At 35.2% G+C, this 106,243-nt stretch overlaps 3 protein-coding genes and 1 long non-coding RNA gene across 7 annotated transcripts; 2 read left to right on the top strand and 2 right to left on the bottom strand.

Annotated features, from left to right (window-relative positions):
• Positions 1 to 7,391: 7,391 nt before the first annotated feature.
• On the top strand, positions 7,392 to 74,265 carry alt (aluminum tubes). 3 transcript variants are annotated; one of them, XM_067783730.1, is made up of 7 exons: positions 7,400 to 7,538; positions 58,410 to 58,537; positions 59,168 to 61,274; positions 63,552 to 63,656; positions 63,773 to 64,270; positions 71,344 to 71,460; positions 73,291 to 74,265. In XM_067783730.1, the coding sequence occupies exons 3-7, from the start codon at positions 59,190 to 59,192 to the stop codon at positions 73,297 to 73,299; spliced, it is 2,814 nt and encodes a 937-aa protein (XP_067639831.1). In that variant the 5' UTR covers positions 7,400 to 7,538; positions 58,410 to 58,537; positions 59,168 to 59,189; the 3' UTR covers positions 73,300 to 74,265. The 3 variants fall into 3 exon arrangements, with proteins under 3 accessions (XP_067639822.1, XP_067639838.1, XP_067639831.1); XM_067783721.1 differs by lacking the exon at positions 58,410 to 58,537 and having other exon boundaries at positions 7,392 to 7,538; XM_067783737.1 differs by lacking the exons at positions 58,410 to 58,537; positions 63,552 to 63,656 and having other exon boundaries at positions 7,392 to 7,538.
• On the bottom strand, positions 8,282 to 9,002 carry LOC137250622 (uncharacterized). The gene is made up of 3 exons (XR_010953021.1): positions 8,884 to 9,002; positions 8,623 to 8,820; positions 8,282 to 8,553 (listed from the first exon to the last, which is right to left on the bottom strand). It is a non-coding gene; the product is annotated as an uncharacterized lncRNA (long non-coding RNA).
• Positions 74,266 to 92,212: 17,947 nt separating the features above from the next.
• Positions 92,213 to 99,286, bottom strand: Mps1 (Monopolar spindle 1). Of its 2 annotated transcripts, XM_067783696.1 has the most exons (9): positions 99,261 to 99,286; positions 98,621 to 98,677; positions 98,471 to 98,569; positions 97,274 to 98,411; positions 97,097 to 97,203; positions 96,868 to 97,028; positions 93,329 to 93,546; positions 93,071 to 93,247; positions 92,213 to 92,534 (listed from the first exon to the last, which is right to left on the bottom strand). In XM_067783696.1, exons 1-9 carry the CDS (start codon positions 99,269 to 99,271, stop codon positions 92,403 to 92,405), a joined length of 2,100 nt encoding a protein of 699 aa, XP_067639797.1. In that variant the 5' UTR covers positions 99,272 to 99,286; the 3' UTR covers positions 92,213 to 92,402. The 2 variants fall into 2 exon arrangements, with proteins under 2 accessions (XP_067639797.1, XP_067639787.1); XM_067783686.1 differs by lacking the exon at positions 99,261 to 99,286 and having other exon boundaries at positions 98,621 to 98,770.
• A 669-nt stretch (positions 99,287 to 99,955) lies between these two features.
• LOC137250600 (RRP15-like protein) lies at positions 99,956 to 101,153 on the top strand. Its single transcript, XM_067783708.1, has 2 exons — positions 99,956 to 100,102; positions 100,372 to 101,153. The coding sequence occupies exons 1-2, from the start codon at positions 100,063 to 100,065 to the stop codon at positions 101,121 to 101,123; spliced, it is 792 nt and encodes a 263-aa protein (XP_067639809.1). The 5' UTR covers positions 99,956 to 100,062; the 3' UTR covers positions 101,124 to 101,153.
• The last annotated feature ends 5,090 nt before the right edge of the window (positions 101,154 to 106,243 follow it).

Here is a 106,243-nt window from a genome sequence, read left to right as displayed (position 1 = left end):
TAGAAAGAGATACAGAATGAGACAGCGATAGTTAAATACGAATCAGGTGATCCAATCACTTTGGAATTTTGACGTTTATGCAGAAGAGATCCACCATTGTTTACTATATAGTTTGGCAGCTTAAGTAGAGGTTATGTTGCGAATAGAGTGGAAGGCAGTGGACTAGGCAGTCGAATGTCATATAATGAAGGAATGGTGTTCGGAGATTTTTCAAAGTTAAAAAAAAATGATATAAGCTTTAATATAAATAAAACTATTATTTTAATAACAACAAAAACGCCATATATATTCTGTATACATAAATTTGTAAGGATTATCTCACTTTAAAATTTGAATTAAATAATCTAAAGTTTTTTTTTGAAACTGAGTCGAGAACTGTGCGTGTGAATGTGCGAATTTTCACCGATCAGCTGTTAATTGCGCTACTTGGTAAAATTTAAAATGCATACCGATTTATAAATAAATAGAAAGTGGGCATGGCGGAACCATCGTTCCGCCATGGGCGGAACTTTACAAGGTGGCCGCACAGGACAGCTGATTGGATACTTTTTTACATTATGAATGATAACTAAGTGTGATATCTTAGCTGTCAACTGCCTGATATGATGTTCAATATGGCTACTGTTTAGCGTTTTGACAGAGTGTTCAATATGGCGGCGTATATCTTCAGCGGGTGATAGAAAGAGATGCAGAATGAAATAGCGATAGTCAAATACAAATCAGGTGATCCAATCATTTTGGAATTTTTACATCTATGCAGCAGATATCACACTTAGTTATCATTCACAATGCTTTTTTATTTGAATTAACACATCAACTGCCGGCGCAGTACGCTTTTGACATTTGCCGTCTTTCAGTGAGTTTTACAGCTCCGGCTCACACTCAATTTTCACGGGAATGCTCTGGATCATTGAGATAATTGGGAAGCAGATGTCGTGAAATTTTCGCACACATGAACTGTGATAGGCAGATGACGCCGCTGTTTTTCATTTAACTCATACGGCGAAAGGCTAAGCAGCGACATCTATTTTTGAATAAGTAGGTATATTAAAGGCCGCGTTGCCAACCTAAAAAGAAATAATTAACAAATTATCTGGCTCACAAATTGAACCAGACTTCTATCTGGATTTATCTGGCTCAAATCGTTGTAGTTGTATTTACGTGCAAAATTATTTATCTGGCTCAGGATTTTGCCACCGGATGATAGCTATTAGTCCATCGAATTTACAAAAACAGGGTACATCCCTGCAAAAATTGTTGGATTACGTGTTCCATTTTCTTCATGTTGGACTACTCTAACAACACTCCTTTGCAAAGCGTTTGCGGAACACCTTCCGCCGATCATTGCTCGTTTTTTAACGACAGTGATCACGACACGATGACGATCGAACAGAGTTGCCAAAAGTAAAATATTGCATACAAATAACTAATAAGAAAATTTTACTTTGGCAACTCTGATAAAATGCAACAGCGCACTGGTTTTATGTATACATACTAAAGTAAGTATAGAGAAATATTAGTTTCTTTATTCACGAAATGCTAAATAACATAAGAATATTCGTAGTATAAAAAATAAAAGTTGTATTGCCCCTCTTCATTTACTTTCATTTTAAATTAAATTCACTTCGATAATTCTTTCCAACACAATTCCGCTTTAGTACTTTGGCATATGATCCTCTGTGGGTGCTCCATCGAGTACTACAGTGAAAGTACTTTGGAAAGTACTCTCACGTATGTACTCTATGGAATACTCACAAACAAAGCGAGAGTGGGATCACCTACTCCTCTCCTAGGACATCGCAATGTTAATTGGAGCACATTTTTTGTATGAATACAGATTAGATTTGGAGCAGTCCTATACTCCCAAAGGAGTATTCCTTACATTATTTATAGAGTACTCGCGTTTTTTGAAGGGATGGAACCATGGTTCAACTATATACAGGTTGGCTCATCTGTAAAGCAACATAATATGTCTGTTCAAATTGTCAAAATCTGTGAATTGGTGTTGGTGCGAATTGTATGGAATGGAAACATAAAACTTAGCAGTTTTTGTATGTGTCAGTAAAATGTTGCCAATGTGTTGGTTTCATTTTGAGTTTGCCATCTCCTTTTGACAATCCCTTCAACCATGCAATGACATAAATAAAATCAGCTGATGAGATGAGCCAACCTGTACATAATTGAACCATGGGATGGAACCTTTATTTATTGTTACGTTCCAATGAAGCGTGATCCAGATACGGATAGAAATTTAATATGCAAATGCAAAAACAAATTGCTCCATACCCGTTCTGTTTCATTGGAACACAAATCAAACACAGAACATTGTGCATTCACGAGTTCAAAATTGCTTCGTTCTGCGCATATACGTCACAGTTGACCCTTGAGCGAATGAAAAAAGAGCTAAAGGAAAGGGCAGTGCGCTGCCACAACGTCCGAGAAAAAAAGTGTTTAATTCGAAGAAGGTCAAGTCAAAGAAAATTTTAATTGATTCCGATTAAATGACATAATAAAGTACAAGGAACTGTATGGAAAATAATCAGGAAGAAGCAATCAGCTGTTGGGATAACAACACCTGGTACTGAATTCGCCTTGAGCTGAGGTAAAAGCGAAAACAAAGTGTCAGAAACAAAATACAAAAACAAATTTGACAATGGCCTTCGTGCGGTTGACGAATAAAGGCCGAACCATAATTAAATTTTTCATATAGATGCGTTTAACGCAGTCTAATGTCTTATGCGGCAGTTACTCACGAACGTACGTACCAAAAACGTGTCAGCTGACACGACCTATCTTATGAGTGTGCAATGTAAACGAAAACTCACCGACGTGCAACGCCCGTACGTACGTAGCCCGGAACGTAGAAATCAAAACAATTTTGATTTTTTCCGTAAGAACGTGTCAGCTGATCGCTCTCTCACTAGACAGAGTTGCCTAGTAAACTTTTGTGCGCTAATTTTTGATCGTTTGCACTTTTATGCAAAAACACCTAATTAAAGTTTGAAAAATTGTGAAAATAATTCGAAATAATTATGTAAAAGTGCAGATTATAAATATGTAATCTATTTATACTTATTTAATATTTATTCCGGCCTTTTACAATATCAAAAATTAAATTGGAAAAAGTTGATGTTTCCATAAGCATGCATGCAAACTGGCCAATGGCAACAGTGCTTTGTTGTAAACAATACACCACAAATATGTTATGTACATGTACACAGACGCACACATTGATTCCTACGGGCTTGAGAATTCGGTCAAACGTGCTTCGTACAACAAACGTCCGTACGTACGGCACACGTCGGTGGGTAACTGCCGCATAACAGTAGCATCGCCTAAATCACGCAAAGGAACTTAAGACTAAAGCCCCCATTACTGATACTTAGCATAGACTTGACTTGACTTGGCGTAAACTTGGCAACTTAGCCACGATTATACTCCACTTGGCGCATACAACCTGGCATCATAATCAGCGTTGAAATTTATTTTTAAATAAAACCTATCGAAATATAAACTAGGTTCTATTTTTCTTGTATTGTTACGTTTTTTGAAATATGTTTTACACACACCACTACTGAAAAGGTATTAGGAGGGAGGCGACAAAAAATATAGAAGAAAATACAGAGAAAATAAAGTAATGTCATGTAGATATTAGCCAAAGCAAATGCGAAATGTTCATCTTATGCTTTGCTTGCAACAAAAGTTGAAAGTTGGCTACTTTTTCCTGTCAGATGACGACCGTGTTGCCCGATATGCCATTGTCCATGAAAATAAGTGCAATCTACTTATTATGCATAACATGGCGTTAGACGCATATATAAGAAAAACAGCTTATGGGACAAGACTTTAACTTTAAGCTAGACCATAAACGAAAAAGAAGCTTCAGAGTACTGTTAGACGACGGTATCACCATCGCAGGTATTGTTCGTTAAGCGTCTCGTTCGTAACACAGAATGAGCCTGTATGGTACGTCCTTTGCCTATTGTGTTCTTGCCGGATTTGTTTTAGTAAGAAATATGCACAAATCACACATGGTAGGAAAATGTCAAAAGCGCGTGTGAATCGAACTGGTGGATTGGATATGAAGATTAAATGCGATAGTTTGGGAAATACCCCGCATTTGGAATTTACAACCAAAATTACGCATTTGGTGCTGTGTAAACGTGATATTAACTTAAGTCTTCTGAGTTTCATGTTTTTTTTTTTTTATACATTTAAGATGCTTAAATATCGAATAAAGCTCTACGGATATGCTATATAGCTCTGAGTGAAAATATGCTATTCAAAACTACTTTTTTTACTATGTACATATATGCGTCATAGTATTATGCGGCAGTTACCCACCGACGTGTGCCGTACGTACGGACGTTTGTCGTACGAAGCACGTTTGACCGAACTCTCAAGCCCGTAGGAATCAATGTGTGCGTCTGTGTATATGTACATAACATATTTTTGTGTGTATTGTTTACAGATAAGCACTGTTGCCATTGACCATTTTGCATGTAAATAAAAAATAAATAAATGTAAGGCGCGATAACCTCCGAAGAGATCTAAGGCCGAGCTTCTCTTCCAATTTGCGTCGTGCTCCTCTTGATTTTTCCCTACAAATTGGCCGGACGGGACCTACATGTTTATGCCGACTCCGAACGGCATCTGCAAGGCAGATGAGTTTTCACTGAGGGCTTTTCATGGCAGAAATACAATCGGAGCGCTTGCCAGACACTGCCGAGGGGCGACCCCGCTTAGAAAAATTTTCTTCTAATTGAAAAATCTTATTTCTAAAATTTTGATGTTGCTTTGCCCGAGAGTTGAACCCAGGGCATACGGGGTGATAGGCGGAGCACGCTACCATCACACCACGGTGGCCGCCTTTTGCATGTATGCTTATGGAAACATCAACTTTTTCCAATTTAATTTTTGATATTGTAAAAGGCCGGAATAAATATTAAATAAGTATAAATAGATTACATATTTATAATCTGCACTTTTACATAATTATTTCGAATTATTTTCACAATTTTTCAAACTTTAAGTAGGTGTATGATTTTTAATAATCGGGGATTGCCCATATTGCTTTTTTTTTAAATGTATGAAAACATTTATTTGAAGCAATTTTTTAATTTTTATTTAATAATTTGGGAAAAATTTAAACAACGTGACATCAGGACGGACAAGGCGACAGCTGTTTCGATTATACCTTGTAAATCTCTTCAAAGCCTTTTCTCCCGGGAGTGGCGTTACGTACGGGCGTTGCACGTCGGTGAGTTTTCGTTTACATTGCACACTCATAAGATAGGTCGTGTCAGCTGACACGTTTTTTCTACGTACGTTCGTGGGTAACTGCCGCATTACAATTACAATTGCCCTCAGAGAAAGTTATGCGGGAGTTACTCACGAACGTACGTACCAAAAACGTGTCAGCTGACACGACCTATCTTATGAGTGTGCAATGTAAACGAAAACTCACCGACGTGCAACGCCCGTATGTACGTAGCCCGGAATGTAGAAAAAAAAACAATTTTGATTTTTTCCGTAAGAACGTGTCTGCTGGTCGCTCTCTCACTAGACATAGTTGCCTAGTAAACTTTTGTGCGCTAATTTTTGACCGTTTGCAGTTTTATGCAAAAACACCTACTTAAACAACGTGACATCAGGACGGACAAGGCGACAGCTGTTTCGATTATACCTTGTAAATCTCTTCAAAGCCTTTTCTCCCGGGAGTGGCTTTGAAGAGATTTACAAGGTATAATCGAAACAGCTGTCGCCTTGTCCGTCCTGATGTCACGTTGTTTAAGTAGGTGTTTTTGCATAAAACTGCAAACGGTCAAAAATTAGCGCACAAAAGTTTACTAGGCAACTCTGTCTAGTGAGAGAGCGACCAGCAGACACGTTCTTACGGAAAAAATCAAAATTGTTTTTTTTCTACATTCCGGGCTACGTACGTACGGGCGTTGCACGTCGGTGAGTTTTCGTTTACATTGCACACTCATAAGATAGGTCGTGTCAGCTGACACGTTTTTGGTACGTACGTTCGTGAGTAACTCCCGCATAACTTTCTCTGAGGGCAATTGTAATTGTAATGCGGCAGTTACCCACGAACGTACGTAGAAAAAACGTGTCAGCTGACACGACCTATCTTATGAGTGTGCAATGTAAACGAAAACTCACCGACGTGCAACGCCCGTACGTACGTAGCCCGGAACGTAGAAATCAAAACAATTTTGATTTTTTCCGTAAGAACGTGTCAGCTGATCGCTCTCTCACTAGACAGAGTTGCCTAGTAAACTTTTGTGCGCTAATTTTTGACCGTTTGCAATTTTATGCAAAAACACCTAATTAAAGTTTGAAAAATTGTGAAAATAATTCGAAATAATTATGTAAAAGTCCTGATTATAAATATGTATTCTATTTATACTTATTTAATATGTATTCCGGCCTTTTACAATATCAAAAATTAAATTGGAAAAAGTTGATGTATCCATAAGCATGCATGCAAACTGGCCAATGGCAACAGTGCTTTGTTGTAAACAATACACACACAAATATGTTATGTACATGTACACAGACGCACACATTGATTCCTACGGGCTTGAAAGTTCGGTCAAACGGGCTTCGAACGACAAACGTTGTTGTTGTTGTTGTTGTAGCGATAAGGTTGCTCCCCGAAGGCTTTGGGGAGTGTTATCGATGTGATGGTCCTTTGCCGGATACAGATCCGGTACGCTCCGGTAACACAGCATCATTAAAGTGCTAGCCCGACCATCTTGGGAACGATTTATGTGGCCACGTTAAACCTTCAGGCCATCCCTCCCTCCCACCCCAAGTTCCTTGAGGAGCTTGGGGTCGCCAGAGCCTCGTCTGTTAGTGAAACAGGATTCGCCGCGGATAGGTGAGGTTGACAATTGGGTTTGGAGAAGCTATATATTGCCCTGGCAACCTGAAGGGTTGCGCTACACAGCCCCTTGAATCTGGCATTTTAGTCGCCTCTTACGACAGGCATACCTACCGCGGGTATATTCTGACCCCCTAACCCGCTGGGGGGAACGACAAACGTTCGTACGTGCGGTACACGTCGGTGGGTAAAGCCGAAGTCATTGGTGCCGTATGTCGTATCGATGTATCCGTATCGCTAACGTAATCAGCTGTTTATCGTTACGACGGTAAACCAAAACCCAATTGGTTGGCTACGATACGGTTACGACCTTAGCGGCACCAATAATCGATTGCATTGATTCTCATAAGGTTGGTCGAATCAGCTGTTATAAGGTTACCGATACGGTTACCGATAAAGCACCAATGTCTCCAGCTTAACTGCCGCATCAATCAACCGTTTCTTCCCATTCCGTCATTCTTCTGATTTATTTTAATACTGGCAGCACTGTCTTCACTGACAGTCGAATTTCTGCATTTTTTGATTGAAACGAAGACGACATCAGAGTGGAGCAGGATTTAAGTTTTTGAATATCTCTGCAGTTCCAATAAAATTTTAAGTGTTAAAAGTTAAACAATTTCAAAGTGTGTTAAACAAATTATAAAGTGTAAGTTGTAGGTTAAGATATATTTACTTAAATTTTTTTATCATATTTACCTAAAAAAGAACGTAAACCAATTAGATTTTTTTCATGTCGGCTAATTTCATTTTTCCTTTGTGCTTTGTGCCGACTTTTTCTGTGTGATTGCGGCATCAATGGCGGTGCTGGCGTGGAAAAGAAAGAAAAAGAAATGTGCTGCCTACGTTGCATTTTTGATGGCAGACAGGAATTGATTTTAAAAGTTTTATGTGTTAGATTTGAAAGTAGTAAATATCTAGTGATATAATTTTTAATTATTGGATTCTGCTAATTGCCAGATTGTCTGATTGAGGAGCACCTGTCCCTCAATCTTGATTTTGCAATTTTTTTTCCAAAAGATATAACTAGAGAATTTTCCATGTATTTTGTAAAGCATATTTATACAACAAAAGAGTTTTAAATTTATTGCAATCCATGATGATTGCTGTCATTGATCTGGAATAAAATATATGTACCTACATACATGTGTATGGTATATATGTTGTTGTTGTATGGTATGGTATATATCTTAGGTATTTGTTGGAAATGTAGGCAAACTACATTTTTAGTGCACAAACCACTTTATTAGACAAACAAGAGGTATAGATAACATGAAGAGAAAGCTGTAGAATTTGAATAGGCGTTGTTTAAGGGCGAAGAAAACTTGTAAAAGCCGATCTAGCAAAACTTTTTATAAGTTAATATTATAATTTACATATAATATCTCATGCCAATATTATCTTAACCATTTACATATGTATACTGATGTGTTCTTATTCTTAAAGATAAATTTGACATTATCCGATATTGCTATATTTTATAAATTTTGCACGAACATTGTATATACATATGTATATGTACATACTTTGAGAATAACAATTATTGTTTCTTTATTATTTGGCTTATGCATCTTTTTTTGTATTAGATGTTTGTATATTTTCTTGCTAGGTACAATTTTTTCGTTACCATGCTTTATTTTGCGATTTCAAGTGGTTCAGTGGTGCTAATTAAATAAAGTTTATTAGCATTATTTACTGATTGTGGTGCATAAAACAAAAAAGTTGGTACCTACAAACTCAAATTTTGTTCATCGTATTAAGAAAACTTTGCCAAAATTTTGTGCCCATCCATCTCTTCGTTTGGGTGTCTGGCTGATTGCATACGTGTGTACATTTGTATGTATATATAAATGTCTCGCCACTTCATAATTGATGCCCATTCGCCTTAGCGATGTGAATCAATTTTTTCTTCCCATAATAAGCAATTTGTCCTAAATAATAAAAAAAATATTTCTATTTATTTTTAGTATAGGAATACACATCAGCTAACTTACCTTTTACTAATTTGGGGCTAAAGTGGAGGTAACAATTATAGATATCCAGTTAAGAAAGATAGGTGTTGGTTTTATTTAACATACATATTTTATTACAAAAACTAGAACGTACATACATATGTATGTTTTCCAAGATGAAAAATTTAATAATTCTCAAACCAGAAAATTTTTGAAAAACAAAAATCAAAACTGAAAATTAAATAATTTGTTACATTTACAATAACAAAATTTTAAAGTAATAAATATTAAAGTAGAATAAATATAACTAAGTATAAAGAATAAAAGAATTAAATATAAGAATTCTACAGTACTCCCCCTTCACGAAAAATAACCATCAAAAAAATTAAATGTTACTCTCTTTTTATGTGTATTATTAGTGGTATTGTTTGTGTGTTGTTTCAATAATCGTTGATTTTAACCTATCTATAGGAATAGTTTTAATTTTATCATTAATTTCAAGTTTAAAATATTTCTTATCCTTTTCAACAACTGAAAGGTCCTTCATATGGTTGTTGCAACGAATGTTTATTTAAAACGCGACTAAAAACAAATTTATAAGTTTGGAGATCTTTAGGGACGTTGTTGTTGTTGTTGTAGCGATAAGGTTGCTCCCCGAAGGCTTTGGGGAGTGTTATCGATGTGATGGTCCTTTGCCGGATGCAGATCCGGTACGCTCCGGTACCACAGCACCATTAAGGTGCTAGCCCGACAATCTCGGGAACGATTTATGTGGCCACATTAAACCTTCAGGCCATCCCCTCCCTCCCCACCCCCAAGATCCATGAGGAGCTTGGGGTCGCCAGAGCCTCGTCTGTTAGTGAAACAGGATTCGCCGCGGATAGGTGAGGTTGACAATTGGATTTGGAGAAGCTATATATTGCGCTGGCAACCTGAAGGGTTGCGCTACACACCCCTTGAATCTGGTATTTTAGTCGCTCTTACGACAGGCATACCTACCGCGAGTATATTCTGACCCCCTTACCCGCTGGCTTTAGGGACGTAAATTCCGGTATCAACATTTTTATGATGATTTAAATTAGATTTAATGTTCCGAAACTACTCAAAATTTCAGTTGGTTGAATTATTCTCGCCAGCTCCAGTAACTTTGGGCGGGTGGCTTGGAATCACGTCCTTTCCAACCTCCCACACATCGCAGCCCTACTTGTTATGTGTCAAATATACATCAGCTGCTCGAAATCACGTCCATTCCGACAGCACTAATTATCAATTCCCGTTGCTCGGCATAACAAACAGTCCATCCCGACAACTGATTTAATAGTGTATATACATATTTTATAATATAATTTGGTTTAATTTGTATGCTTTTGTAATTTATCTGTAATCCGTACTATATTTAGTATGATTAATTGTTAAATTTGTAGACTAATAAATAAATAAATAAATAAGCGCAATAAGTAAATCATCGATATAGGAATATACAAAATCTAAGTCACTAACTACCCCATTTATGAATCGTTGAAAAGTTTGCGCAAAATTTCTAAGTCCGAAAGGCATTCGCATAAACTCAAACATACCGAAAGGAGTTGTAATTGCCGTGTTATAAATGTCTTCCTCAGCCATAGGAATTTGGTGATATGCCCTTACTAAGTCTAATTTCGAAAATATATTTTTATTACGAAGATTCATATTAAAATCCTGAATGTGTGGTAAAGGATAACGATCAGGTACAGTTACAATATTTAATCTTCTAAAGTCGCCACAAGGACGCCAATCGTTTACTTCTTTTTTAGGTACAAGATGAGGTGCCACTGAAGAATTTGAAGGCCGACAAATCCCTGTCTTAACCAAAAAATCAAATTCTGTTTTAGCGGCTTTGTATTTAACCGGATCTAAGCGCCTAGACTTAGAAAATGGAAGGCTTTCTTCCGTTACAAGTCGATGCACCATTGCATGTTTAACAGGTTTTGTATAGTCTGGCTCCGCAATAAGTGACGGAAACTCTTTTAATAATTTTGTAAATTTATTGTCAACCGCAAATAGTTTAGGTAATTGGATATCGCAAAAACAAGATATGGTATTAACCAATAGATTTATTAAAGATCTACTAAACATTTATGCTTAATATCGATCAATAGACCATATTTGCAAAGAAAATTGGCCCCAATTATCGGCTTAGCTATATCAGCTATCAAAAACGTAAAAGGAAATTCACGTCTTAAACCTAAATTTACATTTAAAAGCCTTTTCCCGAAAGTAGAAATTGTTGCACCGTTAGGTGCTATGATAATTATATCTGAACGTTTCGTATGAGGAAATTTAGAAGCGGGTAATACCGAAATGTCTGCCCCACTATCAATCAAAAAAGTTTGTTTATTATCTTTGTCAAAAATGAATAAGCGACTAGTTGAAAATTCTAAATTCCCATTGTTCGTGCCTGCAACAACGGTGGAATTTAGTTTTTCGAATCTTTATTTTTATTGTAAGAACAAGGTTGTTCACAGCTGCGAGCGTTATTTCCAAATTTGTAGTGGAATCTACACAACCAATTTGCATTATTACGCGAGTTAGAACGACGCCTAAAAGAATTTCTAAAATTGTTCCTAGAATTAGATCCCGACCTAGACTGATTTCGACACATTTCTGTTTTAATTTCAGCTAACTCCAAAGAAAGTTTCTGAAAACTTTCACATATCAAAGAAGTGGTTTTAACCATACATGTTAAATTCCAATTAGAATTAGCAATTGATGCAATTGGTTTATATTCTCTAATTCATTAAACAATTAGAAATAGTTCAACTAATTCCCATTAGATAATTGAATTTTTTTTTTTAATGGTAAATCTAATGGCAATTAGTTGCCATTAGCAAAAAAAATTGGGTTACCTTTACAATTAGAAATCTAATTGACTTGTGTTAATGCAATTAGATATTCAATTAGCTCGAGTTAGAATCAATTATTTATATTTATTTACATCATTATTCGTCACTTCAATAATTCTTTGAAAAAAATTTATTTTTATCAAAACAATTGATTCTAATTCGAGCTAATTGAATATCTAATTGCATTAGCACAAGTCAATTAGATTTCTAATTGTAAAGGTAACCCAATTTTTTTTGCTAATGGCAACTAATTGCAATTAGATTTACCATTAGAAAAAAAAAATTCAATTATCTAATGGGAATTATTTTAACTATTTCTAATTGTTTAATGAATTAGAGAATTTCGCAAATGAAGGTTAATTAGCAATCATTAGCATTATCTAATCATTACCTAACATCTATGGTTTTATCTAGATTTTCAACAGCCGAATTTTGAACTTTTGTATCTGAAATTGTATTTACTGAGAAAACTTCGTTTTTATTCATAACTTCAAAAATGTTATCCGCTAATTTTGTTAATTCATTAATATTGTCAAAACTTCAGCTAGCCAAAATGGCATTTAAATTTTTGGGAAGTTTTCTCAACCAAATTCTCTTTAAAATATTTTCACTAAAATTTGAACCGGCTAACAAAATTAATGACCGATAAAACTCAGAGGGCTTACTATCACCCATTTCAGAATCACTTAAAATTTTGTGAAGCTTTGAATTTTCACTAAGAGAATGTCTTTCTATCAAAACTTTTTTAAGTTCACTAAACTTGTTATTGAGGGGAGGGTTTTGGATAAAATCTAAAATTGTTACTATTACTTTTTGTGGAAGTGCTGTTATAATGTGTTCATATCTGATATTCTCTTGGGTTATATTTTTGGTGCTAAATTGTGTTTCAGCATGTATAAACCACGCTTCTGGACAACTAGTCCAAAATTGTGGAAGTTTGACTGATATTGCTGAAATTTCGTACATTCCCAAACATATGAGTGCCGATATATTGCTGTTTAAACGTTTTTGTTTTTGTATTCAATAATCGAATGTACCTAAATTTAAATTTTTTCTTGTCACACTTATGCTGCTACAATCACAAACATTTTTTTAGGCTTATTTTGATTTCGAATTCAAAACACATTGCGAGCATTTTCTATTAGCAATATAGGAGTATTACATAAATGTTTGGTATATTTATTAATGAATCATTTAAATTATTAGAAAGTGTAGGTGCTTATGTATTCTGTTGTGGTGAACGAAACATGTTATATATATGTATATTGAATTAGTCAAAGAGGGAGTTTACAATTTTAAATGTTTAGCCCTAGAATTTTACTGGGTTAAAAGGAAGAACAAAACAAAAGTAAATAAATTAAATTGTGTCAAAAATTTCAATTATGTGCAATTTGAACTTTCCTATTTACGCAGGACTAAGTATCTAAGGCACAATTTCAAATGATCTATTTAAATATAGATTTACAATTATCTCCGAAAATTCACTTTTTAACTTTCAGACGACTGAATTTAAACCATAATTAAATGTCCACCACTGGTTATTTAAATACGAATAGAACAACCCTGCCTTCTATTGGGTTATCAAACCACCAAACTAACGCTAATGAACAAAATACACTATTTATGTGTGACGTCAACGGAAATATAAACAAAAAAGAGTTGATTTGCACATCACTGTATATGCAATATTTAAAAAAAAATGTCTTTATGACATGTACATATATAAGTAAGTTATAAAATCATCAATATTTATAATGAATGAATTCTCCACGTGCAATCATATTAATATTAATCACTCACTTTTTCATCACCACAACCTATTTCCGATTATCCTTTTGTACACTGGCTATACACTGGTAATTCTTTAAAAATTGTCACAGTTCATATGAGGCATTCAAATAAGTGTTGTTGTATTTACTGGTAGACACTTATTCATAGACTGGTATTAATGTTATTATTTAAATTTTGAGGCTAATCAATTGTTAACAAAGTTGATTGTTGAGATAGATCAGATGTCCCTGGGATAGTTAGTTGGCTTTAGATTAGATTAGATTATTTATTTATTACGGCCAGAAGCCTAATTCGTAAATTTGAAAATATTACAGTTTTTTATCTTATAGCTAAGGTTTTACAATATTCATATAATTTTGTTTTAAATACTGTTATTTGGTTGCAACTTTTTATATCCATAGGCAGATCATTTTAACTTTTCAGACCCTTGTAGAAAATGTTCTGTTGATCAATTTCAGTTCTAAAAAACTGCAATTTAAAATTATGTTTGCTCCTCGTATTTATGTTATGAGTTTGCTCAACTAATGCTATATTTTTATTTAAATACTCAGGTAAATTTCCATGTTTGATATTAAATATGAATTTCATGTAGTGGAAAAAATCTTTTGTTTCACACTTAACCAGTCTAAAGTAATCAACATGTCAGCCGTTCGTGTATCTCTAGGTTTCTGAATAAATCTCATGCATCTATTTTGAAGCTTGTCTACTTCTTTATCCGATATTATGAATAGAATGGACGGGCAGTACACGAGGTGCGGTTCTATAACTGATTTATATAAGATTATTTTGTACTTTTTCTGAATGAATTTAGTTGTTCTCTGCATCACTTCTATTTTATTAGCAACTTTTTTAATTGTATAATTTATATGATCTTCAAATTTGAGTTTATTATCAATTATTATTGCTAAGTATTTTATACTGTTAACTCTTTGTATGATTACATCATTTATTTTTAGCTCGGCTTTATCCTCCTCATTGATATTCCTCCTTGTTATTATCATATATTTAGTTTTATTTATGTTTAGTTTCAGTCTATTACCACACAACCATTTATACAAGTTATTTAGTTCATGTTGCGTTTTGGCGAGTTTATTATATTAATATTATTTTCACTTATCATAATTAATGCATCATCGGCATTAATTATGATCTAAGGATGTTTATTAAAATGTCACTATTATATTTGTCCCATGCTATGATTTGCTTGGTCAGTCTCATCTTGTATACTTTGGACGTTTTAATATTAAATTTTATAGTTTCATGATCAGATATTTTGTATTCCTGCAAATTATTACAGAGAATTTCATCCGAGTTTGAAAATAATAGATCAATTTTCGATTCACTTGTATATGTGATTCGCTTTAGTTCCGCTATTGGTGTAGTTGTTGTCCTGTAGTAGTAGTAGTGATTTATTTATTTTCTCTCAACTAAGTAGTAAATACAAAAGTAAAGCAAAATGAATTAAACTATAAGTATATAAATAAAGATTCCAGACAATAACAATAAATGTTGTGTGTCTTAATATCACTTATAACTAAACAACTCATTTATGAAAATTCGTTGACAATAAGTTCTCTATACTTAAGGCAATTTCTTATATAAACAAAGAGTGAAATATAGTTATAACCCTTAAGGATATTTACCACCTTCTGCAGATCTAAAACTTTCTCACCAAAACAATTAAACCGTATGTCTTTATATATAGGACATACCCCAATGAAGTGATAGGTGTCTTCAGCTACACATAAATTGCACATAGAACAGTTTTTGGAAAAAACATTTTTAAAACATTGAGCCTTAAGATTTAGCAAGCCACCCCTTGCTCGGAAAATCAGACTTATGGCGTATGCAGAATACTCATCGTTAAAATAGGTAGCGTACATAGGGATCAAGTCGGAGTAAAGATCATGTGACGACTGAAAAGAACTATCGGCATAGTCTGCAAACTCTTTTTGAATCAATTTCTCTAGTAAAATTGGTATGCTCATATTAAGTGATGCGGAAGAAAAGTCAGACGGAGGCACCATGTCGACACTTTCATAAACGTTTCTCCACTTTTTGACCCAGTACGACCCTTGTCTCACGGTCTCTTCTGCTACAACTCGGTGCAGTCTATTTGCTGGCAAACTTAAACAGCGCGCAATATAAAGCATGTGAATGCGTAAGGTGTGACTGAATAACGACGATAAACCTGATTCAAGGTGTAACATATAGTCTGGAAGCGAAGAAGTTTCTCTACTCATTCAAACTTATCAACACCCCAGACTTGCGCACCATAAAACATAATGGCCCTACATGCTGCCTCGAAAATTTTCATCTTATTTGAGATACAAATGCGAGGGTTATTTATGTATTTTGACCAGGTAGCATTTATCGCTGTTTTAACCTCAGTTAGTTTTGCCTCGAGGTGCTTTGTAAAGGATAGTTTGTAATTCAAGTGAACTCCCAGATATACTTGTAGTCATTTACAATCTCTATAAACTCGATAAGTCCAACGAAAAGAAGGACACCTGCTACATTCCCTGAACACTAATATTTTAGATTTGGTCTGGTTAACTCCCAAACCCCACTGCGTACTATACACGTAAAGTTCATTTATCATTTTGTGGAAGACAGTGGCAGAGTCAGCTAAAAGAACGATATCGTGGGCCTACATAAGCACTTTTACTGTTGTGTCAGCAACCTTTACACCACCGGAGAGACTGACTGCCACTTAAATCGTTGATGTATAATGAGAACAGAGTTGGACTCAGCAAACAACCTTGCCGTACACCGTAATTAACAGTAAACGGATCTGAAAGCACTCCATCCATCCATACCTGACTGGCTGTTTCCTCATAAATGGAGCGCAAAACATCTATAATGTGCCTGGAGAGGCCGAGCTGTGCTAACTTATAGAAAAGCATATTCCGTGGAACTGTGTCAAAAGCACATGAAAAAACAACAAAAAAGGCGAAAGTATTCTTCTTCGCTCCAAAGTTCAACCGAACTATACTAGTTAAATTAAACAAATTGTCGATAGTAGAATAGCCTTTACGGAAACCCGCCTGGAATTCAGAAATTATATTGTTACAATCAAGCCAAGCATTGATGCGGCTCAGAAGCAAACCATTTTGTATATTGAATCAAGCAGTGATAGCCCCCTGTAATTGGATGGAAGATCGGGATCACCCTTTTTGAAAAGGGCAACAATTTCCTTACATTTGTATTCTAACTTTTTTTTAGCGCAGAGCTTCAAATAACTAGAACGTAGTGCAATATATAACCCTCGCGCCTCTTCAGTACCACTTGACCTAAGTTCATCTAAGTGTTTCAACATCTTTTTGCGCGCCTTAAAACATTGGCAGTCAAACCACATCTGCTCCGGAATAAAGTTGGATTTCTTGCAACAATCTGATGCAGCAGTTTTTATTTAATTTGTCAAAGTATATACCATAACGTCAATTTTATCATCTGTATTAGCAAAATCACACATGGGCATTGGCTAATGAGACTGGGATACCTTTGCGCATGTATTTTCTTCCACGGTATCTTCGCGGGACATACGTTTACGGGAGTATTACTTTCCTTTACGGAAACCTCGAGATGTATGCAAAATGCAAAGCGGCATGTGATCTGAAAATTCTTTTTTATCCACTGAAAAATGTTTAACTGCCGAAAGAAGATCGAATGATCATATGGCGTAATCTATAACCGAACTACCAACAACACCGCAAAACGTAAATTCACCAGCTAGCCTTCCAGCGTCCTGTCTGTATTAATATGCATTTAAATCGACCCTTAGCAATAAGTGATGTTGATGGTGATGGCGTAAGTTGTAAGACACGATTTATTTGAAACTACAAACAGCTGCACACTTTTTCTTGTTTTTTTTTTATTTTTATTTTTAATTTGATTCTGATAGGTTATTTTTATTTTGACATCTATTATAGTGATCTTATTTACGCGACTTCTATGTTGTCCATTAGCGACCTTCTCATCATTTAGCTTGATTATGTGCGATTTTGGTGTATCGGTTTTACTGCTCGTTAATCTTGTATATATTGGCAGAGATCGCCAATTATAGATATCCAGTTAAGGAAGATAGGTGTTGGTTTTATTTAATATATTTTTTTACAAAAACTAGAACGTATGTTTTCCAAGATGAAAAATTTAATAATTCTCAAACCAGAAAATTATTGAAAAACAGAAAAATCAAAACTGAAAATTAAATAACTTGTTACATTTACCATACAAAATTTTGAAGTAATAAATATTAAAGTAGAATAACTATAACTTAGTATTTACATACATAAATATTTCACTATTGTCCGTTATATTTAATTTAATTTGATTAATCTATTTATTATAATTATAAAAGTTCAATTTTTATAGCTCATGCTATTCATGACTAGCACTGTTAAATAATTTGTCAAAATTGTTGTGCTAGGAACAAATTTTCAAATAAATACATACATACATACATACATACATAAAGAATAAAAGAATTAAATATAAGAACCCTACAACAATAATAATTTGGAGTTAACAATAATATTTCTTTAAATATTTCCGTAATTAATTTGCGTTGTTTGCACGATTTAAAAAAAGTATTGAAGTATGTAACCTCTAATTTTGATAACATTGGGTAAATAAATTGGACTAGAATTTTTGCAAATCAATAAAGTGCGTGTACATATTGAATAGGGATTTTAAATAGTATTGATCTGTATTCTAATAATCGGACTGACATCATACCATTATCTACATATCTGTACAGTTCCCTTTTCAAATATCATAGATCTTTTTAAGTCACTTCATTTGCAAATAACAACTTGGTTAACATTTTTTGTTGATTCCTCTCAGTGACTATGTCTGTTTCTATCCAAGATTTTCGCTTATTCAGGGAGCAATCACGTTTGTAGTTGCGTAAATAGTACCGGTAAAAGCTTTGCAGTCTTCTCATAACACCAGCGGCGATAATGTATAATAGAGAAGGGACTCATCATTGTAGTTCTTAGAGTTTCTGAGATCATTTTGTCATCATACAGCCATGCGTTCATAAGATGAATATATATGATATTCTCAAATTAGATGCGGCACTCATCGGGCACTGTACATTTTTGAACATTATATCTTGTGTCGCGGCTGTGGCTAACTACTGTTCGACTTTCTAGAGTACAGTCGAAGCAGTATGAAGTTTCTTGCAACACCTTTTTTCGGGAACTAAACAGGGAATACCCACGGTAGGTATGCATGTCGTAAGAGGCGACTAAAATACCAAATGGATTCAAGGGGTTGTGTAGCGTAATATATATCTTCCGAGGCTCTGGCTGCCCCGAACTCCTGATGGATCTAGGGTTGCGAGGCCGGAATGCCTAGAAGGTTTTATGTGGTCATACCATATCGTACCCGAGATGTTCGGACTTGTTACCGGATATGCATCCGGCAAAGGACCATCAACATCGCTCACATTCCCCAAGGCCTTTGGAACTTGGGGGTGGGGAGGGAGGGATGGCCTGAAGGTTTAATGTGGCCATATAAATCGTTCCCGAGATGGTCGGGCTAGCACCTTAATGGAGCTGTGTTACCGGAGCGTACCGGATCTGTATCCAGCAAAGGACCATCACATCGATAACACTCCCCACAGCCTTCGGGGAGAAACCTTATCGCACCCCAGTGGGTTAGGGGGTCAGAATATACCCGCGGTAGGAATGCCTGTCGCAAGAGGCGACTAAAATGTCAAAATCAAGGGGCTGTGTAGCGCAACCCTTCAGGTTGCCAGCGCAATATATAGCGCCTCCGAACCCAATTGTCAACTTCACCTATCCGCGGCGAATCCTGTTTCACTAACAGACGAGGCCCTGGCGACCCCAAGCTCCTCATGTAACTTGGGGTGGGGAGGGAGGGATGGCCTGAAGGTTTAATATGGCCACATAAATCGTTCCCGAGATGGTCGGGCTAGCCACTTAATGGTGCTGTGTTATTGGAGCGTACCGGATCTGTATACGACAAAGGATCATCACATCGATAACACTCCCCAAAGCCTTGGTGAAACAACCTTATCGCTACAACAACAACAACAACATAAACCTTATCGCTAGAACAACAACAACAGAAACCTTATCGCTACAACAACAACAACAACAGTGTCAGAGCAGAAATCTAACGATGTAGGCGAACAAAAACCATCGTCCATTGAAGTTTTTTTTTTTTATTTAATATTGAATATTTTATACCTATGCATTTATTTTTATTTTGTAACACTACGGACTCATTTAGTCTATGTGACCGGACCGGCCAGTTCAACCCAACCTACATACATACATATGTATCTATGAATTTATCATACCCTATAAACATTCGGAGTCATATAAGAGTCAGAAGGAGTCATTTATTGGAGCGTTTACTCATGAGCACATTTAAGATTCCAAAATTAACGCATTTCCCTTCTTGTGGGGGTCGTCCGATATGAGCTATATTCCATATATCATATGAGGCTAATCTGAGTCATATTTGACACAATTTTCGGCAGTTATTGGACTCCAAAAAGACTGTTTTATGAACCCTTTTCTGATCCATTTATGAGCCCTTTACATATATTCTTGCTTTTGTTAATGAATGACACATTTTTGGGATTGCAATTTGAGCATTGGGATTGTATAAGGAAACCGGAATACAAAATAAAATGTCTTCTGTAATCACAAAATCTAACATGATTTATTTATATATCTACAGGACGCAGTCCTCACAGATAAGTAATCATAAAAATAACAAATCAAAATACAATAGAAACAAGTCTGGAAGTTTAAGTTCGGGTGAAACCGAACTTTGCATACCCAGCTGTACACTTGAAATGCTGTTGTTGTTTGTCTTGTGTGTTTAATAGTTTTGCAAGGCTGCGCAATAATACATATACATATGGTTCTATTCTGAACTAATTTTCGTTTAAAATAGGCAAAAAGGATACAGAGGCTAATACCAATGACCTTGAGCGGGTAATAATGCAGTTTTCCTTCAGATATGGGGATTTTCCTGCTGTTTATTTTAAAATAAAGATATAACAGAACAATAAAGGTACGATTGGTACACAACTATTTTTCGCAAAGGTTTAACTTGTTATTTTTGCCTACTACCCCTTTTAAAGTAATTTATATAAAAGTGGGCGTGGTCCTTAACCAATCTTATCCATTTTTACTAGAAATATTTCCTGCTATAAGGAAAATATATATGTGTACACAATTTCATTACGATATGTAAATTTTGGCTCCCGAAACATTGAAAATTGCTTAGACAAAAAAAAAATTGAAAAATTTTGTGTTTTCAAATTTAATGTTATAATTCAATTTAGAAAGTAAAATTTTATTGATACAAAGCTCTTTTTGGCTAAGATATAGCTTATTATTTTCGTCTACGACTCTTTTAAAAATATTTTATATAAAAGTGGGCGTGGTCCTTAATCGATTTCGTTAATTTTTCTTCAAAGCATTCCTTATAGTAAAGGCAACCTCTCTGCCGAATTTTGTTACGATAGGTTTAACGATTTTTGATTAATATTTGTAAATATTTATTAATAATAAATAAAAATCACAAGTGGGCGGTGCCACGCCCATTTAAAAAAAATTTCAAATTTTTATCAAGAGTCTCAATATCAGTCCACATGTCAAATTTCAACATTGTAGGTATATTATTTACTAAATAATCAGGTTTTTTGTGTTTTCCAAAATGATATATATAAAGATGGTTATCATCGGATTTCGCTCATTTTCAATACCAATCTATTCCAGTCCAGATAAGCTCGTGTACCAAATCTGGTGAAGATATCTCAATATTTACTCAAGTTATCGTGTTAACGGACGGACGGACATGGCTCAATCAAATTTTTTTTCGATACTGATGATTTTGATATATGGAAGTCTATATCTATCTCGATTCCTTTATACCTATACAACGAACCGTTATCCAATCAAAGTTAATATACTCTGTGTGCAAAGCACGCTGAGTATAATAATAGATTTATAAATAATTATTTTATATTTTGCTTGTATATACTTGGTAGTTCTCTGCACAACACCAATCTTTTTCGCGACTTTCTTAACTGTGTAGTTTATATGCTCATGTTTGGGTAGGTAAAACTAGATATGTATGTACACATGTATGGCGTGACTAAACCAGTCGATAGCAGTTAATAACGGCCAGATTAGTTTAAGCCAGGCCCAATGACGAAATTACCGAGTTACTACAACACTGTAATATATTAAATGAAATAGGATGTCCCTCCAAAAAACGCGAGTACTCCATAAATAGTGTAAGGAATACTCCTTTAGGAGTATAGGAGTGCTCCAAAACAAATCTGCATTCATACAAAAAATGTGCTCCAATCAACATTTCGATGTCCTAGGAGAGGAGTAGGTGATCCCACTCTCGCTTTGCTTGTGAGCATTCCATAGAGTACATACGTGAGAGTACTTTCCTAAGTACTTTCACTGTAGTAATCCTTGGAGCACCCACAGAGGAACATATGCCAAAGTACTCCAGAAAAAATACTCTATGTAGTATCTGCGGAACAGTACTCTCTAAACTGCTCCTGAAATATTACTCCATGGAGTACCGACAAGAGATTACTTGCCAAACTGCTCTCAAAACATTACTCCTTGGAATACTAGCAAAAGAGTTCTCGTTAAACCACGCTCGATGGATTACCTAATGGAGTACCTACAGGAGATCACTTAAGAAAGTAGTCTCAAAGCATAACTCCTTGGAGTAGTTATGGAAGAGTACTTTTAAAACCATCGCTAGAGAAGAAGCCACCCAAAATAAAACATAAAATTTATAAAAAAAAATCATATAATTTCTTTGTTCACGCAAATGCTAAATAACATAAGAATTTCCGAAGATGGCGAAAAATGATTGCCTTCTGGTGCTAGGAGAGCTGACCAATTCCATAACCTCAGATCCTGCGGCATAATTTGGAGTTTCAATTTTGAGCGTAGCATCTTCTCCATTTTTCAATCTACGCGCAAATTTTTCCCTCCCCATTTTCTGAATACGTCTTTTGTGACGTGCGCTGTATTCCATATTTTACCTTTATATATTTGGTTATAATTATTTTATTTATTTTATTTTTCACCAATAAAAATTTTTCTTTTAAATTAAATTCACTTATATATTTGGTTATAATTATTTTATTTATTTTATTTTTCACCAATAAAAATTTTTGTCTTTTAAATTAAATTCACTCCGATAGTTCTTTCCGACACAATTCGTCTTTGAATATTTCTCTATACTATAGTATGTATACATAAAATCAGTTGCGTAGTTGCATTTTATCAGAGTTGCCATAGTAAAATTTTATTATCAGTTATTTGTATGCAATATTTTACTTTTGGCAACTGTTCGATCGTCATCGTGTCGTGATCACGTTCGTTAAAACACGCATTGTGAATAAAACTAAGTCTGATATCTTATCTGTCAACTGCCTGTCATGATGTTCAATATCCCTTCAAAACGCGAGTACTCCATAAATAGTATAAGGAATACTCCTTTAGGAGTATAGGAGTGTTCCAAAACTAATCTGTATTCATACAAAAAATGTGCTCCAATTAACATTGCGATGTCCTAGGAGAGGAGTAGGTGGTCCCACTCTCGCTTTGCTTGTGAGTATTCCATAGAGTACATACGTGAGAGTACTTTCCAAAGTACTTTCACTGTAGTACTCCACGGAGCACCCACAGGGGATCATATGCCAAAGTACTAAAGAGGAATTGTGTCGGAAAGAATTATCGAAGTGAATTTAATTTAAAATAAAAGTAAATGAAGAGGGGCAATACAACTTTTATATTTTATACTACGAATATTCTTATGTTATTTAGCATTTGCGTGAATAAAGAAACTAATATTTCTCTATACATACTATAGTATTTATACATAAAACCAGTGCGCAGTTGCATTTTATCAGAGTTGCCACAGTAAAATTTTATTATCAGTTATTTGCATGCAATATTTTACTTTTGGCAACTCTGTTCGATCGTCATCGTGTCGTGATTACGGTCGTTAAAAAACGAGCACTGATCGGCTGATGGTGGTCCGCAAACGCATTGCAAATGAGTATTGTTAGAGTACTGCAACATGAAAAAAATGGAACACGTAAACCAACAATTTTTGCAAGGATGGTTACTTTTTAGCGTTTTGTCAGGGTGTTCAATATGGCGGCGCATAGGGCCATAGTGTACAAATACAAGTGTGTTGACTTCTTTCCGACAAGCACTCGCTTAAGTGAGCATAACGGAAAATCTGGGTTGCCATTGTTGTTTCGGTTGAAAACGGTCAATTAGGGTTCTGTGCAGAGACGTAAAAGATTGAAACAGGGTTTATGTAGTCACAAAGTGTTGCTCCTGTTCCACAGCATTTTAATTTTATATCATGGCGAAAAGTGTTCAGTTCAGAGTTATTGATTTTCATTAAAAGTTTAATTTATTACGGAGGCTTACTCCTTTAAGTGTAAAAAGCAGAGAAAACGTAGTTTTTCAAATTATTGTGAAAAACTTTTTAATTTCAATTTCTGTACCCAAGTTCACTATATTTGTGTAACACAAGAATCTGGAGGTCAATTCCTTAACTACGAAAAACTGAAAAATGTACACTTATTGAAAACTCATTTGCACACACAATTTACACTTTGAATTTAGTTGTGTTTTTATGCACAAAATTTCGAAATTAAAAACAAAATTTTCATTTGTCAGAAAAACTAAAGAAAAAACGGCGTAATGTTAAAAAACCCTATCGAATTAAAAACTGGCTTGTTTGTTTTTAATGAACTACGTTGTAGTTTTCTTGTATTTCGTTAGTTTTTTTTAAATATAGTTCACACACACCAGTACTGAAACCTTATTGGCTCCCTCGACAAAAAATATAAGAGAAAATACAAGAAAAATACATAGAAAATAAAGTAGTGTCATATAGGAGTTTGATTTGTTTGCACTAACAGCACCATTTTATTTGCAGGAGATTCTCACAGCTACAAAAATTAAGGCGGATTTACACAGACGCTTTGGTTGTGTTGCATTCATTAATTCATCTGTGGTTGAGTGCCTACGCTTTGACAACGCCATACGAAAAACAATGAAACGCCGTACGTTTTCTTTGCCTAGAAGCGACCAAAGCGTTTATATAATTTTGCCCTTATGCATTTGTGTAAACAGCCCTAGAAGTGAAAATTTTCCATGTTACACGTGTGCCGCTTTATATTTTTATTCTAGTTATAATAAATTTTGCTTTCCGTATGTTTCCGCATTATTGCAGGCTACAAATCTTCTAGTATTCTTATTTCCGTGGAAATATACGCAACTATTTCATCCGTAAATACTACAAAGTTTTATTAAACTATCAAATGCAACTCAGCTTGAAGTACTCTTAAGTACCAAAAATGCAACTCTAGACCTGAGATTTGCATCAGGTGAGCGAGGCTGTTTGTAGTTTTGACGTTTATCTCTTAGTTGACACAATTGTATAGGTACACTATGCATAGGGCCGGCTATCTTCAGCGGGTGATAGAAAGACATACAGAATGAGACAGCGATAGTCAATTACAAATCAGGTGATCCAATCACTTTGGAATTTTGACGTCTATGCAGAAATTATCACACTTATGCGGCAATTACCCACCGACGTGTGCCGTACGTACGGCCGTTTGTCGTACGAAGCACGTTTGACCGAACTCTCAAGCCCGTAGGAATCATTGTGTGCGTCTGTGTACATGTACATAACATATTTGTGTGTGTATTGTTTACAGATAAGAACTGTTGCCATTGACCATTTTGCATGCATGCTTATGGAAACATCAACTTTTTATACTCAGTTGAGCAGAGCTCACAGAGTATATTAAGTTTGATTGGATAACGGTTGGTTGTACATATATAAAGGAATCGAGATAGATATAGACTTCCATATATCAAAATAATCAGGATCGAAAAAAAATTTGATTGAGCCATGTCCGTCCGTCCGTCCGTCCGTCCGTTAACACGATAACTTGAGTAAATTTTGAGGTAACTTGATGAAATTTGGTACGTAGGTTCCTGAGCACTCATCTCAGATCGCTATTTAAAATGAACGATATCGGACTATAACCACGCCCACTTTTTCGATATCGAAAATTTCGTAAAACCGAAAAAGTGCGATAATTCATTACCAAAGACAGATAAAGCGACGAAACTTGGTAGATGAGTTGAATTTATGACGCAGCATAGAAAATTAGTAAAATTTTGGACAATGGGCGTGGCACCGCCCACTTTTAAAAGAAGGTAATTTATAATTTTTGCAAGCTGTAATTTGTCAGTCGTTGAAGATATCATGATGAAATTTGGTAGGGACGTTACTCCTATTACTCTATGTACGCCTAATAAAAATTAGCAAAATCGGAGAAGGACCACGCCCACTTTTAAAAAAAATTTTTTTTTAAAGTAAAATTTTAACAAAAAATTTAATATCTTTACAGTATATAAGTAAATTATGTCAACATTCAACTCCAGTAATGACATGGTGCAACAAAATACAAAAATAAAAGAAAATTTCAAAATGGGCGTGGCTCCGCCCTTTTTCATTTAATTTGTCTAGGATACTTTTAACGCCATAAGTCGAACAAAAATTAACCAATCCTTTTGAAATTTGGTAGGGGCATAGATTTTATGATGTTAACTGTTTTCTGTGAAAACGGGCGAAATCGGTTGATGCCACGCCCAGTTTTTATACACAGTCGTCCGTCTGTCCTTCCGCATGGCCGTTAACACGATAACTTGAGTAAATTTTGAGGTAACTTGATGAAATTTGGTACGTAGGTTCCTGAGCACTCATCTCAGATCACTATTTAAAATGAACAATATCGGACTATAACCACGCCCACTTTTTCGATATCGAAAATTTCGTAAAACCGAAAAAGTGCGATAATTCATTACCAAAGACAGATAAAGGGACGAAACTTGGTAGATGAGTTGAATTTATGACGCAGAATAGAAAATTAGTAAAATTTTGGACAATGGGCGTGGCACCGCCCACTTTTAAAAGAAGATAATTTAAAAAAAAATTTTTTTAAAGTAAAATTTTAACAAAAAATTTAATATCTTTACAGTATATAAGTAAATTATGTCAACATTCAACTCCAGTAATGACATGGTGCAACAAAATACAAAAATAAAAGAAAATTTCAAAATGGGCGTGGCTCCGCCCTTTTTCATTTAATTTGTCTAGGATACTTTTAACGCCATAAGTCGAACAAAAATTAACCAATCCTTTTGAAATTTGGTAGGGGCATAGATTTTATGATGTTAACTGTTTTCTGTGAAAACGGGCGAAATCGGTTTATGCCACGCCCAGTTTTTATACACAGTCGTTCGTCTGTCCTTCCGCATGGCCGTTAACACGATAAGTTGAGCAAAAATCGACATATCTTTAATGAACTTAGTTCACGTACTTACTTGAACTCACTTTATTTTGGTATGAAAAATGAACGAAATCCGACAATGACCACGCCCACTTTTTCGATATCGAAAATTACGAAAAATGAAAAAAATGCCATAATTCTATACCAAATACGAAAAAAGGGATGAAACATGGTGAGGTAATTGGATTGGTTTATTGACACGAAATATAACTTTAGAAAAAACTTTATAAAATGGTTGTGACACCTACCATATTAAGTAGAAGAAAATGAAAAAGTTCCGCAGGGCGAAATAAAAAACCCTTAAAATCTTGGCAGGTATTACATATATAAATAAATTAGCGGTATCCAACAGATGATGTTCTGTGTCACCCTGGTCCACATTTTGGTCGCGATCTGGAAAACGCCTTCACATATACAACTACCACCACTCCCTTTTAAAACTCTCATTAATACCTTTAATTTGATACCCATATCGTACAAACACATTCTAGAGTCACCCTGGTCCACCTTTATGGCGATATTTCGAAACGGCGTCCACCTATAGAACTAAGGCCCACTCCCTTTTAAAATACTCATTAACACCTTTCTTTTGATACCCGTATTGTACAAACAAATTCTAGGGTCACCCCTGGTCCACCTTTATGGCGATATCTCGAAACGGCGTCCACCTATGGAACTAAGGATTACTCCCTTTTAAAATACTCATTAACACCTTTCATTTGATACCCATATCGTACAAACGCATTCTAGAGTCAACCTGATCCACCTTTATGGCTATATCCCTAAATGGCGTCCACCTATAGAACTATGGCCCACTCTCTCATAAAATACTCTTTAATGCCTTTCATTTGATACACATGTCATACAAACACATTCCAGGGTTTCCCTCGGTTCATTTTCCTACATGGTTATTTTCCCTTATGTTGTCACCATAGCTCTCAACTGAGTATGTAATGTTCGGTTACACCCGAACTTAACCTTCCTTACTTGTTCTAATTTAATTTTTGATGTTGTAAAAGGCTGGAATTAATATTAAATAAATATAAATAGATTACATATTTATAATCTGCACCTTTACATAATTATTTCGAATTATTTTCACAATTTGTCAAACTTTAATTAGGTGTTTTTGCATAAAACTGCAAACGGTCAAAAATTAACGCACAAAAGTTTACTAGGCAACTCTGTCTATTGAGAGAGCGATCAGCTGACACGTTCATACGGAAAAAATCAAAATTGTTTTGATTTCTACGTTCCGTGCTACGTACGTACGGGCGTTGCACGTCGGTGAGTTTTCGTTTACATTGCACACTCATAAGATAGGTCGTGTCAGCTGACACGTTTTTTCGACGTACGTTCGTGAGTAACCACGGCTTTAGTTTGATTCACAATCAGCCCAATTCTAAACGAAAATTCCGTGCGTGTTTTTCCCTTCTCCCATTCCTCGTATTCTAAATAATAATTCCTTGTGGATTTTTTCACTTCTCCCTTTCCTCATATTCTGAACAATGTTCGAAAAAGCGGAAACCGGTTATGGGAGAAAAGTAGGTATTATGAATGTGAGGGAGAGGGAGATTTCTCTGCCATTTCATAGGAGTTTTTTCACTAGTTAAATTAAAGGGAATGCATCAAAATAGTTAAAGGAAATTTGTTATTTTAAGAAAGAACACTTATTTGTACAAATTTGTGCTAAAATATGTATTTACATTCTACCACAATATTCTCACTGTTAATACAACAACAACAACAACCACAATATTCTTTATTTTAAGTCGAAAAGAATATAATACGCAACGGTAGAGCTCTTGGTATACATATTTGATGCAGCCATCCAGAAATTGCGCAAGGATTTTTTAATAAGGCTTAATTAGATTTTGGCATATGGCGAAAGGCGCACTCAACTCGACTTGGCCGCCAGAAAATTGCTTTGCAGAATAAATGCAGGTAACTCCGGCGGATTTGTGTTATCCCGCCGGTCTTCTTATGCTCCTCTGCTGATGTTGCTGTGGCACCAATTCATTACTCATTTCAGTGAATACCACATGAAATGCAATAATGTGCATTGTTTATACCTTATTTCTTAATTTCAAACAAATTGGTAACAATAATTAAACTACAATTTTTTAAACAAAATAAGAAATGCCCAACGAAATTTCAATTGACAAAACAGCTGACTTCGAAAATTCGAAATTCCTATTCCCCAATTATTCTTCTCCCTAGGAGAAATGAATTGGAGGAATTTTTCCGCGGGAATAAAAAAATCCGCGAGAACAAAATTCCGCGAGAATATTTAGAATTGGTCTGAATGAAAACACGAGCAATGATAGGCTGATTGTGGTCCGCAAACGCATTGCAAAGGAGTATTGTTAGAGTACTCCAACATAAAAAAAATGGAACACGTAATCCAACAATTTTTACAGGGGTCAGGGGTGTACATCTGATTGTATGCATCGAGATATTACATCCGTGATGATGATTAAGTTATTTTGTAAAAAAGACGGCGTGGGTAATAACTGATTATGTTTCTGTGTACAAAAGTTCAATAATTATAAGAAGCAAAGTCATCTGTCCCAAATTTGAACAAATTAGACGTCTTACATTTTCAGCTACATTGCTTATGTGGAAAAAGTGCATGCTTTTAAATGAGCTTCAGACGGCAAAAGGCAAACTAGCATACATATGTATATACAATAATTATAGCAGCATAAACATACCAAGGGACATAATAGAATACTCATTTGTAGAAACATATGTGCATCAGTAGATGCAAATTGGCAAAAGTGACGGTACCACAAATGCCCAGCAACAATAACAATTGCAATGCATATTTGGCCTCTATTTCATAGACGTGTCGTTTATTACAATCAATTAGTTGTATATACATATGTTTGTTTGTTTCTACATCCATTGATTAACTTTGTGCAGTTTCTTGTACAGACCAAGCGTCTTCACTTGCCAAGCTAGTGTGGTAAATCAAAAGGTATTGTAAATTTGTTTACTCAATAGTAGATTGTAATGTAATATAAATTTAAGCAATTATTTGTAAAGCTAATAAATATTATTGAACAAGCATGTTTACATTGGTATGAATTACCAGAAAATCGGTTTTTCAAAAAAATCTGTATAAAAAATATTAACAACTGGATACTATCCAGTGGATAGCAGCTAAACTTTCAGTCGTTGAAAAAAATGTTGAAAAACTCGCTACTGTTTAGCTGTTCCTATTTATCTGAAGTTTCCATACGTTTTCTTTATCTTTTTTGGATATATTTTATTTCAGAAATAAATATTACGAAATCTAACAGGTTGTGGTTTTTGAGCACCTCATTTACATATGTTGCCTGAATGAGCCATCTCTGTCATAATTATTATATCGACATACCATACGAAAACTAACACTTTCAAAATTTCGTACGAAAACTAACACTTTCGGCCTTTGAGTGACGAAAACTAGCAATTAATTTTTGTTTTCCTGCTTATTCATAGGGTCTAGAACTGTATAGGAACTTTGTGTAAAGAAAATGTATTGCATTGATATTGTTATTAGCTACTCTAGTGAAATTGAGTATTTATAATCAAAGTCCTCATTATTTATAATAACATTTGAGCTTTTAACCGCCCGTCACGCTAGGTATCCTCTTTCGCGATAACTGACGCCAAATGAGCGCACCAAGGGAGACCAAGTCTTACCTCAACCCAATGGGAGACGGCATTTTGCCACATAGAAACGCTTCCCTTAATCTAGACAAGTAATTTTTTCAAAAACTTAGATGTTTTTTTCCTTGGTTATATGAGTAATTTTCATAAAAATGGAGAAAATTGTATAAAAAAATGTAAAAATTTAAATGTGTAACTGCCACGGCCGTAGATTTTTAGTCGAGGTCCACAACTTCACAGTCGAACACTCGTTGTTGTTGTTGTTGTTGTTGTAGCGATAAGGACACCACTCCCCGAAGGCATTGGTAAGTGTTATCGAGTTGATGGCCCTTTGCCGGATGAGATCTGGTACGTTCCGGTACAAAGCCCGACCATCTCGGGAGCGATTTGTTATGACCACATGCGACCTTCTAAGCCATAACGCCCTCCCACCCCCTTGATATATGAGGATATCGGAGTCGTCAGAGCCTCGGAAAACAGGATTCGCCACGGATAGGTGAGGTTGACAATTGGGTTTAGAGAAGCTATGTATTGCGCTGGCAACCTGAAAGGGCTGCGCTACACAAACCCCTTGAATTCGGTATTTTAGTCGCGTCTTACGACAGGCATACCTACCGCGTGTATTTTCTAACCCCCTAACACGCTGGGTGAAGTTATATAAAATGAAGTTATATAAAATTAAATAAAATATTAAACAAATACAGTCCAAATAAAATAAACAAGTAAGGAAGGCTAAGTTCGGGCGTAACCGAACATTACATACTCAGCTGAGAGCTTTGGTGACAAAATAAGGGAAAATCACCATGTAGGAAAATAAACTTAGGGTAACCCTGGAATGTGTTTGTACGATATGGGTATCAAATGAATGGTGTTAATGGGTATTTTAAAAGGGAGTGGGCCTTAGTTCTATAGGTGGACGCCTTTTCGAGATAACGCCATAAAGGTGGACCAGGGGTGACTCTATAATGTGTTTGTATGATATGGGTATCAAATTAATGGCACTAATTAGGGTTTTAAAAGGGAGTGGCCCTTAGTTGTATATGTGAAGGCGTTTTCGAGATATCGGAGGGCTTTTGATTTCGCCCTGCAGAACTTTTTCATTTTATTCTATTTAATATGGTAGGTGTCACACCCATTTTACAAAGTTTTTTCTAAAGTTATATTTTGCGTCAATAAACCAATCCAATTACCATGTTTCATCCCTTTTATCGTATTTGGTATAGAATTATGGCATTTTTTTAATTTTTCGTAATTTTCGATATCGAAAGTGGGCGTGGTTATAGTTTAGATTTCGGCCATTTGTATACCAAGATAAAGTGAGTTCAGATAAGTACGTGGACTAAGTTTAGTAAAGATATATCAGTTTTTGCCCAAGTTATTGTGTTAACGGCCGAGTGGAAGGACAGACGTTCGACTGTGTATAAAAACTGGGCGTGGCTTCAACCGATTTCGCCCATTTTCACAGAAAACAGTTACCGTCATAAGTATCAGTACCAGTAAATTTTTCTTCGACTTATGGCATTGAAAGTGTTCTAGACAAACCGAAATGAATGAAAAAGGGCGGAGCCACGCCCATTTTGAAATTTTCTTTTATTTTTGTATTTTGTGGCACCATATCATTACTGGAGTTGAATGTTGACATAATTTACTTATATACAGTAAAGATATTCAATTTTTTGTTAAAATTTGACATTTAAAAAATAATTTTTCAAAAAGTGGTCGTGTTCTTCATCCGATTTTGCTAATTTTTATTTAGCACATATATAGTAATATTAGTAACGTTCCTGCCAAATATCATCATGATATCTTCAACGACTGCCAAATTACAGATTGCAAAACTTTTAAATTACCTTTTAAAAGTTGGCGGTGCCACGCCCATTGTCCAAAATTTTACTAATATTCTATTCTGGGTCATAAGGTCAACCCCCCCTACCAAGTTCCATCGCTTTATCCGTCTTTGGCAATGAATTATCGCATTTTTTCGGTTTTTCGAAATTTTCGATATCGAAATATTGGGCGTGGTTGTCCGATATCGTTCGTTTTAAATAGCGATCTGAGATGAGTGCCCAGGAAACTACATAACAAATTTCATCAAGATACCTCAAAATTTACTCAAGTTATCGTGTTAACGGACAGACGGACGGACGGACGGACGTGGCTCAATCAAATTTTTCAATCAAAGCGGTCGCCGAGGTGTGGTGGTAGCGTGCTCCGTCTACCACACCGAAGATTCTGGAACTGAAATTCCCGGGCGAAGCAACATCAAAATTTAGAAACAAGTTTTTTCAATTAGAATAAAGTGTTTCCAAGCGGGATCGCCGCTCGGAAGTGATTTGATTAACGCTCCGAGCGTATTTCTGACATTAAAAGCTTCTCATTGAGTCGACGTAAAACATGTAGGTCCCGTCCCGCCAATTTGTACGAAAAATTAAAGGAGCACGACGCAAATTGAAAGAGAAGCTCTGCATAAAATCTCTTCAGAGGTTATCGCGCCTTGTATTTGTCTATTTTTGTACTGAAAGCGGTGAAAATTTTGTCAAATGTTATAAATTATTTACAAAATAAAAAAAATTTGTTGACTTCTAATCTTATACATATATTATTTCTGTTTTTATGTGCAGGTCCCTTTGTCGCTCTTATTTGGAATCCAAATCTATAAATAAAGTTTTGGTTGTAAAGATGGAGATTCGTGCTATTAGCGAGCTTTGAGCATTATTGGTCGTAGTGCTTTTGTTTAGCTATATTTTATTAAAATAATTTGTTAAAAATAAAAGATTGTTAGCACACAAAGAAATCTATTTGTACTATAGCATTATTGTGAATATTTGATTAGAACTAACACTGCATTACCGGCAGTTGCTAACATTCGCCAGCTGGCAGCGCAAGCGCATGTAAGTTTTTATTGATAGATGATTGATTGATAGAAGCTGATTTCTGTTGATATTTGATATGATACTTTTATATTTGTTGCGCAAGACAAATAAATAGAAATAAAGACAACCGCGATAATAAACAAAAACACTCTGACTCTGACACTCCACTCACCTAGTGCTTTGAATCTTAATCCTGCTCAGAACATTAATCTTCCGCAAGTGGAGCTCATAGACTTGGCTTCCCCTTATCCGCAAGCTGTGGTTCCATCCACTTCTAAGGCCGCGGAAAAACCTTAGAGTCTCAAACTGTAACTTCTGAAACTGTAACTTCTCAATCTGTGACTTCTTATTCAGAAGCACCGGCTAAGAAGCTGGTTGTAGTCCCGCTCAAAAAATCGATTTTTGTATCTCGCTTTGACAAGGACACTTCCGTTGAGGATATCAAGTCTTATGTCACTTCGAAAATTAAGACTGACGGCATGACTAAGAAAATTTAAATTTAATTACGAAAGAAACATTTCTTCATTTAGAATTGATGTCTACTCAAAAGATTTTGATAAACTTTTGGACAGCGCATTTTGGCCGCCAGGGGCTTTTGTTCGCGAATTTGTGCATAAGACTATTGAGATTACTCAAAATGTAGCAAAAAATTCCTCCTCAAAGTTCCGATCCAAAAATCTTAATTTAACATCTTGCTTAAGCATTTACTATCAAAACGTTAGAGGCTAAAATACTAAATTAACTGACTTATATTTGAAAACCATTCACTGTAACTATAATATTACTGCTTTTACCGATACATGGCTGAAACCCAATGTTTTAAATTCCGAAATTTTTTGCGGTGAGTATCAGACCTATAGAAATGATCGCTTAAATAGGACCGGAGGTGGTGTCTTGCTAGCTGTACATTCTTCAATTCCATCTGAAGATGTTAATTTAGCCGAATTTGACTCCATCGAGTTTAAATGCATCCGAATCTTACTAGGCCGGGGTCATATTTACTTAGCCGTTTGCTATATTCCACCGTCTTCTGATCTATCAGTGTATATGCACCATATTTCACTGTTACAATCAGTCAATTCGATGATAAAGCGCACGGACTCAATGATTGTTTTAGGCGACTTTAACCTGCCACATATATCTTGGAATACCGTTGATCACAATATTGTCCCCGTATCATCCAAGATGCATAACAAAGACTTTTTGGATGGAATTACTGATCTTTCTTCTTTCCGAAAAGTATGGAAAATTCTTAGAATTAGCATTTGTTGACGACATATCTAAATTCTCTATAAATCGATGTGAACCTCTTGTTTTGCCAGAAGACGTTTACCATACTTCTCTTGAGATAACTTACGAAATCATAAGCAACGAAGAAACTAATTTCAACAATTTAAATAAAGAGCTTTCTGAGATAACGTGGCCTCGATATAAAGAGGATGTAGAGGAAAACGTTTTACATTTTAATAAAACCATGTATACTTTATTTAAAAAACATGTGCCCAAACGCACATGCTCGTACATTGAACCAGTGCAAGCCTGGTTTACTAAAGATTTAAAAGCTTTAAAAATAAGAAATCACTTATATTCAAATTATATAAGAGAACCGGTTTACATTCTCATTATGCACAGTACGCTATTTTCTGTCATAAGTATTTTGAACTTAATAAAAAGTGTTATAAAGCTTACATATGTAAAATTAAAAGAAACATTATTTGCCACCCGAAGTCTTTTTATGATTTCGTAAATTCTAAACGCAGAACTAACGGGTTTCCTTCTTTTAGAAATAGCATTTCCAGAAACGATCAAGAGATTGCAAACTTCTTCGCTCAATTCTTTCACTCTAATTACTCTGTTCTGGTCGATTCACCACCTACTAGTAACTCAATATATGCCCCACATTTGCTGCCTGAAGATGTTCTACTACATCTAAAGACCCTAAAAGAATCCTTCAAATACGGTCCCGATTTGATCCCAACATGTTTTCTTAAAAAATGTGCGGAATACATTTACCAGCCCCTTACAGATCTATTTAACCTCTCTTTAAAAAATGGCATGAAAACTATCGTGGAATAGCAAAGCTCTCCGCTATCCCTAAGCTTTTCGAAGCAATCGTTACTAATCACCTTACATTTTCGATATCTACATTGATAGATAGTTCTCAGCATGGCTTTTGTAGAGCCAAATCAACCACAACCAATTTGCTTAAATTTACAACTCACGTCTTTAATGGGTTTAGAAACAATCATCATACCGACGTTATATACACTGATTTCAGCAAAGCATTCGACAAAGTACGCCACTCATTACTTGTTTATATACTCGAATTGCTTGGTTTTCCACCTGGCCTAACTCGCTGGATCTCCTCCTATCTTTGCAGTAGAACTTAGAGTCATTTTAAAAACATTTGTTCGAATGTCATCGATGTTCCCTCCGGTGTGCCTCAGGGCAGCCATCTCGGTCCAATTCTGTTTTTGATCTTTATAAACGATGTTTCCACAACTATAAAATATTCTCAAATTTTAATGTATGCCGACGACGTAAAACTTTTTAAGTCATACGCGTTGAAGAACGTTCTGTACTCCAGGCGGATTTAAATCGTTTAGTTACTTGGTGTAATGCGAATTTTATACCTCTCAACATAGAAAAATGTAAATCCATGTGTTTTTCACGTGGGGACATACAGCCAGCTTCCTACACAATTAATGGCCAAACTCTGGAAAGCGTTGATGTTTTTGTCGACTTGGGAGTTACAATGAATTGCAAACTTAGTTTCAACCCTCATATTAATGCCACAGTCAATAAAGCGAGAGGAGTTTTAGCATTTGTGAAAAGATGGGCAAAGGAGTTTAGTGATCCTTACGTTACAAAAACCCTTTTTACATCATTGGTGAGGCCGATATTAGAATATGGATCGATAATTTTGAATCCGCGTTATCAAGTTCATGTGGATAGACTAGAATCAATTCAAAAACAGTTTTTAATTTTCGCCTTGAGAAATCTTCAATGGGACTCTCCGTATAATCTTCCTCCTTACACTAATCGATTAAAACTAATAAATCTTCCTACACTTGCAAGTCGTAGAGAAATGCTAGGTGTACTATTTATTGCTAGACTTTTAAATGGATCGATTTCAAGCCCATTTCTTTTGAACGAAGTAAACTTGAATGTTCCATGCCGAGTTTCAAGGCATTATAAACCTATAATTCTTAAACAATGCAGAAGCAATTTCCAAATACACGAACCTTTTCTATGTTTTTGTGAAGATTATAACTCTCACTCGAGAATAATTGATGTTTCGGACTCGCCACTGCCTCTCAAAGACTCGGTAAAAAAAAATTATAAATAACACATAAATAAGAAATAGGATACAAACAAAAAAACAAAAAAAAAAAAGGATGTATGAATTAAAAAAAAAAAAAACAAAAACAGGATTAGCCTGGTTTCATCGGGCCACTTGAGGGCACTGCGCTGCCACAACGTCCGAGAAAAAAAAAAGATGCGCACGGGTACGGCTAGTTTGTTATACTCAGCGTGCTTTGCGTGGCACCGCCCACTTGTGATAAAATCAATTTTACAAATATTAATCATAAATCAAAAATCGTTAAACCTATCGTAACAAAATTCGGCAGAGGCGTTGCCTTTACTATAGGGAATGTTTTGAAGAAAAATTAACGAAATCGGTTAAGGACCACGCCCACTTTTATATAAAAGATTTTTAAAGGGGTCATGGACGAATAAAATAAGCTATATCTATGCAAAAAAGAGCTTTATATCAATGGTATTTCATTTCCCAAGTGGATTTACAACAATAAATAGGAAAAACTTCAACAAAAACAACAACAAAAACTTCAAATTTAAAAAAATGGGCATGGCACCTCCCCTTTTATGACTAAGCACTTTTCTATGTTTCGGGAGCCATAACTCGAAGAAAAATTAACGGATCGTAATAAAATTGGGAGATCGGTTAAAGACCACGCCCACTTTTATATAAAATATTTTTAAAAGGGTCGTAGACTAGAATAATAAGCTATAACTTAGCAAAAAATAGGTTTGAATCAATGATATTACACTTATCAAGTTTTACTGTAAGAGGAAATGGGGAGAAATTTTTTTTAAACGGGCGGTGCTACTTGTTATGCAAAAGTAATTTATCTGAAATGAAATGTACAATTGAAGCTCACACTGACTATATAATGTTCGGTTACACCCGAACTTAGACACCTTTACTTGTTTTAATATGTTTTTTCTTAAATATATATGCGTTTAAAGAAATAATAAATAAACTAAAAAGGCATGTAAAGACTAGGGCATTATTTTCTTTTCAAAAAAGAAAATAAAAACCGCCAAGATTAGAAAATGAGCCCGCGGGCGTTATTTCTTTTTCAAAATGAAAGGAAAAGTTATTGCACTGCACCCATTCAAAAGACGAAAGTGTTACTTTTCGTCAGCAACAAATTGAAATTGGAAGTTTTCGTCAGACACTAAAATTCCAGTGCTAGATTTTTTTATGGCACGTCGATATACAAATTATATTTTTTTTGTAGTTTTAACGTGCGCATGTGTGTGTTGCGTTAAACGAATTTGTCGGCAGCGTCATGATGAAATGTGTCAAGTAAATGTAGTGAATGACAAAAGCAAGTAATGTGATCTTTAATTAGTTAGACCAGACACTTAGTTCATACACATTTGTTTACATGGATGGACAGTGTACATTAGAATGACTAATGGCATTTTCTTTTCTGGAAAAAGTGTTACACTGGTGTTACCCCCACTTTTGAGTCGGGTTACTTGGCGCTCTGCAAAATGGCCGAGATTGTAGGTAAAGTGTTCTTTTTCTCTTTCAGATGAAAATACTTCATGAAATGAACACATACATATACTTCTGAGAGAACCGAGAAAAGGTAACAGGGTAACATTATTTTTAGAATAGAAAACGCCATAACCTAGAATTCCTCATTTTCCAAACAAAAAAGGGCAACTCTTTCAACGAAATTAAAATATTTTTTTATTTTGATATCGCTAAGATATACCAGTAATTTAAAGTTTCTCTTGAGTTAAACTTATTTTCATCCTCGATGACTGATGAAATGAAAAATTTTGAAGAGAAACAGAAATAGAAATACTGGGGAAAATTATGACGGGAGCGAATACTTGGATAAAGAGATGAGAGAACACCGGAACAGGAACTTGACCTGGCAAGTAGGAAAGGGATAGAGCGATTTAAAGGAAAAAGATGGGTAGGAAGGAAATGGAGGAGGAGGAAAGAGTGGAAAGGATATACAGTATATAGGGGACTAAGAGGTAAGGCTTAAGGTAATGAGAAGAAAGTGGGAGCGGGAGTTTTAGAGATGCATGTAAGAGAGGAAAAGGGAAGGTGATGTGAAAGGGGAGTAGCAGACGCACTTAGATGGAATATGACAAGCAGATAGCAAGTAGTCTAAAAGAATCTACTTCTTTATTTAATTTTTTTTTTAAGAAGAAAGCGGGTTCTACTCCCCCTGAGAGCAGTAGCTTTGCAATTATTTTTTTATTCGTTATAAGTCTAAAATCTGGTAAAGTTAACTGCAGTTTATGCTCGAACTAAAAAATCGACCAAAGTATATTGACTTAGATCAAAGATATTGAGGGTGTGAAGTGGTGTGTGTCGGGATATAATTTCTGTATAGTTTAGGGATCGCTTGGGAATCATTTCCTGACTATTTGAGGACTATTATTGAATCATATATGGACTGTTTTAGGGAGCACTTCGATCTATCTTGCGATCATTCCGAGATGATCATTAAAATGTTTACGTGTGGTTTTTGGATAAGCTCGAGATTGTTTTCGCATAATTTCGAGATGATTTGGAAATTGTTTACGGATCATTTTTAAGGTATTTCTGGTTTATTTCGGGATTGTTTAAGGGATAATTTTCGGACCATTCTGGAATTGTTATAAGGTATACTCCAGGGTATTTAGCCACAATGGGCTAAATGCTTCCTTCACCGATAGTAAATTACGCAGCTGAAACAGGTAAGGAAGGCTAAGTTCGGGTGTAACCGAACATTACATACTCATCTGAGAGCTTTGGAGACAAAATAAGAGAAAATCGCCATGTAGGAAAATGAACCTGGGGTAACCCTGGAATTTGTTTGTACGATATGGGTATCAAATCAAAGGTGTTAATGAGTATTTTAAAAGGGAGTGGGCCTTAGTTCTATAGGTGGACGCCTTTTCGAGATATTGCCATAAAGGTGGACCAGGGGTGACTCTAGAATGCGTTTGTACAATATGGGTATCAAACGAAAGGTGTTAATGAGTATTTTAAAAGGGAGTAGGCCTTAGTTCTATGGGTGGACGCCTTTTCAAGATAGCGCCATAAAGGTGGACCAGGGGTGACTCTATAATGTGTTTGTACGATATGGGTATCAAATTAAAGGTATTAATGAGTGTTTTAAAAGGGAGTGGTGGTAGTTGTATATGTGAAGGCGTTTTCGAGATATCGACCAAAATGTAGACCAGGGTGACCCAGAACATCATCTGTCGGGTACCGCTAATTTATTTATATATGTAATACCACGAACAATATTCCTGCCATGATTCCAAGGGCTTTTGATTTCGCCCTGCAGAACTTCATTCGTCTACTTAATATGGTAGGTGTCACACCCATTTTACAAAGTTTTGTTCTAAAGTTATATTTTGCGTCAATAAACCAATCCAATTACAATGTTTCATCCCTTTTTTCGTATTTGGTATAGAATTATGGCATTTTTCGTAATTTTCGAAATCGAAAAAGTGGGTGTGGTCATAGTCGGATTTCGGCCATTTTTTATACCAAGATAAAGTGAGTTCAGATAAGTACGTGAACTAAGTTTAGTAAAGATAAATCGATTTTTGCTCAAGTTATCGTGTTAACGGCCGAGCGGAAGGACAAACGGTCGACTGTGTATAAAAACTGGGCGTGGCTTCAACCGATTCCGCCCTTTTTCACAGAAAACAGTTATCGTCCTAGAGTCTAAGACCCTACCAAATTTCACAAGAATTGATAAATTTTTTTCGACTTATGGCATTAAAAGTATCCTAGACAAATTAAATGAAAAAGGGCGGAGCCACGCTCATTTTGAAATTTTCTTTTATTTTTGTATTTTGTTGCACCATATCATTACTGGAGTTGAATGTTGACATAATTTACTTATATACTGTAAAGATATTAAATATTTTGTTAAAATTTGACTTAAAATTTTTTTTTTTAAAGTGAGCGTGGTCGTTCTCCGATTTTGCTAATTTTTATTAAGCAGACATATAGTAATAGGAGTAACGTTCCTGCCAAATTTCATCATGATATCTTCAACAACTGCCAAATTACAGCTTGCAAAACTTTTAAATTACCTTCTCTTAAAAGTGGGCGGTGCCACGCCCATTGTTCAAAATTTTACTAATTTTATATTCTGCGTCATAAGTTCAACTCATCTACCAAGTTTCATCGCATTGTCCGTCTTTGGTAATGAATTATCGCAGTTTTTGTGTTTTTCGAAATTTTCGATATCAAAAAAGTGGGCGTGGTTATAGTCCGATTTCGTTCATTTTAAATAGTGATCTGAAATGAGTGCCCAGGAACCTACGTACCAAATTTCATCAAGATACCTCAAAATTTACTCACGTTATCGTGTTAACGGACGGACGGACCGACGGACATGGCTCAATCAAATTTTTTTTCGATACTGATGATTTTGATATATGGAAGTCTATATCGTATCTCGATTCCTTTATACCTGTACAACCAACCGTTATCCAATCAAAGTTATTATACTCCGTGAGCTCTGCTCAACTGAGTGTAAAAAGATTAAGTATATGGAGAACAAATAAAGGTGTCTAAGTTCGGGTGTAACCGAACATTATATACTCAGCGTGAGCTTCAATTGTACATTTCATTTCAGATAAATTACTTTTCTACATAACACGTGGCACCGCCCGTTTAAAAAACTTGATAAGTGAAATATCATTGATTCAGACCTATTTTTTGCTAAATTTAGCTTATTAGTCTAGTCTACGACCCTTTTAAACCTTTTAAACTTGTTTTATATCTACGTTGCCGTGGTCTTTAACCGATTCGGCCATTTTTCTAGAAAAATTGTCTGCTATAAGGAAAATATGTGTACCCAATTTTGTTACGATATGTAAATTTTTCTTCGAGTTATGGCTCCCGAAACATAGAAAATGGCTTAGTCATAAAAGGAGCGGTGCCACGCCCATTTTTTTAAATTTGAAGTTTTTCCTATTTATTGTTATAAATACACTTGGGAAATGAAATACCATTGATATAAAGCTCTTTGTTGCAAAGATATAGCTTATTTTATTCGTCCACGACCCTTTTAAAAATCTTTTATATAAAAGTGGGCGTGGTCCTTAACCGATTTCGTTAATTTTTCTTCAAAGCATTCCTTATAGTAAAGGCAACCTCTGCCGAATTTTGTTATGATAGGTTTAAGGATTTTTGATTTATGATTAATAATATTTGTAAAATAGATTTTATCACAAGTGGGCGGAGCCACGCCCATTTAAAAAAATTTTTTCAAATTTTTATCAAGAGTCTCAATATCAGTCCAGACGTCAAATTTCAACATTCTAGGTGTGTATTTACTAAAAAATCTGGTTTTTTGTGTTTTCCAAAATGTTATATATATAAAAAGTGGGTTATCATCCGATTTCGCTCATTTTCAATACCAATCTATTCTGGGTTCAGATAAGCTTGTGTACCAAATTTAGTGAAAATATCTCAATATTTACTCAAGTTATCGTGTTAACGGACAGACGGACGGACGGACATGGCTCAATCCAATTTTTTTTTCGATACTGATGATATCTATCTCGATTCCTTTATACCTGTACGACCAACCGTTACCCAGCTCTGAGTATAAAAATATGACCTTAAATTCCTCTGATAGCAAATTAATGTGGAAACACCTTAACCAAAGAGTAAACTTAACTGAGGTGCGAGACAATATCCAGACAGTGATTGTAACTGGTATAACATATGAAACACCCAAAGATATAGCTCAAGAATTGAATTCCTTCTTTGTTGATAGTATTGTTGACATAAATCGAGAAATCGAAACTTTTGATAGTGGCGACAGTGTCCAATACACGGTCAGCACATGTCTGAAGCTCCAAGAAGTTACGGTTGATGATGTCATATTGGTAGCTAAAAGGTTAAAAAATAAAATCGGAGGAACAAATTTACTATCAGAAGGAGTAATTAAAGATTCGGTGCCATACATGGGACATTTCTATGCGGATATCATAAATAAATCATTAGTAGACGGAATAGTGCCCGACGCATGAAAAATATCAACAATAGTACCAATAAAGAAGTTAAAAAAATGCATTAAAGCCAGAAGATCTTAGACCGATCAACACGTTGCCGAATATCGAAAAAATTCTAGAAACAGTAGTAAAAAATCAGCTCGTGAGTTACTTGGAAATAAATAAAATACTAATTAAAGAACAATCCGTTTTCAGAGAAGGCCATTCTTGTGAAACGGCTTTAAATTACGTAATATCGAGTTGGAAAGAAGAACTAAATCAAAAGAAAAGTATACTTGCGGTTTTTATCGACTTAAAGAGAACATTTGAAACTATAGACAGAAATATAATGATTAAAAAATTAGAAAAAATTGGACTTAGGGACAACGAGCTGCAGTGGTTTCAGAGCTTTTTAGGTAACCGAAGACAAAAAACAGCCATTGAGTCGGTTGTCTCGGATGAGGTATTGACAGGAATTGGATTGCCACAAGGATCGGTTTTGACACCGGTCCTATTTAACATATATATAAATGATATATTTTCGCCGCTAAAACATAGTAAAATAAGGCTGTTTGCGGATGATGCATTGCTCGAAGTAAGTGAAATTGATATCATGTTAGCTAGGAGCAAAATGCAGGAAGACTTGAACTCCCTATACAGGTGGCTTTGTAACAATAAGTTTAAACTTAATGTTAATAAAACCCATTTTATGGTCATATCTAGAGCGATGAATAAGGAATCTTCAATCGAGCTAAAAATAATGAACTCAAACATTAACGAAGTTAAAACTTTCAAGTACTTAGGGGTTCAGATTGATAATAAATTAAAATTTAATGGTCATATTGATTATATAGTTGCCAAAATAGTCAAGGTTTTTGGAAGAGGTCATGAAAATTTATCAGTAAAAAATACAAACTGAAAGTATAAATAATCATAGAGCCGCATTTCATATATTGTCCCACAATATTCTTTATGGCCAATGAAACTCAGGTAGATAAGCTACAAGTTATGCAAAATAGAGCTATGAGATTTATATTAAACATGAGGTATGATACTCCCATTAATAACATGATAGAAGCACTAAACTGGTTGAGTATAAAACATCTTATATTCTACCACGGTATGAAATTTGTATTTAATATCAAGCACGGTAAATTACCAACATACCTCATCCAAAACTTATATATGTAAATTATGCACATTCATACGTAATCAGAGAAAACAATAATTTTAGATTACCTCTTTTCAAAACAGAAGTGGACAAGCAAAATATATTTTGTAAGAGCCTGAAATATTTCAATGAACTTCTAATCACATAAAAAGTAGTAATAACTTCAATACTTTTAAAGAAATTTTATTGGAGCATTGTAAAACCCTTCCAATAAGATAAAGTTTTTCTCCCTTTATTTTTTACATGATATATCCGATACTGGAGCGCGAAAAGGGAATGGTAATATTAAAAATAAAAAAAAGGTAATATTGGAAGCAGCAAAATACAATGCATCTGACCATAAGCAAAAGAAAATCGGTCGTCACCTGTAACTGCAGACAGTTCCAACACTAATTTCGCTGGAATTCGGTATTTTCAGCCGATATTTACTGTTGCTGATCGGAATCACTCGCATTCCGACAGCATTAATATAACAATAAAACTATATGATGTGTAACGAAAATAACGAAAATAAGGCCAAACAAAAATTGGAGCAGGGGGGATTGGAAACACGTCCTTTTCAACCTCCCATTATATGTTGAGCTGTGCTGATCGGAATCTTCATGCATATCGACAGCGTCTTTACTAAAGTTGAGGGGTGATTGGATACACGTTGTTTTCAATTTCCAACATCCAAAGACATGTTTAGCTGTGTTGGTCGGAGACTAATACATTCCGACAGCTTAAAATACAAATATAATTGAAAAATATAAGTTCCAAATTTTGTTGCTTTAAGCTGGGATCACTGGAGGATTTGAAACGCGTACTTTCCAACCTCCCTTAAATGAGTGGCTCCCAGACTCGTCCGTTTGTCACGCCAGTAAATATGCTGATCGGAATCACATGACATTCCAACAGCATATTCAATAGAAATAAGTTTTAGGCCTAAACGGCCGTCATAATAAATAAATAAAATTAAATTAAATTTGCTAGATGTATAGTCCGAGTTATAGGTTCATTCATGGCATAATTCGTTTTATGAGTTATGCCGATAAATAATCTATTGCGCCGAAGATCACACAGTGGAATATATGGAATGAACAAATTAGATAAATCAGACCAATTCGTGTATTACATTATATGCAAGCATGAGTGAGATAAAAGTTCATGCAAAGCCTGAATACCAAGCAATTTGCACATGCTGGTATATGATGGGAGGGCGTATGGCCAGTGAAGCATACATAAAGCAATTTTTGTAAACATTTTTTGAACTTTTTCAATTTTATAGGAGTTAGATTCATAGAAAGTATTATTTAGCAATATTGAAGACCACTTCTGACCAAGGATATATAAAGTGCCTTTTACGTCATAGGGTCCTTAAAGTCACTGGTGTTACGTCTACTGAACTCAACCATTGCAACAAATTTTGAAACAATGAAGTCAATGTGACTAGAAAAAGAGAGTTTGGAGTCAAAAATTACACCCAAGTCTTTACTCTCTTGACAACGATTAAGAGATTTAGCATTTAGTTTGTAGATAAAGTATGTGGCAGTTGTCTTTATGGAATAAGACACAACACAGCATTTGTTTGAATTTAAAAATAAATTATCGTCTGCGCACCATCCGGTAAAAGAGTCCAGATCAGAACGGTTAGAAATAGTTTGACAAATAAATAGTATATAGTTTTAGTGTTATATTTCAATCATAAATGGGAGGAGTGATGGGGAAACATATTGAGTAAAAAGTGCTAAGTCAGGAGAAAAAATTAGTTTTGAGTGCGGAAAGTGTGGTAAGTCATAAAATAGATGCTGGGTTAGCATACATGATTTTTATTTATCTTTTTCAAAGTTTCTCCACTCAAAAGTATTGCAACTAAGGTATCCTTATTCACAGTTTTGAAAAAAACGTTTATTTCAAAAATTATTCATTTTTTTCGTCTCCTTTAAAATTCGTAAAAATTGACTTAGCACATTTTCACATTAAGCTAACGATATACAAAATCGCTTTCGCAAATGTTGATTTGTCTGTCATCACATTTTTGGGTTGGCAACATCAAGTCAACTTCAACTGAAATCAGTTGTAATTCGAAATGTCAAAAAAAAATTGAGTTGTTTTAAAGTTGAGTTGCTTTAATTACAATCCAAATCGGTCGAGTTGTAAATTGTAATATGGGCATTAACTTCACTCTTTAAAACCTATGTAATAATCTTTATGGAAAGTAAGAACCAGTCAATTTAGCCATTCTGAAACATTCCGAAAAATACGTTTCATAGCAATAATTTCATATAATTGTAAAGTTTTTTGGGTTGAAAATTTGTTTATGTTTATGTGAGTGAGGATTAGTTGGGGACTACTGGTTACTCCTTATGGACGATTGAAATAGTACCTTAGGAATATGTAAGAGTACACGGGTACACCACAACTGAGCCTCATACGTAAAAAAATGTCCAGTTTCCATTGCGATGTCCTAGGCCAGGATCAGTTACTTCAGGTCGGAATACTCCTTCAGAGTATCTAAGGGCGAGAACTTTCCAAAACCCCCAAAAATTATTTATGGACTACTAATGGCAATGTACTTCATACTGGAGTAGTAATATGACAAAAATGGTACACATGATCCAACCATTTATTTAAGGTTGAAATTTAACATTTTTAGGTTGATTGAAGGTTTTTACAACATTTGTATGCACACAGTCTCCAGTTTTATAAGAAATATTTTTTTCGCACCAACTTCACATCACTTTCCCATTAATCAAAAAGTAACTTAGTTTTTCCTCTCCACATATTAGTGTTCTTGTTGCAGTAATGACAAAAACATGACATGAGTACAAATAGCTTGTTTTTATATAGACCTGTTTCAATCTAATTGGGAACATTTTTAATGGAAACGTCAACAATATCAGCGAAATAGTTTGGCACGGCCCACATCGAAAATACCCAAATAATAAAGCGCAAGAATTAAATCCCGCAGGAATTCATCGATATTATTCGAAACTCTAAGAATGCGGTTTAGTATGCCATTCATCCAAAAAGAGGCTAAACAAGTAAAGGTGTCTAAGTTCGGGTGTAACCAAACATTATATACTCAGCGTGAGCTACAATTGTACATTTCATTTCAGATAAATTACTTTTCCTCATAACACGTGGCACCGCCCGTTTAAAAAAAATGTCTCCCCATTTCCTGTTACAATAAAACTTGTTAAGTGAAATATCATTGATTCAAAACTATTTTTTGCTAAGTTATAGCTTATTATTCTAGTCTACGAGCCTTTTAAACTTGTTTTACATCTAAGTTGCCGTGGTCTTTAACTGATCCCGTCCATTTTTACTAGAAATATTTCCTGCTATAGGAAAAATTTGTGTACCAAATTTTATTACGATCCGTTAATTTTTCTTCGAGTCCCGAAACATAGAAAATTGCTTAGTCATAAAAGGGGCGGTGCCACGCCCATTTTTTAAAATTTGAAGTTTTTCCTATTTTTTGTTATAAATACACTTGGGAAATGAAATACCATTGATATAAAGCTCTTTTTGCAAAGATATAGTTTATTTCATTCGTCCACGACCCTTTTAAAAATCTTTTATACAAAAGTGGGCGTGGTCCTTAACCGATTTCGTTAATTTTTCTTCAAAGCATTCTTTATAGTAAAGGCAACATCTCTGCCGAATTTTGTTACGATAGGTTTAACGATTTTTGATTTATGATTAATAATATTTGTAAAACTGATTTTATCACAAGTGGGCTGTGCCACGCCCATTTCAATTTTTTTTTTCAAACTTTTATCTAGTCTCAATATCACACGTCAAATTTCAACATTCTAGGTGTATTATTTACTAAATAATCAGGTTTTTTGTGTTTCCAAAATGTTATATTTATAAAAAGTGGGCGTGGTTATCATCCGATTTCGCTCATTTTCAATACCAATCTATTCTGGGTCCAGATAAGATCGTGTACCAAATTTGGTGAAGATATCTCAATATTTACTCAAGTTATCTTGATAACGGACAGACGGATGTACATTTTTTTTCGATACTGATGATTTTGATATATGGAAGTCTATATCTATATCGATTCCTTTATACCTGTACAACCAACCGTTACCCAATCAAAGTTAATATACTCTGTGTGCAAAGCACTCTGAGTATAAAAATGTGATGACCCTAGCGTGGCAATTTATCTTTTTTTATAAACTTTTTACCGGCCTTCATCTTGGGTATGTATGTCAAAATTCTTGTCTACGGGCTAATATACAAACGCATATGTATCTATATAACGAGGCGTACGTACTAAATATTCGTTTGTTACTGATCCAATAGATTTGCTGGACTTAAAAAAGTTCATAGCGGAGTTGCAGCAACGGGTTATTCAAAGTAAAAAAAAAAAATACTAAACAAAAATGTATTGACGGATGAGCTGTAATTTTAACTTCACCTATTTGTGTATATGTATGTACATACCTAAATATACATACAGTACAGTCGGAAAGTATTAAAACAAGATGAAAAAAGTTGTTTTTGTCAGTTTATTGTATAATTTATTAAAATATTATTCACATATCGTAGTATTTTTGTACAATCAACGTAGTTCTATGTTTCGAAGATATTTTTAATGAATATTACTGAAAGTTCCATCAAAATTTATAAGAAAACAGTGAGTATGTTACTTTAAGTGATTTTCTTGAAAATTTCCACCTTTTGCTTTGATGACTGCAGCTCACAATTTCGGCATTCTCTCGATGAGTTTTTGAAGTGTTTGGTGTGGAATATTATTTCACGCTTCGTTGGAAACAATCCCAGAGATCAGGAAGGCTTGTTGACTTTAGATCTCTCACACGGCGATCCAATTCTTCCCACAATAGTTCGATGGGATTTAAATGGGGGGATGGTGGTGGCCACTCCATTGTATCAAGATCATCTGCGACTTTTTTTTCGTTCTAAATAAGAATTACAAAGTTTTGATATACATTTACATATGTTTCGGACCGTTATCTGGTTGGTAAATGAATCCACGACCAATCAAATAAATGCCAGATGGTATTGCATGGCGTTGACCAACGCTAGCGTAGCTGAAACAGACCCAAACCATCACTGAGCCACCGCCATGTTTCACAGTTGGCACAATGCAATCTGCTTCGAATCTTTCACTGACGTTTCTGCGAACATATTGACGCCTATGGCTACCGAAAAGTTTGAATTTTGATTCGTCTGACCATAAAACTGATTTTCACTGATCAATCGTCCAGTCAATATGTTCTTGAACGAACTTCAGTCTTTTCTGTTTATTTACTGGCCGTAGAAGTGACTTTCTGACAACAATGCGTCCAATCATACCTTTTTCTTTAAGCCGGCCTTTGACTGTCGTGAGCGATATTGGTGAATCCAAGTCTTCATTGATTTCAGCACGTATTTCTGATGCAGATTTCCGTCATTGACTTTACTTATTGCATACATTTTGTTGTCGATTCTTTGATTTGTCTTTCTTGGTCGACCAGATCGTTTTCTGTTAGTATTTTGTCAAGTTTCCCGATGTATTTTAATGGCGGTATGAACTGAACGCAGAAATATTTTCAAAAGTTTGGCTATTTCTCGATAGTTTTCCCTGTTTTTTGCAAAATAATGATTTCGGCTTGTATTTCGACGGATATTTCCTTTCTGAAGCTAAACTGACAACAACATCTTTTTTTATTTTGTTCTAATACTTTCCAACTGTACTGTATGTACATACCTACATATGTATAAGCAAAAACTTTAAATCTCAGCAGTGAAATATCTACGTACGTTATTCAAAAGCAAGTCCCAAGTCATGACTAGTATGCGAATTTCACAGAAAAATCAGAAAATATGTATACAAAACATATGTCTGTGTGTAAGTATCTATAAAAGTAATAGGACAAGAATTTGAAATAAAAACTTAATAGATAACAAGTAAATGTGTCTAAGTTCGGGTGTAACCGAACATTATTTATATACTCAGCGTGAGCTTCAATTGTATATTTCATTTCAGATAAATAACTTTTCTACATAACACGTGACACCGCCCGTTTAAAAAAAATGTCTCCCCATTTCCTCTTACAATAAAACTTGATAAGTGAAATATCATTGGTTCAAAACTATTTTTAGTTATAGGTTATTATTCTAGTCTACGACCCGTTTAAACTTGTTTTATATCTAAGTTGCCGTGGTCTTTAACCGATCTCGTCCATTTTTCCTAGAAATATTTCCTGCTATAGGAAAAATTTGTGTACCCAATTTTATTACGATCCGTTAATTTTTCTTCGATTTATGGCTCCCGAAACATAGAAAATGGCTTAGTCATGAAAGGGGTGGTGCCACGACCATTTTTTTAAATTTGAAGTTTTTCCTATTTATTGTTATAAATTCACTTGGGAAATGAAATACCATTGATATAAATTTCCTTTTTGCAAAGATATAGCCTATTTTATTCGTCCACGACCCTTTTAAAAATCTTTTATATAAAAGTGAGCGTGGTCCTTAACCGATTTCGTTAATTTTTCTTCAAAGCATTCCTAAGAGTAAAGGAAAACTCTGCAAAAATATCTTATTTATGGACCAGGTTTATGGACCTATTAAAAAAAACTGTTTTTTTTTGCGATTTGCTTGAATTTAAGTAAATATGTAGCTTTTTCCTTAGGCTAATATTAGCCGTGTTTTTTTTCACACGCGTATACGTTTACGCGTGAAAAAACGCCTATCCTCGCTTAGATAATGCTTAGGAGACCCATCTAGCGGCAGTGGTTAAATAACTACAGCTACAGCACAGGGTGTACCGAAAAGCGGAGACACAACCATCTGATGGCTATAGGGTATAACATATAGCTGAATCAGTTGCAATGAATTGTGGACACACATAGAATACATAGAATTACTGTAGAGGGTGAAACAAAAACACATATTTCAGTTACATCTGAGTATAATGCGTGTTGAAATTTTAGTAGGACAAATTTTACGCGCAGCAATTTCAGAGGTGTATTTAAAGTTTGTCGCTTAGCAGTCCATATAAAGTTTAAGCGCAAACGTATATAGAAGTAAAAAAAAAACACAGCTATTAAAGAAAAATTGTGGACCAGGAGCCAACCTACTCCAAAAACCTTTTTTTTTAACGATTAGCGTGAAATTTGGTATCTATGTACTGTGACAGCTTTATGAATAGGTTATTATTTTTTCCGGAAAGTGGACCAGGGACCATTCTTTCGTAGGTTAAACTTTTAGCAAGTTTTTATCATTAAAAAAAAAAAAAATTTACGTATTGAGCGTTTTGTTTGAAATAGTATATGTAAATAACTCTTTCTCTATTAAAATATTGAGCATTATTTTTGCGAGAACTGGGCCAAGGGACCGATCTATTGTCAGCATTTGGAATAGGTGAATATTAAGAAATTTTTTTCGTGGAAGTGTACCAGGCATCATCCTACATAAAAAAAACGATATATTCCCGAAAAAATACACCGGCACAAAAAAAAGTTCCATGTTCCATGTCAAGTTTATAATGAGAGAATGCAAGTTTATATTGAGAAAATATAACTTGACAATGAGAAATATAAGTTGAGAATATATAAATTGATAATGAGAAATGTAACTTCATATTAAGAAAATATAAATTGATAATGAGAAATGTAACTTCATATTGAAAAAAATAAGTTGGTAATGAGAAAATGTAAGTTCATAATGAGAAATAAAAATATTTAGGTTTTATTTGTACTTGTTTTTACTTAATTGGACCTGTATTGAAAGGCATCAATCGACGGTAGTGGTTATAATTTAAAAAATCTTACTTAAGAAAGCGAGAAAATATGGTAGTACCTTGAAAGAGCAGTGGATGCACCAAATGTTTTAACGGGATGGAAATGTGCGAGCGCAATACCACAGATACCTACTATTTCGTCTCTTGGATCGCTGCAATGCGGATGTTATGCCGCTTCATGAAATCAACTATCTCCGTGATCTTCCCAGTTAACGCATTACAATTTAACTGCAGAATTCTGAAGTGCAACGGGAGAGACGTCGTCACTCTGGGGGTAAGTGATAGGTGACTACGTCTGAGTTGAGGGAGGCAAGTGCGCAATTGCTGTGACCCTGGGACTGGACGTCCCTGGGTAAACATTTGCGTACACGGTGTAGTTGGGCTTGCGGCCTGGCAGCATGGCGCGATGAAACCCGTCTGGGGTTTGCCGTCTCTGAGACCAGAACATCTAGGAAAGTAGCATCGTTCAAAGCAGGAGCTGCATTGGGCAGATTTCGCAAATATATATATTCTGTGCTGGCAAACGGTGTAAAAGTGGTAGGGACCTAAGAGTCTATTTCTCTGACCTACTCGTGTGCTAGTGACGGAAAGAGGGCGATAAGAAAACGGGGGCGGGGGCTGATGCTAGGCATTGCTACCGACTTTACTTCGGAGATTGTAGTTATGAGCAGGAGTGGCCGTACGAGCTGGTGGCTCCGTGGGGCCCGAGTAGGAACGGGTACTTGTTGTGGCTTACTGAGCAGCGGGACAGCTAGAAGGTAGTGGGGGTGCTAAGGCGCAGGGGGACGCCCTTGGGCGTAAACAGCAAGGAGCCACAAAACTGTATAAAAGTTACGATGACTTGAGGTATTGGTGTCTAGCCCAGACCATCTTGTCGGATGCAACCATCCCTTGCACGTAACACACTGACAAGAGTGTGACCGTCCTAAAAAGATTATTTGCCGGCAAACGCAGCAAAACAATTTCTCTGGTCCGGGGTCAGGTACAGGTCCCGGATTGGGCTCGATATTCTCCCGGAGCAGGAGAATATGGCGCAGTCCCGCTGCAAGGATCTGCTGGGAGGATGACAATTTGCGGAAGGGACGCAACAAATTGAATGGGGTGACACTGAAATTACAGCCCTTGGTCGGGAAAAATTCCGAGTTGCTCCGGTTCATAGAACCGGCTGCCTTAAGAAACGAGGTGGTTTGTAATTATTTTTAATATTGAAATCAAAGCACTTTCGCCAGCGATGAAAAAAAATTATATGCAAGTAAGTACATAACCGTTTTTCAGAGTACTTCTAGTACTGCGAGCACATAGCTGTTTTCGATCACTTCTAAACCAAAAGAGATATAAAAAAACGGCATACGCAGAAATGTGGGCTCTATATAGTGATAATAAAATATGCAATAAAAAAAAATTTGAAAAAAAAACACGTAACTGTTTTCGTTAGCGTAGCGGCGATATTTAAATGATCAATAATTGCAAAAGGCAAATTGTGCTCGGCAACAAACAACTTAACTATATATTTTCTTCGAAAAATTTAAATTTTTTGTACATTGTACTGTACTGTTTCTATGATGCCTTCATTAGGGATAGCAGTGCTACCTGGTTTTTTCTAATTTTCCGTTCTTAAATTTCCCAAACATCAATAATTTTTAAATCTTGGCTTTGGGGTTATGTATTTAATTGTCTTGGAGCATAGTAAAGTAGCAATATATGCTGAAAGATTCAACTTGCACCGAGCTGCAATTTATCCACAGATGGTTTCAAATTATGTTCCAATAAATACCGTAACTCCCTAGCCATAGCTATACCATACCAACCAATTAGTTTATGGGTTTTCGCCATATGCATAACCTATAAATATTTCATTTGGTGAACTGATTATCTGTTTGGATACTTTATTTTTTTGTTTTGGATACGTTTTGACTAAGATACTTATTATTTATGAAATTGTTTCGTAATTTTTTGCATTTTCTTTTTTTTTATAAAATTATCACATATTTTAGGTTAAGGCACCAATAACCGATGCTAATTGATATGGATAAGTAAAAATATGGTTATGACTATGTCAACTTTGCCAGGCCCTTAATATTGCGTTTTTTCGCCATAACTTATTTGTTTGATGTTCAAGGACGCATTTGTTCTAGGTAAACCGATTAAAAAAGAGTTAATACGAAAATGCATGTACACATTTTCCGCAATGTTTCTAGGGAGTGTATGTAGACTTCTGGCCGTGGCTGTACTTCTGCGTTTGCGAGTAAAAAACGCTCATCGGCAATTACGTATAGTATAGTCTATAGAGGACACGCACTTTACATACCAAAATCGAAAGTATAATAGAGATTCGAGCTTACGAATTCTCGAACATGTTCAAGAAGAGATTTATCGCGGTTCTCGCCTGCTCGCGAGATTCTATAATCTCGAATTACTCGTAAGGCTCGCGACATCCTCGAATCTCGCGAGCTTCTCGACATTCAACTTAATGGATTCATTGGCTGTTTTATATAGAGCTTACGATTTCTTCTGGAGCACAAGCCAAAATGTCAGGAAAATCACAAGTAAAAAACCCCGAAATATATAGAATATTGCCAATGCAGCGACTGAATTGAAAGTCGAGAAGATCGCAAGTATTACGAGTAATTAGAGAATCTCGCGAGGCTTACGAGTAATTCGAAATTCGAGAATCTCGCGAGAAGCTGTGTTCTTGATGTCTCGTTGAAAAATAAAACATTGCGAACAAAATACTATGCATATTAAATATGTTTTGAGTTAAATGTCATTGAAGGAATATAATCAACAAAAAAGTCACAAGTAAAAAAAAAACAAGTGTATAAATACTGTCCATACAGTAAGAATGCCGAGAAGCTCGTAAGATTTACGAGTACTTCCAGACACGAAAATCTCGCGAGAAGTCGAGTTCTCGATTTGTCGGGTCTCGAAAATCTCGCTTGTGTTCGAGAAGAAATCTTAAGCTCTAGTGGAGACACACCTTTTAGTACTAATTTTATGCGAAACAATTTTATAAGTGCAGATAAAGTTTAAGTGCATATGTACACGCGTATAAAGAAACACATCTAATATTTAGAATTTTGCCGGGAAATTATGTCTGCTGTGGGTACAAACTTTTGCGATTCTAGAAAAAAGAAGCATTAGCATGCGGTAGACTCGCATTTAATTTATCTTTACTGGTGATGTTACATGTATTAATTGTATAAATACTACACGTCAAAGACATGAGTCGCGCTGACGTCACTCGAATATGTTAATTTCAATTCAAGGTTATTGCTCTGCGGTTTTTTGGTTTTTTTTTTTTAATTTTATTTTATGCCAATTGCGATTAAAGAAGCAACAATCGTATTGCCTGCCGGTCAAAAGCTGGTTGATTTTCATAGAACGATCGTTTGCAAGCTTGGCTCTGAGCTATATTAATATTTGCTTGAATAAATATGTATGTATGCATATCCACATATTATACTAATTTAACTATTTTGTATGTGTGTACCTACCGGCGTTTGGGCGTCAATTGTGTATCTTTTTGTGTTTTGATTTGCAAAACTGTTTGTCAGTAATAACGACCGTAAGATTTTCAGTTTCCGGGACCATACGGGAATTCAACACCGAAAGTCCTTGGTGCAACTCCAGGGCAAAGCAACAACAATTTAATTAAGTTTCCTAAATCTCCCTGGAGGTAAATCGCGCCAATAATTTATTTATTTTTCATACTTATTTGTTTATATTTAAGAACCATCTTTATGTTCAATATTCCATTCATAAATTGATTAAAAAAAATATATATTCCCTGAATTGAACTCAATCAACATTTAAGTTGCTGATGTTGCTTCATTATCAAATATGTCGGACATTTATTTGATAAGATTCCCTGTCGGATTGCATGTACATTAGAGTGGTCTTAAAAATTTGTTTTCCGCAAAAAGACTGTACCGCCCCCGCAATTTATTCCTTTGTATGTAAGTAATAAATATCACAACTCCTGGGCAGATTACACCAGCTTAAGGCGTGGCACATTCCCATTGAAAATACCCACACCTATTTTTTTTTAATTTTCGAGAATAATGCCCGACAAATCTTATAAGAAATTGTAAATATGCTATTTTACTTATAATTTTTGGAAATAGGCGTGGCGCTTCCCATTTTTCAATCAAACATTTTGCAACATTTTGGGAGACCAATTGACGTATCAAGTCAGGTACACATATTTCTCCCACATTGGTTAAGGACCACGCCTATTCTATAAACATTTTTTTTTTTTAATAAAGGATCATAGGCCAATGTAAAAGGTAATATCTTTGCGAAAAATATCTTCATATCAATCGTATTTTACTTTCAAAATACCATTATAACAAGAAATTTAAGAAACTAAAATATTTCAAATAGGTGTTTCACCACTCCTTCTTTGACCATTCATTATTCTGCGTTTCGATAGCCATTACTGGAAGAAGAATTGAATTATTGTGAAGAAAGTACATATTCTTATTTTTTATAAATATGAATATTTCCAATAAAATCGGCCAAAATACATTTAATAAACACCTCCCTTTTGACAACATAGTGTCAAAAAACTGAAGCTAAATGAACTGTACGACAGCCCTTTACTTCTACTTAATTGGCGTTTAACAGTTTAACGGTTATATCCATCCGACTAGGCGTGCCAATCGCTTCTTCGCTCCGCCAACTGGCGCCAATCGGTCACACCAAGGGAGTTTAAATTGTTTCCCACCTGGTCTTTCCAGCGGAGTGGGGCCGCCCTGTACCTCCTAGCAGGGTTCCGATAAAAATATTTTCTGTCATTCGCATAACATGGCCTAGCCACGTAGCCGCTGAGTTTTAATTCGCTGGACTATGCTGATGCCAGCGTAAAGCTCGTACAGCTCATAATTAAATCTTCTTCGGTACTCGCCATCGCCAACGCGTAGAGGTCCGTAAATCTTTTGAAAACTTTTCTCTCGAAAACTCCCAGAGCCGCTTCATCTGATTCGTGCTTCTGCACCATATAGCATGACGGGTACGATAAGTGAATTGTAGAGCATGATTTTCGTTTGCGGACAGAAGAATTTAGTTTTCAATTGCCTTCCTAGTCCAAATTAACATTTAATGACAAGAGTGATTCTTCGCTGGATTTCAGAGCTGATGTTGTTGCTTGCGTTAATGCTGGTTCCCAAATAAACGAAGTCTTTTACTATTTCGAAATTATGGCTGCCAAAAGTAGCGTAGTTTCTATGGCGCAAATCCGCTGACTCTTTTCTCGATGACAGCAGGTACTTCGTTTTGTCTTCATTCACCATCAAACCCATCAATTTGGTGATTTCTTGTCTTTACTTTGGCAACAATGCCTTCAATAAACCTACCTTTTCAGATGTCTAGATGTCGCTGCTTGGCCCCTAGCCGTATGTTTTAAGTGAAACACAACGGCGACATCTGCCTTTCATAACTCATTTGTACAAATATATCACGATCTCTGTTTCTCTAGTCTCCCAATGACCCAAAGCATTTGTGTGAGAACTGATAGGGGTACGGAGCTAGAAACTCACTGGATGATGGCTAATTATTGTGAAGTGAGGTAGTTGGATCAAAAAGAGAAATTAATGCTGTTAAGAATCTACCTGAAGCAAATAAGTGTTTTTTTTTTTTTAAATTAATTAATGGAGAACCATAAAACAGTTTTAACAAACATGGATGAAAAACAAGAAAGGTTGTCTAAGTTCGGATGTAAACGAACATCATATACTCAGCTAGAGATCTCTCGCACATTTCGTTTAATTCAGTTTCTTGGCCCTAAGTATTATCGAAAGAGGGGTGTTTATTTAATTATTTTGAGTCTTTTATAAGAAGTATTCCTCTTTGTACAGGATATAAGTGTAAAGGGTTATCTGCCCAAGAGTTTGGAAATGAATTACCTATATACAAAGGAATAATTTGAGGGGGCGGTACCGCTTTATTAAAAAAAAAAAAAAAACTTATTTTTTCATGCAAAATATGTCCAGTCTAATGTACATATGGCCAAATCCACCAAACGTTTGAAATTTTGGGAAAAAATAATTATATTGAAATATTGAGCTATAGGAAACAACGCCGGTTTTAGGGATATCGGTGAAGATATAAACGCGGTTAATAGTCAAACATTTTAAAAAAATGTATACAGGCTAAATTTCGGGGAAATCCCGGGATTGAAATTGCAGATGGGGAATATATCAGAATATCGTCATCCTATGTGCATATATGTATGTAAGAATTATAGACGGACCTATTGCTTCTTCAAAAATTGCTGTTTTTATGTACGGGTGCCTTTTTGGCTCTTATTTGGAATCCAAATCTATAAATAAAGTTTTGATTGTAAAGATGAAGATTCGGACTATAAGCGAGCTTTGGGCAATTTTGGTCGTAGTGTTTTTGTTTAGCTATATTTTAAACAATTGTGAGCACACAAAGAAATGTTTTTATACTATGGCACTATTGTGAATATTTGCACTGCATTACCGGCAGTTGTTATTGTACGCTAGATGGCAGCGCAAGCTGTAAGGTTTAATTGATTGACGGCAGTTGCTTTTATACACTAGATAGCAGCGCAAGCTGTAAGTTAATAGAACAGCTGATTTCTGTTGATATTTAATAAGAGACTTTTATATTGGTTGCGCGTGATGCGCACGGGTCAGGCTCGTATTGATTAAAGCAAGTTTAAATATTACTTTAAAGATATTATTTAATTCGATATCCTTCCATGCATTAACGAGAAATGTTTCTCTTGTAGATGATGTGAACTGAAATTATTTTCCGTCATCCCATGTCAAATTTGGTTTGGAGAGATGCACCGGTTTGGACCTTGCGCCATATTCAGTAAATTTTTTCCTTTGTACCTTGCTTCGACTTCCGATTCCGGTAAACTGACTTCCGTAACGTCACTAATATGTACATATTTTAAGGGCCAGTTAATGGTGACTTATAACCATAACCAGATAAAACAGCTGATCGAACCTACCTTATTGAAATCAATGTGATCGATTAATGGTGCCATACCATAACGCTAACGCCATAGCCATACCATAGCCAACCAATTGGATTTTGGTTTCTCGCCATATCCATAACCTAAAAAATTTGAGTTGGTGAATTTAATAACTTTTTGTAGATTTTATTTATAGTTTTGATACGTTATGACTAAGAGACTTATTTTTTGTGGAATATGTTTGTAATTTTTTGCGTTTTCTTCATTTTTATGAAATTTTCAAGATTTTTAGGTTAAGGCAGTATTATCAATCACATTGGAGATGGTTATGGATATGGGTATGGTTACTACTATGGCGTTAGGGTTAAGGAAGTTTAATTAGCCCTTAAGCTGAATCGTACATGCCCCTTATCCGGTTGTGAAATAATTTTTTGTACGATTGGCAGTTTATACGACGTCTAATAGATTATAAACTATTTTGTATTAAAAAAGCATATGTACTTTCGTTTAATCAATACGTGTTAATTATTTTATATTATTTTTTAATTTTTTTTTTTTTCTTACAGGATATTTTAATAAAATTATGCAATGATGGATTTTCACTTATTAGTTATTATCACCTGCGTCTTTCTTGCTTCTCTACTCTCGCTACTATTCATTAATAAATTCTTTCGACGCAAGACATTCGAAGAGATCGTTGCCGAAAAAAAAGCGTTAACTGATAAAATCTATTCGCAAAGCAAAGTGGCATCCAAAAAGCCAAAAAAACAACAGCCTACCAAGAAAGATCTAAAACGTGAAAAGAAAAAATTACAACGTGAACAACAAAAGGACAATACTGAGCAAGAAGATTCTGATGCACAATCCGAGCAACCCTCAGTTGAGGATGAACCGCAGGGTTTGTCTAAGACACATGTTGAATTCGATCCAGATCCAGAAGTGATTGTTGTCGATACACCAGAGGCTATACGACGCGTTAGCATTGTTGCTGAGCGTGAGAAAGAGAATTTGACAAGTGGTAATGCATCAAAAGCGAAATCTAAAAGGGAAAAGAGGAACAAGTCATCATCGGGCATTTTAATCAATAAAAATGAGCCAGTTATAGTCCGTGATAATTTAGTAATTGAGGAATCGGCCAATACTTTCGAATTTAAACAACCAAAAGATATTGTCGAGTTGAAGAAAAACGACAACAAGAAGGACAATGCCAACAAGAAGGAAAAAAATTTAAAAAAAGAAAAAAATTTAACTATTGAAAAGCCAATAGTTGCAGCAGTTGTTGAACAACCACTACCACCACAACAGCAACAACAACCTGTAGTTGAACCAGTCGCCCATGTGCACGTTGCTAAAGAATTGAAACAGCAAGAGGAAAAGGCACGTCATGGTTCACCGAAGACACATGCCAACAACGCCAACAATATCAGCGGCGGTAATAGTAAAGCCAAGCAACAAAATAAAAAGCAAAACAAAGAAACTGCCGCTACGAAAGAATTAATTTTGGCATTAGATAAACTTTCCGAATCGGATACAATTGGCGTTTCATTGCTAATGAATCTCTTTCGTCGTGCTGAACTTAATCGTTCCGAAATACAAATCCTAATCGATTATCTATTGAATAAACAGCAAGATACACCAGCAACACACTCTGAATGGTCCGATGACATATGTCAGAAGTTGAAACGTCAACTGGAGGAGAAAGAAAAGGCCCTTGTCGAAGAGCAGGAAGCTTCTATGGGGATTCAAGCAAAATTACGTGAATTGCGCACAGAAATCAATACCGAACGCGCCCAATTAAATGCTACTGTAAAATTATATATTGAAAAACTTCAATCCAAGGATCAAGAAATTATTGCACTTAGTCAAGAAATGCAGGTACTTAATGAAAAATTCGCACAAGAGCGTAAACAATTTCAGTCAAAACTTTTGCTTGAGAAACAAGCTGGTACACAAGATATGTTTGCTCAACTACAACGCATACAAAGCGAATCAGCACACAAAGATAAATGTATGAATGATTTAACTTGCTTGTTGAATGCTTGCAATCAAGCCAACGAAGAATTGAAACAACAAGTTAGCCTATTGGAACAACAACGCGAAGAGCTCGAGCAAATTTCAAATAATCGTATCTTCGAACTTGAAAAGGCAAAAGCACTAGAAGTTGAAAATGCCGAACGTCAAATGGAATTGCATAATTTACAAAATGCACACGAATCTATCAAAGCCGATTTGGCGCAAGCGCGTCAAGAATTGGAATTGGCAGCGGCGCGTTTTGCTGAATTGAGCGAAAAACAAAATCAAGTAGTTGATTTGCAGGCCAAAAATGATGAACTGCTTCAGCAATTGGCTGGTATCAATAGCAAAACAGCAGAACAATCGGGTTTGCAAGCAACAATCGATGCGCTCCAAGCACAACTGGCTGATAAGGAAAAGCAATTGACTGATTTCAATGTAAAAAATACAACGTTGTTAAATCAATTAAATAATTTAGAATATAAATCAAAAGTATTTGGTGAAATTGAACACGGCTTGGAAAAACGTATTGAGTCTCTGCAACATGATGTGTCCAATAAACATCAGCAATTACAACAAGCCGAACAGACAGTGGAGAAGCTTAAGAGCCGAGAAAAAGAATTGTCACAACAGCTGCATGATCAGAAGTCTAAGAATGATGTGAGTTCAAATTTTAATGTCATATTGTCGGCTTAGGCCTACTTGCAGAACGTCAAGCTAACTTTTTTATTTATAGTTAACCTGACATGACATGAGCAGTTAAACTCATACATTTTTGGCATATTTTTATACTCAGCTGAGCAGAGCTCACAGAGTATATTAATTTTGTTCGCATAACGGTAATCCGTAACGGCATAAACTAGTCGAGATAGATATAGACTTCTATATATCAAAATGATCTGGGCGAACAAAGAAATTCATTTAGCCATTTCCGTCCGTCCGTCCGTAAACGCGATAACTTGAGTGCTCATCTCAGATCGCTATTTAAAATGAACGAAATCGGACTATAACCACGCCCACTTTTTCGATATCGAAAATTTCGAAAAACCGAAAAACTGCTATAATTCATTGCCAAGAATGGATAAAGCGATGAAACTTGGTAGGGGGGTTGACCTTATGACGCAGAATAGAAAATTAGTAAAATTTTGGACAATGGGCGTGGCACCGCCCACTTTTAAAAGAAGGTAATTTAAAAGTTTTGCGAGCTGTAATTTGGCAGTCGTTGAAAATATCATGATGAAATTTGGCAGGAACGTTACTCCTATTACTATATGTGTGCTAAATAAAAATTTGCAAAATCGGATAACGAACACGCCGACTTAAAAAAAATAATAATTTAAAAGTCAAATTTTAACAAAAAATTGAATATATTGACAATATATAAGTAAATTATGTCAACATTAGAAAAAAAGAAAATTTCAAAATGGGCGTCGCTCCGCCCTTTTTCGTTTAATTTGTCTAGAATACTTTTAATGCCATAAGTCGAACAAAAATTTACCAATCCTTGTGAAATTTGGTAAGGCCATAGCTTCTATGACGATAACTGTTTTCTGTGAAAATGGGCGAAATCGGTCGAAGCCACACCCAGTTTTTATACACAGTCGACCGTCTGTCCTTCCGCTCGGCCTTATCACAATAACTTGAGCAAAAATCGATATATCTTTACTCAGTTTCTCTTTGTATAAAAATGGGCGAAAACAACTATGACCACGCCCACTTTTTCGATATCGAAAATTTCGAAAAATTAAAAAAATGCCATAATTCTATACCAAATACAAAAAAGGGGATGAAACATGGTGATTGAATTGGTTTTTTGACGCAAAATATAACTTTAGAAAAAACTTTGTAAAATGGGTGTGGCATCTACCATATTTTTAATGGACGTTGTGGCAGCGCGCTGCCCTCAAGTGGCCCAATGAAACCAGGCTAATCCTGTTCACGCGATCGATTTATATATGTATATATATAATAACTTTTTTTTTTGCCGAGTCTTTGATGGGCAGCGGTTTGTCAAACGTCGAGATCTGAGACTGCTCAGCTACACAAGAAATTTCAGCCAAGCGTAATACTTAAAGAGAACAGAAGCAAACGTATTATACCTTAATTATTAAGAGAGGTGAGAACAATCTTTTTATAGAAAAAAGGGAGTCCGAGCTATCAAATTAAGTAGAAGAAAATGAAAAAGTTCTGCAGGGCGAAATCCAAAGCCCTTGGTATCATGGCAGGAATACTGTTCGTGGTATTACATATATAAATAAATTAGCGGTACCCGACAGATGATGTTCTGGGTCACCATGGTCCACATTTTGCCGATATCTCGAAAACGCCTTCACATATACAACTAAGGGCCACTCCCTTTTAAAACCCTCATTAACACCTTTCATTTGATACCTATATCGTACAAACACATTATAGAGTCACCTCTGGTCCACCTTTATGGCGATTTCTCGAAAAAGCGTACACCTATAGAACTATGGCCCACTCCCTTTTAAAATACCCTTTAATACCTTCCATTTGATACCCATGTCATACAAACACATTCCAGGGTTACCCTAGGTTCATTTTCCTACATGGTTGTCTCCAAAGCTCTCAGCTGAGTATGTAATGTTCGGTTACACCCGAACTTAGCCTTCCTTACTTGTTTTTAGACTTATTTATATAAAGTATTTTAAAAGAAAATATGTACCTCTGTAGCTTGCCAAAATTGCCATTCCTATTTTTTTGAAAGTGTATAAAAGATAACGCCTAATATAATTACATTGCATCGGGTACTAAAATATTTTGCAAATTTTCAAAGATCGTTGCTCATAACTTCCAGTTTTCTAGGCTTGTTCTGATTGCATTTGATTGCTAGACTTTAACAAAATGTTTTAGTTTTTTCTGCTTTTTTGTTGTTGTTATAATCTGCTACTAATCTTTTTTCATATTTCACTTTAGGATTTGCGTAAGAAAAACTGGAAGTTGGTTGAAGCCTTACAAAGCGCTGAAACAGCAGCTAAACAAACTAAATCAGCGCCTAAAATCGCAAATCCAAGCTTAGCTGTAAGTGCATGTTTTTCAAACCTTCGCATTATAGTCAAATCTAATTTGCTTTCAAAACAAACAAACGACAAGTTTTATATAAAATAAATTACTTAATCATTTATTTTTCATTTTAGGAACAGCAACAACTTTTCGCCGCATCACAAAAGCAGTTCTCCGCCACAGCCAATGTTGCAACCGCAACAACTTCCACTCACTCTGACGAGAAGAATGTACGTGAAATATTCCAGCGTTTGTATCCAGAAGCCGTAAAGGCTTGCGCAAGTACAGCGCTAAGTGCATCCTTTGAACAATGGGTGGAACAAGTTTTGGCCACACAATTGAAATTAGCAGCAGCAACAACAACGGCTGATAAAACACCTGCCAGCAGTAGTAATAAATCGACACAATCAATCAATAGTAGTAGCAGCAGTAATTACACTCCTTCAACCCATACCAACACGAACAATATACATAATAATAATGACTCAACAAATGATAGCAATAATCGTATTAGTAACAATAGTAGTGGAGATAGTGGTGGTAATGATGATGTAGACGCTGTTGAACTACGTCTACAAAATACCCAACTGCGCGCTCAAATAGACGAGTTAACAAAACTTGTTACAAAAACTGTAAGTTGAGAAGAAGTTGTTTTTAGAACGATATGAAATCATTTAAAATTCGTTGAAAAATATATTTAACAAAATACATATTGAAGAAAAAACTCGAAAGCGATTTAGTTCTATACCAAATAAGCTGCATTCGACGCTCGAGTAGCGAATTACGGCTGCTAAATTCGTTTTAAGAGCTGCACGTCGCTATTGAAATTCTCCTACACATTAAATATTTAATCCTATAAAATTTTGGCTTTGGGTAATTTGGCAAGTTATTTTCTTCTATGAAAACTCTGTGAAAATATTCTTATACTCACTGAGCAGAGCTCACAGAGTATATCAACTTTGTTCGCATAACGGTACCCCGTAACGGCATAAACTAATCGAGATAGATATAGACTTCTATATATCAAAATGGTCTGGGCGAAAAAAGAAATTCATTTAGCCATGCCCGTCCGTCCGTCTGTTCGTAAACACGATTTGAGGTATCGTAATGAAATTTGGTATGTAGGTTCCTGGGCACACATCTCAGATCGCTATTTAAAATGAGCGAAATCGTACTATAACCACGCCCACTTTTTCGATATCGAAAATTTCGAGAAACCGAAAAAGTGCGATAATTCATTACCAAAGACTGATAAAGCGATGAAACTTGTTAGGTGGGTTGACCTTACGACGCCAAATTGAAAATTAATAAAATTTTGACAATATGCGTGGCACCGCCCACTTTTAAAAGAAGGTAATTTAAACGTTTTGCTGTTAAAAGCTGTAATTTGGCAGACGGTGAAGATATCATGATGTAATTTGGCAGGAACGTTACTCCTGTTACTATATAGAGGTAAATAAAAATTAGCAAAATCGGATGACGAACACGCCCACTTTAAAAAAAAAACTTTAAAAGTAAAATTTTAACAAAAAATTTAATATCTTTACAGTATATAAACAAATTATGTCAACATTCAACTCCAGTAATGATATGGTGCAACAAAATACAAAAATAAAAGACAATTTCAAAATGGGCATGGCTCCGCTCTTTTTCATTTAATTTGTCTAGAATACTTTTAATGCCATAAGTCGAACAAAAATGTACTGTGGAAATGGGTTGAAATCGGTTGAAGCCACGCCCAGTTTCTAGTCGTCTGTCTGTCCTTCCGCTCGGCCGTTAACACGATAACTTGGGCAAAAATCGATATGTCTTTGCTAAACTTAGTTCACGTACTTATCTGAACTCACTTTATCTTGGTAATAAAAATGGGTGAAATCCAACTATGACCACGCCCACTTTTTCGATATCGAGAAATTAAAAAAAATGCCATAATCCTATACCAAATACGAAAAAATAGATGAAAAATGGTGATTGGATTGGTTTTTTGACGCAAAATATAACTTTAGAAAAAACTTTGTAAAATGGGTGTGACACCTACCATATTAAGTAGAAGAAAATGAAAAAGTTCTGCAGGGCGAAATCAAAAGCCCTTGGAATCTTGGCAGGAATACTGTTCGTGGTATTACATATATATATAAATTAGCGGTACCCGACAGATGATGTTCTGGGTCACCCTGGTCCACATTTTGGTCGAAATCTTGAAAACGCCTTCACATATACAACTAAGGGCCACTCCCTTTTAAACCCCTCATTAATACCTTTAATTTGATACCCATAACGTACAAACACATTCTGGAGTCACCCCTGGTCCACCGTTAAGGCGATATCTTGAAAAGGTGTCTATGAACTATGGCCCACTCCCTTCTAAAATACTCTTTAATACCTTCTACTTGATAGCCATGTCATACAAACACATTCCAGGGTTACCCTAGGTTCATTTTCCTACATGGTCATTTTCCCTTTTTTGTCTCGAAAGCTCTCAGCTGAGTATGTAATGTTCCGTTATACCCGAACTTAGCCTTTCTTACTTGTTATTGCTATAGCCATAACTTCTTACGATTTATCGTGGAGAAGACGGCGATGCTTGATACGATATGATGATAGTCGATTGCTGTGTCGCTTACGTCTTATTGACGGTTATGGGCCAATACGATGGAAAATTTAACAATACACTGTACAGCGCTCGGCAGAGTATAACCTCCAAAATATGAGTATAGGATTTAAAAATTTAAAAAGTAAAATTATGGGTGTGCTTTGTCTTTTCAAGTTTGTAAAATAGAAATACATGTCTTAAATTGACCCTTAAATTGAGGTTATGTACCGCAATTGGATAGAACTACTACCTTCTATCCAATTGCGGTACATCCGAATGAAGTGAAATGAAGAACAGTATAAAAATGTCTCCAATAAAAGGATCAAGTTTATATATCAACTTGCATTATTTTAGAAAACAGCCCTACACAGAAAATTGGAGAAAGGAAAATAATTATACCAGAAAGAGAAAAATAAGGCGATTCGTCTCTCATATGTTTACTTTTTTAGCTTTTGAAATACGATGATTAAAAAAATGCGAAATGATCAGTTTTGAACTTCGGAAATCTTTACCTAAATTTACTTCGAAATGTTAATCAGGTACCATAGTTCAACTATATGGTTGGCTCATCTCTACAGCAACAACATACCTTGGTTCAGATTGTCAAAAACTGCGTGTCACCAACACGTGAAAGGAATGGAGATATAACATAAAACTTTGCAAGTGTTTGCGTGCTGTGGGAAAATTATGCGTAAATTAGATGCATTTACTTAAAATATAACTAAAGTGTTGTGAAACTATCTTTTAGTAGAAAATTTACCACCACAGCAGTAAATAATTGTCAATGTGTTGGTAACATTTTGCGTTTTCCATCTCCTTTTGACAATGAAATGAAAAAAATAAAATCAGCTGATGAGATAAGCCAACCATATCGCACAAAAAAGGCGTAAAGAGCCAAAATCAAAATTTTACAGAAGGTTTTTTCTTATTTTCTTTGCGGCTAGTTTAAATACTGACATATAATTTGGTACACAGCCTTTATTTAACTCACTCTATAAGATGTGACCACCGTGGTGTGATGGTAGCGTGCTCCGCCTACCACACCATATGCCCTGGGTTCAAACCCCGGGCAAAGCAACATCAAAATTTTAGAAATAAGATTTTTCAATTAGAAGAAAACTTTTCTAAGCGGAGTCGCCCCTCGGCAGTGTTTGGCAAGCGCTCCGGGTGTATTTCTGCCATGAAAAGCTCTCAGTGAAAACTCATCTGCCTTGCAGATGCCGTTCGGAGTCAGCATAAAACATGTAGGTCCCGTCCGGCCAATTTGTAGGGAAAATCAAGAGGAGCACGACGCAAATTGGAAGAGAAGCTCGACCTTAGATCTCTTCGGAGGTTATCGCGCCTTACATAATTTTTTTTTTTTTATAAGATGCAATAAATTCTATTAATATTTTATAACATATCGCTAGTTTTTGGCGCATACGTATTTTCTGCCCTCAAAATACCAAGCACCTGTTTAATAATTCGGCTGATACGTTAAAATATTTCTTTTGGAAAAGTTTGATTTCCTCTCTTATTTTTTTTTTTTTTTTGTTTCGAATTATGTTTCAATTTTTATTATGTAAACAAACTAAAAAAATAAAAAAGTATTTTCCATTTTTTTTTCGATGAAATAAAATAATTATATAACATAAATAAAGTAAGGTTAATATTAGAAACTGATTTTAAAATGCTATTTTTCTAAAAAAATCTTCTTGGTCTGTCTCAGCAAGGTAATTCTTTACTCGCTCATCGTACTGCAAAGATAAATATTCGCTGTGAAATTTTTTAGGTATTGTATTATTTTTGCAAAATTTTATTTAAATCCATGTACTTCTTTATTGAAATTTTCAACTTATTTTTGTACAGAGCAAGTGGTCCATTTCTTATTATCTCCGTGTTCTGCCTAGATCGTGCAACCGAGTCCACATCATAATTTTGAAATTCAGAATCATCAAAGTATTCGTATTTTAGTTTCAGAATTGGGCTATTTTTCTCAAAAGATACCGAGCGCAAATTTTTAAAATGTATTTTTTTTTTTTTTTGAACTACGAAAAAGGGCTTTTGAATAGCGTTTCCAATCTTTGAAGTCTGAATGATTCATTACAATAAGTTTGTAGTGTACTGGATTAGTTTTTGCGCCATGTAGCATAGTGTAGCATTCACTTGGAGCCCAAACCGTCCTATCTTGAACTAATCGTTCGATGGTAATATGAATTGAGTATGATCCGGTAATAAAAATGATATTCGGAACTGCTGGCAAAGGCTGAATAAAAGAGACAACAAGTGCTACGTTGTCATCACATGTTTTGTTGAGGCTTGAATTTCTTAAAGCTAGGACTATAGGTTTTCAAGCAAGCTTTCTGATTCCTTGTGGATATTAGCATTTTTTGCGAAATATGAAGGGTACTTAGCAAAAATTGATGGCATACTTTTTGACAAACATTATTGAAATCAATTGTATAACTATAGCTGACCTGCTTTTTGTGACTAACTCCTCTGTGCCTTTTTACGTATTTACCCGTCATGCACGAAAGCAACCAGTCCTTTTGTCTTATTTTGTTACCAATACCCCAAAAGTGTTCGTTTATCGCTACTCGATCTGATTCGACGAACTTTTCACCACACGAGTTGACACACTTTTTATGTGAACATGGATTAGGAAGAACACTTGTGTCGCGCTTTTTGACATTCTGCAATCTTTTGGGTAATGGTTTAATCTTTTTGTAACCCCGTTTTCCAATGCACGTCACGTTTTCCATATTGTCTACTGAAGCGAGTTCCACAGACGATAATTCGGTTTCGCTATCACAATAAGGAACGATAGCTCCCATTTTACTTGAAATCTGTAAATAAAATTTTTTACATCTAATAATCGTGAAAATATAAAAAAATAGCACCTTACCTTCGGTTGAGAAGAATTCATTTTAAAGAAACCGTAATATAGATCGTATTTATTTTAAAATGTTTATTTTATATAAGCTCATTTATCTTTACAAAAGTATTTTATTGGAACTACAAATATTCAATGAAAATTTTTTATAAATGGATATCAAAAATTTAACTCAAAAAGTATAAACACATGATAATAAAATATTTTAGCACTAAAGTAACACTTTGGTACAGTATATTTGTATATAAAATTAAAGAAAAACAAGTAAGGAAGGCTAAGTTCGGGTGTAACCGAACATTACATACTCAGTTGAGAGCTTTGGAGACAAAATAAGGGAAAATCACCATGTAGTAAAATGAACCTAGTGTAACACTGGAATGTGTTTGTATGACATGTGTATCAAATGAAAGGTATTAAAAAGTATTTTAAGAGGGAGTGGGCCATAGTTCTCTAGATGGCCGCCATTTAGGGATATCGCCATAAAGGTGGACCAGGGCTGACTCCAGAATTTGTTTGTACGATATGGGTATCAAACGAAAGGTGATAATGAGTATTTTAAAAGGGAGTGGGCCTCAGTTCTATAGGTGGACGCCTTTTCGAGATATCGCCATAAAAGTGGACCAGGGGTGACTCTATAATGTATTTGTACGATATGGGTATCAAATTAAAGGTATTAATGAGGGTTTTAAAAGGGAGTGGTAGTAGTTGTATATGTGAAGGCGTTTTCGAGATATCGACCAAAATGTGGACCAGGGTGACCCAGAACATCATCTGTCGGGTACCGCTAATTTATTTATATATTCGATACCACAAACAGTATTCCTGCCAAGATTCCAAGGGCTTTTGATTTCGCCCTGCAGAACTTTTTCGTTTTCTTCTACTTAATATGGTAGGTATCACACCCATTTTACAAAGTTTTTTTCTAAAGTTATATTTTGCGTCAATAGACCAATCCAATTACCATGTTCATCCCTTTTTTCGTATTTGGTATATAATTATGGCATTTTTTTCATTTTTCATAATTTTCGATATCGAAAAAGTGGGCGTGGTCATAGTCGGATTTCGGCCATTTTTTACACCAATACAAAGTCAGTTCAAATAAGTTTGTGAACTGAGTTTAGTAAAGATACATCGATTTTTGCTCAAGTTATCGTGTTAACGGCCGAGCGGAAGGACAGACGGTCGACTGTGTATAAAAACTGGGCGTAGCTTCAACCGATTTCGCCCTTTTTCACAGTTATCGTCCTAGAATCTAAGCCTCTACCAAATTTCACAAGGCTTGGTAAATTTTGTTCGACTTATTATTAAAAGTATCCTAGACAAATTAAATGAAAAAGGGCGGAGCCACACCCATTTTCAAATTTTCTTTTATTTTTGTATTTTGTTCCACCATATCATTACTGGAGTTGAATGTTGACATAATTTACTTATATACTGTAAAGATATACATTTTTCTTTTAAAATTTGTTTTAAAAAAAATTTTTTTTTAAAAGTGGGCGTGGTCGTTCTTCGATTTTGCTAATTTTTATTAAGCATACATATAGTAATAAGAGTAACGTTCCTGCCAAATTTCATGATGATATCTTAAACGACTGCCATATTACAGCTTGCAAAACTTCTAACTTACCTTCTTTTAAAAGTGGGCGGTGCCACGCCCATTGTCCAAAAGTTTACGAATTTCAATAAAAGCTTATAATAAAGTAACGTTACATGTACTAAGAGCAAATATATTGGTGTTTAATCGCTTGTCCTCATTTATTTCAAAACACAAAGAAAGCACATGCACTTACGCCAAAATTGCTTTTGCTCTAAATTTATAACAGCACATGTCACAGCTGTGAAGCTTTGAGAAATGATATATTTGTTGATAAAGTATCGATTTCTGTAAAAACCTAAACATCGAAAAACATGGCTCTTACGTATTTTTTACGCACAGGGCTCGATATAATTGAACCATGTCAGGTACTTACAAATATCTACTTCAAAAAAAATTTTTTTTTGTGATAAAATGATATCAGAATTTTTTTGAGATGTCCATAAAAGTCAATAAAAGAAAAAGAAGGGAAAATAATAAAAGAAAAATTTTGAGAAAAATTTAATAAAGAAGAAATAAAAATAATTGTTTTATGATCGGTGCTTGAAAGCTCTTATAATGTTTTTAATAATTAGTTAACTATAACAGAACTATAAATGAAGCATATAAAAATATTTTCATATAATTTGTTATCACTTCTTTGCAGAGCAATACATTGACAGCTCTTGAGGAGCACGCTCGCCAAGAACATGAAAAATGGCAAAACATTTTATTATCCAAGGAAGAAGAAATTTCTAGGTTGCAGCACTCAAATGGAGTGCAGGTGAGCTGAACAAATTCATATATGTACATTGCTTTATACTTACTATAATGAATGAGAAAAAAATTAAATTTATATATCACTTTCTTTTGGCGGATTTAGTTAGATATTTTTAAACATATGCATTAGACTGGGAAAAAAGTTCCACTACGCATACCCAAAAAATAATAATTTTCGAGCCTGCGAAATTTCAATTTTTAACTTTTTTTCGACTTTGATTTTTAAGTTTTTTTCATTACCTACTAAAAAAATGTTCATTTGATTGTAAAATTATCATGTATTTTCATGTATAACATTTTTGGGTCGGACAGGGTATACATATGAACATTTTTTTAGTAGGTCTTGAAAAAAACCTTAAAAATCAAAGCCGAAAAAGTAAAAAAAATTAAATTTCACAGGCTCGAAAATTATTTTTTTATGGGTATACGTAGTGGAATTTTTTTTCCTGAGCCCAAATCCTATCGAAAAATCGATTGCGCGACATCGGTTAACTTTCGTCCACACAAATCGACCCACCCTAATACGCATATCGCACGTTTTACTATTGTAAACAGATGTAATTTAAAATTAAAATTTGTTAAAAAACGCAAATTTTAATTTTTTGCACACATCTTCAGTACAAAGATTGAATTCAAAGACCACAATACCGGTAATATCAGAAATATTGTATGTATGTGCACATAATCTCACTAGCCGAGTTTTTTCCATCTCCAACTCTTATTCTGAATAAAAAATCCTTGGGTATTATGAATGTGATTGAAAGAAGATTTGGCTGCCATTTTAAGAAGAGTTGAACTTAGCACGGCTGGCAGAAAAATGCTCTGCTGAGTCAACTCCAGTGGATTTGTATTATCGCGCAGCTTTCTTCTTATGCTTCTTTATTGATGTTGCTGTGGCACCAATTCATTACTCACTTTGTCCAATACAATATGAAATGCAATACTGTGCATTGTTTATATTTTATTTCTCAATTTCGCCAAAATAATTAAACTCATTAATTACACTATGCTACAAAATCAAGTTTTTTTTCTGGGTATTGGACCAAACACACTTTTTTGTAGAGATTTAGTCTTAAGTAGACAAATTACTATCTACGTTTTTCGAAGTTAGCCCCCAAAAAATAGATATCAGCTTTCGAAGTTTGAAATTTTATTTTTTTTTTGTTAGCGCGTTCAGCAAATTAAAAAGTAAAAATGTGGTCGTGGTCCGCTCTTTTCCCTTATTTGAAGGGCTGAATGAATTTTTTGAGAAATTTAGTATAACAGCTGTTATACGAGGTGAAAATTCAGATAGTTCCATGATAGTGCCTACTACTTTCATGTCTACACATACTCTCCACTGGAATTGCTCGTACTGTACTTTGTCAAAAAAAATAATTCAGCCATTTAAATAAAAGAAAAAGCGGACCACAATGACATTTTTACTTTTTTAATTTGTTGAACGCGGTAACAAAAAAATAAAATTTCGAAATTTAGAATTTCGAACTTCGAAAGCCGATAACTATTTTTTGGAGGCTAACTTCGAAAAACGGAGTTAGTACTTTGCATACTTAAGCCTCATTCTCTACAAAAAATTGAGTTTGGTCCAATACTCAGCCGGCTGTTGCACAGTGTTATATAAAAGCGCAACAAAATTTCATTTGGCAATTTTGTTCTCCATAGGAAAAAAGAATTGGAGGAAATTTTCTGCGTGAATAAAAAAATTCGCTAAAACAAAAAATGGTTTCTAAAGAATCATTTTCATATAAACTATAAACTAATTTAATTTTTTTATGAATTTGTATGTTAAATAATAATAATAATTTTTAATTCCTAATTTTCGTTTATTTTGCAGGACATTTAATGTCACATCATTGCAGTTCACTTAGATTAAGATGCCTTCCAAAATATAACAAAACGTTAATAAATATTGAAAAAACAACAACAAACTATGTAAACAAAGGTAAAAGAAAACCATGGCACAGCCAGCATGAAATACCGAGTATGAAATGCATGACTTCTTATGCAAACAACAACAAGTAAACTAATAAAAGGAGTAATAAAACGGAAAAGCGCCGAAACTTTACTTCTGGGTAGCAGAATGGAAATTGCCGTTTGCCATTGATCGAACGATAGTAAATAGAAAGAAACAACGCAACAACAACAGCAGCAACATTTGACATTCTGAAATTATGTCGCAGTGCATAAATGAACTTAAAAATACACATAACAAAAAAAGATATTAGAAGAAATCATTAAGATAAACATTCTACATATATATGAAATAAAATAACAAACGTGAATAAATATTAAAAACATAAAAAAATAATTAAAAATTAAATTTAAGCCTAAAATCTGTGCAATGTCTGGATGATCGATAAGCAAAGCAAAAAAAGTAATAAAAATAAATAATTACAACAAAAGTAGAGTGTATGGAAGGATGTGAAGAAAAACACAATGATAAAGAGCAAGAAAATTTCAAAAGCATTACGAAAATCTAATTAAAGAAGATAAAATACTAACAAAACAAATAGCATTAATACTTAACGAGCTTGCCCCGTGCGCATCTTGGCAACCAATAAAAGTCTCTTATCAAATACTAACAGAAATCAGCTGTTCTATTAACTTACAGCTTGCGCTGCCATCTAGCGTATAATAGCAACTGCCGCAAATCAATTAAAACTTACCGCTTGCGCTGCCATCTAGCGTAATGCTGTGCAAATATTCACAATAGTGCCATAGTACAAATAGATTTCTTTGTGTGCTCACAATCGTTTATTTTAACAAATTATTTTAATAAAATATAGCTAAACAAAAAACTACAACCAAAGCTCGCTAATAGCCCGAATCTCCATCTTTACAACCAAAAGTTTATTTATAGATTTGGATTCCAAATAAGAGCGAAAAAAGGACCCGTACATAAAAACAGCAAATAGAAATAATATATATGATTAAAAATTGTTTAGGAGGTATGTACATAATATCGCTTACGAGGATTGCTACTTAAGTTTTGCTATGCTCAAAAATTCAAAATTTGGAAGTTTCCATAAAGATTTCTCACAATTTTTTGAATTTTTCAATATTTTTGAATGACTAAAAAAATTTGCAAATCATTTTTACTGCTATATTTATGCTCACAAGTGTACTACATGTGTTCGGCAGCGATTGATAATAATATCCAGTAATTCACATGTTATCAATACGACTTAGACATTTAAGAAATTCCAGGTCCAGGTGGAATAACGGAATTATCTGAAATGATTGTCAATAGGTTGACATTTTATTCTGGACAAAACAAAAGGTTAAATCACCTTCAGTTTCTTAGCAATCGCTTCTTATACATTGATGAGAACGATATTTGTTTACCATGATTTTCTCACTGTCGATAATTCGTAATCAGCATAAAATGTCTATGAAGAATATATTGTAATAAATGGGAAAACAATTTTTCGAACATCAAGAATTTTTGTGAAACTTAGTGTAGTGGTTCACTCGGTGCTCGGCTGACAAACATTTTGACAATTGCAGCCGTTTTGCTCACAAATCGAATTGACATCCGTTAACTGTGTTGTTTCTTTGCGATTTTTCGAAAAATATTAGTAGTAGAAATAGGAAGCGATCAGTTTACAAATACCCGATAAGTACTGAATTGCATAATTGCTTAGGACTATTTTTTTTTTAATTTTATGATGAATTTGGTAACTCTGTCACGATCTATTAGTGTATCTGAACTTAGGTAATTTTATGGAAACTCCGCACTCCAAGGAATCGTGCACTTCCGTAAACCTACATACGAAACCTATACCAATTCAAAATTCATCGTTCAACGTCAAAAACTCGACGTGTAAATCGATTCACGTAAAAATGTCATTAGTAAATAATGTACTCATTGAGCATGTTAACTCATTCATTCCGTATATTCGGAACATTCATCTCCATTTAAGAATTTGTGGAATCGGTTTATTTTTGGAATGTTATGTATATACTTATTTGATATATTCGGTAGTATCAAACGAAGGTGTTCCGAATATTCTTAATGGTACCAAAAAGTTTCATAAATTTTGTTTTATTTTTATAAAAGCGGTATTCATGTATAAATTAAATACTTTCAGGGCCAGGGAGAGGAGGGGGAGGGTGGGGGGGGGGGGGGGGCAGCTAGGGCAATTTTCCTGGGCCCGGAAGGTTTTTGGTCGACCGGCAAGGCAAAGCAGTATTGACAGTACTCTAACTAGGATTTCATAGATACATACATATTTTGTTGCTACAAAAAATTGTTTTAAAATTGAAAATCACTTAACTAAAATCATAAGCATCCGATCAAATACTATGAGGCATAGTCATAGTCGAAATAAAATGTGATTTTAAGTTAGATTAACGTTTTTGACACAATTTTATAAGCGCTATCTGTCAAAAATGCTTCAACTAACTTAGAATCACATTTTATTTCGACTTCCCAATGACTTAAGTGGTCGCCATTTCCTTCAAATCATACTCCATACTACTCTAAAAAAAACGGAGAAAAATTAAAGCGTGCTTGGCTCCTTTGGAGTGCAACAAAAGAAGCGTTTTTTGTTTTCCATGCCGGCTTTTCAGCAAAATTTCCGAAAATACCCGATCAACTTTGACAAAATCTTCAGGTTATTCTAAAGAAAAAGGTTGGAAGAGGTTACACGACAAAATTCCTGAACATGAAAATAGTTAAAATCATAAAACTTGCTATATAGAGTGGCACCAATATGAAATGAGAATTCGAAATGCAAGTTCAGTGGATTTTCTCTTAGCGGAAACCCTTAAAAATTAAGCAGCTCGCTGGAGAGAGATACTTCGCAGAATTCTTGCTCTTTTTCTTGGAGAAAAAGGATTGGCATTTAGAGGGGATAATTCATTGATGATTTCCGAAATGGAAACTTTCTTGGTATTTTGGATCAGATCAGCATGAACATTTGGAGAAGGTGAGGGAATCTCAAACGAAAAAGAATCGTCTCCAAGCACATTATTTGTCTGATGGAATACAAAACGAGTTCATAGAAATCTGTGCAAGTCAAGTAATTAGAAAGATAGAAGGCGAGAGAAAGTCCGTCAAGAATTATACAGTAATAGTGGATGCAACCGCCTATTCGGCGCATATTGAGCGACTGTTTTTATATTGCGTTATGTTTTATTAGACAGGGACTCCGGAAAATGGAAAATCCATGAACGCTTCTTAGAGTTTGTCGATAGTAACGCAAAAACAGGAGAAGCTATCGCTGAGCTGATTCGCAGCACTCTAAAAAAGCACAATACTCCCCTGGATGACTGCCGTGGGCAAGGGTATGATAATGGCAGTAATATGAGCGGTCATTACAAAGGAGCGCAGAGTCATATCCTGAGAGATAACTCCCTCGCAATATTTGTACTTTGTGCTTGTCATAGTTTAAATTTATGTGCAGTGCATGCTGCTGAATGTTGTGCAGAAGTCATCACATTTTTCGGTATTATGCAGAAATTGTATAATATCTTTAGCGCAAGCCCTCAGAGATGGGAAATTCTCAAGGAAAAAACTAATTGCTCCTTGCACAGCATGTCACAAACACTATGGTCTGCTCGTGTGGATAGTGTGAAACATTTTGCAACTCACATTCCCCAAATATTGAATTGAGTACAGAAACAGTAACGGATTCGAAAGGTATTGAAGCATATATGGGGAAATTTGAGTGTATCCTCTTAGCCTCAATTTGGCTCAAAGTGTTGACGGTAATCAACCATCGAAATCTGGTACTGCAAGCTAGAAATGTCACACTGGACGTGGAAACTGAAAATATACATAGCCTGATTGATGAGTTGAAGAAGTTCAGGCGTCAGTGGTCGATCATACTTCAAGAATGTAAGGTTCTGGCAGGGAGTACAGGAGTTGTGAATACCTTCGCAGAGAAAAGAAGGAAGATAAGAAAGCGCCAGTTCGATGAATTACCTGGCGAATCACCTGAGTGTGATTCCGAAACTCAATTCAGACAGCAAGTTTTTTACGTTCTTTTGGACTGCTTGATTGGAAACATGACAAGACGTTCCGGAGCCGTAAATGACATATCGATTAAATTTAGTTTTTTGTGGAAGTGTCAGGATCTGACGGAAGAAGAGTTCAGAGAAAAGGCAGCGCATTCTGCACGATTTATGGTATCGATATTTCTACGGATATAATAGATGAAATCATTCATCTCAAAGCTGTCCACTTAGCAGATTTGGGATGTGATTCGCTGCCACCATTTCAACTTCTGAACAAATTTCATGACAGGTGGAAGTATTATTTCCGAACATCTGCATAGCATTAAGAATCACCATTATCGCGAAGTTCACGCAAGTGTTCGCGTTTCACTTCTTTTATTCGGGTGAACTTTTTCCGCCTATCGGCAATTTCGGGCGAACAAAAGTTCACTTCGATACAGCTGATGCTCTATTGTGAATTAGCAGTGAACAAATAATTTGCTTACAATTGTGTAAATTTTGTAACCTAGCATATATTTCCTTAAAATACAACAAAAATAGAAATAAACAATTTATAAAAGAATGTTTAGTATTACACTTAGGTTGGTATTGATTGAGCGCGATTGGAATATAAATGTGAAAGCGATTCGGAGACAATTAAGGGACAGTTCTAACCCTTTGGAGCTAAGTGATTCACTGTCAGCACGTTTGAATAACAAGTTAATTTTTTTTCAATTAGCTTTCGCCAATATTACAGGCTAAACAAGCCGGCATTCTAATATGTGCTTGATATTCTTAACAACTCCTTGTCACCATTGAAGCAAGAATTTGGAGTTCCACCAATTGTAAAGTTGAGTACATGTCTTCGTTTTTCCGCATAGGGAAAAGGCGTTGGAAAGGACCATGAAGTGGGTCTTAGCCAATCTTGTTTCAGTGAGGTGCTCAACATTTTGGAACCGTCGCTTTGTCCACAATGGATAATTTGACCGACTGATACGTTGTCATAAAAAATTGAATTTACAAAAAAAAATTGAATTAGCATTCCTGTATTGTTTCCACTCAGCTTCCGATTGTGCATTATTTATTGAGATATTTATAATAATAAAAGTACATATAATTATAAGAGTATCAAATTTCAATAGAAAAAATTACTAACAGATCAAAGCCGAAAAAAGTAAAAAAAATTAAATTTTGCAGGCTCGAAAATTATTATTTGGGGTATGCGTAGTGGAACTTTTTTCCTGAGCCCAAATCCTATCGACAAATCGATGGCGCGATATCGGTTAATAAATAGTCCAAGTCTAATACATATACATACGGTTCTATTCTAAACTAATTTTTCTTCGAGTTATGGCTTTGGTATGGCATAGAAATTTGCTTAGTCATAAAAGGGTCGGTGCCGCGCCCATTTTTTTAAATTTGAAGTTTTTCCTATTTATGTTTAAAAATCCACTTGGGAAATGAAATACCATTGATATAAAGCTCTTTTTTGTAAAGATAAAGCTTATTTTATTTCGTTAATTTTTCTTCAAAGCATTTCTTATAGTAAAGGCAACCTCTCTGCCGAATTTTGTTACGATAGGTTTAACGATTTTTGATTTATGATTAATAATATTTCTAAAATTGATTTTATCACAAGTGGGTGGTGCCACGCCCATTTTAATTTTATCAAGAGTCTCAATATCAGTCCACACGTCAAATTTCAACATTCTAGGTGTATTATTTACTAAATAATCAGGTTTTTTGTTTTTTCCAAAATGTTATTTATGAGTGGGCGTGGTTTTAATCGGATTTCGCTCATTTTCAATACCAATCTATTCAGATAAGCTAATGTACCAAATTTGGTGAAGATATCTCAATATTTACTCATGTTATCGTGTTAATGGACAGACGGACGGAGGGACGGACATGGCTCGATCAAAGTTTTTTTTTGATACTGATGATTTTGATATATGGAAGTCTATATCTATCTCGATTCCTTTATACCTTTACCAACCGTTATCCAATCAAAGTTATAATACCCTGTGTACAAGTACAGCTGGGTATAAAAACCAGCGAACTGCAATATGATTAAGAGTATTATAATACAATAGTATTGGGAGAACGATTTTATATGACTGCAGCAGAGGAAATGTGTTCGAAAGAGTAAATGTATTGCTTCTTATTTTCATAGTTGCCTATAAATTGTAAAAGCTGCAACGGACATACTCCTCGTACATACATATGTACGTTTGTAGCACGAATTTAACACCTACCAATAGCCAAAATAAATTCAATTATGTAAAGCAATTATGGGAACTTCGTTTACTTACTATCTTTACAAATAAAAACGCGAATATGTTGGAGAAAACGCAATTTTTTTGTCTTATTTTAAATAAATTTCATTTCCGTACATCATCAGTATCAGTTTTAATTCCTCAAATAAAGTAAATTAAAAACCTCAACGTTTTTACATAAATACTAGTTTTGTTCTATTCCGTAAATGGTTGCTAAAACTTGCTGAATGAAAGTCGGGTAAAACTTTGTAGCGAGCAAGAAATATCAGCAAAATTTAGATACACATTTTTTGTGTTTTTTTTTTGGTAGTTTAAAAAAACTTGAATGAATTCTTTTACTAAAACGAGATAGATATATACTTCTATATATCAAAATGATCTGGGCGAAAAAGGAAATTCATTACGTCCATTACCATGTCCGTCCGTCCGTAAACACGATAACTTGAGTAAATTTGGAGGTATCTTAATGAAATTTGGTATGTAAGTTCCTGGGCACTCATCTCAGATCGCTATGTAAAATGAACGAAATCGAACTATAACCACGCCCACTTTTTCGATATCGAAAAACCGAAAAAGTGCCATAATTCATTACCAAAGACGGTCAAAGCGATGAAACTTGGTAGATGGGTTGATCTTATGACGCAGAATAGAAAACTAGTAAAATTTTGGACAATAGGCGTGGCATCGCCAACTTTTAAAAGAAGGTAATTTTAAAGTTTTACGAGCTGTAATTTGGCAGCCGTTGAAGATATTATGATGAAATTTGGCAGGAACGTTACTCCTATTACTATATGTTTTTTAAATAAAAATTAGCAAAATCGGATGACGAACACGGCCACTTTAAAAAAAAAAATTTTAAGTCAAATTTTAACAAAAAATTTAATATCTTTACTTTATATAAGTAAACTAGCAGACCCGGCAGACGTTGTTCTGCCCTAAATTTGTATATCTGCATACATTTTAATAAGCATTTTCCGTCTAACTCTCCCTCGCCCCTCTACACTTTTTCCTAATCCTTATATTTACTCCTCCCTCCGTATTTTTCGCTTCATCTATCTCCATCTTGGTCTCATTCTATCTCTTTCTCAGTCTCCTCCTTCTCTCTTCTCTCAAATTTTTCTCATTCTTCTTCATATCTTATTGCCAGTCCTAGAGGATGGTATGTATTTTGTTCCAGTCCCATTCCGAGTCTCAGTCCCAGTCCCACTCCGAGTCTCAGTCTCAGTCCCAGTCCTAATCCCAGTCCCAGTCCGCCTCTGGTCTACTTCCCGGAAAAAAGCATCGGAAATACTAATATAGACACATTTATATATGTACCAAATTCAGGCAAATCGAATAGGACGTATGTAAATAGGTACATATGTAGGTATTATTAATTCATGTCTTTATTTCGGCTTCGCATGCATATTTATCAGTTTTGCCAGGTTGATGCGACTAAATCGAATATCACAATGAAAATTACTTAAAAGCTCTCAGCAACAGCTTTCATTTGATATCCAAAATACACACATTCTAGGGGTGCCGGGTCCACGTTTTGGCCTATATCTCGAGACCCTAGTCACCAATAGGTATGAAAACTACCCTGTACTAAAGCACTCATCAACAGCTTTCATTTGATATCCATATTGTATAAACACATTCTAGGGGTGCCCGGGTCCACGTTCTGGCCTATATCTCGAGACCCTAGTCACTGATAGGTATGAAAACCACGCTGTACTAAAGCACTCATCAACAGCTTTCATTTGATATCCATATTGTATAAACACATTCTAGGGGTGCCAGGTCCACGTTTTGCCTATATCTCGGGACCCTAGTCACCAATAGGTATGAAAACTACCCTGTACTAAAGCACTCATCAGCAGTTTTCATTTGATATCCATATTGTATAAACACATTCTAGGGGCGCCCGGGTCCACTTTTTGTCCTATTTCTCGAGACCCTAGTCACCAATATGTATCATGGTCCACTTCCCGGAAGAAACATTATCCGACATTTTATTCTAGATATAACGCTACCTACATACCAAATTTCAGGCAAATCGAGCCATATATACGACAGTTTATAATAAATCGGTCCCTGGTCCACTTCCCGAAAAAAAAACTTCACAAACACTCTCCGGGTTCCTATTAAGTTATCCTAAAAATTTCATGGCAATCTTTCTATCCGTTGTCGGGCATAGCTTCTATGACGATAACTGTTTTCTGTGAAAATGGGCGAAATCGGTTGAAGCCGCGCCAAGTTTTTATACAGTCGACCGTCTGTCCTTCCGCTCGGCCGTTAACACGATAACTTGGGAAGAAATCGATATATCTTTACTAAACTTAGTTCACGTACTTATCTGAACTCACTTTATCTTGGTTTAAAAACAGCCCAAATCCGACTACGACCACGCCCACTTTTTCGATATCGAAAATTTCGAAAAATTAAAAAAAAAAATGCCATAATTCAATACCAAATACGAACAAGTAAGGAAGGCTAAGTTGGGGTGTAACCGAACATTACATACTCAGTTGAGAGCTATGGAGACAAAATAAGCGAAAATCAATCACCTCGTAGTAAAATGAACCTAGAGTAACCCTGGAATGTGTTTGTATGACATGTGTATCAAATGGAAGGTATTAAAGAGTATTTTAAGAGGGAGTGGGTCATAGTTCTATAGATGGACGCCATTTAGGGATATCGCCATAACGGTGGACCAGGGCTGACTCTAGAATTTGTTTGTACGACATGGGTATCAAATGAAAGTGTTAATGAGTATTTTAAAAGGGAGTGGGCCTAGTTTCTATAGGAGGACGCCTTTTCGGGATATCGCCATAAATGTGGACCAGGGGTGACTCTAGAATTTGTTTGTACGATATGGGTATCAAATGAAAAGTGTTAATGGGTATTTTAAAAGTGAGTGGGCCTTAGTTCTATAGGTGGACGCCTTTTCGGAATATCGGTATAAAGGTGGACCAGGGTTGACTCTTGAATGCTTTTGTACAATATGGGTATCAAACGAAAGGTGTTAATAAGTATTTTAAAAGGGAATGGGCCTTAGTTCTATTCGTGGACGCCTTTTCGAGATATCAACATAAACGTGGACCAGGGGTGACTAGAATGCGTTTGTACAATATGGATATCAAATGAAAAGTGTTAATGAGTATTTTAAAAGGGAGTGGGCCTTAGTTCTATAGGGGGCGGCTTTTCGAGATATCGCCATAAATGTGGACCAGGGGTGACTCTAGAATTTTTTTTGTACGATATGGGTATCAAAAGAAAGGTGTTAATGAGTATTTTAAAAGGGAGTGGGCCTTAAATCTATAAGTGGACGCCTTTCGAGATATCGCCATAAACGTGGACCAGGGGCGACTCTAGAATTTGTTTGTACGATATGGGTATCAAATTAAAGGTATTAATGAGGGTTTTAAAAGGGAGTGGTAGTAGTTGTATATGTGAAGGCGTTTTCGAGATATCGACCAAAATGTGGACCAGGGTGACCCAGAACATCATCTGTCGGGTACCGCTAATTTATTTATATATGTAATACCACGAACAGTTATCCTTCCAAGATTCCAAGGGCTTTTGATTTCGCCCTGCAAAACTTTTTCATTTTCTTTTACTTAATTTGGTAGGTGTCACACCCATTTTTCAAAGTTTTTTTCTAAAGTTATATTTTGAGTCAATGGACCAATCCAATTACCATTGTTTCATCCCTTTTTCGTATTTGGTATATTATTATGGCATTTTTTTCATTTTTAGTAATTTTCGATATCGAAAAAGTCGGTGTGGTCATAGTCGGATTTCGGCCATTTTTTACACCAATATAAAGTGAGTTCAGATAATTACGTGAACTGAGTTTAGTAAAGATATATCGATTTTTGCTCAAGTTATCGTGTTAACGGCCGAGCGGAAGGACAGACGGTCGACTGTGTATAAAAACTGGGCGTGGCTTCAAGCGATTTCGCCCTTTTTCACAGAAAACAGTTATCGTCCTAGAATCTAAGCCTCTACCAAATTGCACAAGGATTGGTAATGTTTCGTTCGACATATGGCATTAAAAGTATCCTAGACAAATTAAATGAAAAAGGGCGGAGCCACGCCCGTTTTGAAAATTTCTTTTATTTTTGTGTTTTGTTGCACCATATCATCTCTGAATTGAATGGCTTGATTTCAGAGTGTCATATTGTCCACAACTAATGAATATGGAAACATACTACTGACGTCAATGGTATGTTTGACGATCTGGAACAATATCATTAATTTGCGGATGAGTAACCGAGAGGCTTGTAAAGCGAAAATTAAAAAAAAAAATATTTGGAAAGGTTTTGTTTATATGTATTTATGGAAACCGACGTTTTGCCTCAAAATCTCGCGTATCGTTTAGAAAATTTGGGGTGTAGCTCCTTGCGGAGAGAGGGAGAAATACTTAAAATGGTCACACTTTTGTAGCGTAGTTTCACCGAAGGAGATGTTCTGGGCTAACTCTAATACACGTGGTCGGCACGATTTCTTTAAATTATTTGTGGCTACATGCTGGTCACGCATAAAGGCCACTTACGGTTGCTATCAATTATCTGCTAATAGTCATGACTCTCGTGGCACAGCTTTAACGATCACCATCAATGCTAACGTATTGTTGATCGCGCAAAAGTGCACCTTCAGTTTTTTCGGTTGTTTCTAGGAGCTACAATTCCCGACGCGCGAACAGTAGCAATCCCGACCACCAGTCGCTACCACGCATCCTGGCCCTTATACCATATGCCAGCACACAAGCCATAGGACAGCGACTTCGAACTCATACCTTCGTTGACGTCACTTTCCTAGAAGCTCTAGGTGTAGCACCGCAGACTTTCTGACGGGTGCGTTTGTCACGCTATGCTTCCGAACTACACCAAAAAATATACCTTGAAACGTTAGGGAGTGACTATTCGGCCAAGGATGCCGCTCTCGAAATCATAAGCAGTCTAAGTGGATATCATTGCGTAACACATGGGTGAAAATCGTATAATCCTTGGCGCATCTACATAATTTAAACTTTATAAACACCGTGAAAAAAATGCTAAAATGTAGACCAAAATTTGTAGACGTTTGTGTTCGATACTTTGACTTCAATAGTCTTCGTTTCCGGCCTTATCATATAACAGCTCATTATGGACGACCGCCCTCAGTTTTCAGACTAGTTCGACTATCCCCTACGTTAGGCTAGTAAAACACACGGTCATTTGTTCGACTGTCTTGAGAAGCTTTTACTTCACCACTTTGAGTGTTCTTGCGAAGGACAAAACCTAACCTGGTTAAAAAATGTGCCTACGTATTCACATTTGTAACAGGAGCCGTCACGTGTTGGTCATATTTAAACATGGTTGATAGGCTATATCCAATGTGATTCACTCCAATGGACTAGTTGGGGATGGTGTCTCAACTTTAGGAAATGTCGAACCGGGAGACTTGGGTGTTGAATGATGAAGTGTGAAAATCAAAATTAAGATTTCAGACGCTATTTTATAATTCAGCAAATAAAGTGATTTTTCAAACCCCTCTCATACGTGTTGAAGATATATGCAACTTAAGTGTGAGCTGAGAATCATTTCAATTTAAACCACTGGAGCCTACTAAAGGATTTTGAATCACTGACTTCGCTTATTCTTCAGCCAATCGGGATATAAATCTCGGCACCTTTTTCGGGTAACTTGCTTTTTTAACAACTTGAGGACAATTTGAAAATATGTTCGACTTAGGTCATTTTATTTAAATTTATTGTTCTTTATTATTTTTTTGAAAAAAAATTATGCGAAGTGAGCATGTAAATTTATTACATAACATTTCTTTTAGTGTTTTGTTTTAATAACTTAGTGAATTTGGTGATGCGAAGTCCGTGTTAAGCCTCCATTGAAAGCGCCTGTTTTCTCAAATAACTCTTGAACGGTTAGAAAGTGTTAAATTTACCAATTAGATTTTTTTAACTGGCAGTGATGCGCATCCCCTGATACCCCTTTCGACCATATCGGACCAATTTTCGAAATTAAGAATAAATGGCCTAGACAGTCTTAAAAGAGTAGAAAATATAGTAACGCGCCCAACGCCGCCGCCGCCAGGCAGATATTTTTGTCATTCGGCGGCGGCGTGCGAAAAATGGCCAAAATCAGCGGCGGCGGCGGCGGCGGCGGCGGCGGCGTTTATCGGCGGCATATATCTCTAATACAAACACATTCCAGGGATACCCTAGGTTCATTTTCCTACATGGTGATTTTCCCTTATTTGACAAAGGATGAAGGAAAATCGCTCCAAAAAACGTCACCCTTGGTCTACAATTTAGTCGATATTTCACAAATGTATGTGATATGGAATTGAAAACCAATTATAAACAATCTACGAAACCCTACGAAACAAACGCAGCTAAGCTCTCAGCTACATAAGTATGTAATATTCGGTTACACACGAACTTAGCCTTCCTTACTTGTTTAAGTTTGCAATTTTGGAGTCAAGTTATGAAATTTTTTTAATCTTACGAAACCTTCAGTAAGTAATTTTAGACTAACAAACTACAAGTTTGAAGCCCCTTAACTCCGAAATGAGTTTTAGATATAAAAAGATAATAAGTTTATCAAAAAAAAAAAAATACGAATTTTAAGAGGCTTCAATCTTGTACGTTATTAGATTAAAATTATGTATTTAAAAAAAGTTTTCTAAAATTCTAAATAAAAAGTTAAAAACTTTTATAAAGATGCTTAAAAATTACTCAATTTCTTGTTTCCAAAACATCTTGTTATACTATTAAAAAATTCATTTAAGTTAAATAATAAACATAACTGATGCAATTTGTAAAATAACTTTTTCTGCTTTTTTTATAAGCAGACGTTCATATTTCGAATGAATTTTGAGAGGCTGTCCCCATGATTCAATTACCAGAGGTTTGTTCTCCAATGATGACAGAGCTTTGACACTCCCAAATTGAAAAATCTGGACGGGCTGCTTTTACGAAGTAAGGAAAATGGGGAATAATTCAATCCCCTTCAGCGAAAATTGTAGTAGAAAAGTACCTTTAGTAGTATATTAGTAGTGAATGCCAACATGTTTTGGAGGAAATAATTCATTTTCTACTAAATATTTCGTGAATTGATATTGGTTTGGTCATTCTTTCACAATTTGTTTGAAGAATGCCGTACGTTAGGAATTTATTCAAAAATAGACTATCAAAATTTGTTTCAAAAACTCCCTATCTGAGCATTGAACTTATGCATTTTGACATAAGAGTGAGTTAATGAAAAGCATTCTGAGATAAGGTGTTCTTCAATCTAATTCTAATATAGGGCGTTTTGTGACAAATCCTGAAATGGGAATTTTTTTTTTAATATTTTGAACAGGCAGCCGACATGGACTCTTACTCAGCAGCCGCAATGAACTGATAAAAAAAAAAAACAGAAAATGGCTTATTGTCTTAGAACTTTATATTCCGGCATTGACTTTGACAGAAGAGCTAAGTTTTTGTGCGGTCCTGCTACACAGCGAGTTTTCACCTTATTCTGAAATTTCTTTTCCGTTAAGTATTCATGGAAGTCTTCCGGATAAACCGTTAATTTAGAATAATCGGAACACGTTCATTTTATACTACGTCACGAGGTCCGAATATATCAAATAAGTATATGCATATTGTTCCAAATATAAACCGATTCCCCAAATTCTTAAATGGAGATGAATGTTCCGAACATACGGAATGAATAAGTTAACATGCCCAATGAGTACATTTGGCATCTCCATTATTTACCAATGACATTTTTAAGTGAATCGATTTACTAGTCGAGTTTTTGGCGAGGAACGATGAATTTTGAATTGGTTTAGGTTTCACATGTTCATAGGCTTACGAAAGAGCACAATTCCTTGATGTCCGTACTTTTCATAAAACCACACTAATAGATTATGGCATAGTTAATATATTCATCATAAAATTTAAAAATTGTTCTAAGGAATTATGCAGTTAAGTACTTATCGGGTATTTGTAAACTGATTGCTTCCTATTTCTACTACTAATATTTTTCGAAAAATCGCCAAGAAACAACACAGTTAACGGATGTCATTTCGATTTGGGAGAAAAATGGCTGCAATTGTCAAAAAATGTGTCTGTCGAGCAAACTCTTGTAATTGATTGTAATAGGGCTGTCCCTATTTGGTGTTTTTTTTTCATAATACATTAGAGTGTGTTGGTCCCCATACGAAATTTAAATGTTACAAAAATCCGCCTCTGAATTTTTAAATTTGATATGCCCTTGATTTTGCCTTAAGAATATCACTAGTTCCCTTTAATGTCCTTTTGAGCTCTGCAATCGTATTCGCGTATTCGTTTTTTTCATAGTTTGGTGAAGAGAAAATCATACATTAGGGGGTTACAACTGGTTTAGCAGAAAGAACTTTAAGAAAATGACCTCGAAGGAAGCTCAGACATTTTCCGATACCCTCTCAACATAAGCTTTAAGCGTATTTTTGAAACAACGTTTTTCGATCTAGTCTATTATACCTATTTCATTTATTTATTTTCCCGACGACTTGACAGGCCGGCTGCACGGCCGTTGTGAACGAATTTTGTAATTAAAATTTAATTAACTTCCCGATAAGCTAAAAGCTTGAAACTTGGAATATAATCCAGAACGCGATGACAATGCAATAATAAGAAAAAACTCCGATAGGTAGGTAAGTGGCGCATGGATCGAAATATTTCAAAACATCGTATTTTTGGTCCGATTTGGCTCATATTTGGAACACATATTACATACAGGAATAGAAAGCGACCGATGAAAAGAATCGCCGCTAGGTGGCGCAGTGATCGAGATATTCAAAAAATCGTATTTGTGGTCCGATTTGGCTCATATTTGGAACACATAAAACATACAAGAATAGAAAGCGATCTATGAAAAAAATCGCCGCTAAGTGGCGCAAGGATCGAGATATTCAAAAAAATCGTATTTGATGTCCGATTTTGTCCATATTTGGAACACCTAATACATACATCAATAGAAAGCGACCTATGATGTCCGATTTGGCTCATATTTGGAACAAATATTACATACAAGGAACAAATATTACGGGCAAAGCAACATCAAAAATTTTAGAAATAAGGTTTTCCAATTAGAAGAAAATTTTTCTAAGCGGGGTCGCCCCTCGGCAGTGTTTGGCAAGCGATCCGGGTGTATTTCTGCCATGAAAAGCTCTCAGTGAAAACTCATCTGCCTTGCAGATGCCGTTCGGAGTCGGCATAAAATCATGTAGGTCCCGTCCGGCCACTTTGTAGGGAAAATCAAGAGGAGCACGACGCAAATTGGAAGATAAGCTCGGCCTTAGATCTCTTCGGAGGTTATCGCGCCTTACATTTATTTTTTTTTTTTATTTATTACATACAGTCCAGTAGAAGTGACATCAAAATATTTTGTAGTTTGAGGAGGGACAAGCAGACGTGGCACAGAGTCGAGTAAAGTCTTTGGAATGATTATGTATTGAGGACTTAGATTGTAAAAAATTGTCAGGAAAGAGTCCTTATAATAATGAGTCAGTAAATGAACTAAATAGAATGAGAAATAATAGGCAATTAAATAAAGACTAAAAACTTGAAAATAAAATAATTAAAAAATTTTTTTTAAGTAAAACGGTTTTATTGAAAACAATACTTACATGAAGAATAATAATACTAAAAGGTAGAAAATAAATAGGTAGGTCCCAGGTACTAGTCATCACACTTCTCATCAATCTAGGGCGTTGATCAGACAAATAAATAAAAACGTTGTGCGCGTGATATTTCTAAAAACGGGAGGCGAAGCATAACCTGATTAAGGTTTAGTTGGTCTTATTTATACATATATGAAAATATCATTTGTAAAGCCGTGGACTATCAATAGAACTTTGACGCGGTCCACGCTTTTATTTTTTTTGTCTGACCAACGCCCTAGATTGGTGAGGAGTGTGGATGACTAGTACGTGGGACCTACCTAAATATTTTCTATCTTTTAGTATTATTATTACTTCATGTAAGTATTGTTTTCAATAAAACCGTTTAGGTTAAACATTTTTCTTTAATGATTTTATTAAATGTTTAACACAGAAGAGTTGAACATTGGAATGAAAAACTTGCACGTCGAAGATCGCCTTACCTCGACTTCCAGATCGGCATGTTTCGTTTCAGCAAACGATTGAAGAATGCCCCGTTGAAAAACTTGGTTTCTTTTTTTCTAACGCCCATCTCAGCGTGAACTTTGAAATGTACACTTTTCCTTCGTATAAATTGTATGAAGGAAAAATTTGTACATTTTAAAATTCACACTTACCTGTTCGCGCGCTACCACAATTTTTTATACTCAGCGTGCTTTGCACACAGAGTATATTAACTTTATGTATGTTTGTTTAATGGTGTGTTCAGTTTATACTTACATATATTTAAGAATTCATGAGCTTAACACCGGCTTATAATAATTGAATTTCAATTATTATGTTTTCTAAGAGAAACTGAAAAGAATGAAACATTTACTGGCATATTGCTATGGAACCATTTCGAAAACCGCCGGTTCGAATCCCGGTGAAACCTTTGATAACATTACAAAATTGCCTGATGATGATTACGTTGGCGGTTTTCGAAATGGTTCCATAGCAATATGCCAGTAAATGTTTCATTCTTTTCAGTTTCTCTTAGAAAACATAATAATTGAAATTCAATTATTAGCCGTGTTTTTTAACACGCGCGTATACGTTTCGTTTGCGCGTGTTAAAAAACGCCTATCTTCGCTTAGATAATGATTAGGAGACCCATCTAGCGGCTGTGGTTAAACAACTAGCTACAGCAACAGGGTGTGCCGAAAAGCGGAGACGCAACGCTCTGATGGCCATAGGGTATAACATATAGCTGAATCAGTTGCGATGAATTGTGGACACACATAGAATACATATAATTAGTGTAGAGGGTGAAACAAAGACACATATTTCAGTTACATCTGAGTATAATGCGTATTGAAATTTAGTAGGACAAAATCTATGCGCAGCAATTTCAGAGGTGTATTTATAGTTTGTCGACTAGCAGTCAATATAAAGTTTAAGCGTAAACGGATATACGCGTGTTAAAAAACACGGCTATTATAAGCCGGTGTTAAGCTCATGATTTCTTAAATATTAACTTTGATTGGATAACGGTTGGTTGTACACGTATAAAGGAATCGCGATAGATATAGACTTCCATATATCAAAATCATCAGTATCGAAAAAATTTGATTGAGCCATGTCCGTCCGTCCGCCCGTCCGTTAACACGATAACTTGAGTAAATATTGAGATATCTTCACCAAATTTGGTACACGAGCTTATCTGGACCCAGAATAGATTGGTATTGAAAATTAGCGAAATCAGATGATAACCACGCCCACTTTTTATATATATAACATTTTGGAAAACACATAAAACTGATTATTTAGTAAATAATACACCTAGAATGTTGAAATTTGACGTGTGGACTGATATTGAGACTCTTGATAAAAATTTTAAAATGGGCGTGGCACCGCCCTCTTGTGATAAAATCAATTTTACAAATATTATTAATCATTAATCAAATATCGTTAAACCAATCCTAAAGAAAATCGGCAGAGAGGTTGCCTTTACTATAAGGAATGCTATGAAGAAAAATTAACTAAATCGATTAAGGACCACGCCCACTTTTATAAAAAAGATTTTTAAAAGGGTCGTGGACGGATAAAATAAGCTATATCTTTGCAAAAAAGAGCTTTATATCAATGGTATTTAATTTCCCAAGTGGATTTATAACAATAAATAGGAAATACTTCAAATTTAAAAAAATGGGCGTTGCACCACCCCTTTTATGACTAAGCAATTTTCTATGTTTCGTGAGCCATAACTCGAAGAAACGGATCGTAATAAAATTGGGTACACAAATTTTCCCTATAGTAGAAAATATTTCTGGTAAAAATGAACGGGATCGGTTAAAAACCACGGCAACTTAGATATAAAACAAGTTTAAAAGGGTCGTACACTAGAATAATAAGCTATAACTTAGCAAAAAATAGCTTAGAATCAATGATATTTCACTTATCAAGTTTTATTGTAAGAGGAAATGGGGAGACATTTTTTTTAAACGGGCGGTGCCACGTGTTAGGTAGAAAAGTAATTTATCTGAAATGAAATGTACAATTGAAAATCACGCTGAGTATATATATTCGGTTACACCTGAACTAAGACACCTTTACTTGTTTTTATTTCAAATCAATACCTCGAACAATAGCCAAATGTCCACGAAGCCATAGCAAAATCGCACAGAAAATAATATCGAAGTAACAGAGATGGTCGGGATAGTATATTAATGTTATTGTTGTATTAACGATAAAGGCACTCCCCTAACATTTTGGGGAGTATTTCGATGTTGATGGTCCTTTGCCGTGTATAGACCAGGCACCTTCCGGTAACAAAGCACCATTAAGGTACTAGCTTTACAAGACCACATTAAACCTTCTAAGCTATGCCACCCAAAATGTTTTCTCTAAAATAAAAAAAAATTATGCTATTTTTTTTTTTTTAAATATACGGTTTTATATTTTTGCTGTGCACTTACATATAAGATAAATAGTTTCAGTAGAAATTTCGTGCGCTTCGACATTTTTGTTACCTAAACAATGAATAATATACTATAAAAACAAATTAACTCACATAATTTCTTACAAGTAAAATCTACAACTAAGCATTTGTATACTCTATATGTATATATTATTATCAGTTTTTCTCTTTAACTGTGGATGGTACCGCTAAGTTTTGTATCGGTATAACCATATTGAATGGATACTGCAGTAGTTCGGCGCAAGATGGGCGTTTCTTTTGATTATGCTGCAAGCAATTTCTCGCCATCTGAAAGCGAAGAAAAAGTTAAATAACTAAAAAGTACTCTTCTATTCAGAACTGAAAGTCAAATAACATAGTTATGATTATAAAGAAAGATTCCTTGACTATATTTTTTTAGATTTGATATGGAAGTGGCTCCAATACTTCCAGTTTGAAATTCTCTTTTATATGATGAGCGCCCGAATTTTAAAACATGTTGAATAAGGGAAAAATATTGAAATTTGATTATCTCTTATTGCTATTTTTCGCGCTAACTTCGTTTGCGTCTACTAAATATGTTAGAGCTCTCTTACACGAATCTATTTTTGATGTTCAACCAAATTATAAGGTATTTGATGGTTGTACATCAAGAATTCGGCCAGAAAATCGACTCGTGTGAGAGTCTTTATTAAACGACTTAAATTTTTCGAAACCGAAAAAAAAAATTGACTTTGTGTATTTGAAATTCCATTTCTTTTTGCAATAAAGTGTTACCTTAGGTCAACTCTAGTAATAATAAAAGTAAAAAATTAATTAATCATCATATATATGTAAATATTTACATGAACAAGCATAGCTGGATAATACAATGGTATAGTTGGATACTCAATATTGGTTGTTGGACTTGTAATCGCATTTATCTTAGCATAGATATTTTTTATATGCGAAAATGGTGTGCGTTTATATAGAAGTAAATATAATATACATCCTAGCGACCAAACGTCCGATTTCGTTGATATCTACAAAATGCGAGAGAGAGATCGAAATAAAATGAAAAAAACAAAAAAATAAAATGTTTACATTTTAAGATTGTTATCTACCTTTATCTTTGGCTGATTACTACTACGCATCGGACTAGAACCAGTTGATGTGTCAATTAGTGCCTCTGGGCTAATGTAATTGAAAGTGCCGGCTTGTGAAAATTTTATAATACTTGTTGAATCCATTGCAATATTGCTCGCAATACCAAAATCTATCAATTTTAAACGGCCATTGATCATTAGAAAATTTGCTGGCTTTAGGTCAGAATGAATGACACCTGTAAAAATATATTAATTTACAAATATGCTGTAAAGGATAAAACTAGCTGTTTAATATAGTCCAACTAGTATTTAGTTTGTGGTCCTCGGCATACCCGAAAAAGTCACTTACAGCTGTTTTCGAAAAAACAGCCTTTAAGGTTTTGAAGTGTTTGTCACAAGTTGCAAAGATTAATGACCTTTTCTTTAATATCATTGTTTGCGTTGCAAAAGTTCAAATATTGAAAAAAAAAAAACTTGTTTATGCCGGGAAAAACGCTGAGTTGTTCGGTTATGAGAAATTTCGATACATGAACCTGAGTTTTGGATATGACAGTGTAAACTGTTATTTTCTGGAAAGATTAACGTTTACAGATATCGAATCGAGCACTAACTCAATTTCGAAAAAAAGTGGCTTTCGGATATTCCGGGAAAGGCACAAAGGAGTCTTCCTCCGCCTGTTTCTCTTAAATAAGTGTAGGTCTCCCCCTTCCACTGCTGCCGAATTGGGCTGTAGATGTTTAGCCATTCTTACATAAAATGCTTTACCAAGAGTTTGACTATGACGTAAAAAAATTATATATATATTATGCTGCAAGTATCTCGAATTTATGCCTCGTTTCAGGTTCCATGAAGTGTATATATACTAAGGCCGTAGTTAAACCCTACACTGAACTTGAGTGAAGTACTGGTTATTGTGGTTGTTGTTGGGGCGATAAAGACACCCCCCCGAATGTTTTGTGGAGTGCTATCAATGTTACTGGTCCTTTGTAGATCTGGTACGTTACGATTACAAGCACCATTATATAACCACATTGAAAGCTCTATAGCTTCAAAGCTTCCGCAACCCAAATGTCAACCTCACCTACGCGAGAGGAATCCTGTTACAATATGAATGTATCATACACATATTTCGCAGGCGAGGCTCTGGCGACCACAAGTTCCTCATGGAACTAGGGGGTGGGGAGTGTGGAATGGCCTAAAAAGGTTTGTATTTGTATTTTGTATTTTATTTCAAAATTTGTTCCTAGCGCAACAATTTTGACAAATTATTTAACAGAGCTATTCATGGATAGCATGAGTAGGGTTGGGATTCTACCGGGTATTTACCATTTTTATGGGTAAATACCACGAAAATACCCGGAATATTCATTTTTTGTATCTTTTTTTGGGTATTTAAAAATCATTTGAATCGAGGCTGCTTGGAGTTACAATTCAGGAATTAAATGTATACGTCATTTGAAATTAAAAAATTTTCATTTTTGATTTTAAACAAACAACCCAGCAAACACCCGTAGTCAACAATTAGTCTGAAAGAAGTCCAAACTTTGGATCCTGTGCACTCGTTATGAACTCATTTAGGAGCCTGAAGCGAATGCTATATGCTCATATTTTGCCTCTAACATAAGTCTTATACAGGCCTCCTTCCGATATCATATATGAGCCTTATTGGCGTCATATACTGCTAATTTTGAGTCTTTTAATGACACTACTTCAGGGCTTTTAGGAAGAATTGTTGCCATATATCCGAAGCGGAAAACATAGGGGAGAAAATTGTTGTGATAAAACTCCCATGAGAATAAGATAGAAATGAAATAAGTATTAGTTGAATTAACTTTTTATTTAGAATAAATTGTTGCAGAAAAATTTCTGAGTTTTTATTCCGGAGCTGCCTAGTTTACTGATTTTAATATTTTTCGTTTGTTCATAATTTCATCAAATTGGAGTCATAAAAGGCTCTAAGGTGATAGTATTTTTGAAGCTGATATTTTTTGGACCCATATTGAACTCCAGAACTGTAAGAGAATGGTTATAGGCTACACATATTTACGCAAACAAAGCTACCCCTCAAACATGCTCACGGCGCTCATAATTTAAGAATCCGCAACGAGTCCAAAACAAGTGTCGAAACGCGTAGGAGGGTAAAAGAAAATTTAATTTTTGCCTTTTATTTAACGGCCTAAAAGCTCCTAACCTAGCATGCAAAAATTATCATTTATCAACTATTTATGTTCGTCACAGCGAGTTTGGAACAAATTTTGAAACTTGGTTACGAATTTTTTTCATTTTAATATAAAATGAATTACATTTGTACATTATTGTTACCCTTGCTATTCTCTTTTTGTATAAGCATCAACGTTTTTCCGCTCATGGACGCTTCTCGACATTTTTAATGTGACCGCAAAGCTGCCACGCTCTGTCCAGGTGTGTCGAACTATATATGACCCCAACAAGCGCTGACGATGCCTTATAAATAGGCCATATAGGTGTCACATAATCAGAGTTTATTAGTTAAAAATGATGCCAGAGAGTTCCAGTAGAGTATAATATGAGCTGTTTAAACGCTTTTTAAGACTTATGTCGGACTCTTATTTAGGCTCAAATAATATACGTCAATAGGCTCATATAGGACGACCATTGCAAGAAGGAAATACATTGGTTTTGGCCTCCCAAATGAGCACATACCGAATGTAAACGCTCCAATTTAGATATTTTTCCGACTCTTTTTTTGACTTAAAATGATTACTGGGTAAACTTAAATTTTTGCAACGACATGCATTATTGGCTAGATATTTTTGAAAAACACTGGATTACAGATTAAAACTAATTCAACCGATAGCGTAATGGATAACTACCCACCAATATAGGACAAATGGGTACATTTTGGATTGAATTTGTGTCTTTGTTTCCCATATTTTTCAAAAGATTATTTTTACCCTGCTTTTGGGTAAACATTTGGGTATTTACCTATTTTTACCATATACATATAACGAATTTACCGGGTATTTACCATTTGCGTATTTACCCCTTTCCCATCTCTAAGCGTGAGCTATAAAAATTGAACATTTATAATAATAAATTAAATTAATCAAATTAAATATAACAGATAATAGTTAAATATTTATGTATTTTTAGATATAAATCTTAAAACTAAAGAAAAGTAATTAATAAATATTAAGACATCTGTAGTGTTGTTGTTGTTGGTCGGGCTAGTACCTCAATGGTGCTTTTTTTCCGGAACGTACTGGAGCTATATCCGGAAAAGGACCATCAACATCGATAACACTCACCAAAACCTTCGGGTAGTGTCTTTATAGTTAATACAACAACAGCATAAACAACAAAAGTTTTGATATAAGGTTTCGATGTGGTCTGGAACGTACCAGATCGTATACAGCCATCGAATATTATATCGATAACACTATGTAATTTTCATCGAGTTTCTGTAGCGATATTACAACACCGACGAGTTAAGTCAATAAACTATAATAAAGGTTCATATTTCTACTTAAACTTAATTTCAAGACATAATAAACTGAAGTCGATATGCATATATTTACCATTTTGATGTATGTAGTTAACGGCTTGCAACATTTGATACCAAAAATTCATAAGTACATATAATGGCAAATTTGTGGTGTAGCTTTGCAAGATTTTATGTAGATCAGAGTCACCCTTTTCCATAACGAGAAAGAGACGTGATTCCTTTTGTAGAAGTTGGCTGTGAACGTGTTAGGCTCATATTAACACAAAATATTTCACGTGTATGTATAAGATATGATCACTTACTAGTCATATAGCGCTACGACACATACATTGCCTTGAAGTTTTGCTAACAGTTTCGTTTCGTTTAAGTAACCTTCAACAACTACGGGATCCCCGCGTAGATCAACAACCTACAACAAAATTTAGATTTTTTTTAACATGTTCTTTTAGTATCACAGATTTTAAAAATGCATTTATCACCTTTACAGCACACTCTTTCCCATTGCCATTTCTATGCGCCAAATAAACCGAGCTGGATCCACCGCAACCAATTTTCTTTTCGATTGTGTATTCTTCATTGTTTATGGATAAAATACCATCCTTTTTATTTGAGCTTGTGCTTTTTTCTTGAGTTTTCGAGTTAGCTTGTTCGTTTGCTTTCGAATCATCTAATTTTACTGGACAGTCGAATGCTTTTTCTAACGATTTTTTTGATTTTACCTCAGCCGACTTTAATTTATTATTCACTTTGTTTTTTTCCTGTGGAGTACTTTCAGCGGTGTTAGGTGTATTCGCAGCACCACCACCAATTGTATCACAAAGCGATAATGTAATACTTTCGTTGGGTAAGCATACGATAGGTGCGCGTGTAATTGCCATGGGTGTCTGAAAAAGAACCTTTTGCGAACGAAATTCATTTGCAATGGCAGAGCGTGCCTTTTGCGATTGCGTAGAACACAGTTCTCGTGGTCGGCGTTGCACAGAGAAGGAGCGTACTTGTGGTGTGGCGAATAGTGTGTCACCAGTTGGTCCAGTAGTGGATGCTGAAGCTTTAGCGTTATATGCTTCTGTATCTATTGTACTTTCAGTTTGCCGTAAGGGCGTATCTAATTCCAACCGCTTCGATTGATGTTGCGATGTAGGATCGGAATGAAATCGTTGCAATGCTCCACCAGCTGTTGCGCCGCCACTGCTCAAACTTTCACTTTCACCGCCACTTTTATTGTTAGCCACTTGGTCCTCTTTTATGCTTTGCAGTGGGCAAGATGATATATTGCGGCTTGAATGCGTTTTTCTTTCTATACTAACAGCGATTGGTTGACTGGTTTTATTGAACATTGACAAAGATGACTCTTCTAAATACTTATCTACATTTTCTTTATCATCTGCATGCACGCTTAATCTATTAAAATCGGAGAGAAAGGAGAGATTTTCATTACGGCGTTTTTTTTTGGTTGCAGAGCTTGAGCCAGGCGTATTCAGTACAGAATAGTCAGCAGGACTGTTGATGAAGGAATCATTTAGTATTGCGCAATTGAGATTGTCCGTGTTAGGGTTGTCTTCCTCTTCTTCAGATTCATCCGAATCCAGGGTTGGTAGCTCAGAGCTGCGCTTTGGACTGTTAAAGAAAAAATTCGCTTGTAGAAATAATAACAAGGGAAGCTTAAATATACATACAACATCATATTACTAAAAGCACCAAGGCTCTTTGAAGATGTCACTATTCCTGAGCTGTTGCGTACGGAGTCGTTATGTGGCGCTTCCTTGTTCGGCTGCCTAGTGAAATATTTTAATTTAGTATGAATAAATCAAGCAATTTCTTCATACTTATGTTCCACATTGTCGTCGTCTGAGTCTGGTTCAAGAATTGGCAAATCTTTAACTCTAAGCGGGTAATGAAAAGACATCAAAATGCTGTTTTGTATTAATTTACAATCAAATAAAATTGATACAGCACAGTCAAAATCAAAATCAAAATAGATTTGACAGTTGTTGTAAATTGGCATCTGCAGACAATAGGGACACCTATTGCGTAAACGAAATACAGTTTGAATGCTCCTGTAGTTTTTGGCAATCTAAGAGGCCGTTTGTTGCGTATTTATTAAACTTAGTTTAACCCCTTTCACGCAGCATCATCAGCAAACGGAATAAAAATGTTCCTTTTCTTAAAATAAACCTTTTATTTTGAGTTCTTTATTTAGGCTCGATTTTTCAGTACAAGTTTAACTCAGTTTGTCAGTTAAACTACGCTTTAACTTATTCTGCAGTTTTTCAGTCTACTTTAACGGAAGTTTAAGCTGAGCTTAACCAACTACTGCAAACGGGCCTTACTCTCGATGTTCTCAAGGCAAGTAAAACCAAAGAGGATAGATAATCTATATATATATATATATATATATATAATCTATATATATATTATATATATAGATTATATATCCTCTTTGGTACAACAGCTGATTCGACCAACCTTATGGGCATAATGGAATTATAGAAGATGGCGCATTGCGCATGTAAACATTAGTTCAGCTGTTTTTATGGGCAATTTTTACGTCATTTTCCTTTAGCTCTTGTTTTTTTCTCTTTCTTTCATTCGCTGAAGCAGTAAAGTGTGACGTGGATGCGCAGAACGAAGCAATTTTGAACTCGTGAATGCGCAATCTTCTGTGAATGATTTGTGCGTTATGGGAATCAATGTAATCGATTATTGGTGCCATATCGTAACGCTAAGGTCGTAACCGTATCGTAGCCAACCAATTGACTTTTGGTTTTTCACCATATCCATAACCTAAAAATATTTGAGTTGGTGAATTTAATAACTTTTTATAAATTTTATTCATTGTTTTGGATATGTTTCGACTAAGAGACTTATTTTCACGATTTTTAGGTTCACCAATAACTGATGCCAATTTGATATGGATAAGTAGGGTTAAGGAAGTTTAACTGGCCGTTAAGACCTAGCTTACATATAGCGAGAGAGTATTTTCTTTTTCGTATTTAACTCATCGTTAATTAAATAACTAGATATCAAAAATTTGGAACAAATCTTAGATTATCTATTGACGATTTATTGTGGACTAGGGCATATGTAAACGTGGTCTAATGTAGCGGAACCGTTTTTGAAGGAAACCAAAGATTTTTTCGTTGTATGGAAACACAGCATAAACAGTCGATTAATGCGTTAGCCGACTATAGTTGGCTAATCTATTTATAATGCGCACCTTTCGACAGATGTAAACAAACCCAGAAACGTGCCTTTATCAAAAACAAAAATGGCTTTATCTGGGGTAACAAAACAAAAACGCAAATCAGGTATTTATTTATTTGATAACATTTTATAAGACTGCCTAATTTTTCTGGGAAAGTGGCTGTGGGAGTGTCAAACTGCGCCTTTTGTTGTAACTCCGAGTGGTAAAACGTCCAAATATATGGGGAGATGCTCGAACCTCCTTGACAGTAACTTTCGCTTCGGTTAAAATGCATTTTTCGATACTCCTATGAACACTTTCCGGTAGTATACCATCTCGTTAAATGTTACCATTTAATTATTGAGCAACAAAACGATTTTAACTCTTTTATAGCTCTACCAAGGGCTCAGAGCTCAGACGACTCCGATGTTGACGGGGACAGTAGTGTTGATGCACATACCAATGAGGCAGAAGGCAACTCAGGATGGGCTGATTGCATAGCTAAAGTTCTGAATACTTCCAAGCCAAAAAAAAAGAAAACTTTGGTACTTTCACGTGCGAAAAAGGTAAAATTAGGCGACAAAGTCAAATCAAAAACCCTCGATTATGGTTTCGAGGTAGAAGGCGAACAGAAAGTGGATGAAAAGGAAGAGATTGATGAGCAAATAAAACAACGCAAGAATGTTCCGCTAGAATTACGTGTTAAACCGTCCTGGAAAGATATGGAGCGCGAGCGAACTTTACGGAAAGTAGCAACGCGTGGTGTTGTACAACTTTTTAACGCCGTGCGAATTCAACAAAAAGATATTCAGAGAAAACTAGAGGAAGCAGGACCTTTGGATAGCAGAAAGGACGCGGTATTGAATAATATAAATAAAAGGAAATTTATTGATGTTCTTATGAGTGGCAATCGTGCAAAGTCGGAAGCTATTGACAATTCTGTGAAAAATGAAGCATTAAAGGAGGAAGAAAGCAGCGACGAAGCTAGTGATAACGATGCCACACCTAGTACACAGCGAAGAACTAAGTCTGAATGGAATGTTTTACAGGCAGATTTTATGACAAATAAGAAAAACAAACATTGGGATGAAGATGATGAGGATGAAAATAATGAGGAATCTATTGTGGAAAGCGACGATGAATAATAAAATGCATACGTTTGTTATTATATAATATTTGTAACCGATATTTTATTTAACACATCATTTTTTCGAATTTGCTTTTAAGAATTGTGCATTTGACAGTCGTGCTATTCCCAGAAACATCACACCTACAAAATGTATATAAGGTAAACAAAAGTATTGTAAACAAAGAAATAAGTTCTGTTTTTAGTAATGCGACGCTAGTTTAAAAATACAATACTGGGTACGAAGCTTTAACGGGTAGTCTATTAAAGAAATTATTAAATTGGGCGTGCACTATTTTCGAAATGACCGTCGCATCTCTACGAAAGGATACTCACTTCCAGCAAGCAAACGCATTGTATTCATCTCAAGTCTTCCCCGGTTCTTTGATTGTGATAAAATATAAGCACCCATCGCAATAAGCCCAAAACCACTTACTAACCGACAAGCAAAGCAATCTTTTGTTCTTGTACTATCACCTGAAGTCATGACATGTTAAAATTAATTGCAATTCACTACGTGGAGCACCAGTATTTTTCCAATAAAATAGAGCTGGATTTTGATTCGATTAAATCGATCTTTTTTTAAACGAATGAATCGATTTTTTTTAGCCGTTGGATTTTGTTAAAAGCCGCTCACACTGATCTATTTTCAGTCCATTTGCGTGCAATAATTGCATTCACCAAAATTGGTATGACGCCTAGTTCTGAATCAACTCAATTTTTCTAGTTCATGTAATCCTTCGTTTGTATTTAGACATTCGTTATCACAACTTTATAAACAAAATTAATTTTAACACAATTTTTACAAACTTATATAAATTGTGTAAATAACTGTAACCAAGGCAATAAAAACATGACGACTATATGAGTTTACGTAACTCCTTATTTAAGTCCTTTAAAAAAGCGTAAATGTAAAATATTAATCAAATGTGTATGTATGTGGTGGCTTTTAATATTGCTGGATACACTTCTGTAGGGGATTGCACCCACATCTACATATATCCACTATCGCCGAGTAAACGAGTATATTTCCCCATGATTGCACGAATTCTCAACTTCAGTTCGGCATGTTGTGGCACGGACTTTCTAGACCTAATTTTATAAACACGCACGGTTTGCGAATATAAAATTGGCCATGTACTTGGGACGCGCACCTTTTGTTTTAAATTTAGCCAAAAAGCATTTCAAGGAGTTGTGTAGCGCAACCCTTTCAAGGGGCTGCCAGCGCAATTTATAGCTTACCCAAACCAATTCATAACCTCACCTACCCGTGGCCAATTCTGTGTGTATGGCAGAAAAGGCTCTGGCGACAAAAAGTTCCTCATGAAACTAGGGAGTGGAGGGCGAGACCGCCTTGAAGGTGCAATGTTCCCGAGATGGTGGGGCTGGTGCTTGTTACCGGAATGTACCGGATCTACATCCAGCAGAGGACCATCAACATTGATAACACTCCCCAAAACCTTCGGGGAGTCTCTTTATCGATACAAAAACAACAACAATAGAAAATTTTTTTACACGCATATACGTTTCGTTTTCGCGTGAAAAAAAACGCCTATCCTCGCTTACATAATGCTTAGGAGACCCATCTAGCGGCTGTGGTTAAACAACTAGCAACAGGGTGTACCGAAAAGCGGAGACACAACGCTCTGATGGCCATAGGGTATAACATATAGCTGAAGCAGTTGCGATTAATTGTGGACACACATAGAATACATAGAATTAGTGTAGGTGGTGAAACAAAGACACATATTTCAGTTACATCTGATTGTAATGTGTATTGAAATTTAGTAGGACAAAATTTATGCGCAGCAATTTCTGAGGTGTATTTAAAGTTTGTCGCTTAGCAATCCATATAAAGTTTAAGCGTAAACAGATATACGCGTGTTAAAAAACACGGCTAATGTCAACACACATGGTACATGGCTGCCAGCGCAATTTATAGCTTACCCAAACCAATTCATAAGCTCACCTACCCATGGCCAATCCTGTTTGTATGGCAGAAGAGGATCTGGCGACAAAAAGTTCCTGATGAAACTAGGGAGTGGAGGGCGAGACAGCCTTGAAGGTGTAATGTTCCCGAGATGGTAGGGCTGGTGCTTGTTACCGGAATGTACCGGATCTACATCCAGCAGACGACCATCAACATCGATAACACTCCCCAAAACCTTCGTGGAATTTCTTTATCGATACAAAAACAACAACAATAGAAAATTTAACAATGTCAACACACTTTGACCATCTTACAGTAACAATAGGTACAGTTTGGTATTTTAATAAAAAAAAACGAGCAAAAAATGTATTGATAATTTTTTTAAATTAAGCTTTATTAGCGCATAAACACGGTCAAATCAAAATAGTTTTTCAATTTTAAAAAAGCTCAACTTAATTTAGAATTATAAAGGTGCGTGAATGTGCGCCATTGTGTTGGGGGCTTTGAATGAAAGGAGAAAAGTAAAGAAATTTGTCATTTAACTAACTAGAAAATTTTGGCGTTGGGTAACAGACCAGCTATCCCTGTTTCAACATAACTGACACCAATTGCGAACACCAAGGTAGATCAATTCTCCCTGGCGGAGGTCTCCCCCTTCATCTGTTTCCAAATACGGGTGCCTATAGGAATATTTACTGCGCCATTGACTTTCAGGGCAGCTGCGGTGAGAGATATATAGGGGGTTATTGACAAGAGTTATTCTCTGCTTGATCTCGAAGCTAATCTTGCAGAGAAGGTAGAACTTATTAAAGAAATTTTTGCGCACAAAAGTGGAATATCTTAAAATGCTGTATATGCTCCTTGGTATCCGCGGTCGGTTTTTCTACTATAAAAAAATTAAAAAAAAGAAGTATGAGGAGGACCAAGATAGGAACAGTGTGAATTAAACCATGTGGTAGTCCTAGATGCTACCAATTAGCCCCAGTTAACGATATGAGCAGCTTTAAGGGCTAATTAAACCTCCTTAACCCTAACGCCATAGTCGTAACCATACCCATATCCACAACCATCTCGAATGTGATAGATTAATGGTGCCTTAACCTTAAAATCGTGAAAATTACATAAAAATGAAGAAAACGCAAAAAATGACAAAAATATTCCACAAAAAATAAGTCTCTTAACCATAACTAGGGCCCGGATTTTTATGCACTATAGACTGGAAAATATGCGCATATAATATGACCTAAAACATCAAAAATATGCACTAAACACATAAAGAATATGCAAAAACACTTTTCACCTTTTTGTTATAATTTTTTGTTTGTTTTAGTTTTTACTTTTTTTTTAAGATTTTAATTAACGCAAGCATATTTTGTACTCTTAGTGTGAAAGACTCCAAATTAATAAAATATACAAACACATACATGTTTAAAGTATACAATAAAATAAATAGTTAAGCACTTTTAAAAGTAAAATATCAATAAATTATTTTCAAATCCATACATACATGTGTACACATACTTAAAATTTTCAGTCTTCTTTGTTGATGGCTTTATTGGCAAACAAGATAAATTGTTCTTTAAAATTTTCAAAGTTAAAGCCTTCCCTATTTGGGGGCAAAAATGTTTTGTAAAAGAACGTTCTTTCTACTTCAACACTGGTGATTGGGGCGTACTTGAAGCAAGATAATTCGTGGGGGTCATAACTACTTTCGTTACAGCTGCCACTTGAGTCTATTTGGTCACTTGAACTTAGCACACCGGATATTACCATAGGTTCCTGGAACCCAGTATTTTTTTGCAGAACGGTGTTCAATTTCTCCCTTATCTTTTCACCAAGTTCACCTTGCACCCATTCAGTAGCTGTAACAGCAGCCTCCACAATATGCAATTGTTCAGCCAACGATTTTTTCCCTTCCAATTTAGTTATAATATCTGGCAAGAAGTTGTAAATTGAATTAATATAGGCTAAATGTGCTTCAATAGAATTTGAAACCATTGCCTTTTTTTGCTTTCAATATAGAAGAAGCGTCGCCATGATTTAGATCTTAAGAAAGGTTTAAAACTCGTTAAAATTTTCTCAATAATATTTTGCCGCCTCTAACCAGGTTCCCCATATTGGTAATATTGGCTGTGGTGGAAGAGCGATATTGGCAAACATGTTTTTAAACGCTTCAACACGAGCAGATTTTAAAAATATTTTCTTTCCATTAGATATTAACTCGTCCACTTCACTAAAACGAGTTCTAATATCTTCGGCCACTCGACGCATTGCATGCGCCAAACAAGTAACGTTCAGTAATTTTGGATAAAATACCTTCAGCGCTTTTGCTGACTTTACCACATACGGAGCTGCGTCAGTGGCATATAAAAGAATTTTCGACTTTTCGAAGTCAAAGCACAATAATTGCATGGAATCATCAAATGCTCTTGCAATTGTGGAGTGATTTGTGCGTTCCAGACAAACGACGTTTAATAAAAAATTTGGAGCTCACGTCTTTGTCTGGATGTAATATTCCCACTAAAATGTTTGCTACGAAACAGCCTTGTATGTCAGTCGTTTCATCAACTGATACCCACAAAAAATGGTTCCTCAATTGCTTTTTGATTTCTTCAATTTGCGATAAATAGATATCATGGACATAGTTTTTTGACTCAGAAGGAATGGATTCCGTGGAGTATTTTTTGAAAAACTTGATTATATGCTGGTTTTTAACTTCCATAATGGCATATCAGCCATTTTGTTCTTATTGCCCACGTAATTTTTAAGCAGGCATTGAGAAGTTTTTTCACCTTGCCTTCTAGAAAGCTCTACGTGCTTCTGGCTCGCATGTGCTGATCAACTTGAAACTTTTTAGCACAGCTAACTCTTTTATTGCAAATTTTGCAAAATAAAATTCCTCCATCGGTTTCGAATATCTCTTTATATTCGTTCACATATTTTGAAAGAGTTCCAGCCAAAGTAGTTTTAGTTTGAGGCATTTTTAAAAAATTTCTGAATGTTCAATTTTTTGTGCAAAAAGAAGATAAATAAGAATACGAATCGCAGAACATAAAATATTTATACCAGTGACACTGGCCGTGAGCAACGTTTAAATTCAAATATAAAAGTATATATGTACATACATATGTACAAATCGTACAGGCGTACGCAGAAACATATAGTTCGTTCTCATTCTCGCTACCCTTATTGTAATACACACAGCCTGA

The sequence above is a fragment of the Eurosta solidaginis genome, chromosome 1, assembly GCF_040869045.1.
Source record: "Eurosta solidaginis isolate ZX-2024a chromosome 1, ASM4086904v1, whole genome shotgun sequence".
NCBI classification, from domain to species: Eukaryota; Metazoa; Arthropoda; class Insecta; order Diptera; family Tephritidae; genus Eurosta; species Eurosta solidaginis.
The sequence above is the reverse complement of the archived record's forward strand: the minus strand, read 5'-3'. Positions and strand labels throughout refer to the sequence as shown.

Bases quoted from the DNA above. Each gene is read 5' to 3' on its own strand.
- alt (XM_067783721.1), top strand. From the start codon at position 59,190: ATGATGGATTTTCACTTATTAGTTATTATCACCTGCGTCTTTCTTGCT. The intron at 63,657-63,772 runs GTAAGTGCATGT...TTTTCATTTTAG, and splicing joins TCGCAAATCCAAGCTTAGCT to GAACAGCAACAACTTTTCGC. The intron at 64,271-71,343 runs GTAAGTTGAGAA...ACTTCTTTGCAG, and splicing joins CAAAACTTGTTACAAAAACT to AGCAATACATTGACAGCTCT.
- Mps1 (XM_067783686.1), bottom strand. From the start codon at position 98,700: ATGTCTTTTCATTACCCGCTTAGAGTTAAAGATTTGCCAATTCTTGAA. The intron at 97,029-97,096 runs GTAAGTGATCAT...ACACGTTCACAG, and splicing joins GTCGTAGCGCTATATGACTA to CCAACTTCTACAAAAGGAAT. The intron at 93,547-96,867 runs GTAAATATATGC...ATATTTTTACAG, and splicing joins TAACTACATACATCAAAATG to GTGTCATTCATTCTGACCTA.
- LOC137250600 (XM_067783708.1), top strand. From the start codon at position 100,063: ATGGCTTTATCTGGGGTAACAAAACAAAAACGCAAATCAG. The intron at 100,103-100,371 runs GTATTTATTTAT...ACTCTTTTATAG, and splicing joins AAAACAAAAACGCAAATCAG to CTCTACCAAGGGCTCAGAGC.